The sequence below is a fragment of the Hirundo rustica genome, chromosome 8 (genome assembly GCF_015227805.2).
Source record: "Hirundo rustica isolate bHirRus1 chromosome 8, bHirRus1.pri.v3, whole genome shotgun sequence".
Taxonomy (NCBI): Eukaryota; Metazoa; Chordata; class Aves; order Passeriformes; family Hirundinidae; genus Hirundo; species Hirundo rustica.
This window is the reverse complement of record NC_053457.1, coordinates 9422505-9530487: the sequence shown is the minus strand read 5'-3', so window position 1 is coordinate 9530487 and position 107983 is coordinate 9422505. Positions and strand designations below refer to the sequence as shown.

Here is a 107983-nt window from a genome sequence, read left to right as displayed (position 1 = left end):
GGAAGAGAGAATGAGTTATAATTTGCTTTGTGCTAAGGATATAGTGCAAAAATGAGTTTTTCACAGTCAGGTGGGCAGAAATGGAAAAACTTTAGGAAGGAACACAACAGGCTTCATCTGGGGTTTTGTCACCCAACGGTCACTCAGATTTTCTTGAGGCTTACTGGTTGATACAATTGTTGATTAGAGTAAAATTAATTTCTTCAAGATGAAAAAAACCTTAATCCTCACATAAATACATCAACAACGTTATTATCATCTGAGCAGTTTTCCTGGCAGCTGTGCACCTCCAGGGGACTGCGGAGCCAGGGTGTGAATGATGTGTTGATGGTTTTTTGCTACAGTGTTTAGTGCAGGGAACAGACTGGGCAGGGATGGGGCACAGGGAGCCCCCGGGACAGCCCATCCCTCACCCAGTGCTCCCGGGGAGGGCGGCCCTGCAAAGGGCAATGGGTGCTGAACTGGCGCCTGCAGCTGGCCAGATGCTGCCTGAGCCTTCTGGCAAGTGGTGAAACATTGTTAGATGCTGCAACTACTAATTGAGTCTTAACCTTATTATGGGCAGACAGAAGCCATCTTTAGAGCAATCATGTTATGCTGACTGAACATGAATTCAATTAAAAATTATAGTGAGGACAAGCAGACCTCTCTTCCACTTTAGAGGGAAACCCACATGTCAAATCTGACTGTGAATACCATCACCGTGAACAGAATAAATTAAATATGCTTGGATAGACACTAAGATATTACAGTATGTTTCAAGTGCTTATGTTGTTCCCAAAAGCCTTTGCCCAGTTTCACATTTCTGTTATCTTTCTTTCTTTCTTTCTTTCAATGCTTCACACATTGGGAATTTGTGTGCTTGAAACAGCAAGATTCTGGTTTATTGGGATTTGGAGCAGCTCCCAAATTCTCCAATATTTATTGTGACTTGATTGTCCCACCAGCCTGTCCCAGCAGCTTTTGGTGTACTGAGCTATTGCCTTGCTGCTGCCGGCTTCTGGTGTCACTTTGTCACCAGAAGTCTGCACCCCTGAGCAGCACCTGCTTGCCACTCCTCCATCTGCTCTCCAGTGAGCCCATGATAGACAGTTTGCCCATGATTCCTGTTTCAATTCTTACAATTTCCATTTACAATTCACATTTACCTGCCCATTTATGCGTCCACTTGTGTACTCACCTATCCCTCTGGCCAGCCCAAGGGAGATCCACACACTGGCTTTGCTTCCTGCTAAACCATCACACTTTGAAATTGGCTGGAATGCAAATCCATCAGCAGAATGAAAACTGAAAAAAACCTGCAATTCCTAGCACACACAGAATCAGGTGTGCCAGCTCCACAGAGAGGAAGGGTTATGTGTTAGAAAAGTTCTGTACTGGACAAAATGTACAGCACAGGATAGTCACAACAGCACCCCTGTGCTATCAGAGGTGAAATTGCCTGCTGTGCTGAAAGACACACTGCCTCACCATGATATATTTTTATATCTATCCTTATGTCCTGTAGCAGACCAGAGTGAATCTCACAGGTTTGCTTACTCATTTCTGCCTCATTTCTGTCTTAACTCAGGCATGAGTTAACAAAACTAGATCCAACCTGTTTAAACAACCCAAAGCATGTTTTAACAAGACTAGAACCCAGCTGCTTTTGGGAACTTGCTGTGCTGCCCACTGAGGGCACAATGTGCTTGTTCCAGGGTATGGTGCTGCACACCCCGCTAATGCCTTGCCCTGGTCTTCGTTTGGGTTTGGTACAAGGGTTTTCCTTTCTGATCAACAGCCACTTGCAATCAGCAGTGAGTTCCTGCAGTTAATTGCTCCACACAACTCTCTGCAACGCAGCACCACTTCTCAGTGGGCTTGTTTTTTCAAAGGGTAATCTCATAGGAGGTGGTCTGGGTACAGGATTACTCATAGAAGGACAATCTCATTAATAGCTCCCCCTCCTGAGATAGATACATTTATGAATTTTTGGCAACTCTTCATTGTTGTTGGTAATGTAATTCCAATAGAGACAATGTTGACCTTAAGTTCCCTTTAAGCCAAGCCAGAAAACTCCATTTGCCTCTACTTCCCAATGTGTTTATTACACACACAGACTACAAACTAACAGAGGTTCAAATCTAAAGCACCATCTCTTCTCAAAGCGAGGCAATTTGGAAACTGTAAAACCTGCTCTCACTTTGACCCTAACATGGATGTCACACAGGACTTTGGTCACTGTGTTTGTCAAACATTTAAATCTGAGACCTAAAAACCTTAGAGTCCAGACCAAACAGCTGCAACAAAGGATTCCGTCAGTTTTCAAAGGAGAGGCTTTGGAGGGTTTCCTAGGCAGACATTTCAAATACGTGCTAAAACCCTTTTTTGTCAACAAATAATTTATCAAGCTTTTTTTCCCTCCCCAGTACTACGTAAGTATTTTAATTACATCTGACACCTCCTGCAGAAAAGTTCACATGAGGAATTTCACATGGGTTATTTCTGTTCCCTTTGCTTTCTGAAACCTTGGCTCTGTGTGCCATAAGCTTCTGTAATATCCCTGACTTCCATGAATAAACCTCCTGTGGTAAAGGAGACATGCTGCTGGATGTCTGAGGGACAGAAAAGTCAGTCCCAGAGTTTCATACAGCTCCTTGCTTTGGGCAGGTTAAATGTGAGGCAGCAGGGAAAGCCAACAGCATGCTGGGCTGTGCCAAGTGAAGCACAACCAGGAGCTGGAGGGGAGCAATGCCTGCCCTTTCCTCAGGCACCAGGGATAACCTGGGGAGGGGAGAGGGAATACAGCAGGAACAGAGAGCCAGCAAAGCCAGGCTCTTCACATTCTGCATGGAAGGAAGATGAGATGGTGAAATAGAAATGGTTCAATCTAGACACAAGGAAATCATTGTTCACTCAGAGGATAAAAACCATCACAATGGTGATGCAGAAACATGATTCCATCTTTGGAGGCATATCTGGACCCAGCCAAACAAAGCCCTGGACAGCCTGGTGTGACTCCACTGTTGATCCTGCTTTGAGTCCTGGGTGACCTCCAAGCTTCCTCCCAACCTGACTGAAGCACCTATGCTTTGTAGCACTTTCACACCAGAAGTCATGTCAAACCTAAGGGTAAGCAGACCATCATTATTGAGCCAACAGACAAACTCATACTGATAGTTTTATCTGAACAAGAACTACCTTGGGTTTATTTATTCTCTGTTCTAAAATTTCAGGCTGTGATGTTCTGGAGAAAACAGGTACAAGTACAGAGTGTTTTACTGGAAGACCTGTAACACCAAAGACTGCTCCTTGATTGATTCTGGCCAATGGATTATTCTCAAGTGATTTTATTTTCCAAACACATTTCTGAATAGAATCAAACTGCAGGAGCCCATTTGTCTCGTCACAGATCTGTTAGGGAGAGACAAGCTAGACAATAAAGCTGATTGAAAATCAGGGAAACACAACTTCTGCTTGGTGGTTTCCCAAGTCTTCCCTAATAAACTAGCCCATTACAGCTACAAGAACAAAAGCAACTGTTGCTGTAATTATTTCTTTGATACCTCACTGTATTTTCATTAAATTCTTAGGGTAAACAATTACCTACAGTACATACAAAGCAGGGAGTGAGTCAGTAAGATACGTAGGTTAGGGAGGAACTCTGGCATACAACATTTATTATAGCTGCCAAATAATGAATTCATGTGGAAATTAGCAAGAGCACTAAAGTTAATTTGTCCCACTATTTTAATGGCAGGTTAGTACATTGGCAGTCAAAACAGCAAGAAGTCTTCCCACTAACTGTGGAAACAGATCACTACTGGCACTGCAAAGAGCCTGCCAGCATTTGGCATGATGACAATGAACAAAGCACTGCCAACTGCCCTTTCCTTAACCAAGAAAGAATCAAAAACACCATCTTCTTTATTTTACCAGTGGATTAGGAGAAATCTGCTAGAACATTGTTTTCTGTATTTGTAGGTGTTTCGTTAGTGAAGCCTAACAAAACTAGAAAAAAAAAAAAAATTTGCTATCTTTCTTTTGGCTACTGCTAAAACACACTGTATTTTGTTAGATTGTGGCTTTAGGTAACAATAAAATTTTAACATGCCCCGACTTCATCATACTCAACTGGAATAATTATCCTTATGCCTTTATAACTATACCACTGGCTGTGTTTTCTTCAGGAGAATCTATTCTGATTTTTAATGCTATTTATCCAGATGAAGGAATATATAATTATCTTTTATTTGGAAGAAAAGAAATAAGGGAAGACAGTTCTCCATCAGCTAAAAACTTCTGGGTTATCTGAGATTTACAGCTCTCACTAGGAGCAGGGTTTGCTAATGAAGCTTTTGAAGCCACAGTGTCTGATTGTAATTGCTGAAAGGTGACTCTTGAAGAGTTTTATTTGCACTAATCAACACCACGTTGTGCCTCAAAGATAGAGTTCCCTTAGAAGCACTGTCCCTACTGAGTTATTCTGCAATAACTAAACAGGCTTTTCTGTTTACTTCTGTTTTTCAGAAGCAAAAACTTATCTATGTTTTCCAATGGGATCCTTTGGAGTTGCATTCCAAACCTCTCGTGCAGTTAAAACATCATAATTTCTTTCTAACGCTTTCCTCTGGCATTCCCAACCCTTTATTTTCTGGTGCCAGAGCCAAAGGGACAATCTGCAAAATTTTTTAATGTAAAATTTATTAATGTAAAATACCCAAGGGCTCAGGAGTGGCCTGGGAATATCAAACCTGTTAGATGCAGAGTCACAATCATTTCTTATCTTCTTTCTGGTGGCCATTTGGAAACATTCCATTCAGTGCTGAACTCAGCTGGACAGTATTAGAGAGTGATTCTGCTTCACAGCTGAAGCAGCTCTGTGCTTCCTTTATGTTTAGTTTCCAGCAAACTCTTCAACTGTTTTCCTGAACATCTCAGTTACCAAGGTGAGCTTACTGTTCATGCTTCATGGGGACTCGATCCACGAGCAGCCACCATATCACCAAATACATTTTCAGCAAAATAATGCTGGTGCCATAGGAAAAATGCAACAACTCACCCCAAACTTCCCCCCATAAAAGCATGTAATTTTGGGCTTGTCTTATCACTTTGGAATAAACTGTTCTAGCTTTGCTCTAAATTCCTTTCAGAACAGTTTGCTGTGCAGTCCATGCTGTCACATCACAGATTCCCCTATTTTACAAAGTCCTCACCCATGGACAGACACCGAGCTCACTGAATTGTTCTGATGCTCATTAACACGAGGCAGTGGTGGAGCTCTGACACAGCAGTGTCACGGTGTCCAGCTGTCCGGTCTCTGCAGGCCAGTTACCAGAGGATATCTGTGCTTGTGTCACGTGTGTGAAAAGCTGTTCTACAGCTCCATTTGAAGGCATTTTGAGCTGCATTATATCCTGCATAATATCACCTTCACTGCACAGAACACTACATGAAGAACAACATCATTAAGTGAAAGGCAGGACCCACAGCAAGATGACTTTTGGCTGTAATGATGCTAGGTTTGGGGTTTTAGCGCTATTGCTGCGGCAGCCTAAGGCAATTACAGATGTTGCCTTAACAAACAGACCTTTCCTGCATACACCCATTCCCTGGATGTGTATAGCGCCTGTGGGAGGCTGTCACGGAAGCCAATTATAGAAAAATATTGAAAGGTGAGTGTAAATATGTAAAGGTGTCTGGCAAGTGAGAAATAAATCCCACCTGTCATTTCTTACTCAATCCCGCTAGCAAATCATAATCCTCAGCCACCACCACCTCGGACCTTGTAGCACGGGAAGGATCTAGCTACGAAGGGCGAGGATTTGGCGTCGCTTTGAGGACTGTGATGAGCGCAAGCCTTAAGTAAATGAGTTTGGCTCCGTCAGTTCGGTCAATGCCCTAAAGCCACTGAGCACGGCTGGCAGCCGCCGTCCCCAGAGCGGCTCAGTGCAGCCAGCCCCGGGGCTCGGCTGCGGCTCCTCCCGCAGCCAGCGGGAAGCTTTGGGCCGAGCTCAAGGGCCACACGCTGCTGAGAGGAGCCATCCCCTCAGAACACTCACGGAAAGCAAGCACTTCGGTAAACAAAGAGGCTTTTGCGAGAGATTAACACCTTCTCGAGGGTGGGACAAAACACGCACGGGTCTCCCCCACGAGCACTGGATTTGCAGAAGTGTGTTCCACCTCTGTGAGGCGAAGGGGCTGCCCGTGTCTGCTGGGCGCTGCCCCAGAAGGGAGAAGGGACACTCACGGGGGTCCCTCACCTCACCCTGGCTCATTCTTTCCTTCAGCCCACTTCAGAGAATTCCCCCCACCTGGACGCATCACCAACACTGGCTTTTGGAAAGGCTTTAAGACACAAACTACCAAACACAACTTTATGATACTTGGGCCACTAGTTGCTGCCTTGTGTTCCGTCTCTCAGCCCTGGAGAAATATAAAGGCAGCAGAGAATACCTGGAGTTATTTGACCTGAAGATCAGAATTCAAAGTTAGATTTAACTCCCTTAAGGCATAGTTCCGTCAGGATATTGTCACATGAATTGACAAACAGCAAAGCCTTCCCCTACTCATTTAAGTATACAAACACTTTATTTTGGTCATAGATTACGCATTTCTCATGGGGACAACTTTACACTGGACTCTATCAAAAACCAATCTCAGAGGAATTTTTTACATTCCGAGGCTCTCTGAAAGTCATATGTAATCAAGATTTGAAGCAAAAAGAAGAGGATGCTTGTCTAAAGCTAACAAATTTGATTAGCCTTGAAATCCTTCAAGCTACGGGAGCCAAAGCCTTTCCTAGTAGGCAAAGGAGGTTCCTGATGTAAGTCAGGGTAACAAGCCCCTTCCAAAACTGACATGCAGAAGGTGCACGTTCATCTAAGTGTTTCCAGGTCTCGTGCCAATGACTGGAAACAATTTTAAGACTTCAAAAACTTTAGAACAAAACCAACCCCAAAACAATTTATTCAAAAGATTTAGAGCCACAGATGCTGAAGCCATATGACTTTAGGAGGTACTTACTTGTCATTAGAAACATCTCATCCACATGATTGCTCACAATCAAATAGTCCAATTTCAGATAAGGGAAAAAAAAAGCTCCAAATCGGTTGAATTTTAAATTCAATCTGCTGGGTTTGGCTGCTGGATTTTGTATATGTGGAATCGGCGGAATGAGGCAGAAGTGGACTCAATCAAGCAGTTGGTCTTTATTTTTCATCTGAATGCTCAGGGAATTGTCATCACCAACAGGAAAAGTCTAAATGCCACTTAGCTGAGATTTACAATGTAGATGAATTAGGAACCTCCTTTTCTCAAAATTGTGGTATGTTCAATCCATGTCCAGAAGACATTGATTGTATTTTTTTCTCACCTTTCTCCTCAAAATGCAAAAAGTTTTGGTTTTCCACAGAACGTAAAATCAAACATCCCTTTACTCCTGACCTACATTTGCTGCAGGTCATTTAATTATGAATGAAAATGCCACTTTGTTTATATGAGTTCAATTTATGACAGAGATTAAGTTATGAAATTTGTTCTCCTGGCATCTTATTAATACTGCTCTGCTGTAAAATTCCTCAGGCAACAGGCAAAATAATGACTTAAAACTGCAATGGGATAATTACCTAACAATGCAGGCATTTTGAAGATAGACATAACTCTGGATTTGAAAACACAATTTTTAGGACCTTATCCTTTATATAAAAGGGTGTGAAACACTTAGAATTACCTTAATTTATTTTCATGACAGCTTGGTTTAGATCCAATCAATTCCTAGTACATTAAAGAAAATTTTGTCATTATTCAATAATAGGATTTAGCTATTCACAGCAATTTTCTTAACCTTTAATTTTGAAAAGGTAAGTCTTCAAATCTTGGCAAAATTAACTTTGTGCCACGATGAAACATTTTGATCTATGCAGTGCCTTTATTGCATCTGGTATGCCAAGATGCTTTGATGTATGAAAAAAAAGAGCAAATTCAGCACTTCCCATCAACTTCCAGCTGGAGAAGCAGTTGTACACGTGCAGAGGAGCCAAGTCCTCACCGATGCCAGGCCATGGAAGAGGTTTCTTCTGAAGCATCTCTAAAGCAGATGTCATAAACTACCTCTAAATCTTAAGTGGACACAATTAATTAATTTATTTGATTTTCCTTTCAAGTGGAAGCAAACAAAACTTTTCTCTGCTTAGTGATAATTCACACAGTTCAGGATCATGAACTCTCCTAAGCATCCCTTTATAGGCAACATCTGATGCAGAAATAGCACAAGAGATTAATCCACAAGAATGGGGAGATTTAAACTCCTGGGAAAAGATCTTTAATATAGTGCTTTTCCCCCTGGTCAGTTCTGCAAGACCAAGAGTGCCAGAGAGGACACCCTGCCTCTCTACACGTGGATCCAGCTCCTCACTGGCCTGGTTATTCACTGTCACGAAAGAGGACCCCATTAATATGGGAACATTGTTACTGATGAAGATGCACAAGCTCACAGACACGGTTCACTGAAAACCTACTCTCTGGTGTTCCAGGTACACATAGCAAAACAACTCGAACCAAACAGGCAGTCTGGAGAAAGTTTTCCACGTTTTTCTTATTCTAATTCTAAAGTTGCAAGATTCTAGAAATGTAAGGTGTTTAACTTCGTGATTTCCCCACACAGCTCCAAAACAGATGTGACTTACTCAGACACTTACGGTCAGAGCTCACACTGTTGTTTTCAGAGAAACATCACCCTGGTGTTTTTTCTCCCCTGTAAGCAAAGCAAGACTACTGTCAGGACCCAGTCAGGACAGTCTTTCACAAATGAAAGACATCAGACACCAAAAGAAACCCATACAGCTATTTCTCTGTGGACACCAACACATGGGGGATGACAAGCCAGCAAATGGGAACACAGAAACGAAAATCAATTGCCTCCTGAAAGTGTTTTCTGCCTTTTTTGCCAAGACATGCAAACTTTGAAAGTAAAGGCTAACTGGGAACAGACATTCCTGCCCCCTTATAGCTGGTCTTGATGATGATTTCTGAGAGAATCTAAGCATCACATCTAGAGAGCATGACTACAGAAGATTACTGTAATAAATGTGAAAATATTGAAGTTTGCCCCTGATTCTGTCTTTGCTTTCCTGGATTTTTAACAGATACTATTAGCAATTTCTGAGAATAAATGTAACAATTCCCCCCACAATCAAAATCATTTTCTATCTCCATCAAGTGAGTGTAAAAGAAAGGTGAAAGCACTGTCTTTGAGCAAAAATGTTGCCGTTTTCCCCTGTAGTCTCCTAGCCCATTTCATCACCCTGAAAAGATTTCAGATGCTCAAAAGCCATTACAGAGCACATCCAGACAGAATTTACAGGTATTTAATTCCTCAGGCACTCCAGATATTGTTCTGAGTGTAAATTACAGTTTATAAAAGCTAGCAAACATTGTCCTTCCAGGCAAAAACACCCCTAATGCCCATAACACTTAGCTAAGGTCAGACATATTAAAGAAGCGATGACATACAGATATATTAAAACAAACAGTTTGGAATTTGCCATTACTGCCTTCCTATAATAGCCTCGGAATGAAAGTTCAGGTCTTGCATAGGAACAGTAATTAGATGCTAACACACAGATGGATGCAAACTGGTAACATCATGTGTGGTGTGGCACTGCATTCCTGTTTCTTGTTAACTCTAACAATGGAGTTTTAAAACAAACCTGCCTCAATGGTCCTTTGTTCCCCTCTGCAAATGCAGCTTTTATCTGTGCAGAATCTCACTTTCATAATATTAATTACAAAAGGAAGCAGCTGAAGTAGGTATAAATATTCCAATAATTTACAGAAGGCATCTCTAAAAAGCAAACAAAAAAATATGTTATTGAACTGGGTCTTCCAGGTGAAAACGACTGAGAGCAGAATAGACAAAGCCTCTGTGGAAAGTTCTGTACAGAGAAAGTCGGCCCTTATCTGCATGTTATATGAATTTTCCAAGAGGAGGTTTACACAAAACAATGTTTATCAATTGGACAGGAGATGAGGCTTTTCAGTAACTTTTACCCAGCCAGGCATACTCTTATTGTTTTACACCCAATGGAGAAATGCCTTCATTGTATTCCATTTCTTTAAAAATTTGAACATCAAAAACATCCTCTTAGCTATTAAACAATTAAAAATAGAGGGCAAAACCTCTCATATCTTTTAATATCACCTGTTCAATTTACTATTAATTAATGAATTTTAAAAACACAGGGAAAAAAATCAGCACAAAAGCTTGTCATTTTTAGGCACATCAGCTACACAGTTTTCAGTACAGTCCCTCAGAGAGAGAGGAGAGCTGACTGCAAAGGGCTGAGGTGTGTGAACTGTGGATAGCAGAGAGCCAGTGAGCACAGCCAGCTTGTAAAGACACTGCAATCTCTCTCCAGGTTCCTGTCCTCTGCTTCCCAGATTTACAGCTGATAAGCTGCACTAGCAATGATCCCCACTCCAGTAGTTCATAGCAGCTTCTTTAAAGCTTCTTCAATGTGTGTGCATGCAGAGCAGAGTGTGCACACACCCACACACATCCCAGTGTCCACAGTGTCACCAAGAGGACCTGGAACACACCAGAGCCTCCTTTAACTGCAGACCGAGTGCCACTCACCAGGACCACGCAATGAAAGCCTGGCTGACAGCTCAGCTCAGCTCAGCAGAAATTGATGGCATTGCTGTAATGGAGTTATCAGTGACAAATACCTCCTATGCAACTTCCAGGTCATACTCACTTAAGCAATGATAAATGAGCATGAAACACTGTTAGCGCAAAACAAGATCATAAATACTCAATCCTGAGCTTAAAAAACCCAACCATTTCAGACAGCTGTTGCAGTTTGCAGTCTCCATGATTTTATGGATGTTCTCACTCTTGTCACAGAGGTGCCACAAACCAGCAAAAGATGACTTTATGCAGATATTAAAAAACAAAACAAAACAAAAAAACCCCAAGTCATCCATCCAGAGCAAACATTGCATCACCCTGTACTGTCTAATACACAATTACCTCAGTGAACCTGACAGTTTGTAACAGCTTTTGGAATCCCAAGGTCTGACATCCATCTGTCCATCCTTCTGTCACAGAAAGCTGCTCAGGATGAGAGGATGTAGGCTGTGAATGTAAACATGAAAAATTGGGAAATTTAAATGTCTGGGATTCCTCTGTCCCAACACTGACACAGGTGGGAAAACAATGGAGAAAACCAGGAAAAGCCCATGGTGAAGCAACTCTTGGAACTGGGCTTTAACCTCAGGGTTATCTCCACAGGCTACGGTTGCTTTTAAGAATTAACCAAGTGTATTCCTGAGCGTTTGCTGATTACAGTGAGATCAGTGACAGCTTGGGACAGACTGGAAGCTGCTTCTGCACTGCAGCAGAACAATGGGAGCACCTTCTGCCTCCCTTGCACCTGGGATTTCTAAGGTACAACATGAAGAGCATCAACCCTCCTCTCCCTTCCCAGTTGTCACAGAAACCTAGTTCATCCAGCACCCAGCCAAACACTGCTTGTGAAAATGGAATTTTCCATTTGGCCACTTCCATGAGCAGAGCTCTCTGGAAGGTCCCTGCTTACCATGACCCACCTGCTCATTCCTGCTCCCCAGATGTGTCTTTCAGTCACCATCTTTGCTTCCATCGCTGCTGTTTGAGGGATGAAATCCTTCAGTATCAACACTGTAAACTCCATAAGCACAGCTACATATAAAACCTTAGGAGAAATCAAATAATATTTTTATCCTAATTTCCTGTAATGCTAAAAACATTATTTCCTTACTGGCTTAAAACGACATTTTGGAAAAAGTTTGAAATTTATTTAGGAGGATCTCAGCCCCACTCTTACAAACCATTAAAACCCTTATACAACATGTTAATTATTTATATATTTTTAGGGGGTTATTTGCTTTTATTTAGTGACATTTGCTTCATGAAGTTCAATGAATAGTCCAACATCTACTTGCTTATCCAAAGCTTGGGAACATCAGAATGTCTGCACATGGCCAATACACATGGATGAAACCTCACACTCACACTGACACCCTGCCAATTCAATTAGCTAATTGTGTTTTACACAGCTTTGTATACCATCACAGTACTGTACAGGAAGAATAAATTTCCCAGCCCTGTGTTATGTGTCACTTTACTGCTAGAACTATCTGCACTATAATGCCCTGTGCATTCAAATGTGCTGGGATTCTTCTGTCTTGGAAAGTATAGTAAGTGACAAATAACACAACAAGACCTCAGTCAGAATTTTTTAATTGTATTCCTACAAAATTATGTAAACATTAGCATACAGATTCAGAAAAATCAATACAATATAATGGTGCATAAACTGTAAGTTTAGAAGAATGTCAGGAACACTTCAACAGTTTATAAATTAATATATACAGTATTGGATACTCCTCATCAGATAAGGAAACCTCAAAACTGAGCAATTTAGGTGCAAGAGCTGTAGAACAATAGAAGTGCTCAGACACCAAACTTGACTATGAGGCAACATTGCAATCGACATGACTGCCTGTTGTTGTTTCATGTTAAGCATTCAATTTAGCTGCTAAAAAGTATAAAACAAAAGTTTCGGGAGGAAGTTTATTTTTATTGGAAATCATATCGCAAACATCCCTAAAATAATAAAAAAATCCCAAACCCAGAATACTCCACCACCAGGTTTCTGCAAGAGTGAAACTGAAGCTTTCTAGGCTGCACAAGGAGAACACTGGCATCTCCATTCCACACTACTTCCCCCAGAGCACTGAAGGCATTGCCAGCTAAAGGAAACAAACATTTCAGGGAGTTTGGAAACAGGGAGAAAAATAAAGATGTAGAGCACATATTGGGCTGACATGCAGCAGTCTGAGCAGCTCAGCTCTTTACTGAATTAGAACATCATGGAAATGTAACACCCCTGTTAACTACTTCTGGGATATTTTGCTGAAAAAAAACAAAACAAAACAAAACAAACAACAAGAACAACAAAATAATCTTCAGCCTTCCTGTGATTAAAATTCTATTCAAAGCATTCTTACAATGTGGCCCTTTACGAGATCACACCATAGAATCCAGGATATATCACTCTTTCTCAGACAACACATGAAATGGAAAAGGAATAATTTTCCTTTGTTCCTGTCCATACAAGCGTAATTCACAGGAGAAAAAAGTATGGTAAACATATCCTGATGAATGATCTCAAACAAAAAGCATTCTTCCCCACATTAGAAAATGCTCAGTATCACTGAAACTACAGACTGCATAAAAAGACTAGGATTATCCTGGAAGCACTTGACACTGCAAGAACTCTTTTAACTGCATACTTATAATATGATCATCATAGAATCTCTCCAAAGTTAATTTTTTCTGTTTCTAGAGTTGAAGTAGAATTTTATTCCATCATATTTTGGTACATTTTTCATACCTGACCAATCACTTCTCACAAGGACAATATTGCACTAATGATGCAGTATTTATATATAATAAAGGGGAGGTCATTTCTAGCCGTCTAAAGCTTTCTGTTGCATTTTTTCCAGTTGTTTAGGAACAAATTCTGTTCATCTCTTCTATACAAGATCCTGAGTAGTAAGGTGAAAAAAGGTTTGGCTGATAGCACCAGTTTTCCATCACTTGTCATAATTCACAGGGTTCATCTATCATCAGCAATGCATCTAGAAGCACTATCATACTTGAACCTAAATGCCCAAATAAGAGCTAATAAAATAGTCATTCCTATTGCCAGAATCCGAGCCAACACTGAAACACAAGGAGCAGGAGAGAAGTTTTCTGCTAAATCTGAGGACACAGAAAGAGACCTGAAATTCTAGCCAAAATCTTTTCCTTATAATGGATGGGGGTGGAGAAAACTACAGCTGGTGGGAAGAAGAGGAAGAAACCGCTGTGTCCATCACTTCCCAAGTAACACACCTGCAAGCTGCCCACTTAGAATTAATTCTAATGCCAAGGTACAGCACCCTGAAGGTGTTTATAAACGACCCAGACCCTTTCCTGTTGCTTCCCCCGGAGTAGATCAAGCAGTGAGTGATTTATTCTAAGCCAGACTGCCAGCAGCATTTAATTACCATGGTGTGTTTGAGGCTTGGAGAGTTTTATCTGACATAACTCAAAAGGATTCATTGATTAAGAAACTTAGGTCATTGCATTTCCTGCTGCAGTTTTTACTTGTATTGCTAACTCATAATAGCCACTATGACAGGAAAAAAAAAAAAAAAAAAAAAAAATCTAACACAGAAGAGGTTAAACTTAGGAATCTGGGCTGAAACTTAAACTGGGCTTAAACTACAAATAGACAAAAGTCTCACTGGATTTGCCCTGTACATATACCTGATAAAGTTTATCACAGATGTATCTGCAGTTTTGTGTAAATTATTAATGTACTACAGCAACACTAATTTGGTATTCACAGATAGTAAAAGCACGGGTTTTACACGTTTTGTCAACTCTTCACTGTTGCTCCCATGTCTAAAATGACACAGGCAGAAACTCCTAATAAGACCTCATGTTCTTATCTGTAGCCTACAGACTTTCCTCCCACTGATATGTGATTTGTTTCCTCACTCACATATCCCATGGGGACCTTATACTCACATACATGCACACTGAGATAAGGAGAACTGATATGACACCATAAACACAACTAGCAAACCTTAACTCAACTATTGCCAGCAGCACCGAACCTTGAGAAACTTCCAATAGACTAACATGTCTAAGACCTTGTTCAATGTGGTACAGATAGCACCAACAAAATGGTCTTGAAGAGTTTCTTGTGAAAATCTTTCCCTCTGCTTCCAGCTTTGGTCATATTTCATTTACCCACTCTTGTTCTTTCTCTACTTCTTTATGCTAACTTTTATGTCTAATTTGGTAAAAATCACGCAGTTGTGAAACGCATTCTTGGCTTCCCCAAAACCTTTAAATTTTTAACTATTTATTAAAAAAATAAATCAGACCCAGGACATTTTACGTTAAATGAATGAAAACTTTGGTAAGAACACTGATGGTACCTTGGCACTCTTAAGGATTATGACAATTTTCAGTAAGAACAATCATTAAAATGCTTCTCTCTAGCATCATCTGAGGAGTTACATGGCTGTCTACACTCCAGATCTAAGCCTCCATGAGAAATCTACATAAGAGCTCTGAAAAATAAAGGCAAAAGAGTACAGGAGAAATCGGAAGTTTTTCAGCAATTTCCAGTGAAATATACATGTATACCAAAATATTCTACTTAACAAGGTATAACGCAAACCAGACTTACCGAAGAATTTTTTTTCTGTACACACATGAACAAGGTTTTCATGTATCAAACCATCAAACAAATAGATCTCATCTCTCAAAGGTATTTGTGGGTTTTTTTGTTCGAGTGTTATACATAACTACCAATGCAGTCAATATAAATTAAGCCAGCTCATTCATTATGTCCAGCAATTCAATATACCAGTAGGAGGAGATAAACATTATTCTGATCAAATACATTTATTTTAATCTTCAAAACGCAACCCTTTTTCTTCATCCTCATCATCATCATCAGTAGAATCTGCATAGGACTCAACGGTGTTGTATATGAAAGAGTACAGCTTGACATCTGGTCCTGAAGTAGAACAGTTTCTGCATTGCTCATTGTAGTATCTCAGCAGCAGCCTATAAATGTCCCCTTCAAAAACCAAAAAGAAATCATTAAACACCACATAAGAACATGTCATATGAGCAATGTATGATTGCAGAGGAAGGCTAGAAATATACATTCACACTGAGATAGTGGCCAGGAACATCTCTAAATGAGCAGGGACAGAGGAGGCAGATGACTGTGCAATGGGAATGTCTGCAGGTTGTTCAGAACGCAGGATGGGCTCCCTCAACTTCCTGCACAAGCTATCCTGACATTACTTACAAATGTGTTGCCAATTACCCAACTTTGTGCTTCTGGCTCAGGAATTAAAAGACATGTAAGAATTACAGTAGGACAATGGATACACTGCCTTTCTTGTATTGCAACTGGATGACATGTCAGACCACATCTTGCAGGATCAAGATAGAACCACTAGAAGACAAATTTATATTAAGAATGCCTAAGCAGCTTTTCCCTTTTCAAAGCATTACTTACTGAGTTACATCAAAAGCTTTTGCAAATCTTCTACCTACCACACGTATCTGCATTTTTCAAATTCTACAGCATAACTCCTAAGTGAATCAGAAAAGCATCTAGAACTCTTCTAAGTGATTAGCACTGTGCAGCAGATCCTGAATCAGAAGAGCTCCCCATCCTGAAAACAGGTACAAATAAACTGAGACCCATTTGCTTGCGTTCAGGACTTAATGGCAAGAATTTGCATTGGAAAATTTCTACTTAGAGAGATGGTTATGTCTCTTTTGTGCACACAAAGATTGTTTTGCTCACCAATAGTTTGGCCCTTCTCACAGAGAAAAGTATGCATGCTGTAAATGTCCCGCATCAGCTCCACATCTCCAAAGGTAAAATAAACAACATCACGTCCAGCCTCAGCAGCTGCCAATATCTGAATTAAGGCTGCAACAATGAAAAAAGATTACACAAGAACACACATAAAACAATCTGCTGAAGGAAAAAACACAGCTTAAGTTTACAGCAACCATAGCATCCATTTCCACGTGGATGCTGCAAAGCAGTACAAACAACAGGCAGATAATTATTACTTCCATTTCCTAAATAAAGTAAAGAATGCTGGGCACTCCAAGTCAAGAGTGTTGAAGCATTCTGCTGGAGCTGTTAGTGACATCCACCCTTACTTCCAGAAAAACAATGTGCTTAAAACTGAGAGGGGTTTATTTTGCTCCATGTCTGCAGCTTGCAGCCATTAATGAGCCAATAAATGCCTGTGGCATCAGAAGGCAGCAGAGCAGCCCCTTCCATCCTGGCTTGGGCTGCCCATACAGCCTCACACAGTGGGGTAAAAAGCATCTACGAGCACCTGGCAATTTCCATTCTGTGCCACCTGTAAGAAGGAATGGAGCCAATCCTTCCACTAGGTAAGCTATGCAAAGTGAGAGCTGACCCAACTTTTAGCTCCAAGAGAAGAACCATGGTTCTGCAGTCTCTTCCTGCAGAATTTAAGGTGTCCATCATACCTACAGTGGAAGTTTGCAGCATGGAATACAATGGCTTACTCTGACCTAGGAGGGGTGGTGTCAGCAATGCAATTCTTGTTATTTAACTTCCAGCTTTCTGTCAAACTCATTGGCCCAAGCTGCATCCCAAGTTCTGCCAACAGCTAACATTACAATATAGACAGACTTTGTTCCTCTACTTGAAAAAGAAAGCAAAATGTTTCTGATCTTAGAAACAGCTTTTTGAAGATTCACCTTGAGAAATCCTCTGGACTATTGATCAGCAGTGCAGCTGAGCCAAGCTAATGACCCACTGCAATTGGAGAAAGTAGCTCTGGTCCACTTCTCACCCAGCTCCTGACTTTTCTGCAGCTCTCTGGTGCTCATCAGACATCATTGTGCCAACTCCATTCACCAAAGTGGCAGAAAAGTCATAGATGAATAAAAGCCGTTTTCTGCTAGGACAGCAGCTGAATTAGCAGAGTAAAGGGTTTGCTAAGAGCCAGAGCTGAGGCAAGGGAGGGCACCAGACCACAGAGCCAGGAACAACAAAGGGGGAGAAGAAACAATGAGGGGGAGAAGCAAACCAGGACCCTTTTAGGCAGTACCAAACTTAGAGGAGTGCAGCTTTTTCACCAGCCAGCCCTGCCAGGCTGGAGTGCCACAGAGGCGTGCAATCAATCACAGGCTCATTTCAGAGAGCTGCAACAGTCCAAACAATGGACCCCAGCAACTATTTCATCTGCTGCAGCCTGTCTTACTTCAGAGCCTGTTGGTGCAGCTCTGATATTAATTCTTCCTTTTTCTACCCAGTAAGTAGAGTTAATTAAAATGTGATTAATACTGTCTTTGTAAAGATTAATTTAAAATAAAACTGTGTACACAGTGCATTACCACCTGCTAGTGGAAGCTAAATGGAAAGCTGTTCAGAGCTGAGCTCAAGAATTTTTCACATTTTTAAAGAGACCTTCCTTCATCACAAAAAAACCCCCCACCCTCTTGTAAACCCATAGCCAAAATTATAAATTACATGATTCACATGTGAAATTAATCTCAATCTGGGAATGATATTTTAATTAAACTACTGAACCAGCTGTGGATTTAGTAAAGCTTCAGTAGTTCAGCTTTTAAAGAGTCTAATTAACTAGCTTGCATAGGGGAACAGAACCTAATGAATCTTATTATTCATTCCCAACAAACAATGCAGTTCCACTTTACAAGATATTAAGATTATCCTACTGTTTCTTTTGAATTGCTATAGGGATCAAAATTTCTGTCAAGAATCAGACTTCACAATCTTCTGGACATAACTAATACACAATCCCATGGGAAATTTCCATGCTACTGATAGAGAAAGGAGCAGCACAGGAAGAGCAGCAGAGCCTGTGGTGCTGGGGTCTGGAGGGGTCTGAGCTCTCTTGCTCCCTTCTCCTACATTAAAAAAACATCCACGGGATATTGCAGTTCAGATACAAGATCTTATGCAAATTGAAGTATTTAATAAACCTTCCTGACATAAATCAAGTATGCTCAGATCCTACAGTAAATACTAGTCCTGGTATTGATAAGGTATGCTTTTGGCAGCCTATTTTATCTAATGGGAGTCAAAAACTCCTGGCTGCCAGGAACCCAATGAGCACTGAGAAAAAAATAGATGCTTTAGGAATTAAGCACATTAACAAAGAAATGAAGCTGGTAGCCTGGTGACTGTCTCCCTGTAACTTCCTAAAGCAAATAGTTCCAAAAAGCAAATTTTAAATACTCTCCAAATGCTTGGAAACAAACAACAACAACAAAAGGTAAATTTCTATTTAGGATTATATAAACCAGGATATGAATTTATATGTCAGGATCCATCAGTTCTTGAATTGATGGAAAAGGTCTTAAATGAATGTAGGCATGTGATATCTGCTGCATTATAAATACTCTAATTAAATATAAAAGAACATGAGAAAGTGCGTGATATATCAGGCAAGTCAGCAAAGAAAGCAGCATGACTGAGTGACTGGAAACCTCTCTGGCATACAGCAATATATTAAGGAGTAAAACTAAACATTAACCATTGCCAGCAAATTTGTAAAGCCTTGCAAATTACCAGGTACTTTAAACAGCTTTGCAGAGATATCAATTTCAGGCAGAATCTAAAAAGACTGCTCCAGAAAGGTCAACTGATTTATATGACTGACAACTGCAATGAACATGTTCTTGTGTGAACTGAAGGTGCATGTTTGTGTTTTGGAAGGTTTCAGTGCTACAAGTCTTTACAAACCCAGCATTTCACCATCACGTGCTTGCCCCAAACTTTAAACTGAAAATAGCATAAAAGTCAAAAGCACAACGAAGAGAGTAGAATGCTCTTTTATTGTTTAAAGGCCACATTACTCGTGGCCTAAAGATCAGCACTAATGAACCAATTCTATAGAATGCCATTTCTTGGCAAAAAAAGTATTAATTAGAACAAAGGCAAAAAATGTACTTGGACAAAACCATAGGGCCCAGAATCAAAATATAAGTTATTTGATTCGTTTGATCATTAACTAATTGCTCCTATGTACCTTTTAATCGGGAGTCCCCTCCAAAGGCACCACAACCCCAGTTTCCTGTGGCTATTGCAGAGAGATGTTGAGGCGGAACGTTGGGTCGAGAGAAGCCACAGTAGGCCTGCATGGACACAAGATCAGACATGGATTTCAGAGGCAACCTGATCTTCTAGCAATACCAAATTCAAACTGCTTCAACGTCAATAACAAAATGAATTAAGCAGGAAGACTTTTGCCTGATTTGGACCCATGTTAAAAATTAAGATACAGGTCATTAGTCCCAGGCATTTCATCACAGCTACAGGAAACTTTTCAGGAGAACCTGAACAGAAAATTAACTCAAGACTTAAAATGTTCTTTAAATACCAATCAGTCACCATTAAAAAAATCAGCCAAACCAACATGACTTATAAATGTTGCAGTGATCTACCATAATTTATTTTAAAAATCCAAACCAAATCAATACGCTGAAAATTGTACGCAGATCCTAATGCAAAATTCTAATTACCTGCACCAGTGAATTTAAGATATTAGTGAAGTTTACAAACTGTACTTAACTGTCTTTTTTAGGGCTAATTTCATTACCAACCATGAAGAAACAAGCTGATGAATGTTACTTTAGGCAGGATGCTAAAATTTCACAACTAGTTTAAATTAGCCCTTCAGCACTGTACATCATTTCAAGAGGGTATATTCCCTTTTCAGCTGAGAATTAGGGTGGTGTGTTCCTATGGTTGAATTTATTTAAAATACATCCTATAATATTCTATACCCTCCTGTACTGCAGAAAGGAGGGGGCTTTAACAACAGTAGCGTTGAGCTCTTATATTCAACACTGAAGCTAAAGCAGAGGCCCACTGCATCTGTAAATGTAGAATCACACTAAGGAGACTCATCAGCACGTTTTGATCCCAAAACCTGGCACAGCAGCAGAGTATAACTGAATTAGCATTCTTGTACTCCACTGCCCACTAAAAGAGCACTGCCACTGCCAGAACAGGCCACACACCTCTCACTACCTTATACTGGCCATGCAAGGCACTAATTCTGGCTCATTAACCTTCTTATTAACTTAGGAGAATCTGCTTTGTGAACTGGAGACTGATTCCAGACATAGCATGTCAGCAGATTAAATCTGTGCATGGGATAACAGCAAAGGCCTTGAAAACACTGGCACAGGTTGAAAGCTAAGGTCTCATAACCATAAACAGCTCACTGATGGCAATTACTAGTCCCTGTAAAAGCACAACCTTAAAACTGGGAAAAGACTGCTTTAGCTTCAACAAAAGAGCAGCAGCAAAGCAAGAAGGAAAACAAGTGACAGGCAAACCTCGGCTATGCAGATGATAAAGCACCTGCCACAGCTTGGGAAAGTAACCCAGTGCTCCCAAACATGATGCAGCATGTAACCCAGGGCAGAGACCAAAGACTGGGAAATAGCTCAAATATCTTAAAGACAAAATCCCAAATTAGGGACAGCTTTCCCTGTCAAAGACCTCTTCAGCCTGGCAACTTTGATGTGTGAGATTATCAAGGACCACAGTCACTGCAAAGTGCAGTTTTGTAACACAAAGCTGACTTAGGGCAGGGTCAAAGACTGACAACTTTGAATATATAATAATAAAGATTAATAATGTGCAAGAATTATTAGTAGTAAGAGTGCTAGTTTTGAATCTCAGCCCAGAAGTTTTGTTTAAAGGATTAAAATTGGCCTGCATTGTCAGTCTTCTTGAAGACTGTAAGCTCTGACTGACATTATACACACATATGTAGCTACAGCAGCTCTCAGCTATTGTGAAAATAAAGGGCATTTATGAACAGCTGGATCTGATCTCAAGAAACATGAATATGGGAAAAGGTAAACACCCAGGCAATACATCTATACCCCAAGAGCAAATAAGAAAGGTGGAAGCAAAGCAAATGGCACCATATTTATGAACTGCTCCATGCTAAAACATCAGGCACCTCCTTGACTGCAAGGCTGAGTAGGATTCAACAGCACAAATCATAGAAGAGCTAGAGCTGGAAGGGACCTTAAAGATTACCTCATTCCAACCTGCCTGCCATGGGCTGGGATGGGATTCACTAGCTCAGGTTGTTCAGGGCCCCATCCAACCTGGGACTGAGCACTCCCAGGGATGGGGCATCCACAGCTTCCCTTGGCAACCTGTTCAGTGCCTCACCACCCTCACAGCGAGGAAACTCTTCCTAATACCTAAATTAAACCACTGCCCCTTGTACTGTCACTATCTGCCCATATTAAAAGTCCCCCTCACTTCTTTTTATAAGCCCCTTTAGGTACTGATGGATAAAATAAGGTCTCCCTGAAGCCTTCTCTTCTCCATGAGCAACCCCAACTCTCAGCCTGTCATCTGGAAGCAGGACAGGGAAGAGTTAAAATGTATATCCAAGTTTCATTTATATTTTTGAAAGTTTTATAAAATACACCTTTGAATAGCACATCAAAGGACAAGAAATATATTTGACAATCTTTTGCTTTAACACTGGACAGCAAAACCCTGTCATATGAGACACAACTAAAAGAGAACTTCCTTAGATGAAGACAATAACAAAAAAATTTGAAAAGGCTCTATGAACATTAGACTGTTGTAAGAAGTTACTGGCCTTGTTGAGCTCTCTTCTAATTTTCTCTGGACCAAACTGATCAAGGGAACGTCTGAAGTTAAATGCATCTATAGCAACAATTTCAGTGTAGCGTCGTTGCCATTCATCCCTAAAATTGGAGGGGGGAGAAAAGGAGATGACATTAGTTGTTTAATATCAGCCATTTTACCCTGATTCAGAATGAGCAATTCCCTTCAGATCTTCTCTGTCAGAAGCAGCTGAAAAGGTGAACTCATAACAGACAATGGAATATTTTTTCTTTGTGGGTTGGGAATGAAAGCAGAATCAGAAATGAGACAGGCCTCCCCATAAATTTAGAAATACTCTGGCTAGACTTTGGGCATGAACGTGAAACAAATCTAATTACACAGCACTATTTATCAAGTATGTCAGAACTCTGCAAGGTCAGTGTTTCTCTGTCTTCCTCCGACATTTAAATGAGAGTACACTGTGTATGTTTCTATACCAAATGAGTAATTTTGTGTATACACTCTAATGACATTGCTGGAGAAATAAACTCAAGAGCTCAGAGCTTTCTACCCAGATTCACGGTATTGATTCTTATTTTGGCACACATCAGCTGCACTGTGGCATCTGAGGTATCGTTGTCAAACTTCTTGTGACATTGCAAACCATAGTTGAGTCAGTATCGTAACAAAAACGTGCGTTAAATACATACATCTATAAACTGTAAAAGATGTTGGTCTAAGAACTGACATAAGGGCAGGTACCACTTATTAGCATTAGTATGGCGTTACCAATATGACACAACTTTCTTAGCTTGTTGGCTCTACTGAAGAGAGCAACACCAAGCAAATATCCTAATAAAGCAAATGCTAGGAAATATTTAAAAGCACCAAGTTTTCAAATTTCTAACATTTATTTCTTCCTTCACTTAAAATACTTAAGTGGAACTTACCTAGGGGTGTTATCTTCGTGGCTCCTTGCCCAGCGGTAAGTCTCTGCATAGCCTGTGTACTCACTGTACTGCTCAGTACCTGAAACAAATGATTTTCCAGATCACATATAAAATATGTACATATTTTTTTCACTTGGCAAACCTTTGATAGGAATCACTGCTTCTCCAAATGAACACACAGAAGCAATGGGAAACAAAGAATTTGTATTTGCACCATAAATAAAAGATTTCCATGTAAATCTCCCTTCCCACGGGTGATGAGCAGCACCCACCACAGAACATTTCGAGTGCAGATCTACGTATGCTGCCCAGTATATAACAAGAAGTGTTCAGCACCAACGAACTACCTTTGTAAAAGCACAAAGACCCAAAAAACCAGTCTGGAACATACTTGGCTGCTCTTCAAAAAGTTGTCTCGGCAAGTAATAAAGACTGTCAGAAAGCAGCTCCTTAAGGCCACCAGTAATTTTAGCTCCTATGCTCTGCTACACCAACTCCTTTTCAAAGATTTATCCCAAGACAAAGAAAGAGTGTATCTTAACTGAGAAGAAGGATCATAACCTTTCTAAAACGCTGCCTTTCACCTCATTTTATAGAGCTTCAGGGCCTTGCTTCAAAACCTGGGCATTGCATAAACTCTTCAGAGAAATACCCTGAAGTAATGCCACAAAATCACACCTTTTCCCCCTGTTCTGAGCTCACAACAGCTGAGTTTCAGAAGCAGCCACAGAATGGTCTGTGTTGGAAGGGACCCCAAGGATCGAGTCCAGCTCTTCAGTGAACTCATGACTTTGGTGTTACTGGCACTGAGCTCTGACCAGCTGAGCTGACTTGTCTGGAGGTTCACGCAGGTATAGCTTGGCACAGTTATAAACAGTAAGAGTAGGAAGAGAACTGTTAAGCAACTCCTTAATTTGTGTCACCAGCTATGCCTATAAATAGAATGGGGAAAAGTAGGTTTTAAAGAAATGCAAGCTGACAGCACAAAGCATCTGATTACTAAGACAAGGATACTGCCTAACTATTGCACAGATCAGCAATACCCTGAGAATACTAATGGTCATATTTAATCTAAATTTTCCAATCCCTAAATAAAAATGCAATTGAAGTTGAACAATCAAAACCATAAAACTATTAACTTTAAACCTCACTGACAAGGAAATTTCAATGTTTACCTCCAGTAGTCTCAAGCATAGGAAACAAGCTGTTAGAAACTGTTCAGAATGATGCATATATGTCAAGATATTTTCCCCATTTACCCATATTGATTTTAACTGACAAGACTTATCAATGCTCATTTGACTCATCTGCCCTGTCACCCACTGATTATTTATTTAGTCTAGAAGATTAATCATTCTGAGGACACACAAATCTCACTCAAGGCTATTTTGAAAAGTTGATAGGCAAAATGAGAGGGATGGTAAGAGATTCCTCATCAAGTTCACTTCCTGATAAAAAAATTATCTGAAAAATGTGGGTAAGAAAATGTGCCTATGTATGCACACACATCCATGCCTTTGGACAAAGAACAACCACAAGCAGCTTCCAAATTCAGAAATCAGTCTTCTAATTGAATTGCAGGCTATCAGCCTTCACTAAGGCTTTTCCTGACATGAGTAAAATTCAGTTCTCTTGATATGCTTGGTGCAAATGTCTAAGCACAGAGCAAGAAAAGACAGATAAGGGAAGTATGTGACTCTTTTGAGAGCTCTCTTTAAAGGACAACCTAGCAGAACTTCCAGCTTGAAAAAGGAAACATTTCCTTTGGTGTCTAAGATGGGGAAAGAAAACCCTAGGTCATCGAGATACTGCACCAGGATAGATTAAATGATGAAGTATTAGGCTGGCTTTTTTAAGGTTCATTGTTTCTGTTAATTTTTATGGAAGTGTAGTGTCTGACGACAAAAGCAGCAGGAAAAAAACAAACAAGCAAATACACACATATATCTGTTAAAAAAAAAAATCAATACTGGAGAAACTCAAGGAAATCACACAGACTCTAAAGTCATGTCCCAGAAACCTGAAGTTAATGAAAATCAATGAGTTTTTATAAGCAAAGCTCTGGAAATTTGTCAGACACAAATGATTATTCGACTGGCAACGCTTTTGCCTGTGAACTACTGGGATACAAACTTCTGTAGCTGGGAGAACAGAAGCAGTACGGGATAAGCTGGATACTCTTCTTCCCATAAAAAAAAATAGAGGCTAGAAAAAGGCAAACCACAAATAAAGTTCCACCAGAACTTCAAAAACAAGCTACAAAACCTAGAAAAGCCTACCTAAAGTCAAAAGAATGTATATACAAGAACCATTCAAAAATCCATCCTTTGTGAGGCTTGTAAAAGTTACAGCATCAGACAAAAAGCAAAATTGCCAAGTGTCAGTGTTTATGGGGCCACACCAATTTAAACAGATTTGTAATTATGACTAAAAATAAACATACCTTTCTCAGACTCCATAGTCTAGCTTTACATTTGCATATGATCTGTACAGCATTATAATGTTTCTAGGGTTAGGAAAACAACCCACCATAGTGTTCCTCTAGTACTTCTAATGAGCTAGAAATTAGACCCCTGAAGAGGCAGGACCAGTAGCACTAAATAAAAAGTAGATGCAAAAATTGCAAGAGTTTAGTTTTGTAGTCACCAACATAAAGGCACATTTAGTGCCATAAGTGAGAGGAAGGTCCTTCCTTCCCTTTCAAGCAGTTCTTCCAATCCTTATCTCGTACCACCATTAGTCTTTGGCACAATCAGCCTGCTAAATCCAGCTGAAAACCAATTTTCCTCTCTGAGTAAATTTTCAGCCAAACCAATTACCTCATCTCATCTCATTTGCTGCCTGGCTAATGTGGTCAGAAGTCTCCAAAACTGCCCTGCTAGGATGCAGTCCTGACTGGCCATTGATAGATCTGTAGATTTAAAGCAAACAAAGAACACAGCTTCATCTGCTTTTAACGCTGTCTGAGGATATGTGAGCTCAAACAGGGGGAAAAAAGAAAGAAAAAAAAAATCTGAATGAAAACCACTCACACTTATTCACAACTCTACCAGAAATGCAGCTGTGGGAATCTCTGGTGTTGCTGCTGACATTTCTGTGGTACTTGTCTGTGTTTAAGAACTCGACTGTTTGCATGACCAGTTTCATTGCCATTACAGCAATGATCTTAAGCAGATACTGTGTAATCACAACAAATTTAATTTATCTCCCAATTTCTTGGGCTCCTCTGCAAATTTAAGCTATACAGTTATACCCATTAGGCCGCTGAGTCAAGATGCATCGCAAAGAATGTAATTTATCAAGAGGATCGTGACACAGAGGAGACTTGGCTAAGAACCAAGGTGGAAAAGCTCCAGGGATTAAATAAAAATGATGGAATGGATATTTCCATTAGAGCAGAAGTCCATATCCCAAATACTAATTGCAGAACACTGAAAGATAAAATATCAAGAATGATAAAATGTTGCTGCAGTGAAAAAACATTCTCACCTTTACTCGTCCATGCCAAATCACTATTTTTGTTTGCAGGGGAATAGAAGAAGGTCTTTCAAAACACTAATTTAGTGTTTCCCCCTAATCAGTTATTACCCAGACTGACAGCTGTGCTCTGCTTTTACCCTTCCCAAAAAAGTCTCTCCCAGAGGACAGTGCTTAAAGTGTGTTAATATAGTATCATATCCAAAATACAGAACAGAAGTCTCTGATGGCCAAGAACTTTTTTCCTGACTCATTTCTTTAAAATGTAATCACAAAAGCCGATTTATCAAAAACTTTTCACAGAAAAGGCATTAATTCTGGCAGAGTGGAAAAACAAAATAAAACACTATCTTAAAAAGATTACCAAGCATAAGACTGAAAACAAAAGATGCTCTGCCCAGTACGATCAATAACTCAGGACAGAATAAGACCTACAAGATTTAAGCTCAAATTTCTACTGTGTATGCATGTGAGAGAAAGAAGTGCTATTGATGGATTTTTCCAAGAAATGTGTTCTAATACCTACAGAAACTCTGGACTTTTGAGATAGCTCAGGTAACCAAGCCCAACATTTTTGCTATAGCAGACTGAAAAATATAAACATAGCCTATTATAATATTTACCCAGAGGATCTCTCTGATCATATATTTTTTCTTTATAGTTGCTTTTAGTGTAAATAAAGTAGTATTACAGCACCATTTTATTTCCTCAGTCATGAAAAATGCTCATTCATGTATAGAACTGAGACGTGCAGCATGACCTGGGCTGCTGCAGTTCTGAGCAGTGACATTTGGCTTTTCATGCTAACTGTTTTAATCCAGTGGATAATAAAACAATCCAAGCTCTATGACAGAGTGGGAAGCAAAAGACAAAACCCCTTCAGCTAAGCTCTGGCCAGACAGGACGTCTCCACACACAACCCCACAGTAACAAGCTGATTGTTTCTGATATAATTAGGAACCCATAACTAACTTACAAGTAACACAAACACATATGTGGAACTTACAAGATCAAAATCTTTCAGAGACAGTTCCTAGCTTTCTACCCTTTTCTAATGGATGCAAATTTTCTGCTCTTCCACCTCCTCCCCTTTAAGGTAATCAGAACGTAGCTCCTCTTCTTGAGAGTGTTTAATCCCACTGATCACATCAAATGTTACAAATTCAGGAGAGGAACAAAAACCCCACATCCTTTAACAGAAGAGAAGCTGGAAATTGTGGCTGTTACCTATATTGCCCATCGGCATTCTTTAGCTAAAGACACCAAGTCCTCAAATACATTTACAGAGGATAAAATAAGTTCTGCTTGCTGTCACTTCTCTTTTCTCCTTTCACAAAGCATCTGTGGAACAGTGTCCCTTGTGGTGTTAGGTGGGATGAAGTAGGAGGCTCTTTGTCAAATGAATATCAACTTTTTTTTCCTTTAATCCTCACAGCATTTAAACATACTAAACTTCAACTTGAAATATATTTTGCATATATAAAACCAGAATCCGATGTGAAACATTTTCTGCAAAGACTAACCTGTGATGATAAGACATTCATTGTGATCCAAGACTTCAGTGATGAGCCTTGATACAATCAGTTCTGGATTGATTAAAAACCGAATTTCTTCTTGTACAAGTCCTGTCCCAGTCACACCACCTCCAACAAAACGGTTTGCAAAATCAACCTACCAAAAATACATTCAGGAGGATTATGATAGAATAAGCAAAAAAAAAACCAAAAACAAAAACACCAAAAAAACCCAACTAACTTTTCATTACCAAAGTAAATAAATAAAATTCCGCACAAATTTCAATTATTGTTGAAATCTGCTGCTATCACTTAAAACTACAAGCAGCGAGTCTGATGAACATGATCATGCCTCTCTCTTTTTTTCCACTCAACTTCTCAGAAAACTTACGACAAATGAGACATTACAAAGCAAAGGCAATTTTGCATCTCAAACACTTGAAATCCAAGTTGTGTGGGTTTCCCTTGAAGAGGCACATATCTCAGAATAAAACACATTTCAGTAAATGTGAAAGATGAAAACAGCATTCTTTTTAGGGACATTAAAATATCATTAGCTTGTCCTTTAGAAAGCATTCTGCCTCAGCTGTCTACACTGGAGTATCTTTAGATTAGCACTGCCCCTATAACAGTTCTATACCCAAAAAACCCTCTAACGAATTCTTGACATGTACTAACTGTCTCTTACTAATTGTCCTTGAAATGCACTTGAACAAGGCAAATCATTTTGACTCGAAAGGTTTCCACTTGAAATAGAGAAGCTCTGGACTATTTTTTGCTGCAATAGTACATATTTTGCAAATTACATTTTCATACAGACAACAGTTTTAAAAGGAGTTTGTTTATTCAATGAAGTAATTAGTATTCACTCAAATTAACTGCCCATATAAATTTATAATTTTAAAAAGTTACTTCATCTTTCAAATGCTATTAGCTTCTTACTGGGTTTTATTAGGTAGCTGATGAGCACAGGTACAGGAGGGGGACAGAAGTTGCTGGGGTAACATGAACACCTGTGTAGATTACAAACTGACCCAGGAGGCAGAGTCCAAAGCACACCAAGAGCCAGCCACTACAGCGGTATGTGTTCCTTTAGTCTATCCTGGAAACACCAACACATTTCAGTTTTTTAAGATTTGCTAAACTACTATAAAAGTTCCATGAAAACCACTCAGGTGTGCAGAGTGCCAGGGCCCCGAAGCACTGTAACTGTGCTGAGCAGCTGAGCAGCCTCCCCTGGAGCCCCAAGCTTGTGCCAAACGAACACCTGCCCTGCCCTGGACCTCACCTGAGGCACAACAGCCCTGTGCTCTGCTGATGCTCACCAGACATCTCCCAGTGTCCTTGGTGCCCTGATGGCCCCCAGCCAGCCAGCAGGAGCTGTGATTGTCACCACCCCTACCCACTGAGGCTGGGCTCACTGTGGACTCCTGCACTGTCCTGCCTCGGTCACCCTGCTCCCTGCTGGAGTGACTGCTCTTCATCTGAGCAGAGATACTCTGTTTGGTAAGAATTGAAATAGCCAAGGGGAAAAATATCATATCCTAGGCAATACTCCCTTATGCAGACTGCAACACTAGAAAAATGGTCATTATTGAGCAATTGCTGAGTTCTTCATCATTTCAGCACACATTTGAGTGCTCAAGTTTCATAAAGTTATGAGACATTTTAAAATCTGGCCAAAAAGCATTTGCAGAAAAAATTCTCGCCTCCTTCCTCCTTCCAATGCAGTACTTGTCCCTGGCTAAAAAAGTTCCAATTTTTCCTCTTTTTTTGTAAAAGAATTCTAGAAGGCAGACCATTACAAAAAACCCCTACCCAAAACACCATAAAAAAGCAGAAATCAAACAACTAATTTGAAAACTCAAACATGTTTCTTCCTATAGATATGGACAGGACATCCTCCTTATGAATTTCTTTTGCTGACTGCCTCCCAGACTGAAACAGTGGTGCTGGCAGCAACAAGAAAGTCCCCTGGAGCACTGACCTGGTCACTGTCTGGGGCACGAGAATAATGTTTTTAAAATAAATTGAAACCCTTGACAAGTCATCAAGATTGCAGCCTGAATCTTTTGTCTTGTCAATCTTTGATCCTGGCTTGAACCAGGAGACCCGAAGCTGTCCAGGACTTGTGATTTTCTGTCAGCACTTTCTGTAACAGGTACACGTGCTACCTAGAGGAGCTGGGGAACATTGACAATACCAAGAACTGCCCATGGAATTAATTTCGATGGGGTTTTTTTCACTGCATAACATCTTGTCATTTAAGTCAATTGAGGATAAACAAGTAACTTTTGTTAAGCTGGCAGACCATGAAAGTATGACAAAAACATGGAAGCCACATGAACTGTTAGATGCACTTACCTGCAGCATACCTTGTCCATTACTTTCAATGGTGCCTTCATAGGTGATATGCAATCTAGATAGTTTTTTCTGAGATCTACCACAGAGGAAAAACATTGTACAGAAAGGATCATTTCAGAACCCCCACAAAAAACTATTCATTTTAAACCAAAATTCACCCAAACCCAAACAGCTTACACACCTTAAACATAAAGTGGTTAAAAAACCCAACAAAACAATAACCCTGACAGATTAAAGAAAACATGTTTACCTTGCAGAAACAATGTGGAAAAGTTTAACATAGCCATTTGTTCAGTTTCTCCACCTTTTACCATAAAACCCCAAATCTGAAGTGCTAAGTTTTTCTTGTTCCCCAGTAATGAAGCTGCAATACTTGTGTTCATGCTGGTCATTACTCATACTTCATTATATTTCCTGTCATTTCTTAAATCAAGCCGTCCCTCTCTTCTTCCCCCCTACTCAAGCAACAGCACCAAAGATATGCTACTGTTTTAAAACTCTAACTAACACTTGTTTGCTTTGCAGACAAACATATGGGAAAACTCAGGACACAAACTGCTTGTGGCAATTCACCCACTGCCCTCTGTATTTCTTTCTGCAACAGTCCATAGCGAAGATTGTTTTCTGCAGTACTTCTACACCTGAGTCAATTCCAAATGAATGACATTCAGTTATCATGGACTTAAGAATTTTCTTACATTAACAGGATGTTTGACTTACCTCTCCCAGTCTGGAAACTCCTGGAGACACTGCCTTGTAAACGTCACCAATCCCGTGGGCTCTACAAGCAAACCAACCCCAAAGGAAAATGAGTTAAGTGTGGGAGCTCAGCCCTTAGATCATCTTAACTGGCAAGCTTTGAAAACTACAAACATCATTCTTGGTAGATAACAAGAGCTTAACTTTCCTCAAGAGTGACTGATTTGTCCCCTGACAGCCCATGCTCTAATTGAAGACATGTAACATGAAGACCAAAATATTACTTCTCTTTCCACTTTGCAGTTTGAGTATTTTAGTTTTTCCAGATCTAATAAAAACTATTTAAAGGATTTTCACTTTAGCAGCGCTAAACACTACTAGAAAGACCTGGTAGTTGAAGGAAAATGTGCAGCTTTAGAGAAAAAGAGATTGTGAGCCTTTAAAATCAACAACTGTTCAGCGTCAACACACAATCCAGAAAGCATTCCACCTATGGAGGGAGGAAGCAGCAGCTCATATTTCCAAGAGAGTCCAAGTACATCAATAAGCATCCAGTGTTAACAGATTCCAAAACAAGCAGTTTTTAACCCTGCCAGGATGCAAGTGAAATTCAGCATTCTAACTGAGAAAAGACTCCTGCCCTCGAGGGAAAAAGAGGAGCTGTTGCTCATTACAGGAAGGATGCAGTATCATCTTTTCTCCTTATTTCACTCAAAAAAGTTCAGTTTGTAACAGAAAGGAAATATCAACATTTTATTAGGTGATATCATCTTAATAAAAACTTCAATTAAGACTTATTTCTCTGCTACAGTAAGTCCACTGTGATTTGTGAAGACATTAAGAACAGTATGTAAAGCACAAATGCATCCTTCTAAAAAAGCCTTTAAGTGATCCTAAGCTTTGTTTTAAAATTTAGGTTAAAAAAGGTTATTTTCTCTGAAAAAAGTGCCTAGCTTTCAAGAATAGTAATTGAGTGCTCTTTCATAAGGGAATTCTGCTATCCATTGTGGTATTCTACAAATCAAGCATCTACCTTTTGAGCACAAAGTCTTCAGTTTGCACTGTGTTCTGTTACACAGAACTCAATTATTATTTACTACAAAAAGAGTTACAAAAGTATTACAGTAATTTAGCAAACTAAGTTACTTCAGCCTAACTAATTCCTGGGACCAAAAAAAAAAAAAGAGAAATGGGGTATTTTAAAGGTAAAATAGGAATTTTTAATTCAAGAAAAGAACATTCAAGAATCTCATTAAATATTATTTTAAGTTATAATGTTAGGAAATCTAATATGGTCATTTCATAAAGCACGTTCCCATGAGACTTCACATGCTCAGGGGCTCAGGGACAGCTACCTAAATTTAGGATTTGGTTTGCACAAAAACATTATTACTCAAGTATTAAAAAAAGCTGGTACACTGCATCTCTTCTCAGTCCCACACATAGATCACAAGTTACATTTCACCTCAGAGATTTAATTCTATTGATATTGCCTAAAGTCTGACAGCTGAAATAGGATATAGCTGCATTTATTTTGCGGTGAATTAAAATGATGAAGACAGTCTGAACCAAGTAAGGGGCTTTCATATTTAATAGTTTAAAACTGTCTTTCTTTTAAAACAAACCCTTCTGAGAAAGTATGAAGTTAATAGTAAAATGCTGCCAGGTAAAGAAGAAGTTCTTTTAAAAAAGACTTTTGTAAGGGTGTTGCTGCAGATCTGATGCATGCTACTACAGTAAAATCTCTTTCTCCTCAAAAATGCAATATATAAGCTATGGTAGTTATCACAAAAATAAATAAAATAATAAAATAAATTATGCAAATCTGTGGTAATAACAGAAGATCTGACTATGCACTGAATTCTCCAAGAGCAGGAGATGTCTCATATCTTGCTATCACTTGTTTAACTTGAACTGGACAAACTTAAAAACAGCTTTGCTTTGGAACCATAGAAGGGAAAAACCTGAAATACCAACACGAGTAGTGGAAAATCCCTCAGAACTACAAACATTACAGTCAAAAGACTAAATATGCATTCTGCAGGAAAAGTGAAGCTTGATTCAAAATCTTTAAGCCTCTTATTTTAATGGCTGTAATGGTGCCAAGTTCCCTCTACTTTGATGTGGTGAGGCAAGTGGTTGCATATATTATGAGCATTATATATACACGCATATTTATATCTACACACGTACACAACGATATACACACACTTTATATACATATATCTGCGGGGGTCTAAAAATATATTTCTGTATTTTACACACACCTCATATACACGTACATATATATTTTTATATATTTTTATATTTATATATAAAAATATATATTTATCAGAAAAAATAAAAAAGAATGAGCTCTGGCAAATAATTTGCTTGCATGCATCATACATATGGCAAGAAGTGCCATTAGTATGAATACCAGTGAACTTTGCAAGCTGTCTTTTGTTAAATACTTCCATCATGGCTGTGTAGCCATTTTTAAATTTAATGGGATTAAATTTTTAATTTATCTGCTTTGCAACTCAAAAAAGAATAAAGGATATACTTCTTTCTGTGACTCTTCTAAAATAGCAGAAAAGGGTCTTAAGTTTCTCAGGCTTTCTTGGTGACCTCCCTTCAAACAACCTGAAAAACAGGAAATAAAAGCAAACAATTAGATGTCAGGGATGTAGTGCAGAGCAATTAGCGCTACTTACTAACTGCAATTTGATTTTTTGTAATTATTATGCACACATTTCATTAGCCTTGCATTTAAGTACTGTACTGCAGAAAGAACCCTCTAGACAGCCCCTCTGTAATTCAAGATTTTAGGACTAATGAGTTTATTGACTTGCTATATTTCTGATGAAGATGCCAAGTGAACGCTTCCCTCACTTGCACCAATTTGGTATTACCAAGAAATGTAATTTCAATATGAACATTTGGGAAAGCTAGTTTTATTTGCAACAAATTGAAACGTTTAACAGGCCATTAAGTGACCAAGGGGTGAAAACATATATTTTGAGTACTCCAAGACCTAAATGTCACCCTCCTTTAAGCTCAGGGAGTTGCTCAGAAGAATTAATGCAACCTTGTTGCTTTCAAGAGCTGCACTGCACCAGCAACATCTCTAAAGAAAAGAACCTTCCCCCAACAGAAATGGCTCCATCCACTGGGCTGTTACAGCCATTCTAACAGCCATTTGGAAAAAACCTAAGCATTAAAAGGAAGGATCCTATTTTTAGCCATTAAGTGAATGTATTCTTTTAAGGTTAGCTGAAATACTTTTACTGCATCATCTATCTTCCAGCATAACTTAATTTCACTTCCAGCAGAGTGACAAGGCATTGTTATTGGCAACATATAATGGAATTTATCTGGAAGGAAGAACGGCAGCGACTTCAGAAATAATACCCTTTGAATAGGAAGATGTTTGATCCACTGAAAGCCCTGGGGATAGAAGATTCTCCCCCAATAAACAGTCTAAGTAAAGCAATGACACAACATTATTCATTTGTTTCTGTGTAGTGGAATGACAATCTGCCTTTAAAACCAGAATGCTGAGAGGTGAATTGAACTAGATTCAGCAAGGAAGTGGACTAGATTTTTTTTTTTTCCTGCATTTAAAAATCCTTATGATGTACACAGGCTGAAGAGATAATTGCATCCAAAATCTATATTAAGTCACAAAGGTTAATTTTATTAGCACGCTAGTCTTTGAACAGCGAATCAGGACTTCAGGAAGGTAAACTCCAGAATTTTAACAGTCTAAAATGGGCCTACATGCAAATTCTATCAAGGCCTCGAGCATGCATAGGTAAGAAAGGGTTTATAAAAGGAGTTAATGTGTGCATTTGTGTGCAGGTGTTGCCTAAATTACCCCAGCCTCTTACCTGGAAGTCTCATTTCATATGAAGCCTTTAAGCAGGTTAATTTATCTGTCAGTCTGATCATGCCTTTACTAATTTTTTTGCCTCTCCACATCAAAGTGACACCTTGCTTACACTGCAAACTCTCATGAGAGAAATCTTCATGTCACAAAGGCAATATGTGATTCAGTGTAAACAGCAGGCTGGGAAGGAAAGGTGCACAACTATGCCTGAAGTAAGTCAGATCAAGCTAAAACCACTCATATTTGTGAATGCAACAGGAAAAGCAAGTGATATTTACATGATTCAAAAATGGCCTGGTCCTGTCCCATTAACTTAAATGAGGATATCACATGGCAAAGTTACAAACTTTTTAACCTTGAAGCTTATTTCTGAAATAATCAATTAGACAAAATTACGGAAATTTTATTTTTGAAGCAAATATTTTAAAGAATAAAGCTACATGAAGGCGTCACTAAGATATTAAATAACATAATTCTTCAAGTGCTAAGACACAGATCCTACTAAAAATCCGCCCAAAAATCAAAGTGGAGACTACATAATTTCCTGACAGAACCGCCTAGGGCCAAAACCCATTAATTTCAATTAAAGAACTCATCCAAATGAAGTGCACTGTAAATCAAATGCAAAGCACTGCAAGTCCACCTTCAGGTGAAGTAATTGAAATCTTACTGGCGACTGCGTACGTAAGCTTTGCACAGCACGTTCCCCTGCCATGCAGGTACTTAATTCATCAGCCTCAGGAGCTGAGAAAGCTCCAGGACTGATCGCCAAACTCATCTCTGGCTCTCCAGCCAAGCCAGGGGAGGAGCAGTGTTAATCAAACAGAAAACCTCTACAAAGATACATTTAACATTTGAGGCCAGAGATTTTAAAACGTAAGAAAGTAGACGCGTGAACTTGGTGTTTATGACATTGCAGATTGTTAAAGTCATTGTGGATGAAAGAAAAATCTTTCCTGGCAAATATTCAGACACTTTTATGTTCTAAAGAGAAATCCAATATATGAGAAATAAAATACTGAAAATAGTAAGAATTAATATTGGGAAAATGCAAAACAACTCTAAGTAAACATACAGGAAAATTACAAGGCAAGAGTTCATACTATGTCAACAATTATTACAAAAACACGCACATATTTTTGCACGAGCATTTTCCTAAAACTTTTGGGGTGGAAAAAGAAGCATTTAAAAAGTGCAATCAATATCCTGGTTTTTGCAGTCTTGACTGTCAATTCAAAATTGTCATATTTGCAACTAACATTTCCACCTTCTAAAGCTGGAGTCAAAAGCTCCAAAGAACCTACTCCCAACTCCTCCCAGTGCTGAGGCAAGTGGACTTCAAACTTGCAAGGAACTTCAAAGGGTGCGTTGAAAACGACACAAGAGAATAATTATTTAAGAACATTAAGAGCTACACAAAAGTGACCTTGGCTTGCATGGAGTTTACTGGGGAGAATTTGAATCAGCTTAAGTAAACAGTTCCCAAATACTTGTTTCTGATTAAGCTAAAATTAGAATACAGTATTTACCTGTAAAATTGAATTTCCAAGGAGTTAAATTGCTCCCCGATGTTACTCTTCAGAACTGGCTCCAGCAGGAGCCATTACAATCACATGATTTAATCTCCCAGTTCAATAATTTCATAATGATATTTCCATATCCAGGCTGGGCTTCACCTGATTGTTTCTTTTCAAAGAAAATAATCATGTCTTTACATTGAATTTGGAACCTATTGTAAGACCTAGAAAGGTGCACACACTGTAACAATCCACAAAAATGTGTAGTATGGATCATACTTCAAAGAATAATTCCCATTCATAAATCCACAGCATTCCATGGAAGTGTGGATATACAATTTTGTACTTGTGATCCCTACAATTAACCACGTGTTCTGTTTAGTCCACTACCCTGGACACTAAAAGTGTCTTTGTCTTTACTACCGGACTTGAAGAAGCACTCGTGTTGTTTCTTATATTTTAGTGTGATCTCACTAAAGACAACGGAACATCTGAGAAGTACAAGACATTTTGCTAAAACCTGATTCTCTACAAATAAAAGTCAAAGAAGGATTTATATGGAGGTCAGATGGATGGATTAATTTCACCCAGTAAAGGGACTGAGCAGGGGGAAGGATGGAAAGTTAAGGCAGAATGGATAGACATTTCCCTCCACCTCAAGAACATAGCTAATCACTAAACAGTTTTAGTCTAAGGTACTGGATGACAAAACACCTGGAAAAGAGGGTAAACCAAATATCTTCCTTCTTCTATCTTGTTGCATTTCAAGCCTATGCTTACCTGATGTATATATACCTGTAGGGATGGAAGTAATATGCTTAAGCATGTTACTGTCAAACTTGTATTGCCCTCCATACGATTGAGGGCTATTTTGATTAAGTGCCTGAGCATCCTCAATGGGAACCACTAAAATTTCAGGCTGATACACAGCACCCTAAAGGAAGAACTAATATAGTGTTGAATGGTCCAATAACCTCATCATTTAGGATTGCATCAGCTGCACTGGGGAGCACATAAGAAGCAACCCTTCCATCTTTCTCCTGCAATTCCCAACCTTTTGGAATAAAAACGTGGAGTTCCAGGAACAAAAGAGAAATATAAAACTCTCTTTTTCAAAACCAGTATCATATTTCTAATGAAGTATTTTTTGAGCTTTGACTTCCAGTGCTAAGCACACCTTATCAAAACGGTTTCAAAAGGATTCTCTCTCAGTATGATTTGACATTTTTTATTCAATTGTGCTCAAGGCAACCTTAGTCAGATCCACATTAAGGACTGCCTATGGATATTAGTGTATCGAAGGTCAAGCAAGGCTGTGTGCATTAATGTGCCCAGAGAGAGCGGAGCTCACCATGGCAGATTTGGAATGTGTCTATAATTATGTGTGCTTATCACACAATTGCATGAACAGACAACATTTTCATTCTCTAAATATATGAAAGCAAACCTGTTTACCATATAGGAATGACTAGAATTGCATTAATTACCCATATTCTTTGCCTTAATTGTTTTCTGAGAATGCTGTTTTGTTGATTATTTGCTGGGTGGGGTTCCCCCCCACAGAAACATTTATCTGCCTTTTAAAATGGAGTTTAAATCTGTAAAGTTTCACTTCAGTGAAAAAAATAGGTGATAGGACCAGTCAAGGACTTTTCATGAAGAATGGAGCTGCAACAAGTGTTTCATTGCTATAATTTATGCTTCTCTTCCCAAGTGAAACAAACTACACTACATTTTGTAAAGAGCAATACCCCAGACCCACTCTGGTCTCCAGGAAGAATATATAGGCTGCAGGAAGAAAATAGTTTTGTCCCACTCATTAAATAAAAAACATTTTGAAGTAGTGGTTATTTCATCTTTATCTCATCCTTTCTAAATTTTTTGTGCATTTTATAATGTAATATATTAGTAAAGGAGTACATGTATGTAATTCCTAAGTAAATAAATACAAATACATTGGGTTCCATACTCAAAAATATTTTACTGATAGGCATGTGTGGTCAAAAAAGTTTGGAGACCACTGCCCTAGACAACTTTAAATATAAATAGTTAAACATCAATTAGATAACGCAAGATAAGGAAACCTTAGCAAATTTAAAATGGGACATTCTTAATCCAACATAAAATATAAACCGTTACTATAAAGTCCTGCAGTCACTGAAAATATTTTAAGTGAGAATTAGAAGGAAAACTATTCAGTATATTACAACTTTATGAAATTAGGACTTGATGGAAATCAAAAGCAGAACGATCCAAATGAGAAATACCTCCCAGAGAGATGAAAGGCAGGCAAACTGACCATCCCTCTGACAAACGAAAGGAAATGCCACTGCCCACATCTCGCATTTCCTGACAGAAAAAAGAGCACAACCTCACACAAGTCAGGTGCAGCAGCCCTGGTTCTGCTTTGCTGGTGCCTGGTGTGTGCCTCTTCCACTCAACACGAATTCTCTCTTTCTGTATTAAAACTGCTTCCTTCCCTCAGCTTACAAAGAATGTCATTTTAGAGTTTCCTAATTTCCTTCATATCAAAGAGGAGGAAAACAAAACATTCAATATTTCAATCTCATGGGCAATCTCTTCTTTATTGTGATGTGTCAGAGGTACAAGCTGTCATCATCTGAGAAGTTATTTAAGAACTCTGCACTGTTCAACAACCTTATGTTCAATTAGAATTTCATTTCTAGATTAAATAATGACTTTTAAGATGTGTGTAAACAAAAAAATGGAGCAATGTAATTTTGTTGGGAAATCTAGATGCAAAAAAATCTTTCATCTCACACTCTCCCATATACTCATATCTCTCTTCTCTGTGCTTTCCATTATGTAGTTCTGTTTATTGTGGCAAGTAACTTGGCGCATTATAAATCTGTTTAACGAAAGGTTTGGGTGATTTATGAGTCTTAAAATACATCAGGTTGATATCTGAACTCGATGAAATGATAAGATGCTAACTGCAAGTACTAGACAATAGCGGGGTAAAATGTTTTACCCTGGGGATTTAAAACATAGGACAACCAACAGCATGGAACAACTAAGTTCTGGAATACATGACTATATTTACTAAGCTAAAAAACATCCAGATTCAGTACTGTTTTAATCACTACAGCAAAGTAATTACGCCAGATTCATAAAAATAGTGTCCTTTTGAAACTGTCTACTTAAAGAGTGTTTCCAAATTTAGCAAACACAAATGTTGATTTAATTTTTTTACATAAAATTATACTCAAAGTAATCCATCTGAGGCTAATCAATTCACATGCCCAAAGTAGGCATAAGAGAATGAGTTTGGTAGGATCAGTGCCCTTGAACTCAGAAAATCTAGAGCCACTTATCAGAGGAGCAACACATCTCAGTCCAAACCAAGTTCTCTCAAAGTCATCAGATAACTTATTCGCCAGAGAATATTCATTAGTGTTGTGAAATTGATGTTGTTTATGGAGAGATAATTGCATTACTGGTAAATTAGATTTCAATTCTACTGCATAAATGTACCATACAGTTTCCCATTTCCTTTCATATATTATATATTCCATAAAAGAAATACGTCTTAACTATTGTGTTTTTCTCCTCATTTCCAATCACTCGAAATTACTTTAAAGGTTTGTTTGATAAAGATGAAGAAATTCAGTCCCAGTGGGATACTGGTGCTTTCAGACCAGAGCATGCACTAATGTACGTGCCAGAAGGTCCACCAGGCTCATGTTGTTACTGCCTTCAGTTCTGAATTCAACCCCAGTGGCTCTAAGGGGAGCTATCACATCTCCAGTTTAACTATGGAGCTCTTGAACAAGAAAAATGGAAGAGTTCTTCTAACTTGACACAACAGCTAAAACAGATCTGTAGCAGGTCAAAGACACAGCAGAATCAAAACAGGTCCTTGACAAGCCTGTGTCGTTTCCAGAACACTGATTCAATATTGCAGACATTTTTCCTCACATTTTGCTTTCACATAAAACCAAACTAGACAGTTTCCTAAACTACCAAATTCTATAGTGTCTATAGTGTAATTACAACCATCAACACAATCAACTAATTTAAACTCTGCAACCAACACGATGAATGTAAAGAGTCAATGCAATTCAGGCTCTACATTCAACCAGAATGCAACTGCCAAGAAAAATACATCAATAAGAAAAATAAAATGGCCAATTCAATTATTTCTTTCTTTTGTGATGGGTTATTTTGGAATAAAGCTCCCCAATCTTCGTCATCATATATATTATAGCAGTGTATTTTTAAAAAGAAACATGAAACACTTTAAATTTATCTTGATATTTTGAACAGAAGCAATATTTTATGCTATTTAGTACGATCTAATGTTTGGCCACTAAACGGATGTCATTCTACCTACTCGAATTCATAAATATTAAAGCTCTTAAATGATGAATTCCTTTTGATCAACTATATTTGAAATTAATTATGTTATTAATGACTTAAGGCTCATAATAGGCTCATCCCTGCCAAGCAGAAAAGGGAAGAATTCAATTAAATTACTGAGTATTTAATTATACACAGGTGACTTTCAGTCTGTAGCAAGATAAGGAATCAAAACGGACAGTCAGTGTCACAACACACCATTAAACCAAGTGCTTCAGCGTCAAAAGAGGAATGGCCACATGATTCTCCTCTCATTTGGCAAGACCAGCACCAGGGGAGGAGAGGTAAAGCATTGATGATTTATGTTAATGCTAACACACACAACAGCCTTCCTCCCAATCAGCTGCACTTATGTCTCTGTGAGCCTTAAATTTTAAACCACCCCACAGTCACTGTCTTGTTCTGTCAAACAGATTTGTACCTGGAGGGGAGTAGGGGTAGAACTCACAGTATGGTAGTTAATAGCACATAAAAACCTAAAGCAGGGAGAAGACTGGGAGGAAGGAAGGAACATATCAGCATTTAAATGTAAAAACTGTAATTATTTTATAGTGTATGAAAAGGTACTAATGTTTAAGTCTGCATCAAGTGACCTGATAAAAGATTGCTGTGTAAAACCAAAAACACAAGTGTGTTTCTAACTTAGAAATTGCAAATTTCAGTTTTTCAGTCTCAGAGATTTGAGGGGACAAATGGAAGCCTTTTGTAAGAATGCAGACAGGACATGGATAAAGGAATTGAGGAACATCACCTTTGCTAAAGAAAAACCCCTCAAATGCATCCGTGCCCTCAGTAATTTGGCTTTGTTAGGGAACAACAGCAGATTATTTTTGATACCTTAAGAACAAAGTCATTTGTTCATAGTCATGTAGCAAATGAATTATGCTGAGGCAAGAACTAAGTCTGAAAAAAGCTACAGACCATAATACTATGGGGACAAAAGGTTGGTGTGTGAACAATCTGTTATGCCCATCCCTAAGCAGACAGAACAGAGCAGCAGCCTCCAAAGCCTTTACATCAAAACATTTTTATAAGCAGGAAAAAGAGTCACAGATGTTTTAACTTCAGTCATTACCTATTGCCTTTTGAGTACATCCAGCTTCCCAAAAAGCTTTTTGTTTTAAAGCTGAAAACAAACACTGCAGTGAACCAAATCCTGTCATCTTTACAAGGCTGAAATAATAGCTGAAAACATGACAGTTTACTATGTCCTTGCTACTAAAGAAGTAACTTTGCAGGGCAGGCAAATACAGGGTTGACAGGCAGAAAAAAGACTTAAGATACTTCTTAAGATCCTTCTCCCCCCTCATTTTAGATTTTAACTAACGTTATATAAGCAGAAAACTCTAGTCTTCTAGTACTCTCTCCACAACTCTTTTGCTTTTATCCTACTGGTCCCACTCTCACTGACACATTCTCTCAAATTTTATCCACTGCCTGCCACATCTTGTATTCTACTTCACTAATCTGCTTATGATCAAATTCAAAATACAGGGGGTGTAGGAGTGTGGATTTGGTGCAACAAATGGTTAAGTAAAAAAAATGGAATGGAAGAGGAAACTGTACTTATCTAATAATGCATAAATTGGCAAATACTGAGGAAGAGCCACTTTTAATCCTCAATAACCAGAGGACATTGCCCTCCCTTCTCTTCTCTTATTGTTTGGCAACAATATTGTTGCTCTTGCACAAATAAAAATGGCTTTCTAGCCTATGTGACTTGAAGCTGAGCACTGCCTCATTCATAATGCAGAAGGAAGCCTGCAGGTTGTCTGCTCTATTCCCCTTCTAAATAACATTGTGGGACCTCACTATGATAGCACCCGGCAGCCAAGTCAGAAAACAGTGCTGGACTGACTGGAACAGAGCAGAAAATTCTGAATGCTTAATACTTTATACTGGTCATTCTTTGAGTCCACAGCAAGAAAATATTCACCTGATAATTTGCCAAGGATTTTTATTTAAAAGTAGTCTGCAATATTATGCCCTGAGTCAACCGCAAGTAGTGCACTGCAATACTATCACCTTACACTGCTCTGCAATGCTCATAGAGGAGCATATGAATTTAATCCTGTTATTTAACAGAATTTTATTCTGTAGTTGGTAAGAAATTGTCCGACTTGCAAAATTTAACTGCTTGGTTTATAAAATGTTTAAATTAGAACAAAAAAATAGTAGCTTAAAGTCCTTTAAAAATACCACAAAGTACATCTGGAAGTGTGCAGTCAAAGAGAACTCCTTCCAGACTTTTCACTCTCTTCTTTCAATGCTCTGAACATCATTAATTTTTATTGCATCAGTGGTACTTTTCATTTATTTGTTCTTAGGAACTACTGGTAGAAAAATACATTGAATTGTGTGGCATAATAACGCCTACCCACACCCCTCTCCTGTAACCCACTGCACTCTTGGGATAACCTCCAAGACAGTGACCCTGGTCTCTCCTCTGAAATACACAATCTGGACAAACCTGTGATAGCTCTTAAAGGCAGCAGCCTCCAAAACCATCATTAGCACATTGGCATGCCTGGATTTATTCTGGGAAGGCCCAGTGTAATACAGCCATTATAATACATGCACCCAAGTGTGCTGGATCACAGGCAACACTGGTTTTCTATTTCATCTCAGCTGTCAGAGCACACGCACGACATCTGTTCTCGAAATCAATAATCTATCCAAGCTTCAGCCTAATAAACTTAAGGTTGATCTACACGTGTATGGAAGTACCAAAAAAACTATGAATTCGTATTTCTAATCTACAAGTTCATGTGAACCATAATATTCTGCAGCAGAAAATGTCTCCATCTACTTCCCTCATTTAAAATTGAAATAGGCATATTTAAATTATAAAAAAAGATGTGAAGAAAAATTTCTAATCAATCTGTTAGTAAGTTAACACTAAGAAAAAAAGAATAAATGTTTGCTTAGATGTCGGAGTATCTTTAAGTAAATTCTTATTGTGGCCCTCTTAGGCTAACTTGCAGCAAAAAGAAAAGGTTTATTTTAACATGCAGCTCTACAACTGCCTTAAAATAATGGTATGGATGCTGAAGAATGAAGTCCTATTGATCTATTGATCAGTGTGCAGATCACCACTGATGACACCGGAGACAACAGAAGCATGGCAGGGGAAACACCAACTTTTAATTTAAATACACACAGAACACTTGAAGCACAACTAAACTGTACCATTTGCAGATGACTGGCTTAGGAGGAGGCAGGGAATTGTATCAATCTAATCATGCCAGATCAAGAGTGTGTCTGTGCATGTTCATGCACAAAAGAAAATTTGGAATATTAATCATATCCTCCTGTGCACAAGATCCCTTCTTACACAGATGCAGTTTTCTTGTCCCTTAGAGGTAATAGGAAAAAAAGGCAAAAAGCAAACTAGTGAATTTAGTTTCACGACAGAAACACGAAACAAATGAGTTCCCCTCCTAAAGGACAATATTTTCATGGCAGGGTTACCAGGTTCATTTACTGCTGAGTGCCATACCTGTTGAAGTTAATGTCTGGATAACTGGAATACTCAGACTTCATCTTCGCATTGCGACGTGGAAAAGTACAGAAGAAGGCATTGGCCAGAAAACTGGCGATCTGCTCCTGTGACATTGTGATGGAGTGATTCATCTTTTGTTTCAGCAGAGGTATTGGCTACCAACAAAAGAAGTGAGGGGGAGGAAGGGGCAGGGGAGAAAGGAGGGAAGGAGAGAGAAGAATAATTAGCTTACCCTTTTTGAAAGAAAAAACAGAAGCACAAAATTACATTTGTTATATTAGAGCAAGGGTAATTTAGGCCATTGGTAAAGCCTTTAATCAGCAGCACCGTTAAGTCAAGAACAGTTTATTCAAGACAATTCAGAAAGGGCTTGCCTGGCGAACTGCAGATTTCTAATCCATAATAAAAAGATCAGGAAAACACAACTTAAACAAAACCATCAGGAATGCAGAGGGGAAAAAATAGATGGGATGTTGCAAATCCCAGGCAACGTTAAAAACTGCAATAAAAATCCACTTTCAATAGCTATATAGTTAAGAATCCTTAGGAAATGCTTTCAGCTACAATAACCATGTTTTGAACTTTGTAAAGAATTGAGGAAATCATGCCACAGATCACAACTTTATGACTTGCTTTGAATTTTTTTTCCATCCTACTCGAAGATGGTATTTATAGAAAGTGTGTAATTATTCATTCTTTTATAATCAGATTGATCAAAAAACTCATCTTCACTCTGGTCTTCAGTTTGAAGTTTTATTTCACTCTGGTCAGAATTTCCTTAATATAAAAAGAAATAAAGAGGCATAGGGAAGAAAGAACTCCCCAACTTGAAGCATTATGCATCTTTCATTTTATCAGGCATTACCCTTCTGATTTGGAGCTTTGGCTCACAACATTCATAGTATTTTGGTTTTCTAATTATGTGATAATATGGAGCATGGCAGGGGTACATCAGTCTGACTGCTGAGTCCAGTAACCATTACAAAAAACCCACTTGACAGGAGAAAGAGAACAGTTTCCATCTGCTTCCAAAATTCTCAGTCATCATCATTAGCCCAGCTCCAGTACAGCTACATTTCATCCTTTTAGTTGTGAATACAGAAACTGCTGTTGATTTAGACCGTTGAATACACAGCCCTGTTTACTCCAGAAAACAAACAACTTTTCCTTCATTCTTATAGCTACTACATTCACATCCACTGAATCTCATTCTGTCTTCCGGCTATTTAATTAACAAGTTATATTATGATGTCTGAAGTCACACAGCTAGAGGGGGGAAAAAGCCTGAGAAGCTCACTCTACTAAGTTCTACAAACCTATAAAAATAGATTATTTTGGATAGTGTTATATTGGAACAAATTTATCTTTATGTCTTACCAAAAAAATGAGTCTGACAGAGATCTTCACAATCGACATTGCCTATCAGTATGTGATCTCTAAAAGTCTTGCAAGTCTTGTGCTTGACTTGTGTTCAGAAACTTCATAGCATTTTCAAACAACTTCCCTCATCAAATTACCAGCAAAAAAAGAGTAAGAAATATTCATAGCTTGAAATTATGTCCCCACTTCAGGACCCTTGCAGCATAAAAAAGTAGGGAAAGATTTTTCCTGCTTATTCCCAACAGAATCAATTTAGAAAATGGTAACAAAGGAGTTCACAAATTGTTGTCACCCTACTTATATGTTACCTATCATACATCCCCACTTGATCAGCCCTACTCACTTTTATCAGCTTTACTCCTTATAGAACTAATTCCCATGGCATTAAAATAGAATTAGTTAAGGTTTGTATATGTGCTCTAAACAGAATAAAGTATATTCCCAAGTAAATTAAAGCTTTATGCAAATACCACTTCTAAGATTAAAAAATTGTAAAATAAAAAATTAGATGGGATTGAAATAAAAAATTGAATTGGATTATTCAATTGATTTGTTGTGTGGTCATTTCATTTAAAAAATGCAAGAAGCAACTGCAGCATATAGAAAGGCAAGTGTTATTGAAGTTCAGGCTAAAGCTGCGAGAGTGAGAGTTACTTTTTTTACATTCTATTACATAATTCCAGATGTGTATTGTCCATTCTGCTCCCTAGGTCACATCTGCCTTCAACACAAAAATTACAGCTTTTATGAGGAACATAACATGACCCTGATGTTGTGAGCCTAGCCATCAGCTGCAGTTTGCAGAGAAGTGCTCTGCCACAAATCACCTGCTAGCTGTGTTTGCTTACCTGGGTGCAGATACTAGGGAGACAGAGTGCCAGCTTGACCATATCGGGAAGAATGGACTGGAACAGATGTTGAGCCTCTGCATCTTCAAGAACCTTAAAAAGAAAGAAGGAAAAAATAAAGCTTTTTACCTCGGAAATAATGACTGAATTAAAAGTTTGTGAAAACAGGACCCATGTAAAAGAAAGGAGGAAAAAAAACACATCCTCTTAGATGCATGCCAAATCTGTAACATTTTCACAACAGTGCCTCACTGAATTTACCTTGCAATAATCCACTGACTGAGATACAGAAACAAGTCTCTTCTAAAAGCTGCAGTTGAGAAGACATGTCACCAAATGCCCTTTAAAGGAAGCTTGAATAAATTATCATTTTACTCTTTCCAAGGCAATGAACCAAATTTTCATCTGAAAAACCACTACCTAACCACAGAAGTACTGGAACGATCTACTCAATTTTCATATTCAGGTCATAGTCGAAGACAAGTACCTGTGACATCCTCCTTTTAAGGACAGAAAAAATGCCCTCCTGGCTCAGATCAGTGTGCCTCTGCAGCAGCACCAGGAAATCCTGTGCAAGAGGACACAATCCTGGGCATTTTCTGCCATCCATCCCCACCATGTTCCCTCAAGAATTACAGCACTGTAACATAACAGGAGCAGCCTGCCAGGCCCCACATGCTGAAGTTGCAATCTTTTCAGTCTCTTCCTGCAGGACACCTGATACAATGACTACTACAGCTGCCTCACCCTCTCTTCTAACATACCTTCGGAGAAGGGGAGCCCAGAATTGACAACACTGAAAACAAATGGGCACAGCAATGGTTCACAAGGCTTCTCAAAGCTTTTGTACCCAAGAACAAGTCACATCAAACCTTTACTGTCCTGTTCCCAGTTCCCCCAACACTGTGTGGCCCATTGTTGATGTGTTCAGCTGCCAAAGCCTATCAAGCCAATCTATTGAGAGCAAGTCCAGGATCTCCCTTCCAGTTGCAACTGCCAGTTCTGAGCCCAACACCCCACACCCAGAGTTTAGATGAACTCACTCATGTGCCTATTCATGTATCACACACCTGTTTTTCAAAGATGCAAAAATTTCTTTAAGGTGGGCAATGCTCTTCTAAGAAAAGCTAGGATAGGAGGTTATAAAAAGAAATGCAACATAAAGTGGCACAGTTACAATACATGAAGCAGCACAAAAGCCTCAGAACTCTCACAGTCTGCTGAATGAACAGGCTGAAGGGACATTCCTAGGCTGTGGAAGTTTTCCCCGTTATCTGTGGATACAGGCATCAGATGGGAGTGGCTCTTAGATTTGCATGCTGCATTCAAGGCAAAAAGCAGAGAGAACACACAACTTGCACTACAGGAGACAAAGGTCACAGCTCAGTTTTCTGCCTCTCTCCTTCCCCTGCATCCAGGGAATCTGTATTTGAGACCACTACTTTCTACCGGTTTCTAGATTAAAATCCTCAAAATTCTGAAATGGTGGCTTTAAAACTACAAAATATTATTTTCAAGTAAAACTTAAAAAATTGATTTGCTGCCAGTTTTGCACAAAACCAGTTGTGGACAGAATGGATGAAACAGCATGAAGGTATTATCAACTTTAGATTCTACAACACTTAAGGTTAATTGTGAAATCACAGGAAGAGATCTTTTTAGTCATTATCAGGGCTCTGTAATTCACATTTCATTAGAAAGTTTCACATAGACTTCAGAATACAAAAAAGACACTGGCAATTCTCTTGAGTAGAGGGAAATACGGTGCCCCTGATTCAAGACACACTGATCCTCATAGACAGTGAAAATATTGTTTGAAGGCTAACAATTTCAGCTCTTCTGAGATCATTAAAATAGCTATAGAAATGTCTTGCCCCTGCTGTCTCCTGCTCCAAGTAATATAAAGGGATAAGAGTACTTGGGAAGTTAAAAACCAAAACACAAACAAATGCTCAAAGTACAAACAACTTTTGTTTGGGGAAAGGGGAAAATATAACAACACCAAGACTTACACAGTTACTTTCTATGCATTATATATGCTGCTTGTGGAGGCATAAAAATGAGGGTTTAATATAAAGTTTTAAAATGAAACAAGAACTTACAAAGAACAGCAAGCCCAGGAAACATGAAAATCATTTGATATGAGGAAGAATCCAAGTAATAAGCAAGTTACCTCTGAAAGTAAATTTATTTTTAGGATGGGAAATGAGCAAGATGCATCTCTCTCTCCTGTTGCTGGTGGCATAAGCACCTACATATTTACACAGCATAAGTCAAACCCTGAAAACTGTGACCTAACCTTTAACATTATCTGCTCTAGCAGGAAACTTTGCTCTGTTTTTAGGCACAATGTTTTTAAGTGCCATAAAGTAACCAAATGAGCATTCAAAGTCTGGAATTTCAGATCTCAACCCATAAAATGAATACGTTAAGTCGGAGCCATTCAAAAACTGACATTTAACCTCAGATGTCTACCAGGCTGTCAAATTGTGATATTCTCTTCCCTTCGGGTAACACTTCCTCTCTTTTAAAGCTGACACATAAATAGTGGCTGCTGTGCTTTGCTGACTGCCACAGACTATCCAGTATCACTTAGCTGGTGACACATTATGGCACCGGACTTTGTCACAGCTGTCAAGACTTCAACCTTTTCTTTATGCATCTTTGAAAACAACACAATAATAGTGTGAGACAATTTCTTCCCAAAACAGAGGCAGGCCAGCAATTGCACAGCTCAGCTCTGATGCAGAATACTTAACTATAAAGGTCACTTCTTCTGCTCTGAAATCCTACTTCTCCTTCTTCATGTGTTCCTAATGAAGCACCAGAGTATGCTTTCTTTTCTATAGTATTTCTATGAGTTTTACTAGATCTCCACTAATGAAAAATGTCAACATTTAGAGGTGTTATGGCCCAAGAGCATTCTCTGACTTCTGGTTATTCTTATATGTGAATGAAGTGAATTTTTAAGAGAGTTTTGGGTGCCATGTGGACCCCACAACTTCAAATATATGACCATTGTGAGTTCACAGACCTTGTCAAGAAATGCCTCACTCAGCATTGGTCTCTATCAAATGGCCACATCCACATAACTAAAGCTTATCCTGTGTGCCCATATACTCTTCCTGCACAGGTAACATTCCTTTGAGGGTTCTATGAAAAAGAACACCTGCAAATCCCTGGCTGCTTGGCCCTCACAGCCTCTTTTGACCACTCACCCAGCACACCATCACAGGTGCGGCTTTGTAGACCCACCACTGTCACTGCATATTCTCAGCTATGCTGAGTGCAACACAGAGCCAGTGACAGACTTTTCAGGCTTTGAAAGCAGCAAAAAAGGAACACTCAATCAGGGAAAGTAAAAGAATTCCAGGACGTGGAGTGCTGACAACACTGCTACATCTGGCAGACACCCCACGATGCAAATGCCAACCTGGAGAACCTAGCATCAGCAGAGGGAACACCGGGTCACAGGACTGAGGGAAGATTTATTTAGAAGGCAACTCTCTTCAGGAAGCAGTGACTCAGGCTGATGTAAAATCCAGCATATTTAGAGTGACATTACACATTCTACATATTGGATGTCTCTGAAAGAGGGATGTGTTAGTCCATCCACTCAAACACACATCTCCCCACACCACATTTCACCAGTTCCCGTGTTCATCTGACAATTTCCTGAGATCTTTCATCTTGCTGATTGTACAGAAGAAATAAACTGGAGTTGGGGGTAGTCTGTCCATGCAGTAGTAAGTCTGAGCAGCCTACCAAAACGTCATGTATTATTAGATGTGTGCAGGGTGGGTGGTAAGTGAGAAAGAATTAGTCACGACCCTTGTCAATGGGCTACAAAGGCAGATCCCAGTTGCAACTCTTCTCACTGAAAAAGCAGGAATGTTCTAGTCAGAATGAAGTTGTTAAAACAGGCACCTCACTTGGAAGTAAATCTGCTAGTACAGGAATGTCTGTATGAATTCATTAATGTGCTTTTAATTGCGTACAACTTTTTAAAGGCTACAAGTCTGGAAACATTAAGAGAAAGGACCGAGTTTCCATTTTTAAAGGAACTAACTTTTGTTTTATAACTTTAGGAATTCTAAAATATGAAATGGTTCCCAACGAATTTTCATAAAGGAAAATTCATTTAAGTACCACAGAAATTCTGGGTTTAAACGATTGATCAGTTTCTCCTTTCCTTATTATGCACTATTGTCCTTCACAGCTTCCTTCAGCATTTAAAACAAAAACATAAATACAGTGTTGACTTTATTCAGTGCTCCAATCATGCAAAATATGTAGGAATTAAATACATGCAGAGATTATACCCTGAGGGAAAAGTATATGGAGTCACAGTTGCAAAGCATGACTCGCTTTTTACCAAAGTGATTTGGCAATTCCATCACTATTTTCACTGATTAAATGAACAGGACTTAGGGCTCCAATTCCTGAGATGCAAATGGCTCAGCGAGCCGTAGCAGAGGTACGAGCTCTCGGCCAAACCTGCATTGCAATTTAGCAAAAGGAACATTTATCCTGCAGCAGAGGCCTGACTAAACAGGGCTGTAAGTGATGGCCCCTTGTCACTATAAACCAGTCCTCCAAAAGGCAGCAGCCAAATACGCCTGACAGGCCTAATAAGAAGGATCTGAGGTAGCACGGGATGATAGTGATGGTAGAGAGTTTAAATCTAAATCTGACAGCTCATCAAAGCAAACAAACTGCACGTAGGGTACACAAATGGGGACAGCTCCATCTATCACCTGGGAAGGCACAGCCATCATGCCAACAGGCAGCCAGCATGCTAAGACAGCAGTGGCTTAATGCTTTCAATTTGTTTGGTTTTATATCCCCATATTAACTTTTGTGGCAGGACAAGGAGGATTTGAATCATGTTCTTAAGAATGAAGAGGAAAACCAGAGTGCTTCCTTCAGACTGTGTGTCTCTTATTTCCTAATTCTAATGGATTTTGACCTGACTTTTTCCTTCACAGCTGCCATAATGCCTCATGCTGTCAGTGCTCTGAACCATCTACAGTTACTACACTGAACTTTCCAGTAACAAGTTTCCAAATTATTTTAATGTAAGATATCGTATGGTTACAGGTGATAATGCTGAACTAAATAATTGGACAAGCCAAATAACTGGTCTGTATTCTATTTACAGTAGGTTCATTCTCCTAATTTCAGGAATAGTTTTTTTTTTAATTTTTCCTTCTTTGCAATCTTCAATTTGTCACAAATAAAATATCTCTATATTTTAATAGGGTATTTTGAGGCACATTAAATACGTCAAAACTGAAAATACCATCCTTGGAGGTATTTTAAAAATGTGTGGATGTGGTGCTTAGGGACATGGTTTAGTGGTAGACTTGGCAGTGCTGGGTTAATGTTGCATTCTATGAACTTAAGGATCTTTATCAATGTAAATGGTTCCACGATTTTGAGACACTTAAACATCCGAGCGTGCTCAAACAATGACAACGTGTGGCTGCTCCTCTATTGCATTGTTCTCATTTTCTCTTCCTTCCAGAGCAGACTGTACTTATTTCCTTGTTCTCCTGTCTCATCCAGAAGTCCCATGCTTTCTGCATACTGTTTAACACTTAAAAAGGGTGAAGTCTAAATCCGTGACTAGATCTCTGCAATGCCAATAAAACAACAAAGCTGCTCGTTATGACATTGAAGTCTTTTACCTCAAAGTAACCAACCTCAGACTGGCAATCTGTACTCCCTTTCTTCCTCTAATCCTTGTCACAGGTGCCTTTAAACATTACTGAATCCTACGAGCAAACTTTCTCAATCTGTTATTTGGAGCAGCTGGGGAAAAACAACTAAACAAACAAACACACAAACAACAAACAGGCCCACACAAGTTATTTGAAGAACTTAAAAACTAATCTATTTAAATTACACTCCCAAAACAAGCTTCACTAAGTAGCACTCTCTACAAAGCCCTTCTTTCTGAACAGAGAGGAGATCAATTCTACCTAAAAGTCATTGTGCACCAACCATCAGCATACTCATACCCAGAGAGACACCAGGCTGCAGCCCAGTAACTCATGCCTCTGTAAAACAGGCTCATCATAATGTCATATACTGTACATATTAACAAGACTGAAGCATAGAAAAAATGGGGGGGGGGGGGGTGTTGTGTGCATTCTATTTCCCATTTAATCATGTCAACGAATTTCCAAAACTGCAGCAAAGAACACTCTCATCCGCCTCTTCCAGTTCCCTTACAAAACTAATTCAGCAGGAAACACACATAGCTGTCAAATCCATCCCATTTATTGAGCACTTGTCTGATTAGAAACAAAAGGAAGGACAAAGTAATCTTTGGAGGAAAGAAGAAAAACCGTAACACTGGATTATGCAGAGAAGAATCTTATTTGAGAACAAGAATGCTTCTGACATTTATCAAAACCACAAACTGACACTTCGAAAGGAAAAAAGAAGACAGCTCACGAGGCAGAGGTTAATTTGGTTTTGTTTAATTTTTTTCCCTCCAAAGGCTCATTCAATCTTCTGCCAATCCAACCCTGGAATAATCTCTCAGGTGTATCATCCTTAACAACCACTGCTTTCTTCTCAAAGCTTTTAAACATTCTAAATAAAATCTGAGAGAAGAACGTGTGTTTATTTTTCAATCTCCTCTTTATAGTTTTAGAAGCCCAGTTTATACTTCCAAGGAACTGGAAATCTAACCTCAATCATTTTCACCACCCTTTAGACCACCAATAGCTTCAACCCCTATGCCCCTGCAGAGTGATTCTGCCATGGCAGATGCATCACAGCCATTTCCAAAGCAGTGGCATAGTCCTGGGATGAAAAGTCAAACACAACTTTCTAAGTACTTCTAAGTTATTCTAGGGAAGCAGAGCAGTGGAGACGACAACAACCTTGTCTCTACAGAAGAGCTGTAACATGAGGGAAAGATAAAGTACCTTTCACCTGCCTGATACAAATTATGAGTGAAAGAGATCTGCTTCCAGGCTTATTCAAAATTTTTGTCTCTCTGAATACAGTAATAGGGGAAAAATATTTACTACTGCTCTGATTTGTAGAACACTTTTTTAAAACAGTGTAGAAGAACTTGAAAGTTATCAGATACTAAATACATTCTGCAACCACTTTTGAAACCTTGGCACAAAGAGCCTCACGAGACAACACAGCTGCTACCCTTATGAAAACTGTATTTTCTTTAACATGCCAAAAAAACCAAACCAAACCGAAGAAGTCAAGCAGAGGCAAAAGGGGAAAAAAAAAAAAAAAAGGATCAAGTAAAGATAAAACTATACCATAAAAATATACCATTGAAGATTTTAACTGATCTATGGATCATTTTTTGCTTGACTGTCAGTATTACATAGTCTCCAAATGACCAATATTAGAGAAATAACCAGTAATTATTATTTATTGGCCAAATAAGACCCTCAGACCACCTTGAGGGTACACACCTTGCCCACCTTTGTAAACCTGCTCTATAAAGAATGCATGGCAGCAGTAACAAACTCTCCAAGGAAGCCATATAAGCAAATTCAGTTTTTCAGATGAAAAGGAGAAAAAAACCCCAGGAATAGAATTACAATCCACTTCCTTTATACTTCATAGTCATCCTAAAAAATGGCAATGCCTCTTTATCACTTCCCTACCTACATGTACACCTTTTCAGTGAGCATTTCTCTAAAAAGCTTTGAGCAACAGGGTTTGTTTCATGGGGCTTTTGTAGTCTAACTGCTCAATACATGATAATGAAAATAAAATAAAAAAAATCTAAAAGCACTAAACAGCTAAGGAAAGCCCCCACCACAAGAAAAAGAAGCTTGTCTTAGTCATTTGGGATGACTTAGTCTTGGGGAACACAGATAAATGATGACTTACAACTAATTCAATGGAAATAAAGAAATCTATTCAACAATCCTCTGACCCCAAAACAAAACAAAGCAAATATCAGCAGGCAGCCTTTAACACAGAATTTTATATTTACTAGGGTTTTTTCCTTTTGTTTTCCAAACAGGAATGTTCTCAGTACAGTGAAAAACTATGAAAGAGCTGCTCAGAATGTGTCTTTACATAGATCTTTATTAAAGCATTGAGTATCCATCCACAAGCACTTGGGACACAGGAGAACTGTACCTGTGCACCTGCTATGTGCAGCTACCCCTTCCCTGATAATTCCATCTCCACAGTCATTGCAACAGTGCTTACAAAACACCACTTAAAAATACTCAACTGTTCTGCCAAGACAGTACAGAAAACTAAGAATAAGCCTGTAATTCAATGCTCTTTCTCTACAATGCTTAGTTTCTAATGTTTTTGAATGTGTACAAAATGCATATTCCCCCTACCACAGAAAAGCTCACCTTTTGTTCAAAATGGGAATAAATTCCTTTCTGCTGCTGTGAAAAGAAAACCCTTCATGGCACACTCAAAAGACCTTTTCAGTTTAGATTTTAAAAAGGTAATCTGATGTAATGAAAATTGCTTGAAAACATCTGGACTAAAGTAAAATCCAACAAGGAGCAACGGATAGGCTATTTTCAGCCTCGGGACATTCTGTTTCTTGCTTAAAAGCCTACATTTGTAGTGCTGACATCTCTATACAATGCTCACGTCTGTTAGTACTGTCCAGACAATTATAAAAATGATTTATCAAAAACTCAGTCACCAGAACAATTTGGTACTTCAAAATTCCTTCTATTCCAGTTTCACTGATTACAGCAATCACTTTTTCCAGCAGGTCATTCAAACAACAAAACAAACAGGAAAGTCTGTCATGGTTCGTAAGACCTTCGAGGAGACAGGAGTGGGGTGAAGCCTTATTAGAACATAAAGATCTCCCAAGATATGCACATACTTAACTGTAGCAGCGCTCTGTGTTTGGTCTTTTTCAAATGAATGAAAATCTAGAACTCAACCATAACCCAGTTAAACTACACTGCATTTGCATCATCTTCAGATGTTACATCTACAGTAATTTTTTTTAGATGAAAGCTTGAAAAAACAGTAAAAAAAATGGAACCATAATTTCCAAAATTACCCAGGTAATTTGAAAATTTTCTCAAATTAATTTTGAGGTTATTAAAGATAAGACTATACACCCACAAAGGCTGTGTGATTCTGTGGCTGTCTGCAATACTGCAACTGAAGTAGAGTATTTCATTGATGAGACAGTTCCTGATTTTATTCAGTTATCTCAAAATGCAACCAATTCTTCTCAGAGAAGAAGCAGACACACTGCCAATATTTGCAAGTCTGATTGTTTTGCTCAGTTCTCTATCATTTAGTATGCTCTGTCTTAACTCAGTTCCTTGTATCTGACATTTTCTGAAAGTATCAAGTCCAGGCCAAACATGCTAGCATGCTAGGTAATAGTATACATTTAAATGAGAAATTACATTTTGGCCAAAAAATGCACTAAGAACATTCTGCAGATGTTATCCCAGGTTTTACAGATTTGCACCACAATCAGCAACACACATGTACTAGGTGTTCCAGTGAAATACAACAGTGTTCTTCTATTTACTTTAACTATTCTTAAGTGCAAAGCCTTGACTAACAAGACTCCTTGTAAAAAGCTCCAACACTCCTTGCTTTCAGAATATTCTCTTATATTCTGGAATCTGCACACAACACCTGCAGTAGAAAACTGGTATTTTAGAAAGTGTGTCTGCACATACTGCTAGGCCAAAATTAAAATGGCAAGGATTAGTGAAAACAAAAACCAATTTCTAGTACAAGAGTTAACTTCAATTTTGCAAGAAAAGGAAACCAGACTTTTGCAAGGCCAAAACATATATAACATGGATGTGTGGTATTTGTGGAAAATAGAAAAAGTTCTATTTATAGATAAATTTCTTTACATATTTATCTTATTACTTAGTTTATGTGGTTTTAAATTACACCAAGGGGATTTTTAAAAAGGCATTAAGTGAAGTTCTAAAATCTTACAAATAGAGACTTGCATGTAAAAGCAGATGGTAACAAAATCTCCCACGTCAGCTGTTCTGGACTTCTGAAAGGATCCAGCATGCAGTAGCACCCATCATGTAAGTTTTGGTGGAAAGAAGTGAGGAATGGAACTCCTTTTCTAATCTTGTATAACTAATTACAGCTGTAATTCTAAGACAACTATTTTTGAAGGGTGTAGAAAAATAGCAATATACTCCTTCAGTTTGACAAGTGATTTAATTTTCTTGCTATATGGCTTTTTATCAGGTTTTAGAATAAGCTGAGATTTGTACCACAAAAAAACCCAACTGCTAACAGTCAGTTTTGAGGCTAAAACCAGTGAACTCATGCTTGACTGGAGAAGGAGAAAGAGGAGCACAGAGAAAGAAGTCTGGTAAATTCTTCCCTTATGCTGAAGGTTCTCCTCTGCAATTAAGTATAAAGAAGGAAAGAGACTGGTCTTTGTAGACATCATTATAATTTTTCTTTCAATCTCATAGAATAATCCGAAGGTAAAAGTTATACAGTTTCTTTCATAACAGAAAGCATTTCCTGAATGCTGAATTTACATGGGAATCAACAGCAAACACGCAATGACTGGCCATTAAACAGACTGACTGGCTTCAAACAGCTTTCCCAAAAGACAAAAAGACCACAGGGCATCCACACACAGGCACTGCAGACAAAGACACTGTTTTCTCTATACTAGAAGCAAATCTAGCAGTTGGGAACTGAGTATTACACAGCAGAGAGTGTCTCTGTAGAGACAGTGATAGCATATCCCCTTTAAGTATTCCTGCTTGAGTCAAGTAGCACCAGGGGTTTAAAGAAAGCCTGGAAAAGAAAATTTTGAAAACCTAAGTGCCTTGAGTGATTCAAGCATTTAAAATGTCAATGACCTTTAGCATTTTTGCTTCTTAAAAAAGTCTGTTGTATAGATGCTATACCTTTCTGTCAGCAACATCTCATATTGCACACTATGGAACAACAGACCCTGCATGACAAGGCCACTTGTCAACTCTCAGCTTCAATCCAGCCAAGCCATAAGAATGTAAAAATGGACAATAGTTCCATGTACAACAGAACAGTACAACGAAAGCATATCAGCAAAGGGTTCCTAGAAAAGTCTAACAGCAAGGAGCACAAGTAATCAGCAGCACCTCCTCATTTGCAGTAATCAGTATCAGAAATTCCCAGAGTCCACCAAAATATCTCTGTGGGTGTCAATGAGATCTTTCTAACAGCAATTTCTCCAAATTCCTTCAAAACCTGGTGTAAGGCCACAGCATCCTCTAGCTCCCCTGACAAGAGTTTCCACAGCCCTCTATTCAGTGTCTCAATAATTACTTTTGTCTGGTGTTGAAACACATGCTAATAAAACTCATCTGGTGTCCTTTAACTGCTGTACTAGAAGAATGGACAGTCATCTCCTCTTCACCCTCTCTTATGTTTCTTTTGGCCAACACTGTTATACCCATTACTCATGTCCCACAACTAAGATGAAATAGTGAAATGATCATAACTTATTTAGATATTCCTCATATAGAAACTATTACATACGTTTGCATCATTCCTGACTCCTCTCTCTGTATCTTCTCCATTTCTGAAACTTTCCACCAAGATGATCAAAGACTCCAGACAAACAAAATACAGTTACGGATTCACTGTATTGTACCTGCAAGACGCATTGTGATCCATTTTTCAGAATCACTTGCCCAGAAGCTCAGAGACAATCATTGCCTTTGCCACACAAATTTACCTAAACTCAATCCTTTGTCTATGCCATTTTCAGATTTAAACACTCCCCTGTTCCTGAAAGGGCAGGACAGATGCAAGCAATAAGAGCAAGAGTTCATTGACAAGAATTATGCTTAAGCTCTAAGAGACTTTAAAGCAATATAATAAAAACAAAGTATGTTCAGCACAAGGAGGCCCAATCTAAAGCAGCAGACCATGTGATTCTCTTAAATGATACAGCCCTACTTTTCCCTTCAGGTAAAGTTGCTGCTATCACAGATCAGTCTAAGGTATAAGCCTTGAATGACCTAACTAGCCTTATACCACGTACTTGAGAAAAAGAAAAATAACTTGGTTTTGCCTGGAAGTGGATTGGCAAATCTAGAAGAAAGAAAAATAAAAACTACTACAGTACATAGCACTGCGGAGCAAAAGCATGCAATTAATACCCAGCCCATCATCATTCCCAGAAATAAAGCTCATCTATAACACACTGTGGGTTCCAATACAGCTCCATCCATAGTGGTTTCACCACATTTCCTTTTCTGTTTGTTGCTTATTCTTTCCTGGCTTCTAAGTTCTGGGAAAACAGACGCGAGGGTGACTTCCAAGTGACAAGAATTTTGCATGTACAAAGAAAAATATTAGCACTAATAACCTTCATCCACTAAGTAATAACTTGAAAAAATCCTAAGCATGCATGCCAATATCAACAGACAGATGGCAAAACAAATTAATACAACACTGTGGAAATTCAGCAGAGAACAGCAAAATAGTCAGATTAAGTGAATAGCCACCAAGATCTTTACATACATTATTCTATAAACAAGTTCTATCTTCTACAAAATTGTAAAAAGGAAACAGAAAAGAATCCAAGCTTCCCAATTTACTTCCCTATACAAACAGGAATTATACTTCCACATGTTAACTGGCATTCAAGAGAATCTTTTGAAAAGTGTGAGGGCTCCCTCTTCTGACCAAACACTTTGACCAAACTCCAAAACTTGTAGGCTGTGTTGTTCCAGAAAAAAATCTTGGCTCACATATGAGATACTTATTTCCTATTAATTAAGAAAGATGAGAGTGTTTTCATCTTAAGGGAAAATAAACCTAAGCCAAATAAACTGGTAATTTTTGTTATTATAAGAAAATTGACTTGAATCTTACAAAGTAGTGTTTAAAAATAATGCATATTTTGATAGTATAACTTGCAAGGAACTACTTAAAATAGGAAGCCCAATGCAAGACAGATATGACAGTGTTTAAGAGATTAATAGATGAGGTGAGCTGTGTCCATAATCAGAAAATAACAAATGCCACTTTACAAGCACAGACCTATTGAAGTAACATCTGAATAATCCTCAAAACAGACACCACTAGATTTACACAGCTCCCTTCTAAATCAGACTACAAAATCCTTGGTTAAGCAGGCACTGAAAGTCAATAGTGCCCAATGATATAAATACATATCTGACAATCACAGACTCTTTTTTAATCTTTTTCTTTTAATATATATGTGTGACCACATCTCCTTCTGTTGGGCTGCTGCCAAATGAATCAGCCTTTGGACTCGTTACTCAGGCCAGCTTTCCTTTCAACCACCCTCCTCAGCCTTGGCTGTGCAAACCTGAAACAGCTCCTCTGCACCCTCAAATCACGGGATAAACAAGAAAATACACAGGCCAGTGGTAAGCCCTTAGTCATTAACTCACAAATACAATAAATTCAAAAGCACTACGACTCACTACAGCCAGGATATTTAGGTCATTTCCACAGAGGATGTCAACTTTCACACAAGAGCTGCTCGCTTAGACTGCAAGTATTCTTTGAAAGCAGATGCCTTGTTAATTTACAAAACTTGGAAAGTTCACACATCCCTTTAAAATACAAAAATTCAAGTATTTCTCTGCAACATCCATCCCTTCCACCTGTCCTGTTCACTAAACTCAATACATTCAACAAAGCAAGCCAGGGCCTGCTTTTGCTCCTAGAAGGGGCGACTCTGTCATAAACTCTTCACAGTTTCTTATTTAAAATACTGCTGCACACTCTTTTAACTCGGTTGAAAATCTGTGTATGAAACACATCTCCTCCCTTCATCTGCAAACCACACAAATAAATCATCATTCCCAGGATACAGAAATTTCCTTTTCATCCTCATGGAAGATTGATGCCCGATCTCTAGTTTATTTCCCTACTGTTCCTCTCCTCTGGAGACAGCTGATATTACTTACGCTCTCTGGCTGATGATCTCTGAATCTAATCACGCAGAGCTTCCAAATTCCCAAATGTACAGTGTGAGCACATCAGGACAAGCTCAGTTGCGCTTGTAGCAACATGATGCAAATCTGGTGTGTTCCTGAGTCAGATTTTTAACCGGACAGCACTCATACTTTCAAACCTTCTCATTTAAGCATGTACACTCCAGTAACACACGAAACAGGCCGAGCTCATTTTGCTTAGCAGGACAGTCAGCAGGAGCAGGGCCTGACTGTCCACAGCTCCACCACGGAGCCACGGCAGCAACCCCCGAGATGAGAGCAGGGAGCACTACAGCTGCAAGATGGGGGAGCACTGCAGCTCTCTGGCTTGCAAGTATGATACCACCGGGATGTTTCCAGGTGCCTTTCGTCAGTAGTAATAAGACTGTGCTGCATGCAAAAGAAAATTCATTCTGTGGAAGAGCAGCCCCCACATTCAATGGAGACAGGCACCAGAGAGAACAGAACAGCTCCTCTGATCACATGGCCCAAGCAGACAGCTATTCACATACACAACCAACAAAATTCACTTCAGATCAAATTTAGTTTCCACTGAGGCTTAGTAGAGCTTAGCAAGCCCCTCCCAAGAAAACAAGAACATGTGTTTTAGAAGTACTTCTGAAGTGCTGAAGAGAAATACAATTTCTACTGCAGCTTATTAAATCTTTCATTATGCTTTAATTAACATAGTTTCTGACTGTCAACCAGGATGTACATTACAACTTGCATTTGAGATCTGCTATTCATTTCTCTTTTCCATCCTCCCCATGAAAATATTAATACCTAATATTTAAAGCTATAAAACCCACCCTAGTCTTTCAAAGGCTCTACAGTTTAAATTCACCACCTCACCAAATAGCAAAATTTTCCTGTGATACCAGCACTGTCTATACAAACACCACTGATATATAACATTAAAGTTTTACAAAAAAGGAAAAGAAGACCAACAGTTTTAAAAACAAAAAAAAATTACAAGGGAAATATTAATACAATTTCTTAATAAATCTGGAAAACATAAAACAGGAAAAGGGCACTTCTCACCTTACCCTCAGGAAGCTTAGATATTACTGAAGAACCCAGATTACATGTACAAAGTTTAAAATTAAGACCGTTTATAAAGTATAATTATTGTTTCAGCTGAAGTTATCAGCTAAATAGCTACTCACTTAGATATCTGACAATTGGAAACATTTACTCTTGAAAATGGAAATAAAGCCAAAAGCATTGAGACATATAGGCAAAACAGTCACTTTTATATTACTTTTCTTCCTATTTTAATCAACTGGTTTTACCTTCTCACAGAAGTCAGTAAGAGCTGTGAAGTCCCATTTCTTGGAATAAGCAACGTTGTATCTCAATATGGCCTCCTAAGGAAGAAGCACGACAAAACAGAGCTCAGAGATAATTATTAATGGCAGAAAAAACATTTTAGGAAATTTCCTTGTTGAAGGAACAGCACCATCTGGTGGCTAAAGCCTGCCACAGAGCCTATCAAAATCCAGAACACTTAATTTGCTCAATTAATATAAAGCAAATCCTTGATACGGAACACTGTTTTGGGTTTAGCAATAAATAAGCTTTATTCTATGGGGTTTTTTCTCCTAATATAAAACAACACAAGTCATATCTCCCAACAAACAACATAAACACTCGCTCTTGTTAACAGTACCAATAAAAAGCATTCAAGGTATAAAAGCAATATAGCAGAAGATGTACTAGCTTAGGAACTTAAAGAATTAGAACCTCAGCAAAATTAAATAGACCATTTACAACAACACCACCATTAAAAAAAATCACAAGGAAAAAACATCAAACAAAATAACATCAAGGGAAGTCTTCTCAGTTGCTGGGGAAGCTCCATTTGTTCATTTAAAATTTACTTAGGGCTTTTGCATCCTCCTCCTTCCCTGCCTAAATAACCTAAATTACATTCTTCTTCACCAACAAAACATAATAGCAACTCTAAGCTCCTCCAAATCAATACTTTGTGCCAACATAACTGTAAGAGTTACCAAAAGAGCATTAGCCTCCAAAATCTACAGATTTTTGTCAGCAGCTTGAACTGTGATTTTAGTGAAGTGATGCAAAGAGTTCTATTTCCAACCCTCTCACCTGTGCATCCCCGACCATCTGGCTACAAAAAGCCCTCACGCAATGTTTATCACAGACTAGTACATACTGCTGGACAAACACAGTCTTGTGTAGACTTTAAAAGCGAAATTCATTTAAATAATTTGAATAAATTCACTGGCAACACTTAGTACACATTAAGAACCTTCATTCTTTAGGAAGTCCCTTGAACAGCAGAGACTTTTTCATAATTTATTTTTCTAAGTCATTAAACAAACAGAACCAAGCCAGAATCACTGTCAGTATACAGACAGCCTGAAAGTATTTATATGCATATAGACTTGATTTCAAACTGACAGGCTTACCTTCAAATCATGTGAGCAGGTAAATTTGTTAAGTAAGGCAGTTTGGATTAGTTCCCATCGACTTCCAGCAGTTCTATCTCCATTCTTTAAAGTAAAAGCCCAAAACAAAGTTAAATTAAGTTATTCAAAACATAAAGACACATTTACTCACATCTGTAAAACTGGTATGTGAAAAGACAGTATATTTATATAGAGGCTATAAGAATTCTTTGTTTCTGAGTCAAGTATCAATAATCATTGTGGAGTTTTTACTACAGGACACACTTGCTGATTATATTCACCCCAGTCTGAAGTATTTCAGTGGGCATGTGTAAGTCTCAAGCAGTGACAAGAAATACCAGACCAACAAAGCACACAGGGCTAATCTCTGCAATTGTTTTAGCAGAACAACGGTCAGAAACAGCTCACTATCAGCAAAACCTGACAGCATTATAACCAAACTGTGCTTACAAATTCATTCACATCTGTTCAAATTGCTTCACACACACGAAATACATAACATATAAATACATAAGTAAATATATTGTTGGTAAGAGTTCAAGTTTACACTCCATCTAAGTATAGATACATATATATATATATATGATCAAATCATTGGCTAAGCAAAACAATTACCAGGGGGAAAAAAAAAAGTCTTCTGCTCTGAAGCATCATGACCCAAAATCCAGTCTTTCAGACTTGATTTTCTAATTCCATAGTCAGTCTGACAATTGAGCAAAAGCAGTCAACTGAAAACTCATCTATGTAGAAACAAACTTATTTGATTACACAACTGTAAGTACTTAATCTTACCTCATCCTCTACAGGGTATAAATTCTGTTCTGAGCAGGGCATTTTAACATGCTTGTTGTCCCACAAATCTTTGTAGTGAGTTGGAAAAGGTTTAGGTACCTCTCCTTCCCTCAGAAGATCCACCTGTAACACAAAGACGGGGGGAAAAAAAAAATCACTCTACTTTCAAGTTCTTAAATGGAAGAAATAAAAAGTAAGCAAAAATACAGTTTAAAAAGCTCTGACCTACAGCCACTCTTTTTGGAAAGGGGAAAGCTACAAACTGACCACATGATAGCTAGCTACTCAGAAAAAAATCCCTCTGTTAATCTTACATTATACTGTTGAAAAGAATGCCACCTGAACACACTCAAATAAAGGTAATATATCCAATTACTACATATCCAACCATCAGCTAAAGATTTCCTCATTTATCAATTTAAGTATCTACATTTAAGCATCTAGTATTTTCATCCAAGTATATTCAAAATGTAGTTACAAATGTAACCATAGTCATGTGCAGAAATAGTATTTTTAAAGCTAACACTGAAAGGTATGAGGAATCATTATAGATAAAACAGTATCTCAAGCTTACTCCACAGAACATCAGAAAAGTAAAAAAAAAAAAAAAAAAAAAGTAACACCACATTCTTAAAGATTTAATTTGCTATTCAGCCCTCTAGCAGTCCTAAGTCTCTCAGAATATGTACTTAAACTCAATGTTCCTTTCTTCCAGTTGGGATTCATCCCATAGTTTTCTGGTCATGTTTTATTTCAACAATAACTGGATTGCATACTACTCCAAAGGATTAAAGGAAAACTTAGCAGATTTGATCTAAAATGCAGTGTAAAACTGCAAGAAACTCTGCTTCATTCTTTGTCTTTTCCATATCTTGACTATCTTGAGCCTTTTGTATGTCTTGAACCCAAACCAGAATCACATTAAAATGACAACATAGCATGAAAATGTGGGAAGTACCAATTTTACTTGTAGACATATTTAAATTCCCAACAGCTCAGTGAAGGAAGCACTCAAAACCCCCCCACAAAACAAAATTACTTGCCCCTAACAAGATAGAGGCAGCAAAACCATTATCATGTTCCTTCTGGATCTGGTGCATAGATCCTAATTCTATGCACCAGAATAACCAATTTTCAGGAGGATCAGTTGCCCGGATCCACTTGCGAGGAAAGGCAAGAAACAGGGCGAGCAGGATGTCAGAATGTCAGACTAACACGTGGCATTCCACGACATTGAACACTTGAGGCAATGCAGTGCAGTACCGTACCCTGACGGTCACGGTGTGGCTGGCTGAGGGCCGCAGGTGAGGCAGGCGCGCCCCACACGCCGGCATCCTTCTCATCTCTTCAATCGGGGTTCCAAACCATTTCTTGTTGCTTGGCAGAGGAGGTGGGGTGTATTTAGCAACCCTCCTTCCTGGCCTCTGGGGTTTGAATTCACACTTTTCTTTCCTGCTGTTAAAACACAATGCATTGAAATGCTTTATTTCCACTGAGAAAAGTGACAGGCGAGTACACAAACTTTCACCCCAGCATTACAATATGAGCAGTCAGTTTATCTGCCAGCCTTTGCTGCGGCCTCAGGCCAAAGCTTTATTTGGGGAGAACTCCCACCACCACCACCAAGCTTCCCCTCCCCAAGACACACAAGTACACATCTACCAAACACACTCCTCTCTACAGGCTGACAAAACCCTTCACAGAACTGCAGTGGGTTAGCAGAGCAGGGTGTTCTCTGCAGAGGAATCCTTCCCAACACGATCTCTTTAGCCATGGACAGTGCCCCAGTAGAGATGTGCAAAACTACCCTCTTGCCCTGCTGGAAGGACTTGAGTCAAGTCAAAGAATTGCATGTTATACCAAAATACAGAGTCCTTTTGTTCCCGTTCACTCCTTAGATTCACTTTCTCAGCTCCCACTGAAATCCAAGGTCTTCAGAGCAGAGATTATCCTTTGGTCCTTCCACATCACCTGGCATGCAGAATCCTGTGTCATGCTCAGGGCTCCTGTTTCCATTGCTGCAGTGTAACCACCAGTCCTTCTCTCTCCCAAATTATGAATAGAGCCAACAACAAACAACCCCCCCCCCCACCCAAACCCAAAAGCATCAACAAAAGACCCAAAACATCCCTACAATTGCTCTCAAAAGTGAATTTTTCCATGTCTATTTCAATTAAAGCATCAATAGCATTGATAGTTCAACAAAACAGATTCGCTATTTTTGACAGATCAAACTAAAAAGAATTCTAAGAATTGCACTGGACAAACATGTCCTTCAAAAACCCCACAAAAAGCCCCATTAAAAACAAGTTCTTTCAATCTTAACGTCAGTTGTATCTTAGAATACATTTTGCAAAAACCTTTATACAATCCAACCTCTGAAATTCTATCACCGAAGAGGAAATTCCCAAGCATGAAAAAACCAGATGAAGAGGCAGACACAAGGCTACCTTTTCTCTTCAACTTTAGGTATCCTCATGAAGTGAGAAGTGATTTTGGAGTCTCTCTTCACACTCTGTTTTGCACCTTTGCACTCTGATGATGGAGCAGGAGAGGTCCCAGGAGCCTTTGTATGCAGACTGTCCTCTTTAACAGAATTATCGACTTCCTCAAAGCCTTCACAGCCCTTGGCAGAAAAACGTGATTTCCTTGACTCCAATTCAGCATCCTCGTATTGAATTCTGAAAGATTTGTTTATGGGTTTTGACATATTGATCTCCTCTCGTTCATCCAGAAATGGACTTGTTTCTTCATCGGCCTCTGACCCATGGCAGCTATTCTTAGAATTATCCACGTCCATCGGTGATTCTGGTTCACTTTCTTTCTCAAAAGCTGGCGAGTCCCCTGAACTGCTCTGACACTTGCTCAGCTTCCCAGGACCTCCAAGATCAGATATGCAGGCATCACAACCAGCATCTGAAAGTGGACTTTCTGGGACTACATCTCCTTCCTCTTGCTCACCCATTAAACAGACAGAATTGCAACTCTTCAGCTTCTGTGAATTGCACGAAGCCACTTGTCCATCTGTCTCGATGTCTTTCGAAGAAGGTTTTGAATTTCCTGTTTTTGAAGCCCGGCCTGCTGACAACTTCCTCTGAGTCCAAGTGGCATTGCTTTCCTCACAGCCCCTCTGCTTGCCAGTTTTGTGCATCTGATCAATGTTGGCATTTTTAAACAGGTCTGCAGACTGCGGGCAATTCACGGGATCTGTATCTAAGAGTGCATCTTTTTCCTCAGCCTCCCAGTTACACATGCTGCCTGTCTGAGGCAAATTTACTTGCTTTGCATCAGCTTCCACAGATATATTTGCACAATTTTGCTGACAAGTATTCTCTAGCTTTTTCACATCATGCTCACAAAAGTCCTCTTTTTTAATGGAAGTCATCGTAGGATTTGCTTCAGTATTGTTATTAATTTTGCTCTGTAGGCTGTAGAAGAGAAGTAAGAGAATTAATTCAGTATCGTACTTCCGAATGAGATTTCTGTGCATATTTTTTTAAGGAACAATGAAAAACAAAAACCACAAAGTACAGATTTTATTCATTCTACTCTGTAATTGAGCACTACCAGGAGCAACAGGTTTTACTGCATGAGGACTGTAGCTCACTAGCAACCTGTTTCCATTTAAAGGCTTCAATGGATGACCAATCAGCTGTTTACCTCAGGAATCTATTCCAGTCATTCATTATCCTTATCTTAAATCTCAACGTTATGACGCTATTATTTACCTGTTTTCTCCAGATGAAAAACAATTAGAAGTTGTGATAAAGTCCTCTATAACTTTCGTTTTTATCCATTAAATACAGTGAGCAAGGAGATTATTTGTTTTATGGCCATTCCCTCAGAGCTACAAATTCATCAAGGAAGAGGGCACAGCAGTCCATAGTCTCCTATTACTCCCTTACTTATATAAACAGTCCTTGACTTCAAAAAAACTCCACACAAAAGCTCAAGTCTAAAATATATTTCACACTGATAACAAAAACTAAAAGATATATTGAATCAGGAGGTGTTCAAGAGACAACTTGATTTGTCTTCATGTAAGGCAGGGCAGGATAGAAACATGTCCTAATGGTTACACAGGGAAATGGAGTGAGTTTTGTATGACCAGATGTCAGAAAGTAATTTCACATTTACGTACTAATTTGTGTGTCAGTGTATTGATAAAGAACATTACTTAGAGGACACAGGAATATTAAAAAAAACCCAAAACTGACTACCCTTGGTGAATACACCACTCTGAACAATATCTTCTCCTGAATGTATTGTTACAACATTGTACACTCCCAATGCAAACTGAGCACACTAAACTCTCTATGTCTGGTCACTGCCCACCTTCCCATTTACACCAAAAAAGAAAATATACATTCACCACACCATCCTAAATTCAGCCACTGAACATTTTAATAGACTATAGATTCCTGAAGGCATTAATGTTCTCCATGAATGGTAATAGATCCTCTTCTAAAAGACCACTCAAGATAAAGAGAGATGATTGCTTGGGATTTCATCCACAGGGATCATTTGACAACAAAGGGATTCTAGAGGGCTTTATCTCACAATAGTTTAACTTCCCATGTACGCATTTATTCCTGCAAATTTTGATGAACAAAAACAAGTTACGATACTGCTGCTATCTCAATGACTCTTTAAAGGTACTGACAAAATCTGTTGTCAACTTGAAAAATTAAATCTAACACAAAGGCAAATTTAAATTAAAATTGTGATGTTAACTGCAATAGAAAGGCACATGAAACCTTAACACAGCAAATCTGCTTCCTAAAATTGCTGAGGCTCTAATCTGTCAGCAGGAATGGTGAAGGGCACTGAAGACCAATACTCTAAAGGGAATTTAAAAAAAATAAAATATTTCATTCCCACCTTAAGAATCCTCTTAACATCCTTGATTTAGTGGAATCTGTAAGCCTGTAATTAGCCCTGCATACTTCTGTACTAATCATTATCACAAGTTCTCACAGCTATTTTTAGCACTGCTATGGACTTTCATCTTTATTTATTAGAAAACATCAAAGAAAAATGTAACAGTACATTAACAACTGCAACTACAGAAAAATAATATCTGATATTCCTCTGCACCAGACAGTTCAATTCTTCGGAGTATAACTTTAAGGCAGCCCTGCAAACATTTGTCCTGACAGACTACATTAGCCAAAAATATCAAACTTTACCTGATACCCCTCAGCAGCAAAAATTTGTAACATCTTTCATTAAAAAAAACTCAATGCACATTTGAGCACCTGTAAATTCTGGCTATGATTAAATCAAGCTGCATATGTTTAAACTACCATTGCAGTCCAATGAGACAAACCAAAACAGATTTTTGTCTGTAAATTAACAAAACAGCGAGTTGGTCACAGGACTATCAGTGCAAATCTGCAACTGTTAGTGCTCTGTGTCAAACAAAAGTGAAAGCAGAACTTTCCCAAAGGCATAATCTGATATTACAACTGAATTGATCCAGTGTTGGGCTGCCACTGGAAGCAGCACTCCCACACTTCGCCTTCCCTTGCTCCAGGCTCCCCTCTTTTGCTTTGCATGAGCAGATGTATCTATTCACCCAAACACTGACGTGCTTCAGGAATCTATGCCAGCAATAAGTTTGGGCCTGGGGTGTTTAGAAAGGATGGGTGGGGGACTGGTTAGCTGTTTGCAGTGAAAGTATCTGTCAGTCAAGAGGATGAGCCAAAGTAAGGAAAGCAGCAGAAATGGGGCTGCTTCCATTTAGCCAGCTGTAACGGCAACCTGCACTTCTAGCTCCCACAGGCCCCCTCACAGAATACAACTTTGTGAACAGGTTTATGTTGTGCTTTTTACCTTTTGGACTCCGTTGTCTTGGGTCCTTTATTCTCCAACCAAGTGGTAATTGTCCGCTGTTTACAAACTGAAAAACCACAGTCACTGTTATTACATGAAACATGATAAAACTGCAACATCATTGCATATGAAAAAGATAACTTGTACTGGCTGAAGATAAAAACACCTCCAATTAAGCCCTCATTAGCATCTCTACCATAGGGAGCATCCAGTACTAAAACTACATGTGATGCAATATTTAACTTGCATCAGTCAGCAGCTGAAGGTTTTGTAACAATCTTTATAAATTCCAGGCACAGTGGGATTTGTTTCACTGAACCTTTTTTAAAAATATAGTCAAAAGGTTAAAAATATACAGTGAATGTGTAGAGTTCAAAAAATCCCCAAAGGAACTTAAACTTTCTAGCTCTCATCATTACCTTTAATCATCACCACCACAGTGAGCCCCAAAAGCTTCTGCTGCATTTTGGAATGAAGAGGCAACATATATATAATTTAAAATTAAAATATAATTTAAAATTAAACAAAAAAAAAAAAAAAAAACACAAACAAGGCATCTTTGAGGACCCATCCAAGAACTTTATGTGTATGTAGCATACTGTGAAACAGAAGGCTCAATATAAGCAGAGCACACACTAGAAGTGACAAGCACGCAGAAAAGGAGCTTTTCCTTTCTCCTCCATCCATAAACAGTTTGAAGAGCTTTTCAGTGCTTACTCTCCTAAACAGCAACAAAATGAAGGACACAATTTCTTCAGATTTACTAGCAACAACACAGTTCCAATCTTATCTGTGTTGTTGAAGCTCAGACAAGCTTTCAATAGAACAGCAACACGTGAACTAATTATGCAGAGACTTGTGGGGGGAATGGGGAGAAAAAAATGCAAGCAATTCTTTCAAAACTGGAAAACAGTCTTTATTAGTATAAGGGGTGTTTGGTGTAGTTATTTAAAGATATTCTGCAAATCTGGCAACTAGATTCAAGTCCCTTTCTTTCCATTTGCCAAAAGAAAGCATCTCCCTTCCACTGCTGACTGTGCAAGGTGTTTGCTCAGTGCTTTCAGCTGGGTAAGGAACAGCTGGAGTACCTTACTCTAACAATAGTTTTGCAGAACTTCAAAACCAGCAAATCACATCTGGCTCTTCTGATTGTGAGTATGGGAAGTCCCAGCAGGGCTCTGCAAATGGAGGTTGTGTAACTTGTAACAAAGACGGCTTAGGCCATAGGTAACTTAAGAGACATTGTTTCATAAAGACTTTCCCTGACATTCAAAGGCCTTGAACGCTTTTATACAGCTGTTTATCAAAACCCACGGAGGATACCACAATTTTTAGAATGAGAAGTAATCTCCAGGAAATACTACCATTATTTTCAGTTGTTCTGTAATGGTACAAACACAGTGCAAAACTGCCACCATGTGACTGGGTTAACCAGGGAGCAGTGCCAGGCTGGATGGAGGCTACAAGCACAAGGACACCTGTGTTATATTCAGCCACTTGTAAACACTCAGCTTCACCCCACTCAGACACAAATAACAGACTGACAGATTTGGTGAACTAAGATATTTTTATTTCCAAAGATTCACTAAATTTAAATCTAATAGTCGTTCTGATTAGCAAATTTCACCTTCTTCTAACATTTGAAGTGTTAATCCAAATTGCCTACGGGTGTGCGGCCAGAAGAAAAAAAACCCTGAACACCAAAACCTGAAGAGACATGTTAAAACAAGGGACAAATAAACCTCTTCAAAGGCAGCTGGCTACCTCTTGAGGTGTAAACTTGTGCTGAGGAAGAAATACTTATTCATTAGCACAGTAAAGAGAAATTATAGCAGCAGCACCAGAGCAGAACAAAATGGCTTTAGTTTGAATTCAACATCTGAGCAGCCATGTAAGCCTTCCAACCAGCATAACACACATCACTTTCACACTTCCAGCGTGGCTTTTTGCTACAGGTAAGGTGGTGAAAAGAAAAGGCAACTAAAAGACAAGACATGCTTATTCTCAGCATAAACAACAGAACAAGTCTTTGCTGTCTTTTTTAATGACATCTTTACTTCTACTTAAGATTCCTCAAACCATTCCCATAAAAAAAATCATCCCTTAGAATCTACCTTTGAGGAAAACACCCTAATTTTCAGAAGATTCTCATTTACTCTGCAGGAGTGCACACCTTTAACTCCAAACTCAAAATTGCCTCTTAGGCAATTCTCAACAGCAAATCTGTTTGGGATCTTTTTTTTCCCATTCCATGCATTCCTTTCTATTTCTGACAGAGGTGCATTAAAATTTTATTTATTATCTTTGGCTCCAAATAGAAAACAAAACTAAGGAAGCCTGGTGGGAGCTTCGTCTACACAGCTTTGTTAGGCGGCAGGAGGAGCAGCCACCCCACCCCTCCGGGCCAGCAGCACTCCAAGCTGGCATCCACGTGCTCATGGGAGCTCCTGTCATTACTCTTGGCTCTCCCTGTGTGACAGCCAGGCAAAACCCCCGCTGAAAGCTTTTCTCCGCAGTATTTGTCCCCTCTCTTGCGCTACCTTTAGCAGCTCACACCTCTCTCCGATGATTTGCACCATTAGTGGAAACTTCCAAAGAATCAGGCACAAAATCCGTTTAAAGATCCTGCACCCAAAGCTGTGTCCAAGGGGAAGCCGCGCGCACTGACCACACCACAGCGGACACGCTGGCACCGGGGAGCGAAGTTAGAGACAATTCCAGCCCGACGAGGCCGGGCAGCGCCGGGGGAGCTCCGTGCACAGGCACACGCGGCCCCCAGGCCGGCAGCAGCAGCAGGGCAGAGATGCCCTGAGCGGCAGGGAGGGACACGGCCACTCGGAGCCCCCGGCCCGGTCTCCTCCTCCTCCCGCCCAGCCCCAGGCGCGGCCTCGGGCGGCTCGGGCTGGCGGGGGCGCCGAGCAGCGCTCCCAGCTCGGGCCGGTTCAGCGCTGCCCAGGCCGTGCGGGCACCGCCGGCCCGTCCCCGCACCCCGACAGGGAGCAGGCGGTGGCGGCGCGGACGCCGGCGAGCCCCGCTCCGCGCCGGGCCGCTCCCGCCGCCCCGGGACCGGTACAAACCTTTATTCCCCACGGCGGTGGCGGAGCTGCTGCCCCCCGGGCCCCTCCTGCCGCTCTCCCTGGGAGCCGCCGCCGGGGCTGCCGGGGCCGGGCCGGGCTCTCTTCCGCGGGGGTTCCCGCTCGCAGCCCGCGCTCATCCTCGGCGGGGCCGCCCTGCCCGCCGGGGCCGGCCGGCACCCGCCCCCCGGGGACGGCGCGACGCTGCGGCAGCGGCTCCGCCCGTCCGCATCCTCCGTCCCGCACGCCGGGCTCTCGCCAAGGCGCGGGGGCCGCGGCGGGGCCGGGAACGAGCGGCGTCCGGCGGGAGGAGTCCGACGCTCGCAGCAAGATGGCGCCCGGCGCGCCTCACCCCGTCGCCATGGCGACCCGCAAAGCGGCGGGGCCGCGCGGCGCTTCGCGGCCCTTTACGGCGGCGCTTTGCGGCAGCCGTTGGTGGCGGCGAGGCCGGCGGGCGCGGGGCCGCCATGGAGGGCGGCGGGAACTCCAAGGGCACCGGGCTCGGCGGCCTCTTCGGCGCCGGCGGGCTCGGCTACTCGCACGCCGACTTGGCCGGGGTGCCGCGTGAGTACCGGGGCGGCGGCGGAGCCGGCTCGGGGGGGCAGCGGCCGCGCATCGGCCGCCGCAGGGCCGGGCGGCCGGGAGCGAGAGTCGGCGGCGATGCCGGTCTCGGGAATCGCGCGGCTCCGCCCGGCCGCGGGAGGCCGATCCCCACCGCCCGCCCTCCCGCGGGTGAGCGCCGAGGCGCCGGGCCTCGGCGGGGCCGCGTGTCGCGACGGGCGCTGGTCACAGGGACATCGTGTTCCTCTGGCCCCGGCGGCTCCCGTTCCGCTTCCTGCAAAGGGGCGCTTCCCGGCGGGGCCGCCTTTCACGAGTTGGGAACTTCACGGCACAATTTTCCTTGCTGCCACGCACGAGATCTGCCCCTTTTTGCCTTACAGGATGCGAATTGTTGCTACGGAAGGTGGTGTTAAAGTGTTCTATATTTTTTCCTTTTAGTAACTGGGATGAGCCCTTTGTCACCGTATTTAAACTTGGACCCCAAGTACCTAGTACAGGTGAGAGAGAAGGTGGCTTGTTTTTATTGTGTTGAGCTCGATTTCTGTGTTTGCATGATCGCACGTGAACACCTCAAACCTCCTGCGGTGCTGGGCACTGTGCACCGAAGTCTTGAACTGGAGGGCAGTGGAAAGCAACATTTTTTTTCGGTATTGTCCCCAATAAATTTTGGAGTGCTGTGACATCTAGAAGAAAATGAGCACTGACAGTGCAGAGGATAGGTAGGGCTGTTGTGTCAATACAAGCCTGCTGCTGTTGGAAAGAGATCTCCCTCCCTGCCTTGAGGCAGACACCACCTCACACACGTGCTGGCACTGCTCACACCTCCACTGAGCCACTTCAATCAGTAAGAGCAGCCGGAAGCTCTCCTCTTTTCACGGATGAATTTTCTGAACTGTGATGAGCTTGATCAGTTTACTCAGGTGTTCAGCCAAGCTCCAGACCTGAGAACAAGCTTTACCACCAGAGCAGCTGCAAATTTCACATCACTGTCCTTGTGTCATTACCCAGCTGAAGGGACACCGTGATGAAGTAAAACTTCCCTTTTTTTTTCTATAGAATAATGCAGCTCTCACAATTGCAGATCTTAATATTAGTTAATATAAAACAAGGCCGTCATAAGGAAAAAAATATTTTAAATCAAGTAATGTTTTCCTTTTTCACAAATATTAACTGTAGCTGAAGATGTTCAAATTAATCCAATTAGGGTGCATGTCAATGATTTTGTTTAGTTAGTATTTTTCTACGTATATGGCTCATATTGTCTGAGAACATGAAGTTCTGTAGAATTGGCACTTAAAGGTTAACAGTTGCATAGTGTCTGCTAACCTCTGTGCCTTGTTTCTTGGAACCCTGGGTCACTGTTTCTTTTCTAAGTGGAAGCTCTGCCTGCAGTTCTGGGGCCTGGGAGATGTTGTAGTCCAGATTACAATGTAACATTCCCAGAAGGATAGAAGACCACAGCTCTGCCTCTGGTGGAAGTGGGTTCAGTGCTGTGGCTGCTGTTGTTGAGTGGTCAGAAAGAAGCTGAGACTTTCTCCAAAAACTTTAGTTAGTACAGTTTGTCTGAGAACATGTTGGTGTTATAAACAGCGTAGCAGGGATTTTGGAACAAAGTGTGTGTGTGCTAAGAGATTTTAGAAACAGAGGAGAAGTTGCTTTAAATGCAAAGGTGTTGGCATTAGTGTTATGATACAGTTCTAAAAATACTTAGTGATGTAACACTAGAGCCTGCAATCTGTGCTGTAACACTTCACTGCTCTTCATGTTTAGCACTAGTGTGTTGAAGTAACAGCAGAGTGCATTGAAATGAAAGGGAATTCCATTTTTTTACCTGAACAAGTTGTCCATACAAGCTGTGAGGTCTCTGTCCTTAGAGAATGACAACGCATGGGAATGGCTCTGAGTGCCCAGCACTAACTCACCCTTCTTTTAGCAATGGGGGTTGCACTAAACAGTCTCCACAGGTTTCGAGGATTCTAAATACTGAAGGGAAAAGACATAGCTGTTATTTCTGAATATAAGAACTTAGATTATTAGCCTTTAAATTTGGGGGTTCTGCAAAGGTGCATGTGGAGAGGTGAGGGTCTTCTGGTGTTTAAAGACCATCTGTTTGTTTTCAGAATGCAGCAGGAGAGTCAGCCTTACTGTTGAGACTTACATTTTGATTCAGGTCTTCCCATAATAACAAACTGGGCACTAGTCCTCATTACTTGAAACCCCACATTTTTGGTGGGTCTGTGAATGCAGGCACAGAATAAGATGTTTTCTGCAATGCTGTGTTACCTGCAGCAGGTAACAGGTGTTATACATTTGCATGTCAGCCTTTGGCAGAAGCCTAGAGGATGGGCTTTTGAGGTTATCTCTAGAAACTTATATGTTATGTAGACAAGGATTTCTTTACCTTGACTTTTGGGACAGTAGTGAAAACTGTTAGAAACTGCTAACTCGTGTAAACACTTAATTTCTCCAACTGTCTAGTTACAATGAAGATAGAAACCATATTATAAGTTCATTTTATTGATAACACTGTTGACAATTTTAGGAGCTATTTTTTCTGTATGACCATTCCCATTCTGTGTCAGGCATGGGCCAGTAAAACCCCATAGAATGCATTTCCTTGAGCCTGCAGCTCTTGGAGTCATGGCTCAGTTAAGAAGGGGTGGATAATACTGTGACACTGGAAAGCACAGAAGCTTAAAAGGGATCTGCTTCAGGACCTTATCAACAACGGGCATCTTCAGTGTCCCCTGCTGAGGAAGTGCCTTGGCCCACCTTATCTCTACACATATGCCAGTTTCTCTAGGCCATTTCTGTAGCTTTTTAGACCACTGGTTTGCAAGAGCACAAGCATGTCCCTGTGGGAGAAAGATGGACAAGTAAAAAAATAACCAACCTCACGTATTTCATGCCTGATCATCACTAGTTTTGAGTGTATTCCTTGCGTTTTTCACATCTTTAGAATAGGTCACTTATTTCAGTGAGAGGAGGTACCTCTTTTCATAAAATGGCAGTTTTTATTGAGTATCAGAGTAGTGGGAAACTTAGTTAATGCATTGTCGTATCAGACTGGGTTGCTCAGTGAGGAAACAGTGCTATGTAATCAGACAACAGGAATGTTTTTGGAAGGCTTGTAGTGCCTGCTGCAAGATGTAATTAATAATTAAGCAAATAGTCATTAAAAACAAAAACAACCCACAACCCACACAGTATGAGTTCCTTGGCTGACTGATGTAATTTATAAGAAGTTAGCACAACTAGGGGAAAAAAAAGCCAACTGAACTTTTTACAGCCCTTTTCCATGCTTAATACAGGATACACATAGTATATTCTCTCTCTGTGCTACTGTAGGCAAGAATTTTCCAGAAATACTCATCCGCCTTTAGTTTATTGCATGGATTAAAGAAAAGAATTAACACGGCTTACATTTTGAACTAGGCTTGGAAAATACAAAAGCATTTGTTTTTGTTTTCCCCCAGGATACAGATGAGTTTATCTTGCCCACGGGAGCCAACAAAACTCGAGGCAGATTTGAGCTGGCCTTTTTTACCATTGGAGGATGTTGTATGACAGGTAAGTGATTGTGGTTTTCACTTTTCCCAGCTGCCCAGGTAACACCTGTGCACTGCAGTGATTGATGAGATTGTAAATGTCTTGTTCTGCAAGACACTGGCTGTTCTAGCCTTAGGTAAAGAGATACTTGATTTTAGTTTATACACAGAATTCTATTCTCAGTTTTTGCTTCTAGTGTTGTTTATTCTTTCTCAAAAAATAATAACTGATATTATTCCAACCAGGGGCAGCATTTGGTGCACTGAATGGTTTGAGACTTGGCTTGAAGGAGACACAGAACATGGCGTGGTCAAAACCTAGAAACGTACAGTAAGTGTTCCATCTAAAAAAAAATGTACTTCTTAGTGACAGTTTTTTCTTCCTGTTTATACAAGGTTAGATCTGAATATCCTGCAAAAATAAATGTTTTGGGTTCTTTTTTGTTTAGTGGGGACAAATGGGAGTCAGTATTTGTCTTTATCAAATTATTGCACGTTTTTAGTTACAGTGATGTCCACTTCTACCTTTTTGCTTTTTATTTAGTCACAATTGGTGTGTCCTGTAACTTACTTTAAATATTTGAGAAATAATTACTACTTTGATGTTTACTAAAAACCTACTTCAAAGTCAAAGCAGTGTTTTTATATGTAGAAATATTCCCAGAAGCAGTAGCATTTGCTTTGAGCTATTTTTTGCTGTAATTTATCTGAGCACGAGTGTCCCTTCTTTCCCAAGCTTTTCACAACCAGGAGAAGATTCAAATGCAGAGCTGGGCCTGCCTGGATTTGCATTAGGGATGACATTGGTGCATGGTGCTGAGCAGGCATTGCAGTGGGGAGCTCTTCTGGGCTCTGGCATCCATGAACATCCATGAGCATCCATGGCATTGCTGCTTTCACCTTACCCGATTGTTTGAGAGAACACAGCGAAGAGAGGAACATCTGTTTCAACAGGATGCCTCTTCTTAAAATAATGGGGGCTTAGACACAGCCAAAGGAAAACCCAAGTGAAAAAGACATTAGAAACCAGAGGAACAGAATAACTGGGGGAAAACATGGGAAATTTTCACTCCCAGAGTACTTTAGAACAAGGGAATTTTAGAAGAGGAATTTAGTATTTCCTGGTACAGTTTATATTGGCTCTGCTCCTTTTTAAATTGTCTCTGTATTCCTCCCCTTCTTTATCAAAATATTCACCACTATAATTATGACTCTTTAATGATGCTCTAGATAAACAGAATTGTATTTCAGGGTTTGGAATGAGCAGAGCTGGGCAGAACCATGCTGTTAAGCACAAACTTTGGCAGGTCAAGCCCAGGAGGTGGCAGTCAGTGAACACACTGCTCTTATCCTGGCTCTGCAAGGCAAAGGTCATAACCTTCCAACAGTGCATTAAGTTCTGTTTTTCCCTCATCAGGTGCAGAGAACAGACTTGCTTAGCTAGATTTCCTCCAAAATTATCCTTAATGTACACAGATTTATTTCTTAATGAATTTTGCTGTTATTCACTTGTCTCATATACCTCACAGTATGCCGTGGTTGTTAGAATTACTGATTCTCTTATCAATTCAGAATGAATATAAAGTTAAAAGGTGGGGGTTGGAATTAAGGAGAGGTTATCAAGCCTCTTAGATTTTTTCCTCTTGTTTCAAAATGAAATGTTAGTTTAATTCATTGTTTAACCATATTCAATAATCACCTGCGTCATAATGAAAGTTATAAAAAAAGGAAAAACAACAGAAATCTAAACCAGAAGGAACATAAAGCAATAAAAGTGTCAGACATGAAATGCTGCACTAAGTTCCAGTGGTAGTCAGCTGTCCAGAGCAATACCGTGCCTGGGCTAGTGTTACACTGCTGGGAGATGAAGATCAGTCATTCCTTCTGGCTGCCGTTGTCCCCGTTCTGGAGACAGCTGGTGCCAGCAAGAAGTGGCATTGTGCTTCCCTGAGAGCGCACTGAAGGTTCTCTTGTCCTTTTTAGTGCTAGTCTGGAAGCCTACACGCAAACCATGCACACAGACACCCCTTGGTGCTGTGCTGGGTGGACAGATGGGATTGTAAGGGGGCTGTCTGTCCTTCCTGACTGTCCTTGCTGCAGTCCAGACTTGCTTTGCTGCCCACACCGTTTGCTCCACATCCCCACACTCCCTGACACATGGTCCTGTAGGGGAGCACTGAGCCTTTCTTGGAGACCTTTTACCCAGCTAAGTCTGCATAAGTGTCAGTTATTCCAGGAGCTGTGTGGAGTCACCACATAAGGACAACTCGGGTTAGAAAGTCATTTGAAGGGAAGAGATTTGAGTCTTGGGGGAGGGTCACGTTTGCCTTGAAAAAAAGGATTTTCTTAAGGCTTGGCAGGACTGAATATTTGCTTTCAAAAGCTTTTAGTTTATCATTGCAGTTTCATTAGCCACATCTATAGTGTAAACACACAAGCCCTACTGTCATAAACATGCCTTGATGTAAACACGGAGTGCTAAAGGTTTTCATACCTCTTTAACTCCTTTACAGAATTCTAAATATGGTGACACGGCAAGGAGCGTTATGGGCTAACACTCTGGGATCACTGGGTAAGTAAAGTCATTCCTTCACAGGGAAAGCAATTTAAAGATGTAATTGTTGGGAAAGTGTATTTGTGTATTATTTTCATTATTAAATCCACCAGGAAAAAGTGCAGGTTTTTTTTCTTTGGGGGCTTGAGGGTATTTCAGTAGACATGAAAAAGGAAATTAAAGGCTAAAGTAGGATTTGCAGCATAAGGAGCCAAAAGTCTTTAATTGAAACCCAAATTTTTTACTGTATTATAAACAAACTCTAGCTATATCGGAAATAACTAGAAATTACAGATAATGTTTACTTGTTAATAAATTCCAGTTAAATTACAACTTAAGGCAAAAAATAAAATTTAATATTTCTGAAATAACTTTAATAACCTACATTGAGACTCTGTGGTCATGTGATCAACAGCCCAATGTTTGTTTCCTGTTAGAGTTAACAAAATGTTTATGTGAAGAGAAAATGTGATAGTCAGTACAAAGATTTATCCTTTAAGTGATGGTACATTAGCTAGAAAAATCACACATGATACCACTGACTCTAAACCTAAATGTTGCCTATAACTAATGTGGGTTAGAAAAAAAGAGAAAAGAGAATGACCAGTAGTTTGATTTATGAGAATAAAAACTTCTAGGAACTGAGGTTTGGGTGGAAGGGGGCTGTGAAATAAAATTACATCAGTTGCCTCAGAAAAATGAAATCATTTCATAAAAGTCAGTGAAATAACTAATGCCCTAGAAATTACAAATTTTTTTACCTCCCCCCAGTCTTCCACAATCTTAAAAAATGAAAGCTGATGCAGTAACTTTAAAAGAAGAAGTCCAAAATGGATTAAATTAGTTTGAAGGAAAATAATGATGGAACTTGTTTTCTTACAAAGTTGTAGTAGAAGTTAGCAATATTTCAATCAGAGACTACACATGTTATAACCCAGTCTACATCTGTTGGACCTTTGAGAAATGCATCAAAGCATAGGCTAAGTTGCATCCATGACATTTTATTTCAGTCTTATTTCTGAAGAGCAAATTAGCTGCCATTTAATTTAGGCATTAGCTTCTGAGGGATAGTATAGAGGGCATGGTTAGAGAGAGGATTCTGAGCTACAGCAAGAAAGGCACTTTTTCTATAAGAAATGCATGTTGCCTGCTGAGTTTTATTGGGCCATTTTTTGTTTGTTGGATTTTTTTTTTTTTTTTGTTCCAAGTCTAACAAAAACATGTCTGAGAACTGAGATGGAGGCACACTGCAGTTCAAGGTTTCAGTTTAAGTGACACATTAACAGGTTTTTTCAGCTGTGTTTAAAGAAAGATTACTCAAGAAAATGTTTGTGCATTCCAGTAACAAATTGTTATTTTTCTTACAAAATATGGCCTCCAAAATCACAGAGTTAAGCAGAATTTTGTATTTGGGGTTCTGGTGGACCTCTGTCTTGTCCTAGCTACCAGAGAAATTCCTTTCAAGGAGCTGAATTATTTTTGCATCTTAGTTCACCTCATGCAGCCTTTCTGTACCTCAGAGATTCTTTTTGTCACTACTGAGAACTTTTTGTCATTCTGTTCCTGAACAGAGGCAACATCTGTGTGGAACTCTCTTAAAAAATTACATTGAATTCAGCTTTTCCTTCCCTCATTGTTAATCTACTTGCTACCAAGACAAGCTAAAATACCCTTGCCTGTGCTGAATGGAGATGCTGCTGTTAACTCATTGACATTATTATGGTTGCTTATGAAGGATTTACCTTTAGCAGAAGGAAAGATTTCAGATTCTTGGAGGAACAAATTAAATGGCATTGTCTTTATCCCTTCAAAATGATGGCATAAGTGTACTGTTCTTTGCCAGCATGAAATATGAGTATATCTTGAGGGGTGAGAACAGTGGGGCTTTTCCTTTCATTAAAATGCATAAATGATAAATGCTAAAAAGTCCATGCATTTCTCTTTCTAGTCCTTTCCAGGACAGTCCCTAAAGTTATCCCAAAGCAAAAGGCCCTCTGGGGATAAAGATTTCATGCACAAGCAGAAGGGAACAGCTGTAAATGTCAAATCCCAAGCACTCTAATAGTCATTTTTAAAGAAACATAGCCCATTGTACTCCAGCTCTTGGTAACATGATCTGAATGCTGTACTTAACTCACATTTCATCACTGTCATGCACAGACAGCAATTTTCTCTACCTAGAAAGTGCTGGGTTTAGTTTCATGTCATCCACAGAAGACAGTATGAAACTGCCAGTACAAACATAAACACTGAATTTTCAAACAAAATCAAACTAGCAAAATAGGCTTAAACTTCAGTCAGTGTTTTATAGCACATATTGTCGTGAAGAACACTACTCTGTAACCAAATTATAGCTTGAGAAAGAAGAAATAGCTGTACAGAAAGATACTTGGAAAAGAAACACCAAAGATGGGATTTTGCAGAGGATTCCCTTCAAATAAGCAGAAAATTTGTTCTTCAGAAGCATAGTCTAAATAGCTACACCAAGCCTGGATTCTAAGCTTTGGGCCTCAGACCATGGTAGGTTTTTAAATCTTTTTTTCCCCCCCCAGCTCTGCTTTACAGTGCGTTTGGAGTCATCATTGAAAAAACACGAGGTGCAGAAGATGACCTGAACACCATAGCTGCAGGAACCTTGACAGGAATGCTCTACAAAAGCACTGGTAGAGTAGCAAAATATTTCTCCTTTTCCTTCTCTTGTGCTTATCCTAGTTATTAGGATTCCCATTGCTTTTACTAAATACTGTCCTGCTCTCAAAATGGACAGTGTAAAAATGGCTATTAGCTCAATGTCCCCTTACCCACAATGTTTTTCACCTAACTAAGGTTACTTAAGGAGAACTTGCACTAAAAAAAAAATCCAGCTGAATTAAATTTGATTCTTTACAACTGCACAGGACTGACAGTAAGCATGAGAACCAAATTATGACTGCTGTACATATATACTAAAGAAACTATAATTTATGAAATACATACCCACCTCATTCCTAGCCCTGTTTGCAGCAATAGCAGGAACAAAACTAATTGTTTCTCAAGTCCATGAGTGGATGCAGGCAAATGGGAATACCTTCCAAAGTGAATGGGGACAGGGAAGGAAAACACAGAGCTTGATTGCCTGAAGATGGAACTTACTACAAATGATCCATGTGATAGTAATTCACATGATAGTGGTACCTGGAGCTGCAAAAACCCTACACACAGAGAAATTGATGTATTTATGAAATTATTACTCAGGTGTTCATGAAACTGCTCTCTCATGGTCAGAAATAACAGGGTTATTTGAGAACAGCAGGGATTTAAGATGAATTTGCTGATGCAAACTGAATTGTTTGCAGGAGAGAGGGTCTGAGCTCCGTCAGTAAAAGGGCTGTCAACACATGTTCCAAGCTTAACAATTGGAGGTGTCATCTTTTTAGAGGATTGCTGGGTACCACAGATTGACATTAGCACATGGAAAAAAGTTTGCTTTAAGTGACTCAGTAAATGTTTGGCTGCATGACTCACCTGCGTTTTATGGAGGAGATAATGCAAGAATTAACCTATGTACTTTTGCATATCTAGCTGAACCTCAATGTCTTAACAGTGTTCCTGAAGGCCTGCTTTATATACAGTTTGAGTAACTCTGTTTTCCTGATGGCCTACACTACCTGAAACCAAAAATAATTGGCTGGAGCAGCCTTCATAAATACGAGGCTCTTAACTTTGGAAGGGCACAAAGCTCTCCTGTAATCCATTTTTTACTCGGGATTTCATAAGTGACGTGACAGATTACCAAGAACAGCTGGAAAGAGTAGCTTCTATATGCTATTCTAAATATTAGAAGCCTAATATTTTCTGTAGGAGTTTATTAATAAGGAGAACTGTCACCTAATGCTCCAGCAGAGGCATCCCCCTTACCTTTCAGAAATATAGAGCTGGCATTACATGTAATCATTTTTTGGCACAGTGCAACCACAGATAACTACTCCAGTCACATGCACAGTCATCTGACACTGCTTAGGTTTTTATTACCAGAGCGCAGTGGGACATTTGTTTTGTAGCACAGATCTACAGAGCTAATGGCAGCCCTGATAAAGGCACATGAAGTCAGTAAATCTCTGTTCATTACAGTATTGTATTTCGGGTGTGTGTTGTGCATATGAACAACAGTGCAGAGAAACTGCTGCCTCTCCTGTAACCTTATGCCAGAACACCCTTTCTTACTCTGTATGGTAAAAGTTCTGCCTTTACACTGCATCAGTGTATATATTTATCTTAAAACCTTGAATATTTAAACCATGCAAAAGTTCAGCACACATCTGACAAATCAAGACTGTAATAATTACCTGTGTTACTTGGAATGCCATGATGTATTAGCATTAAGGAAAGGAAAATGTGAAAGCTGTCAAGGAGGCTGAGTTACAAATGTCCATATTTTAGTGTCAGCTGGAAGCTCACACAGACATGACATTGCAAATCAAGGCTGCTCTGTAGTCCACAAGGGGTAGATAACAGAGTTGCAGGCAGTGCTGTTCAAACACTCAGATTTCCCACTTCCATCATTCCTGCTTTATAAAGAGTTCAGGAACATACTTAAGAAGAAATGGGATAACGTATGGCAGATCTTTTATTATAACTTCGTGCTTAAACCACAGCACTGATGGAGGAATCACATCAGCAACCCTGCTGCACTGAAAAACACTCCTGTGTACACTGCAAAACCTAAACTGAGTATCTGAAACCAATGACTAAGCATCTGATGAGGGGACAGGAGAAAAAAATAGCAGGAAGGCTTTGTGAAGTCTGAGATTCGTTGCCCCAAACTGGTCCCAGTTTTCACAATGTGTCCTTGTAGAAGTGTTAATCATTACCCAAAGGGCAGCAGCCAAACAGAACACGTACGTTCTAAAGCCCTTGACTGCCAGCAGTTTTGTGTAAAGCTACTTGACACAGCTTGTGTGGGAGGGGATAAGAGAGGATTGAAAACTCTGCAAGTGAGGACAGTGGCAGTTCAGCCCCCTCCCTGTGTTCAGTGGCAGTGCCATCACTCATTGAGAGTTCCCATTGAAGGGACTGGCACAGTCCAATCCCCGTTAAAAGCAGGTGAGAGCTGGGCTCCTCTCAGCAGTACTGCATGGCTTAGGTCAAAAGCACCTCATGAGTGGGAATGGAAAACTCACATGAGGAGTTCTGAAACAACTTCTGCTTGATTCATCTGTCCAAAGCCATCTCCACCTTTCACATTTGTTTAAATTTAAAGCCACGATTACTAACTAGATTTTACCCCAAATGCAGCAATAAGAATACACATTAATTTGTTACACCAGTCTTACAACTTCATGGGAGCGATGTTTTGAGCTCACCACTTGTCCCCAGAGCATTCAGTCTGGGTAACAGCTAGAAGAAAACCCTTTGGGTTCCTCTGGCAGTGGCACATGCAATAGGAATGTTACAGCAGCTCAGTCAATTGGAGCTTTGCTGTAAGAGGGTCTGATATCCCAAGTCCACAAGGAAGGCTTTTCTATTTAATAAGATACTATCCTTTATTCTTCAATTTTAAACAAAGGCAGAAATTATGCCATGTTTTTTCTGATAAATTACAGGTTACGAAGGACAAACATACTTCAAAACAAATGTTTAGCCTCCTTGCACGCGTTTTCAACCTCTTTTCTAAACTGACCATCTTTATTTGGTTTTTGTATTATTGTATTAGTCATGAAAGTAACAAAGCACCGAACAGAAATGATTGTCACTGTGCACTGTTACACCCTCCCCCCATGAAAATGCATGGTTCAGCTGTCACAAAGGTTCAGCTGGCTGAGGCTCCTACACTCCTCCTCAAGCAGGCAGGATTGAGCACTCAGGAAAAGACACTGAGCTAGGTGGGACTTTGGCCTGAGCCCATGTGACAGCAGTTAACTTCTCACCGCAATTCCCGATGGACTTCAGTAAGCAAAAGAGTAACCAACCTTTACCTCTTCTCTGAGGGTTCAGAAGCTCCTTTTCTGGAATAATTTTTTCCCTCTTGAGGTTTAGGGTAACAGCAACAAAAGTAAAGTAATTCTTTGGAGAAACTAAGTTCCTTTGTTTACTTTTGTGCAGTAGGAACCCGATTCTAGGTATAGCTTCTCATGCCTTTGCAACAATAGACATTACATGATTTGGTACAGAAAGTGGCGTGTGCCTGAAAAGAAGGGAAGTGCATGCTAGCAATAGCTGAAGGTAGTAGTTGTCATTTTAAGACCTCAGAATACAAGCCTGAAAAGTCAATATGTTATGGATTAGGAAGGGCTAAATGTTTTACTGCCAGCAGTAAAATCTGGTTGGAGCTAAAGATCAGTTTTGTCACATCCAGTGGGTAGTTGAGGGTAGTTGTGTTAGCTGACAACTTCTTGAGCTGTAAGAAGCTTGTTCTCTGAGCCCAACCCATGTTTGCCTTTGGGCCAGACAGGGCTGTTTTCTTGTTTCCCTTGGCTGGGGAGTGGGAAAGAAGAGCTTTTTTGGAGGATTGATGCAGGCAGAGGCCTGGGATATCTTACTTGTCTGCAGTATCTGGAAAATGTGAAGAACTTGCTTGTCATCACTTAAGTTTAGGGCTGTCAGGCATTTTGGAAATGAAGGAAACCCTTTTAACATAACAAATTTATAGTATTATCAATCAAATGATGTTTAGAGAAAGGATTTTTTTGAAATCTGAAACAAGGAAGAGATAAGAACAATGTACAAGCAGCACTGCAGCCGCTGAGAGCAGTGCTGCCCAGCTCTGCTAGACAGGAGCAGTGACCTCAGAGCTGCAGGATTTGCAGGAGCCATTTGCAGTAGCTGAAGGAGCTTCCTGTCAGTCAGGCGCTGCTGCTTTCACTCAGTGAGAAGATGACAAATTTTAATCATGTTTGCAAAGTAACTTCAACAGCTCTAGTACTTCCAAACCAGTAAATTAAATTGCAGATACCTCCTGGGTTTTTTCTGCTTTAGCCTTCATAGCACAGTAACTACAGGAAATGTTCTCTCTTTTAAGCTTTGTTGTCTCTGTATTCTGAGCACAATGCTGCCTTAGCTGCAGCAATATGAAAATGGAAGATGCTTTTCTAGACTATATCTTGCTTTCAAATAGAAGTTCATCAGTTTCCTCAGTAATTTCTGTATCCACAGACTTTGCCCACTACTTAGAAGATTTCATTAAATGAACCCCATGGAGCAGCAGGAGGAAACTCTTGATATTTTCTAATGACATCAGGCCACCCACAGATGTTCAAACAAATGACTGCTTGATGGTTCAGATGGCCTGGTTACTGAGCTTGAATTTGGAGCAAAACTGAGATTGCCTTGTACACTGGAGTTGAGCCCTTTAAACCATTTAAAAGTATTTTTATTCCTGAAGGCAGAGAAGCTGTTTTCATTCAGAGTATCCAAGAGAGATTGGGAGACAGAAAGCTAATCACAATTTAAAGATTATTCTTCTTTTGTTTGGCATAAGTCTGTGGGTCTGAGGTTTTGGTGAAGGTATTTGTAATGCTTGCTGTTGGATGGTTCTTACTTTAAATATTCCAGTAGCTATCTCAGGACATTGGAGTAACATTTGAAAATAGAGACAGGAAGGTTCTAAATGGAAGATCTTGCCCTCATGGTTTTACCTGCTGGACAAGTGCAGCTCAGTGTTAGGAGAGGCTCCTGCCATGCAGGAGTGCAGAGCTGTGCCACAGTGTGAGCTGGAAGCCACTGAAATGCATCGAGGAGAGACAGTACCTGCTGGTGAAAGGAGGCAGCAGCTCAAGCCAGGGAAGTAATTGCCCATTTAGAGAGCATCAGATCTGTCTTTGGAAACCCACAGCAGTTCTCAGCTCTTGTGCAAGGTGCCTGATCTCCAAATACCTGCTTCCAGAAGTGTCTGTCGGCTGGAACCTCTGTCTTGGTGGGACATGCAAGATTAGGGGCCCATGGCCATGTTTCAGCAGGGCTTGTCAGGGCAGACTTGGTATCAAAGGCTTACAGAGAGTCATTGCAGAAGAGGGGTGGGAACATATTTTATCATGCAAACACAGCTGGGATGGGAGTGGAGAATTTTTTTGTTGTTGTTAACAAGTTAATTTTCTCAGAGGCCTCAAGATTTTCTGCCCAGCAATGCGGCTGCATTCTGAAATGCATTGCTGTTTGAAGCCTGCCACAGACCTGGACATATTTAGTCAAACACAAATCTGACCAGTTAGGGAAAGGAGTTTTCTTTCCTTTATAATAACTGTGGGTAGTTCAGAAGCCAGAAGCAACTGCTAAAAAAAAAAACCACCAAAACAAAACCAAACTCCCCACATCATTCTGTAGCAGAAGCATTGTATAGAAACACTGGTAAAGAAACACTTCTTGCATGTTGGATATTTTCTCTCTCAGTCACATACCTACACCAACTGCACAAGTTTAGTACTCTGTTCATGAAACAGCTCCAGCAATGTCCCTAAGCTGTCTGCAGGCCTACAGGTGGCTTTAGGCCCTGTGACCAGTGGGTTCAGAGCTGCCATCCTTACCTAGCTGGCTCAGCACGTGAAAACACCAATATTTGTTGCAGTAGGAGCAGCACATCTAAAGTCCTCATATGGGGATGCCAGAAAACAGCTCAGCCATCCAAATTAGAGATGACACCTTTCTTGTACAGCCCTGATTTCACAGACTCTGGAGTCAGGCTTGATCATCCTTCAACTACCTGTTCTTGCATGGGAAGAACAGGATTTTAAGGGGAAAGGAGAGGAATTGAACGTGGTGGGGAGGAAAGAGCCTGAGGGAATAGTCACAGTTCTGTAGTGCATTGCCTTCTGTGGGGGTGTTCCACATTTCCTCATACACCTCATGGCTACAAGCCCCCTTTGGGGGTTCCTGCTGTGATCTCTTGAACCCCGATATGAGCAGCAGAAAATTGGGCTCTAGTGTTGTATTCATTTACCCCAGCAGGAATGAGGAGTCAGTATTTTTACAGATTATCTCAAATACTTGTTTCGCACAAAGTGTCCTTTAAATTTCACCTGTGGCTTTTTGCCAGACACTGCTTGCACATGGTTAGTTTTGTGTACCCAGCTGCAAGCCCTTCACATGAAAAGCTTTTTGTGCAACAAATTCAGGATCAATTAGCAAACACAGACATCTACATTCACTTTCCTAAATGCTGATTTAGGCACATAGATCATATTCAATAGGGCTCTTCTTAGAGCTGTTGAATTCTCAACAGCTACAACAGCTAACTCAGCCTTATACCCTAACAAACGCTTAATTTTCACAGCTGGTCTGGCAATGAAATTTCTAGAAACTATGGCTAGTCATGGCTTCTAATACCAAGTCCCACTTGTGCAGCTTCTTGGTTTCATTGCAAGCCAGGGCAGTACAGGGAGGTTTAACAGCTCCAGTGAAACCCATTTCACCCTGCAGCACAGGTAACACTGTCAGTCTAGCATAAAAGCAATTCTGGGGGACAACTTTATGACCCATAATGGAAAGAAGAGAAAAACCCACACACAATCTCTCAGATCACTGAGACACATTTGTTTTCAAGTTTGAGGAACCTGAACTGCACTGCCAGTTTCTCCAATAAAGCAGTCAGGGTTTTTTATCTTGCTGTCAGCAGAAATTGGCCTTGTTCTATACACTGTACACATTATCTAGCTTGGTTCAGCTGCAATGATAAACATTGCAGAATCAGGCTCACTGAAGTTTTCCTAGCATTGAGGGTCATACTCCAGGTGTTCTGTGCATTTATAGTGCATTCTGGGAGCTCTGCCAAGGCACAGAAGTGTTTTGCTGTTTAGTAAAAGCAACAGAAGCCTCTGCTTGTGCCCCTGCACAGCCCACTCCTCACGTGGATGCAGTGGAGGTGGGATGCCCCCTGACTCCCAGCTCCAGCCTGGTGCACTACCTGCAGGCAGTAGCCAAACTTGCCCCATATTTCTGCTTTTGAGCTAAAGTGCTCACCAGCACCTCACGACTTCAGTCACCTGGGTGACTCCGTTTTTACCGTTGCAAGGTGACAATTCTGATTATTAATAAAAGAATAAAACAAGCTGTTCAATATACACCATAGTTAATCCCTTTCATCTACTTCCTATTTTTTTAAATTGAAAAGTTTTAAAATTCCAAAGACACAAAAGCAGTGATGGGTTTTGCATGATGGCCCTAATGAATCTCTGGAGCCCAATGGAGCCCACATCAGCTGCTATTTTGTTCACTTATTTCTTTCCTGCCCAGAGCTAATTATCATAATTGAAAACCTGGAGGAGATTTTGTCACGGGAGGAGAACATGTCTAACTGTAAAAACAAATGTAATAAGGACAGATCAAATAGATAAAGTAGGACTTGGGAAGAGCCATCTTGGCTTCCAATGCTCCATAGTGGTTCCCTGAAGCAGTAGTGCTGACACAGTTTGAGAGGAAGTCATTCCAGCAGAATTAGTGTCAGCATCAGGAATGAGTGACCATGAGCCTGGCAGCAGGTTGGAGAGGAAGACAGGAAAAGCACAGGGACTCTTTCTGGAGAGTTACTCAACAAGGGACTGTTCATTAAGATGCCTCTGGATTTAAGCAGCTTGTTGGAGGTTGCTGTTCTCTGACCATCTCCTGACAGTAACGCTCACCAGCTGCAATGTGTGCTGTGTTTTGCAGGTGGGGTGCGCGGGATAGCACGCGGTGGCATCGCAGGTCTGACGCTGACTGGCCTCTACGCCCTGTACAACAACTGGGAGCACATGAAGGGCTCCCTAGCCCAGCAGTCCCTGTGAGCAGGGCACAGGACACGCTTGCTCAGTCACCAATCAAAGCAGTTGTGAGATCTATCTGGTGCCCCTTGCTGTTTTATTTACAATTAGTGTGAAACCGATGGAAGCCGTGCTGGGAGGAACCTCTTGACACCGTGTAGCTGGACTGGCCCTTCCTGCCAGTCAGTGGCTGGAGAGGCAACAAAATTTGTTGGACCCGCAAGTGAACGGAGTTGCCACCGAGACAGAGGCTCCCTAAGCAGCCCTGGCCAGAGCTGCTGCTCCTGCTCGCTGCCAGGTTCACTGGGGGCCTGCAGGGTCTGGCCATGGAGCATTCCCTGCAGCCCCAGCAGCCGTGGCACAGGCAGGGCTCGCTATTCTGACAGCACAAGGCAAGCTAGCAAAAGGGACATCATCAGAATAAAAAGGGTGGTACTTACTCAACACCATTTCTATCATTTGCTCTTCCTGCTACAAGTGTTCTGCATCCCGTGACCTCTTTGTGGATTCATTTTAAAGGACCGGTGTGATGAAATTCTGGGGGAGTTGGTGGGTGAGGGGAAGTGGACAAGCAGGCTGATCATCTCCTGATGGGTGGTTACGGTCAGGCACAGCACGGCTTGACTTCACGCCCTTATTTGCTCTAACAAATGGTTGCTTATGGATGAAATAGAATTGCTGTTGCAGAACAGCTGCCAATGAATTATCAAAACACTTGGTGGTCCAATATCTCAGAACTCATTTAGCCAACAATTAAAAACCAAACAGTATGAAGATTGCGCTCATTACCTATTACAAGACTTTTAATTAGCACAAGTTTTTTGCCTGAAGTACCATTCATAGGTTATTGGAAGAACAAACACTATAATGAACCTACACATTCTTCAGTGTTAAAATTAAACCATGTACCAAGCATCGTTTGCAGACAAACAATACGTTGGGAATTAGTTCAGTAATTAGAGTTGCTATATAACAGCTCATTCCTTCTACATTTAAATAATTAAACAGGTGAATTACTAAAGAGGTCTGAAGACAGGGAAGGCAGAGCAAAACAGGAAACCTACTGGTCAATGGACAACTTGATGCAAGCCAAGTTTACATTTTTTTTTTTTTTTGCTACTGAAACAGGTCTTAATTACATTGTATACACCAAAATAAAAACAACAAAAAGCAGCAAAGGGAAGGTGGTGGCTCTTACCTTCCCCCAAGAAGAAATGCCACTTGGCTTGGCAGCCTCATTAACAACAAATAACCCCTGAGACCAACTTTTTATAGAGCAAGTGCTCCAGCTAATGAGCCCTCACAGGTGAACTCAATTAGCTTTGCCTGACTACCAGGTCAAATTAGCTGCTTTATGCCAGCTCTTAGAGTAGCACAAAGGAAAGGGGCCTTTTCTCACCCTGTCACTCCTGGGTTTTGTTAAGCCTTATGTTCCACAATTCCATAGTGCTCTGCGTGTTACTGCTGTGGTGTGATTGCTGGACTTCCTTCCTAGCATGCATTTTTTGAGGGCCGTACCACCAAAGAAACTGTCCCCTACTTGTAGGCTGCAGAGGGGTGGCCTGGGCTTCACCTGCACAGTGCTGTCACATGGGACATCAGGAAAACGTGCACTTTCTTCTGAGCTTTTCCTCTCCCCACTGGCATCTGTGAGTTCCTCCCCTGCATGTTTCCTGGTCACCATTGGTTGGACTTGTGTTCCTGCACTCTTGACCATGCTGGATGAAGGATTGAGAACTGCTTTGGGGGTTGATGGGGGGCAAGGGTGGCTTTTTAAATGTCAGGAGCTCTGCAATGTATCTTAGGTTTTCTAAAGAGTTTTTCAGGTCTAAAATGTGACCCAGGGACTGTCTGCCCTAATTGGAGTGGGTAAACCGTGAAGCGTAACAAATGTATTTCCTTCTTCAGGTACACTGGAGACAATATAGAAACAAGCCTTTTCAAGTTCATAGTTAGCACAGCCTTAAGGCTGGGCTGACTCTTGAACAGCTTAGCACGTTATCTGGTCTGCAGTGTGCTCAGATTTCCTGGAACTGCTCGCTTCAAGGGCAGAGCTGAGAGCATTTTTTGGAAATAGCTGTGTTACAGCTGTTAAAAGTTTTGGTTCATAATCTGTTTGTATATGGAGTAATCTGTAGCTTGAACTGTGAAACACAACCAGCACAGAGGCAGCAGTGAGGGAGGTGAATTGTACAATACGATACAGAGAATGTGTTTACAATATTCTGTGTCATGACATACTGTATTCACGGTTTACTGGCAATCAGTATAAAGTTGCTGCTTTAAATTGTGTCCAAAAATATATCCAATATATTCAGTAGGAATAAAAGGATGCAAAATCAAGTTGAAAACAGGATTTGGCTCAAGTTAGAACCCTCCCATTCAGTGTTACACAAATGTGAGCACGGGAGACCTTGAGTGTCTTGGAGAAGCGGGGTTTTGGTGCCAGTTGTGGTCTCTTTGCTGAGATGCAAGGCAGCTTTCCATGCTGTGGCACTAAGTGAGGGAGCTGAGACTGCAGGTGTAATTGGAAGGGTTTGGAGTCTTGGGAAGCTGCTTCTGCTTAGTCTTTGCAACAGAAAGGCAAATCCACTTACACCATTCCCTGTGAGCAGGTGACTTCTCTTATGGCTGGAGAAATTTGTTGAAAAATCACTACTAGGGTGGAAATCTCTGGGCACCCTGAAGCAGCAGCAGCTTCTGTAAACAGGAGGTAAATGTATCAGGGCAGAAAAATGATCCTGTGTACATCGTCTGTTTCCTATGATCTAATCTGGGACTTCAGGAGGGGGGAAATCCTTTTGTATACTTTAACAGAAGGTTACCCCTGTGCTTAATAAATTCTAGAGAGGAAACTGGTATGTTTTAAGTGGAGCTTTGTGCACTCTGTGAGTATTGGTCTGTGCTGTTCAATGCCAGCCACTGCAGGGACACCCCAACCCCTTTGGTACTTTCCCAGCACGATTAATGCCTGCTCTGTGCTCTGTCAGCCCCACTCTCTCCCTGCCCTGTGGAACAGCTGCCCCCTCACTCCACAGCTGCTCTGAGGACAAGGAGTTGAAGGGGCTGGTGCCCCAGGAGCCTGTGCCCACCCTGCTCCAGGGAGGGGTGGGAGGGAAGGAAGCATTCCTCAGGTATTCAGTACAGGGCATCAATCTCATAGCTCAGCTTGTTCAAAGAAACTTCTCCAGTCCTTTGAGAACCCATTCTCTCCCTGCTACTCTGTCCTCCGTGTCTTGGGATAATTTTGAAGTACTTTTTCCCTGTCTTTGAAAGCCAAGCATGCAGGAGTTCTGCATGTGACTACTTCTAACAAAGAACTTCCAGTCTACTTTAAAAAAATGTGTGCACACCCCCACAGGAAATTCAAGGTATCGTGGTTGAAAGGCTGCCAGGCCCAGCTGTACACGTTCTAATGAACAATGCAGGCTGCAGTTCAAATACTGGAAAATACTCAGTGGAGGAACTAGTCATGCACGGAGGCTGCTGCTCAAACACCAGGGAGACAGACAGGAACTCATTCCACTTGCACAACCAGAGCACAGATGTTCTTCAGCCATGGGAGAAGAGGACCAAATGCCACTGAAATCTATGAATCCTCATTAAGTATTCAAGAGTGTAGAAGCAAATGGGTCATTCTATCCAAGTCTATTTTCTTCCACCAGCTGAGCAAAGCCCCGGTGACAGACACACCAGGGGTCACACTGCGTGTCAGTACCCAAGAGGAGTTTCCCACTAAGCGAGCAGGAGTGTGCCAGAGCCCAGAGCTTCCTGCTCTGGAACACTGCAGCTCCAGGAAGTGGGGAAATGAACTAAAGCACAGCAATCCCATTTGCATGGAAGCACAACAGCAGCAGCTTCCAGACAGGCAAACGGGACATGTGCTGTAGCGGTTTCTGTTGACCATCTTGTAAATGAGACATAATACACGCTTAGGTTGCAATTATTTTTTAATGGAAAAGACTAATCAATGTTTTACATAAATATCAATTAGTGACAACAAGTCAGTTGAGTAAAGGAATACATACCCCCAAGTTTTAAAGGCTCATAATGAACTGACAAAGTAGCACACAATGACAACTACATGGAATTAATGGGAAGAGGTGGGCTGCACGTCAATCACCTTCATTAAGTTCAACTGCCAATCACATCGGGCTGTTACTGGAGTTAGTCACAGTGCAGTCTTCTCATGCAGCAACAAGGACGCATGTGAAGGGGAAAGTGAACTCCTAAAACACCTCTCTGCCTCCAGCAGAAAGCCCTGCCTATGAAAGTACAAAAGCCTCAAGTGTTTTGCTGCTGTTGAGCCCTTTCAGGGCCTGGTTTCAGATGTGCAGTTTCCCCTTCTCAGACTAAAAACTTGAATGAATGCACAGGATCGATCGGACAGGAACGTGTTCACACTGCAAAGTGAGACCAAGGTCGGATCTTAACAATAATTTCTTTTCTACAGGGTTGTGAAGAACTCAAATCACTGTTATTCCCAGGCAGGCTGCAGGGATGGGGAGAAAGGGGGGCCTATTTTCATAGTTATTAAGAGCATTTTGTTAAGTGAGTAGAAGCTGCACCAGAAACTACCGAACTTCACAGTTTTTCCACAGAGCCTGACAGGCATGATCCACGTTTCCATAGAAGAAACTATGCACTCATTCCTACAGGCTCAAAAGGCTTTATCTGAAGAGGTATTGCTCGTGTTAGGTCCACAGCTTCAGGGAGATCCGAGTTACTGGACCCCACTTTCACAGACATAATCACATGGAAACCACAGATTAAATACCTTTAAACTGCATCAGTGGGAGCCACAGTTTGCCAAGTTAGTGTTTCCCAATCAAACAGCATGACATCAATCTGCTGAAGGCATCTAATTCCCCAAATATTACCTTTAAATATTATGTGGCTAAGATGCCTGCTTTCCAGTGGTTTAGTCAATAAAAATTCATTATGAATTACCTAGAACGAACAGAAACCCACATTTCATTTTACAGCTTTTTCAGTGACATTCAAATGGTTTCTAATTGCTGGGGACACAGTAGGGTCTGATCTACTGGTGCATGAAAATTAACACCCCACCCTGTTCTCTGAAAGGCTCAAAATTCACAAGAGGTTTTGATTTAAGAGTAAGTTACCAATTCTCCTGTCACATGTTAGGTCCCACAAATCCATGTATTTTTCAAAGTCTGGATTTCACATATTTAGCTGGGAAATGCACCAACACAAGATGCAAATGAAACCTCTGAAGTGAGCAACTGCTCCATAAAACAAGTTGCTTGCAAGTACAGCCTAAGTAAGCTGGAACCCAACTCATGACAAAGTTGTAGCAGCTGAAAGGAACAGCAGCACTTCTGAAGTCTCTGTCAAAGATGGACATTGCACAGCACCAGGAAAATTCTGCTTTATACCTGCACTGAAGTGACAACCCATTCAAGATCCTTGTATTCCCATAACAGATACAAATTTGCTAACACCTCTAAAAGCATCAGATTGCTTATGGTCAGTAGGTTTACATTTCAGAATTCATGGCAACGAAAAGGGATCTTCTGCACCTTAACCCTGTTAGATAAGGAATCTTTCTTTTTGTTATAATTTTAGAAGAGAAAGCAGACGGCCAAACACAAAACACAAGCACTCAGCTGGCTGCAGTCACTCAGCGTCATGTGCGACTGATAGCACGAAGGGTTGATTTCAGTCCTTCCAGTTCTTCACATCTAAACAAATTTAAAGTAGGGTTATTCTCTCTGATAAACAGCAACGCTTTGGAGAAGAAACAACGGTAAGATACCCTTGGAAAAAAGTGATATTAACATTCCTCCCAGAACTGAGTATACTGCCTTTTAGGGTTTTAAGTACTAAGGACCATTTTCATTAATTTCAAGAAAACAACAAAGAGTTATCATCAGAAAGGAAAAACATGATGTCAGCTGTAAATACATTACTAAGGTAAGAAAGAAGCTGCCTGGAGATTGACACATTAATTCCATATCTTAGTTACAATCAGACTTACCAAGTGTCAATCACTTGAGAGGTTTACACAAGAACAGGACTAATTCCCTCCCTGGCCTGTGACCAAAAGAGGAGGAATAATAACAAAGAATGGTCCAAGCTGTTACAAAGGTCTACAGGGAGGAAATTACTACACTGTTAAACATAAAGAAGTGAAGAATTGTTAATCGCTAAAGAACTGAAGATGACCATTAGCTGCCAGTGCCTGTGTTCTGTACTCCCAAGCTATGATTAGGCTCAGCTGCTCTTACATGTTCTGTGTCCTACCTGTAAAGGAGATCGATACAGCCATTTTTCATTATCTCCACTGAGTTTCATACAGGCAAAAAGGTCACAAACTGTAGGAAGGCCAAAGTCCTGAAAGAGAAGTCACCTTAATTACCAATCCCATACATAAATACATTCTGATGCATCTTCAAATTCTGTTCAAAACCAAAACTGATTTTTGAGTCTTTGAGATTAATTCTTTTAGTATACTGCATTTGGTATAACATATTAACTTGTTTAGTGCCAAGTAACTAATAATTGTGGAAACCTTAAAAAAGCCAAGAAACCTAAAAACTTTCAGTCAGTATTATCCAGAAGAGCTACGATTTTGGAAGAGAACGAAGTCATTAAATTCAGTAAAGCAATAAACCTGGCACATAAGACACATAAGTATCAAAAACTTCTGCTCACTTGTGCTTTCTTGCGTAGAAGCCATTTATCTTCCACTGGAGGCGGGTTTGCATTTTCTAGGTCATTTGAAGTCAACACCCAACTGTTTACATTTAAGGGAAGGTGGAACGGAGCCAAGAGGTCTAGGAAAGGACTCTTGAAACTCTTGTCTGCTTTTTCCCGACTCTCCTTTTCTTCTGTGCTTTCTGCTTTGTGCTCAGCCTTGGCCAGCCAGCTCGTCAGAGGCCTCTCAAGCAATGCTTTCCAGGGTTCTGCGATCTCTGCTGAATAATCTGCTTTCTCTGCACTCACGGGCTCCCCCGGGAGCTGCTGTGCAGGGCTAAGCCAGGAGCTGGCAGCAAACTTGGTCTTCTCATGCTCGGGGTCTGGTACATCTCTCTGGCCGACCGGAACTCCATTTTTGTCCTTCCCATCTCTCTTCAGAAGCCATTTGCAAAGAGCCTCTTTTCCACAGTTGTCATCACACACGCATTCTGAAAAGCTGGCACACAGATCGTTAGCTTTGCACACATCTTCCACTTTGAAGGGGGCCTGAGGATGCTGAAGCAGCCAAGCATTTACAGCAGATGTAGTGGGTGATTTCTTTCCATCAAGATGCTCATTCAGGCACTTCAGATTTCCCAGGTTCTCAATTTCCACGCTCCTGCTCTGGCTGCCACGACAACTGGTACAAGTTTCAGCTTTGAGGAGCCAATCATTCAAATTGCATTCTTCCCGAAAAGGTTTAAATTCATTCTTCCATTTCTCATCTGAAGCAATACTTCCATTCTCTGTGTCAGGAGTAAGCAGCCAGTCAGAAAGGTCCATCTCTTCTTGTCCAAGGGATTCTAATTCCTCCATCTTTTCAAAAGTGGAAAAGGATGAGTTAAGAGTAGAGGTGGAGTCCTTGCGACCAGGGGAATCTGTTTTCCCAGCAACGTCGCGCTGCTGATTGTGCAGGAGCCAGTTCTCCAAATCCTTCAGATTTCCCCAAGCTTGCTCAAAATAGCAGACTTTGGAAGATTTCGAATCCTAGTAAAGACACATTGAGACACATCTATTAAAACTACAAGGCAATGTTGGGTAACTGTTTGCATAGTTAGAGCTCAGAGCGTTCAGCCAGTAAGTGCCAAAGCCTCAGCTGAACACGAGGCAGAATGAAGGGTACTACAGAAGGTTTAATTCCCACCACATTCTGCTTGCAGTCAGATACTGTGTTCTCCCCTCTGTTCAAAACTAGGTTAGTGCACAAAAGGTTTACCTGGCTGGCCTCTGCCACACATTTCTGGGTAACCCATTCCTCAAGGTTGGTGCTGGGAACATAGGGAGCCTGGCGCACACCCGCAGGCCTGCTTCCGAGTAACCAGTCAGCCAGAGAGGCACTCGCTGTCCCACACAGCGCCTGCTGCTGAGAGAACGCCCTTGGTTAGGAGAAGGACTGACTGCTGAGCCAGCCTGTGGTGAACACCGACACAGGCATGCAGCAGGCATCAGCATTTCTGCACCAAAAGGAAAAACAGCCCCCTCTCATTACAAAAAAAGCCCAGAGGAATTGGATAGTTCCATCATCAAGGGACATTCAATTAAAAAATCCTGTCAGTCACTCCACATACACTTTTATACTTGGTTCTTGCCTGTCTGTTCCTGAAGCAGCTACAGTATCAGATCATTCTGCTCACCACAGCCACTGTTACTGGCCACTCCGGCATCCTGACAAACACAAGCCGTTACTCAAGCTCACATAACGTACTTGAGTTCTCCTCTTCCCTCTAATGCAATTAAACACTCACACACAGGTCAATCTTACCTGCTCACAGTTCATCAGGGCACAAGTCTGTCCTGGGAACCAGGGAGAAACATTCTCTCTCTCTGAGGTTTGCTGAAAGGAAAGTAAAACTTAATTTAAATCTCCATTTTGTCCAGTTTCTAGGACAAATTCTACAATAAAGCAGAAGTGAAGCACGGTTAGAAATGCTCAGTGCTTTATGGCTAACAGTGTTCTCAACATTTACAAACAGAATGGAGAAAGATTGACTATGAGAATACTACCTTGAGTCTGCTTCCTTTAACAGGATTGTCTCTAATAATACAGGAAATATGCTGCTTACATAAGAATCCCAAAATACTTTTATCACAGAAAGCATCTACAATGCTTTAACTACTGCCAGCTAAAGAAAACAGTAACAAATTTTCTGGGATAGGGCAGGAATGCAGTAGTCATTCCCTCAGCCTCTGCCAAAATACATTAGATTACATGTACGTAACTAAACTCAGAGAAAACTACATGCAATAATTAATAAACCACTGTGTATTTATTATACAGCTAAAATTATATGACTCATGCACAGGATCCATTCAAGCTGTCACTAAAAGCAAAAATACCACCTGGAATATACTGGACTACTGAAAAAAAAAACCAAAAAAAAACCACCTTGAGGCAAGTATTCCAACCCAGGGAAGTCCTGCTGCTTACCATTGTTTTAATGGAACCAAATGAGGTAATGGCTTGGCGAAGGTAAGATGTGTCAGCCTCAAAATTCAGGATGGAAGACTCTTCAGGTTTAAGGGTAAGACTTTCCAGTCTGAAAGAGTAAGGTGATAGTTACAGAAAGGAAAAGAAATTACAATCTTCTTCATCTGTCCTGGTTTGGAAGCCAGTCCATTATTTCATAAAAAGGCTTTCAAGCCACTTGGCAGTAATTAGGTAACAAAGAGACTTTTGATACGGCATACGAGAAAGGAATGGCTATCTACAAACCAAGAACAGAATAAATTGCCAGCAAAACACAAGTTTCACCTTCTTACTTCAACTGTCATCAATAACTAACTTTTGAAATAGTTGCATAAATGAGTCCCTCTCCTGCTTCGTCACCTCAGACTACTTTAAAGTTCTTATTTACAGGAACTATTAAAAATATAGGAACAGTGGGATCTATTATTAGTTCTATTAGAATAAAAAAAAATCAGATTAAATTTGTATGTTAAAATAAACCCAAGGGTGTTAACTTGCATCATAAAATACATTTACCTCTCCAGGCAACTTGAAATCTGGTTTGCCAGTTCGTTACTGTAGGAGCGTTCCAGCTGATGGATAAGGCAATTGAACTGTCCCAAGTACTGCACGGAAGACAAAGCACACGTCACTGTTTCGGTTTCCAGCACTCAAATCCAGCCAGTACCCGCACGGACAGCGTTCGCTTGGAGACGCCAGCGCAGCAACCCACACCAAGCCTTACCCAGTAGAGCTGCTGCGCCTGCTGCTGCAGGGCCTCCTCCTTGAGCTGCTGCACGAGATCCACCTGCTCCAAGAGCCACACCTCACGGCTGCGCAGGCACTCCAGCTGCCGGCTGATGTGGCTGTGGATCTTGGCCTTCACCTGCCGGGGAACACACAGCATTTCCCGTCTGTCGAGCGCAGTGAGCGTACATCTGCCGCGCTCGTTGCAGACCGCCGTTTGTCAGCGCAAGTGGCAATTCTGGAGCGATTTATTTCTCAAAAATTCATGGCAGTCACCCACAGCACCACATGCCTCAGGTCAGTAACAGTGCTGAGGCTGCCTTTAAAGATGTATCAAAGAATAATGCTCTTTGTAATCTCTCTCTATTCTGATGTTTCAATCAACAGCTTTAGGAAATTCTGCACGCCTGAGCTAGTACTACAGGAGTACCTTTATCAAGAGCATGGCCAAATGACACGGCAAGGTGGTTGCAAATTGCTAGGAAAATTTCAGACCACCGTGATAATAGTAAATACTCTGGAATAATAAAAACGTTAATTGAATTCATGTTAGTTGTTAAAAAAAATCTTTAAGTAAGTAATTTAAAATTACCTCTCGCCAGTTTTCCTTAATCTGCTGTTCAGCTTTGACAATTCCAGATATAGCTGTTTCCAAGTCCTTCTTTGCTTGAAGGCACTTTGCCAGAGTCTCACTGCTGCAGGAATTTCTATTTCTATCTTGTGGTGGACTCATTCTTGAAGTGTTCCTAAAACACAAAGGAAAAAACAATTTCTTAATAGTTTCTATTCCTCTTTAACAGAAGAGGAAGGGCATCATATGAAGAACCATCTGCTCTACTTCACTAGAAAAGGTGAACAAAAAAGCCCCTAAGACCCTACACAGATGCCAAGTTTTCTAAACATAGATAAAGCTCTCCTCCAGGAGCAACAGCAGTCTCTCAAACACCTCAGCCCACGGAATTTGCACAATCACAGGAAAACCAACAGATATTTGACAACATCTTCAGCCACAGGAGTTTAGGCAATCCTCCCCTGCCAGTTTCCTTCCTCCAGCTTTTATGCCTAGTCACAAACTCCAGAGCTGCAGGGTTGATTCAGGGAAGGTTCAACAGCAATGCTGGAGCTGGGGGAGAATGGCCTGGCCAGGGTCAGGAGATATTCCAGCCATCCTTTTTTTTCCTGCAGGCAAATGAGCTGGCTCCCATAAATGAGAAAATTCCAATACAGCTTCATCAACTGAAAACCCACATGTTGCTACAAAGATCACTCTTTACAAGCTGCAAAGGCCAGAACTTTTAACAGCTACCCATTATCTTGTTCTGATCACAGCTGTGGTAACTTAGCTTCAGCACGGTCTCAAGTAGAAGGGGCCCAGATACAAAATTTCTACAGCAGGTATACTGGTAAGGATTCTGCAAGGGGAAAGGATAGAATGGATTTTTAGTAAAAATGGGAAGGATCAGTGTAAGCACTTTTCCTAAACAGTGGGTTATTCGTCATGGCAGAGTTTGAATTCTCCTGTCAGTTTCATTGGATTCCTGAAGCACTAAACATTCATACTATTTGTTCTATTTAAAACAAATCCTCGGCAATGACAGCTATGGAAGTTCCCAGCAGATTTAAAGCATACACATGTGCCAACCTAAAATGTCACAGATTTTACCACTGCTCTGGAGGGAACAGAAAGTAGTTTTGATAACAAGACAACCATGAGCTTGTGATACTGAGCAGCTTTTTAGTCTGCAATTTCCAAGCCCCATGATCCTATAAATTGCAACCCAAAAGTCCTTCTACAGCCAAGATCTACCAGACAGTTATAAAAGTGTGTGTTAGACACAGGAGAGGGCTAAGAGTAGCTTGCAAGTGGAAGTTGACAGAAAAAGTAATGTTCTCCGTGGGGCAGGAGCAGAGGCTGCACCTCCCTTAGTTCCCTCAACACCACGGGCTTCCTGTCTCTCCAGCACCTCAGGACACAAGGCACAGAAGCCAACCCAAGATCCTGCACACAACTCAATCCAATCCCATCCTCACCATAATATCTCATCTTCTAGGAACTGCAGAGAACAAATACAAGAGAAGAGAACCCAAATGTAATCTTTAAGCTTATGTTATTTTGCACCAAAGCAGACGGGGCAGAAGTCTGAAATACATCATTCTCCATGCTGTGCTCTGAACGCAGTTTTGTCCTGGTATTTGCATACCCTAGCTTGTCCACAGGTTCACTTCTGTAAGGTTTCATGATCTTCACCATGCTAGCACTGTTCAATAAAAAGTAAGCTAAGCTTTTTCTCACAACACTCACTACTTTACATCGCTTTTCAACTCCCATGTACAACCTACAAGAAGTAGAAGCCAACAGTGCAAGTGGGAGCCCTAATTCTCAGATGTAATCTAACAAGTAGATGACAACAATACACCCAGCCAAGAAAACAAGGATATTAGATACCTTAAAAACTATCATATACTCAAAAGTAAATTAAAAAAAAATCATATTGGTTATTATTTAATTTTTTATATACTTATATAACAACAGTCAAAGACTGAAAGGCTAAATAAAACTACCATATTTGCTCACACAATAGATAATGTACTTAACTCATGTGAAAATTATGTTTACCTACTTTATCACACTCTGTATTAGCAACTTCACAATGGCACAACTGAATTCAAGAAGCTTACACACGCTTCTCTGATGATCTCTGGAAACACTGTTTGTTGCTTTTCCTTCTTTCGATGATTGCAAGAGACTCACTCCAGAATGTATAGAGAAAATGAATGCTGCCTTTCTCCAGCCAGCCAGCTCCTGTTAAAATGGCTGTTAGGCTTTGTTGCAAATAAGCCAGTCAAACTCACATGTTGAGCATGAGAGCCAATCCACACCCTTCTTTTCAATTTCCACGAGCCTCTAACAAAACTAAGTGGGGGCAAGCACCTATTTCCTTGCTTCCCAGTTACTCCCAAATAGCACTGAGAATTTAGACGTTTTCAGGTCACACGCACTGAAACACCGACGATCGCACACTTCGGCTCAACAGTAACAAAATACAATTACTTCCGCAAGAAGACGCACGGCTGCAACGCACCGCCACCCGCCCCGGCCATTTCCGTGCCATCAAAGCGTTTCCAAGCGCACGGGGGTCCCCATCAGCCCCCGCTACGTGCGTCACGGGACGCACACCCCCGGCAGATGAGCTCGCACTTACTCTCCGCGCTCAGGAAGCAACCCGCGATGTCCTGCTTACAACGCAGCTTCCATTCCCAGGCACGGCCTCCGGAACGCTCCCAACCCCGCTAATTCCGCTCCAAGCCCTGGCTCCCCGGAGCGGCCCCGAGCCTTATCGGGGCGGCCCAGCCCGCGCCCCGCCCCGGCCACCGCGCCCGGCCGAGCCGCACGTCGGCAGCGCCGGGGCGGGCCCGCGGCGGGCCGCGACCACCGGGACCGTGCCGGGCGGGGAGCGGGCCCGGCGCACCCGCTGTGCCCCGGCCTGGCTCCGCTCAGCGCCTCCAAACATCCAGCCAGCAGTTCAAACCGCGAAACCTCAACGTTTTGCAACAAAACCGCGATTTCTTGCAACTCCAGAAGTGTGGCAATGTGCCTTCTTCGCGCAGCAACAAAGCAGACCCGAGCGCTGAGGCATCCAGCGCGGAGAAGGCATCCATTGCAGCAGCAAGACAGAAAGAGCTGCGAGCGGAGCCAGCTGCCGAGCTCGGCCTTCCATCCCCGGCCATGCACAGCCCAGCAGAGAGGCTCCCCATCAGCACTGAGCCAGAAATCCTGACACTGAGCTGCCTGGATGCAGGCTAGCTCCTGGAAGGACCAAAATGACATGAGCACATGCACACACACACAGTTCTTGTCACATCTACTCTCGCTTCCACAAATTCACACACACAGCTGAGGAAAGCACACAGAATGAATGGCCTCGGATGGAAAGAACCTCGGAGATCACCTGGTTCCAACACCTCTCACTAGACCGGGGTGCCCAGTGCCCCATCCAGCCTGGCCTTCAATGGGATGTGCCATGCACGTGTCCTCATCTGCACATAATCAGTAAAAATGTTATACCATGAAACCAAAAGAACTGCCTGAATGATGAGGAAGATGACATTATTGTTCCTAATAGTAAAATAACTACCAGTTTTTACAGGAAGACTTTTGGCTCGCTGCAGAGGTGTCACCACAAGACCCTGCAGCAGCAACTCGTGGTCACAGGTCCTCTGTGCAACCCCCTGGCTGCCTACACTCCACCCCTGAGATGTTAATTCCCATAGGGCAGAAACCGCTGGACAAACAGAATGTTAAGCTTTTAATTAAATATCTGGTGGCTGGGGAACAGAGGAGGAGGAGGAGACAGCCCTGCTTCTTCTGCACAGTGTGGAAACAGGCCGGCAGGAAACTGGTTCTACCAGCTTTTCACTCTCCATCCAAGCTGCCCTTGGGAAGAGCAGTTTTTCATTTCATATGGGTGTGGAAAATCACCTCAAACACAGGGCTGTGCGGAGCCTTTGTTGGGGAAAAGCTTCTGAAGGGAATGAAGCCTGCCATTGAACAGGCTCTATCTATAGATGTGGATTGATTTCTTCCATTTGGCAGGACAAGGCTGCTCCAAAGGCCTCACTGACCTGTCTTTATGTGGCTTTAAACCAGCTGGCTTGTTTGAACTGAAATCCCCATGGATTTCCATCTAACCCCTCCAAAAAACAGCAGTTCCTCTTAAGAAGCTCTCCCAAATTAGGTACGTGGGACTTGTGGTCAGGGAGTGAAGTACTCTAAGTACACAAGCTGAATATGAGAACTTCCCATTTACATCCAAGCATAACAAGCACTTTGTACAGTGCAGCATCAGTATTATGTGCCAGTATTCATATGGAGCTCCTGCTGGGGAAATTATTTTACTCCAAAATAAGTATATAACACCCTATTTTTTAAGTCACAAGCCATGAGAAGGGAAAAAAAAAATAACCTTTACCAGTTTTGAGTAAGAGAAAAAGTGAAATAAACACCTTAAGAAATAGTAACAGAATTTTCAGGTATTATTTTTCTAAAATTCCGTTAGTTTTCCCCTGTCTGCATGGCAGATGGTCTGTGCCACAGACCTTAACACATGTGACTGCCTTTTCTGCCTGTTTTAGCCCCGAAGCAGCCTGGCCAGTGCACAAAGCACTTGTACTGAGACACCCTCACAAGGGCTGGGCTCTGAACAGTCACAAGTCACTAAGGCAGCTGTGAAGAAGTCCGATCACCATTTTATTCCATCTGTCATAAATAAATATTTTACGCACAACAAGCATGTAACTGAAATCACAAAGTATCTGAATATGAAGGCCTGAAATCTCTATGCTATAATTACTGACAATACCAAAGAAGATAGCCCAGAGTGGGGAACACTTATCTTAACGCAGATTGCACATTATAACACATCTTCCAGACTACTGCACTTAAAACCCCTTCGGAAAACAAGTGGCAAACCCCTGGTTCTGCCTGAAGCATATGGCCCCAAAGATACCACCGCTGCGCTCTCTGCACATCCATCTATCCCATGCTGTGCACTCGCAGCGTGATGAACAGTGGTTTTTACATGGCTGCCAGCTTTTTTCTGCTCCCGTGACTGCATACCTTATCCTAAGTCTCAGAGGAAGGCAACCTTGTTCCTCTGTCAGCTTTTCTCTTTAATCCCAGCCATAAACATCGAGTTTAAAGCTGACAGAATGCTTAGCAAACCTCCGGAAGCTCTGGCTCATACCGCTTACCAGCATCGAACAACACAGGTCTGACAAACTTTCAGCAAACACGATGCGGCACAACCCCCACCATTCCTAACCCAGACATTTACCGCTTATATAACCTCTGAGGAGCGCAGCTGCTAACAAAAGATTCTGTCTTTGCAATTAGGAACGTGGCTTTAGGAGCGCTCGCGGCACAACCTCTCCGGGACACGGAGAGCGAGATCGGTACCAAACCCCGTCTCCGCGTCCCGTGTGAGCCCCGCGTCGCGAAGCGTCCATTTCCCGAGCGCCCTGAACGACCCAGGCCGGATGCCTGGGCACGTCCCGCACCGCGGCACGGAATGCCCACGAGGTGCCAAGGGGATGCCTTACGGGATTCCTTACGGGACTCCTCACGGGATCTCTCCCGGATCCCCCCCGGATGTCTCCCCCCCGCCCCGCCGGCCCCGCCGCCCCCTCACCGCCGTCCGCTCGCCGCTCCCTCAGCCCCGCGCCGTCCGCCCGCCCGCCGGCCCCGCGCGCTCTCGCGAGACCGCCGGCCCACGCGCCCCCTGCCGGCGCGGCGGAGCGGCGGCGGCGGCGCTGAGGGAGCGCTGAGGGGCGGTGAGGGGCGGTGCTGCTGCTGCTCCTCCCGGCAGCCCAAATCCGGGAATCACGGCTGACCCGGCACGGCAAATCCTCCGAGCACACGTGTGTCGTGAGGCGAGCCACCGGTTTGGGTCTTTTTCGCGTCCACCGGAAATTTCCCAGAGTGCCTGGCTTGGTTTGGCTTTCCACAGTACAGGGAAAGGGTTTTCCTTTCCGCAAGTGGGAAGCACGGCGAAACACCTCCCAGTATGGCCATCCCTCTTTCCAGCTGGGAAAAGGATCCAGTTACTGCTCCTCGCGCTTTGGCTGTTCAGGGGCGAGGAGATCAGCTCAGCCGGCCAGAGCCGATAGCGCCGGGATGTGGGATTGATCCCTGTGGGGGCCATTCAGGAGCTGGACTCCGTGATCCTTGTGGGTGCTTTCCAACACAGACTGTTCTGTGATTCTGTGAGATTCCAGCCTGTCAGTGACCACCTGGCCCGCACATTTGTGAAGCGCTGCTTTTTCTAGATGTGTGCACAGCACTTAAGCTTCACAGAGAATGTATGGGGACTCCAAGCAGAAAGGACTTCAAATGGAAATCTAAGTAATTGAGTACGTGTGGTAGCTGAGACAATTTCCTACACATTTCCTCCTCTGGGCACAGACCAAGGAACGGTTCTGGATAGGACCTTACTCGCAGTTACAAATACAAATTATTCACTGCTGACGTAAGAGAAAGTAGAAGTCAGCCACCTAATCCCAGATGTGCTGTTAGCCTAGGAACAAGCATTTCAGGTATTTGGCTTCCTTGTCTAAACTCGTAGGAAACACAGGGTGTGTTATATAATCCTCCTCTGTGTACTTGGATTTAAGAGGAAAAACAATACCAACCCTTCCTGACCTTGGAAAACCAGGAGTTCTCGTGTACCTACTGTATCTCCCCATGCAGTTACCCAGCAGGACTCTCCCGAGGAAAGCAAGCTGCCTTTCCTGAACAAGCAGGCACAGTGGACAGTGACAGGTTTCTGCCACATCTTCCACGGGCTTGACCAAGACAGTATCATAATCCAGATGGTCTGAGAGTGTTTCTGTTGGTAGAGTTGCTTCACACAGTACACTATCTGTGTGGATTGATTGTGGTTAAGGTCATGCATCCTAAGAGGAATTGCTTTTTGGATACATCTTCCATCTCACCCCTAAAGGAGTACCAAGGGGAAGGAACCACATGCATCTTTTAATCATCTCTTTCCTTCCACCCCTCATGGCAGTACACACTGCTCCTCCCTCAGCCATACCCTTTGCCGTGGCAGATGTGCCTTTTTATACAAACCTGCATAGCAGATCAGAAAAAGAAATCTAAAATTACATCAGCTTAAGCAAAAGGCAAATTGGTGATCTACTAAAATAGAGGTAATTTTTATGGGAAAATGAACAGGATAATCTGCTCATGTTAAAACAGCGAAGATGGAGATGTGGTGGGCAGTTCCTCAGGAATGGATAAAACTGAGTATCAGTGTTCACAATAAGCCTCCAACCAGAGTATGAAGAAAAGCATTTTGGATGCATAAAAGGGATCGAAATACACATCAGAAAGTGTTAATGA

At 40.8% G+C, this 107983-nt stretch overlaps 3 protein-coding genes and 1 non-coding gene across 11 annotated transcripts; 2 read left to right on the top strand and 2 right to left on the bottom strand.

The window, feature by feature from the left end:
- Positions 1 to 12230: 12230 nt before the first annotated feature.
- Positions 12231 to 72956, bottom strand: PARG (poly(ADP-ribose) glycohydrolase). The gene is given in 19 exon segments (XM_040071208.2): positions 12231 to 15668; positions 16413 to 16541; positions 19654 to 19759; positions 22264 to 22372; positions 23183 to 23261; positions 28183 to 28330; positions 30538 to 30613; positions 31258 to 31318; positions 33782 to 33861; positions 44504 to 44661; positions 46735 to 46827; positions 61973 to 62047; positions 63116 to 63199; positions 63908 to 64030; positions 65176 to 65362; positions 66358 to 67335; positions 69743 to 69809; positions 72820 to 72862; positions 72864 to 72956. Coding segments are annotated over 19 exon segments (2862 nt in total). The 3' UTR covers positions 12231 to 15495.
- A 282-nt stretch (positions 72957 to 73238) lies between these two features.
- TIMM23 (translocase of inner mitochondrial membrane 23) lies at positions 73239 to 90632 on the top strand. Its single transcript, XM_040071303.2, has 7 exons — positions 73239 to 73380; positions 73816 to 73874; positions 76854 to 76947; positions 77172 to 77256; positions 79439 to 79497; positions 82032 to 82142; positions 90097 to 90632. Exons 1-7 carry the CDS (start codon positions 73284 to 73286, stop codon positions 90210 to 90212), a joined length of 621 nt encoding a protein of 206 aa, XP_039927237.1. The 5' UTR covers positions 73239 to 73283; the 3' UTR covers positions 90213 to 90632.
- LOC120756235 (small nucleolar RNA SNORA74) lies at positions 78728 to 78930 on the top strand. The gene has a single exon (XR_005702089.1). It is a non-coding gene; the product is annotated as a small nucleolar RNA SNORA74 (small nucleolar RNA).
- Positions 90633 to 94120: 3488 nt separating the features above from the next.
- On the bottom strand, positions 94121 to 106328 carry NCOA4 (nuclear receptor coactivator 4). Of its 8 annotated transcripts, none has more exons than XM_040070871.2 (10): positions 106272 to 106328; positions 100676 to 100829; positions 100082 to 100222; positions 99874 to 99962; positions 99319 to 99427; positions 98653 to 98724; positions 98107 to 98253; positions 96867 to 97877; positions 96456 to 96545; positions 94121 to 95893 (listed from the first exon to the last, which is right to left on the bottom strand). In XM_040070871.2, the coding sequence occupies exons 2-10, from the start codon at positions 100814 to 100816 to the stop codon at positions 95888 to 95890; spliced, it is 1806 nt and encodes a 601-aa protein (XP_039926805.1). In that variant the 5' UTR covers positions 100817 to 100829; positions 106272 to 106328; the 3' UTR covers positions 94121 to 95887. The 8 variants fall into 8 exon arrangements, with proteins under 8 accessions (XP_039926805.1, XP_039926809.1, XP_039926813.1 ...); XM_040070875.2 differs by having other exon boundaries at positions 98107 to 98250; XM_040070879.2 differs by lacking the exon at positions 106272 to 106328 and adding an exon at positions 105918 to 106214 and having other exon boundaries at positions 98107 to 98250.
- Positions 106329 to 107983: the final 1655 nt, after the last annotated feature.

Coding starts and splice junctions, on each gene's coding strand:
- TIMM23 (XM_040071303.2), top strand. CDS start 73,284: ATGGAGGGCGGCGGGAACTCCAAGGGCACCGGGCTCGGCGGCCTCTTC. Junction 73,381..73,815: donor CGACTTGGCCGGGGTGCCGC/GTGAGTACCGGG, acceptor TTTTCCTTTTAG/TAACTGGGATGAGCCCTTTG. Junction 82,143..90,096: donor AATGCTCTACAAAAGCACTG/GTAGAGTAGCAA, acceptor TGTGTTTTGCAG/GTGGGGTGCGCGGGATAGCA.
- NCOA4 (XM_040070871.2), bottom strand. CDS start 100,816: ATGAGTCCACCACAAGATAGAAATAGAAATTCCTGCAGCAGTGAGACT. Junction 100,223..100,675: donor TTAAGGAAAACTGGCGAGAG/GTAATTTTAAAT, acceptor GTTCCCCGGCAG/GTGAAGGCCAAGATCCACAG. Junction 98,254..98,652: donor CCCTGATGAACTGTGAGCAG/GTAAGATTGACC, acceptor GCGTTCTCTCAG/CAGCAGGCGCTGTGTGGGAC.